Below are 144,179 nucleotides of genomic sequence, written 5' to 3'. Positions count from 1 at the left end.
CCTATAAAAAATGACATAGTAGAATATATATAACATGTATACCATTTCATCATGACATGGTATGTATCATGTGTACCGTACCAAGATTATATTTCTTTCAATATTGAAGGCACTCCCATGATATTTTTTTTTGATAGTTTATTTCCAAGATTTTTTTTTGTTTTTTTCAAGATTGATTGGTTGTCCAAAGATGTTATTTTCTTTTTTATTTTTGTCTTTTTGGCACTCCCAAGATACTCTTTACTAACATTCAGTTTCCAACCATTGTGTGTTTCCTCTTATCTCCATTTGACCAAATTGAAGCCATTATCATGGGACCCGCCCCTATGGATGCCAATGCATGATACATGACATATTTTATCCATGTACCTTATTTTTTGCATCAAGATAGATTATTTCAACAAAACACACCACTATTGAGTACAAGCAAATAATTGACATTGCCTTGACTTCTTATTTTTGTTCCTCTCATTTCTCCTCAAGATATCATCTCAAAATATCACACAAAGAGTTCATAATATGATGTACAGATTAGGTCTTTTAGGTATTTAATCATTCATAATGCAAAACTCACTTTCCTTGTTTTCTTCCCTTTTGCATTTTATTGATCACACAATTGAATAAAATATCCCTATCTATTATGCAGTTAATGGAGTTTTTTATCTTGATGCTAACCACATGGTTAAGTGAAAGACTTCTAGCTATTAATTTTTGTGCAACTAAGCCTCATTTCTTTTTGGCACCATCCAAATATTCCTTTCAGACAATATGTTTCCAACTGTTATTTTTTGTTGTGTCTTAGTTTGACATGTGCTATGCCAATTAATGATGAAATAATATACTCATATCTTGAAAGAAATATGACCTTGGAATAACATACATACTATACATACCATGTCATTATTATATGGTACACACAATATACATACTCTACTATGTCATTTTATATTGATGCATAGCTTTCTATCTTATAATTTTTATGCATTTTGGTAAACAACCAATATTGAATTGCAATGGATTGTATCCTCTGAGTTGACTTGTCTACCATTTAGTTTAATTCGGTCATCACTTTGTTTGTCTAGGCTTTCCTATCTTGTTTCTCCATGTTGTGGTGGTATGGATGCATTGGTTATTTATGGAAACATGTCCTTTTTTCATCTAAATATTTTTTTTCATTCTTTTCTACTTGTTGTAGCAGTATGTAATTTTTAATATATGTGCAATTGTATGTTAATATTTGAGCTAGCTCTCCCTTCAACCATTGGCGGTAAATATCTATAGATGTAGTACTTGTATGTTAATATTTTCATTTCATATTATAGGTTTTATTTTATAATTCATAATTATTTTTAATATTTGATGGTCTATTTTGTTTTAAAAAATTGACACATTTTGTAGTTATTTTGTTGCGTGTTTGTACACTGTTTATGTTGTTTCTAGTTATTTCTTGGACAATTTGTGTTTTGTTTCTGGTATATTCTATACCATGTTCTAATCTTCCTAAGAGAAAGTAAAAACATTAATTTGGATGTTCTAACATCCTAAATAATAACTTCTTATACTATGCTTGTGATGGTCTTGCAAGAATTGTGGGATTTACTATATTGGCTAATTCTATGGATCAATAGATTTTATGCCTAGAATCTACCAAATAAGAATCCCTATTGGAAAAGGAGAAAAACTATATACTTTTTTCTACCTCAAGATTCTTCCATAGATTGGTTTAAAACCAAATATTGTTTGACTATTTAAGATGTTATTTTTGAAGTCATTGGGGTAGACATTCTATATGCAAAGAGGAGATTGATATTATCCATCACAACATGTATTTATATTTGTACCATAATGCATGTACCTATTGTAATCCAGTAATGATCTAATATGAATTGAAAAGGCTTATGTTGATGAATGATTTTTTCCAAGGAATATTTGGATGAATTCATCAAGTGTTATGACCTATATAGTGGCAATGCACATGTGGTCACAAATGTCCCTCAACCTATGCTAAAATAAAACAAATAAATGAAAATCATATTAAAAGAAATTATAAAATATATAATAGATCACCACAAGGAGACAATGTAAATTTTATTTCATATGCATGGGTTGAGAGTGATGCCACACATGCATACTAATTATATAGGGTTTCATTTGCAATTGTATTTCGGTTGTGGCATTCTAGTCATCCCTACTCCTTACATGAGAAATGCAAAACTAGCAACTTTATAAAATGATGCTCCAAAGATGGAAAATAATTAGCATGGGAAATAATGAATATTGACATTAGGTTTTATTTAGAATTGTTGGTAGTTTTGGATCTATATGATTAGGCGAAGCTCATTTTTATAGAACTTATTAGCAATCATGATCTATGTATAGTCACAATATTATATGGAATTTTCTGTGGCTTCTGCACTCTAATGAGTGTTTTCATGAATTTCTCTGTGAATCTAATTTTTTACAAGCATTGTGTTATTAAAATTATAAATTTATTGAAATGAAAATGATGTAGGTATTTAGTTGAACATCAACACTTTTATCATCTTGAATATAATTCTTAACAAGAATTGAGCTATTGTCAATGAAAATGGTTTTAAAATTGTGATGTCCCATTTCTAGGAAATTTATAAACTTTTCTCTAAAACACTAGTTCTAACTTAGTTTCATAGGAACATTATATTATAAATCTAATTTATGTTTAAAGATGGATTTTTTTATAATATTAAACTTGACAACTCTAAGAAAGATTTCAAAATCAAGACAAATCTTCATCATCTACTATGTCATAATTTGTTTCAAGATTCTATGTAGTATTGATGCAAGGTCTTTTTATGGGGGAATTCACCTTTTTATACCTTCCAATGGATAGAAATTCCACTTCATTCTATACATTTTGACTGGTGATTCTAATGTGTATAGTTTATTAATCATATAACTAATTAGTTTATATTATTTATTTAATTTTAACTTGTACTGTGTTATATCTTTAAAAATTTAATCAGTAATAATTTTCTTGATTGGAGCTATAAACTAATGAGGCCAAAAACTAGGGGACCTCATCCCCTAAAAAAACACCCCAAACCTCTAAGCTCAGAAGTCTAATAGGGACATTGATCTTGAGGGACACAAGAGACACACATCCAATGTTGGTCTAACACAAGGTTTGTGAGAACTCCTAGTCTAGTGAGGGGATGATTTTTGGATCAATAGAAACATTATTATCTTCATCCCCATTAACCACTATTTGGCATAGTGCACTTTGTGGTCAGTGACTCCTAAATATCATGACCATTATTTTGAGTGTCAACTCCTTCTAACTTTGATCCCCAACTTACTTAAGTTAATTCTATGTGTTATTATTATGAGATTTGAACCATGTATTTATGTTGAACAAAGACTTTTTCTAACTCCTGTGTCTAACATACACCATCTAGTTTGATTGAAATTCCTATGATTTAAACTTTGAACATCACTATTAGTGGGAAATGTCATTGTGTTGATATCTTGCATCATTTAGTTTTAAATCAATTTTTCAACCAAGGCATGTACAAGGCTATCTTCTACAAGAATTTAGGAAAGACTAATAAAATTTGGGGGTTTTACACCATAGAACAATGACTAACTTCAATTCTTAACTCCTTTGGAATCCATCGGGATCTTCCTAACTCTACCCATTTCTAGCTTGTTTCAAGTAAATTTCATAGACTACAAAAACTAAAGACTTTTAAAATTAAAAAAAACTCGAGGTGAGTTTCTATCTAGCATAAAGTAACATGGATCAATGTGGAAGATTATAACCATTCAATTTAAAATATGGATGAAAATAAATACTTATTTAAACTTCAGAACAAAAATCCTATTTGTATGCTTTCTAAAAGAAATTCTAACTACAAAAGCCTAAAAATTCTAAATAATCCTACTTCCACATGTAATCCTAATGATCTATGCTTTGATATTCAGATGACTTGATTCTAAATTTAAAATTCCTTTAATTTCAATTGAACACAACAGAGACAAACTATTTCAATAATGGAATAATGATAATGCAAACTCATTCTACTATCAACATATCTTCCTTTAATGTCATGTTTTTGAAATTGAGAACTACAATTTGCTTGAGCTCGCTAGTAAGGAGAGTAATTTCTATAGATTGAGGAATATGGGAGGTAGAAGGACGAGATGTAGTTGCAAGGAATGGAAGAAGAAGCCAAAATTTTGGGACATTTTAGAATAGGGCAGGTTTATGAGTTTCATGGAGAAACTCAAAGGAAGCAACTTGACTATCACCAAGCAATTCATCAAAACTTGGAAGAACGATAGCATTTTGGTGGGTAATCAGAGGATGGAAGTCATGAAGGATATTATTGTTGAAGCCACTAGCCTAGAAATAGATGGTATTAATTTCTACAAAGAGAGGAAAATTTTTGACAAAGTTGTGGACGAGTTTATAGAGACAACCAAGGAGAGAAATAGATTGGTCAAAATTAGAAACTCTTACTTCATCCCGTGTTCTATATCTAGACCATAGAGGTTTGTTAGGTTTGTTGTTATTGATTATTTAACCCTAGATGGTCATTTTACTAAGATTTATGGGCATCACTTCATTTTTATTAACCACTTTAGGTATAGGGTTAGAATAAATTTCCCTTTCTACTTGAGGTAGTTCCTAGATAATATTGTCTTAGCCCTTCAGAATGACCCCGATGGAGATCATGCTTGTCATGAGGGTTTGATGTGTAGAAGTTGATGAAAGCCAACTTCATAGTGTGCTAAGATCACCTACATGAAAATAGCTTACTAAAGAGAAACCAAAGAAGAAGAAACAAGATCTTGGAGCAATTCAACAAAGTGAGAAAAAATATTTCACAATAAGAAAATAAAGGTACTATGTGAATGATATGAATTTACAATGAGAGAGACCAAATATAAATGCCTCAAGGAAGCTTGTAGAACAAGCTAGAAAGTGCTAGAAGATAAGGTTGACAACTAAGCATACATCCACAAAAGGTTGAATATCTTCGATCAAGGTGAGAGGATAAATATGACTAGATAGGAACAAACTCCTACATTGTCAACAACTTATCAACAACTATTAAATAAATGCACTTAACCTAAGTAAACTTAAGTAATAGAATAAATAACTAATTATTAATTATTTACTCTAATAACCCCCCTTAAGTGCAACTTAGGGGAATGTCTTAAGCTCATAATAGCTAAGATGAAATGCAAAATGGGTCACGACAACAAGGCCATGTTAGGTACCCATGTACAAATGCATAAGAAATGAAACCTCATAAAATAGGGAAAGAGAGAAAATCACATGGTAAAAACCCTCCCCCAAAAGAGGTAAGAACAAACATGCTAGAAAACATGAAGGAAGGAAGGAAGGCCTCAACAAGATGTCCCAAGAACAACTTCTACCGAAAAAAGGCTCAAGAGATTCGCTCAAAACCATAAGTACAACTAGCCCCCCATGAGAGATATAGAAGCCCCCCCCAGAATAATGGAGCCCCTAAAGTAAGGATTGAACCAATGCAACTCCAATGTGGAAGAAACAACAGAATATAACAAGGGAATCACTGAATGAGAGGGGAAACTAGAAGGCCTAGTTGATGCCCAAAGGAGAAAGTATGAGGATCCTGAAAGGGAATCCCCAAGGTAGGTGTGATGACACTATCATGAATGTCCTCTATAGTATCTACAACAAGTGCACCTGGAGGCTCAATGAATGAAGCTGGAGGATCAAGTAGAGTGGAAGAAGAATCCTATGGAAGAGAAAATATCTCAACTAGATGTGGTGTGGAAGTCAAAATAGGGATCTCAGGAACAATAAAAAAGTTTAAATATCCTGACTGCACCACATGATGTTCCTGTGAAAGAGAAGAGTTGTGCTCTGAAAATGGAGATGGTGGGAAAAAGTGCAAGAAGTTATAGAGATGGGTGGAAGAATAAACTATCCCCATAGCAATAAGACCTCCCATGGCACGATCCTAAATGAAGATTGAATCTGTAGTGAACTCAACTATCTTCCCTAATCCAGTGCGTGTAATCTAAGAAATTGAGAGAAGGTTGGCAAAAAAAAAAAAATGGAACATACATTACATCATTGAATATACCATCCTACATGAAAGTTGAACCTTTCCTACAAACTTGTAGGGTAGTGTTATTCCCCATGAGAATATGAGGAATAGGAGAAGCCTCAAGAGTAGAGAAGACACCTTGAGAAGATGTCATATGGTGAGAAGCACCTAAATCCAGTATCCAAGGGACTTGTGAAGGGGATGTTAAGGATTCCCATAATGCATGACCCTTTCCAAGATCTTGTGTAGATGTCAAAGACATGGAAGAAGACTGAAAGGTAGACCCTTGTAAGGTAGAAGAGGATGGAGAGGAAACAATACTCTTTAGAAGAAGAGCTTGCAAATCGGAAATTTGTTTCTCATAGCCATCAAATCTCTTCTGAAAACAATGTGCCTTATCATGAGATCCTTTCGGACAATAGGAATGGGTAGGAGTCTCAGTATTATTTTTCTCCTTCTTCTTAGAAGAAGATGATGAACTAGTAGAAGAGGAATCTAATATCTGCTTCGGCTTCTGCTCCCGTGTATCCTTGACAAGCAATGTCTGCAACTATGAACTTGAAAGTGAATCCATCTAAGTGATATTGGATTGTTCACAAGTTAACCATCACAAAATATCTCAAATGAAGGAATCCTATGTCTGTCACCCAAGGCATCCATAGTGGAGTAGAAGGTGGAAGAGAAGATCTGATACTATGCCCTTAACTTTAAGAGTATCAAAAAGATACACTCATCATATGTCTTATTTTTCCCACACCCCTACAAAAGTGTACACAGAGATTTGAATTTCATCAAGAAGTCCTCAATGGTGGGGAATTTGGTAGGTGTCAAAAATGTCAACTTTGTATCAAGCTGAAGTACTTGAAACTCATTCACTATGCCAAACAAAGACTAAAATTTCATCCAAATAGCCCGTGGAGTGGTCAAACCATCTAAGTGAAACAGAAGACTATCTGAGATATTCAGTGCAATCAATCCCATGGCCTCATCCATTTTATTCCTATGCTAAAGATACTCAAAAGGGTACATGAGAATAGGTTGATTCTCATCCAGACATGATCATAAGCCTTTTGACATGAGAAGCCTAGTCATTTGTGCCTTCCAGGTGTGATAGTTGTGTGGTGTGAGTTGGGTCACAGATGGATCCAACATTGAGAGAAGAAGATAAAAGTAGAAGGATATTATTCTAAAGTAAATTATAGAAAATAAAATGCCCCCCCCCCCCCCCCCCCACAATGTATAAAGATATCCCTCAAGTACCACAAAAAACAACTATAGAAAGCACGAAAACTGAAAAAGAACCTAGATTTTAGATGCAGAGAAGGAGGAAACATAAGGCTCTAATTTGATGCCAAAAATAGGAGCTAAAAAAAACTTAGAATGTGATGAAACTAGCACCACTTTCTTTGTCTCTAAGTCAACTTTCTGGCACTTCTTTCAGATCAGAAAAAGACCTCTGTATGCTCAAGTTATGGCCAAAAAACCAACTTCAGCTCCAAAAGACTAGCTCACTGGAAAAATACAGTCACTAGAAAAAATTTAATGACCATATGGACATCAACTAGACATCATCAAAAATAATCTAGCTACCATTTTTTTGATGTCAACACGTCAAAAAGTGATGCAAGCATGCTAGAAAATGATGTAAGCAGGCTAGGCAGGGCTGATGATATCAGCCTGATGTCATGCTGGAAAGTGATTACGTGTGCACCAAAAAAGCTAACATGGTGGACAAAAAGGTGATATCACTGGCCAAGAAGTTGACATGGCCAGACCACATATTGATTTCAGCATGGCAAAGAAAATAGGTAGTGGCACCATTGGCGATGGTGGCATCTGGGAGGAGAACATGACGATGCTACTGGTTGTCTACTGGCGATGGCGGTGGGTTGGTAGCCCACTGGAGGTGGTTGGGATAGGGTGTCACTGTGGTGGCACGACCATCTATGATGATGTCAGCGCTAAGCATAGGTGGCATGAGGGTGGCATCGCAATGGCACAAGGGTGTTGCTACGACGATGCCTTTTTTAATTTTTTTTGCTTAAAAATTTTGTACAGTCCATACAGCTAGCTTATAGGGGGCTAAAAAAACTCCAGAAGCCACGAAAGCCATAATTGAAAAGTTTTATATGAATTTTGACTATATCTAGCCTTCTAAACTTAATGGTAGCATCTTTTTAGGCCCAATGTGCTCTGAAAAATTGCTCTTCCCCTTGATTGAAAAAAAATGCACAAACAAACTAGAGTTTGTGTCTCTGAATCATGACTTCAAAAATCGTTCAACTAAGAAGCAACAGGAAGGCTTTGATACTATGTAGAAGTTGATGAAAGCCAACTTCATAGTGTGCCAAGATCACCTGCATGCAAATAGCTTGCTAAAGAAAAATTGAAGAAGAAGAAACAAGAGCTTGGAGCAATTCAACAAAGCAAGAAAAAATATTTCACAATAAGAAAATAAAATTGCTTCATGAATGATATGAATTTACAATGAGAGAGACCAAATATAAAGGCCTCAAGGAAGCTTGTAGAACAAGCTGGAAAGTGATAGAAGATAAGGTTGACAACTAAACATATGTCCACAAAAGGTGGAATATCCTTGATCAAGGTGAGAGGATAAATATGACTAGATAGGGAAAAACTCCCGCATTGTCAACAACTCATCAACTACAACTATTAAATAAATGCATTTAACCTAACTAAAATTAAGTAATAGAATAAATAATTAACAAATTATTATTTACTCTAACATGATGGTGTCATTTATGAATATAATTAAATCCAAAAAATTGGACAGACATTGTATCAGCAACAAGACTTTCAAATGTGATACTAAAGGGATTGATTCAGATGAAGCCTATGAGGATGAAACTGAGGATGAAACTGAGGATGAAGAGGATGAGTTGGTGGTTAAAGAGAGGAAGAATCTCTCCCCTAGGGGCTCGACATCTAAGAAAAGGAAAATAAATGAGGTGGATTATGAGATGGAGACCAAGTTAGATGAGGATTCTGAAGAGGAAAAAGAGAAGAAAACTAAGGGCAAAACTAGTAGATTTTATACCAAAAATGATTCAAAGAAGGATGAGAAATGCTTGAAGATCCCCTTAAATGATGATCTTCTGATTAAAAGAAGAAGGACCTGAATGGTAAGAAGAGTTTGATTTGTGGGAAGGCTGAGGATAAAAATAGTGAGGATGTTGACCTTGGAAAAGATAATCTGGACATTGGTGAGGAAAATAAGAACTATACTAGTGCTCTGGATGATCAAGGGAATATTAAGGTTTTCTTTGGAAACCCTAGTGAGATGAGAAGGGACATCAGCAAGATGAAGGAATAGATGCAGGATATAAGAAGGGAGTTTGATCATTTGAGCAAGAGTAATAGAGTTGAGTTGACTTTAGGCCAGCACTTGGATGGGTTCTTGGAGGTGATTGGGAATGTTGAAGAGGTTAAGAACTTGATGAAGAGAATCACACCTCTTGAAGCGAATAACAAAGCTATAGAACAAATGGTGAAGGACATGCACAAGAAGATGGATACAATGGAGAATAGAGTTGACAGTACTGAGAAAGGGTTAAAGAATTTTTCTGATCAAAGCTTCTCCATATTGAAAGTTGTCATAGAAAATATCAAGAATTTGTTGAATAAGATAGAACAGGGGAAAAGCTAGAGCACAAAGGACAAGAATGAGGACCAAGGACCCAGCAAGCGCACAAGAGAAAATTCAAAGAAGAAGGAGGGTATGGATGACAAAGATATTGATGAACTGAGGACATCTGCTAACAACATGAACATCCTAGTTGATCAAGTTGTTGAATTATTGAAGACCTTATAGCTAGCATGATAGTGTATTTATGTTGTCCTTCTTCCTATTTGATGTTTTATATTATTTTTCTCTAGCTTTTCTAGTTGTATAGTGTTGAGGCACATTTTCTCATGGGCTTTCTTTTCTTATCTGCTAGTTACTTTGTAAAAGGTTTCAAGTCCTTTCAAAACCTGTTTTTACTTAATCAAAGCATATCTTCCTTTATAAAAAAATTGATTAGTATTGAAAAAAACTAAATGATTTGAATAGAACACCACATATAAAAGAAACAAGTAATCAACATAGAAGTCACCTCCTTTGGTTGAGAAATCCTTCTTCCCTTAGGTGAGATCTCCTTCAATTGAAAAAAATGAATCAACTCCAAATTTGCATTAAAGATGATCTTCTAGAATCGACAATAATGTGACTCACAATTATAGAATAAAGAACTAACTTCTAAACTACACTATGGAAGCTTCTACTAGAAACTACCAACTTCAAAAAACCTAACCAACTATAACATATAGTTGATTCCTTATTCAAATTTAACAACTACCATTCCCTCCAAAAGGAAAATTTTAACAAGCATAGAATGGTGGAACGAAGAGTTCAACATGTTTACAACTTAAAGAACATAAAAAATGTTCAATAATGGATGATAGGTGTCTATGTACAATATTAATTGACACGTGACTTATCCAACAAAGAAAAGAGATCAAACTAAACTAGAGCATGAAGTGACATTCTATACCACAACATAGATAGTTCACTCATAAGTACCACCTGAATCATTTAAGAAGAGATTTATTCTCAAAAAATTAGTGGTCTTAAATCACATCCGATAGATGGTTTGAAAAAGAGACATTATTCTTCCAATTAAAAGCATTTTCCAAAATAAACCATAGTAATTAAACAACTATTACTTGAAAATATAGCATACATTACCATGTATTTATCAACGCTAGTTTATGTACATAATTATATGTCATGAGCATAAAATAAACAAAAATAATAATTTAAACTAGCAATTAATAAAATAAGTATAGCTTTAACAAGTGTTGCTAAGAGTAAATATAATCATTAAAAAAGGTATTATTTTATGCTCATCATCTTCCCCCCTTTCTATCATGCACCATTCCTCATGGTGGGTTTGGAATTTCTTCAATTTTTGTTTCAATGTAAATCACCAGATCTAATACTCTAAAGTTGTATCTTTCATATGCCCTTGATCATTTATGTCCCCTCCGCCTCTCCACAAAATCTCTCCATGAGGATATTTTCTACATCAAATCTATGAGCATCACATAACCTAGGTGGTAAAAAAATGATCAATGCATTTTTTAACCTCATTCATATCCACGCTTGCTAAAATTATTTGTTGAGGTTATAAATAGTCATGACTCTTATCAAAATTGAGTTCAAGTTAATTGGGGACATATGTTCTCTTATTTTTAACTATCTTGGTACAAAGGCATATCTTTCTCTGATTACCTCGAGTGCTATGTATGGAAGATAGTTCATTTCTGTTGTGAAGTCTCTAACACAGTCATTCAAATTTTGTAAATACATTAGGGCTACTAAAAAAATTTGGACTATGCTCTCGAACTGAGTATGGAAAGGGGTTTTTGTAGGATATTCATCTCTTATGGGTAACCCAAACCTATCTTGAGCCACCCTATAATTTGTCATCCTTCTCTATCACTCTACTTGATGCTGCAAACATGACTAGAATGTTCTCAACTATATTTTCCCAATATATAAATTTAAAAGAGATTGAACATGTAGACGTAAGAGAAATCCATGATGATATAATTAACACATTTGGTTCATTAATGATGGATGACTCTTGATGCAATCTTGCATAAATTCAAAATCATTCTCACAATCCAACTTTCTTTTCAACTGAATTTGATTAATATTCCACAACCAAAAATGTTCTCTTAAAACAAAGAATATAATCCTAAAAAATTTCTCAGCGAAATGACCATATATATAATGTGAACCAAATTTTTAATGGACTCAACACTTTCCTTTTTAGAATTTTCTCATTCTCTTTCTAATTGTTCACTCCTTTTCTCTTTAAAGCATAAGAGATAAGTACCTTGGAGTAACAAGGGTTGTAGAAGTGGAGCTGACAAAAATTATTAATTATGATATGACACATACTAATGAAGGAAATATCACACAAGATCAAGGAATTTATTAAGGGAAGTGATGGGTTTGTGGCAGATTTTTTGAGTATCCCTAGGTGGTACTTTTGTATAATTATGGATTGTACTTGGCACACATGCAAGGTTAAAAGTTTATTGGAAATCAATAACACCTTACTTTTCCTTTTGGTTACCGTTTACTAGTCTAGTTGCAAGTGCAAAGCCGAATACAAGATGGGAGAGGAACCAAGAAAGAAAGAGTCGAATAATTGCAAAGAGTTGAAGGTGAATTCAGATGTTTGGGATATACTAAAAAAAGGGAAAGTCACGGCCTATATCGAGAAACTTCAAGGGTATAAACCCCACAGTATAGAGTCCTTCAAAAATTGGATTGAAGATAGGGTAATGTTGCATGTGGTCACTATAAAGTTTTTGGAGGAGTTCATCGCTAAGATTACAAGTCTTCCAATGGAGGGTCTCAAATTTAGCAAGGAAAACAATATCTCAAATGTGGCCTTCAAAAAATTCTTTAAAACTGATGAAGAGGAGAAAAGGTTGGAAAAGAATGGTGATTTCTATGATTTGAGCCAGATTAAGGTAATGGTATGTTTTATCATGCATCTGTGAGTATTTTATCCTAGATGGTAGAGCTAAGAGAGTCCACAAGTTTCATTTTGTGTTCCTAAATCATTTTAGGTTTAAAGATAGAATCTCTTTCCCATTTTACTTGAAGTACTCTTTGATTCAAAGCCTCCAAGCACATGGGAAGAAGGATTCTCATCATATGCTCCATGAGGGCTTAATCCTTCTTATTGATACGTATTGTAAAAGCAAGGTTGTTAAACCCTCTCCTATTTTGGAGAAAAAATAGAAAGTGTCTAGTAATGAACCTCACCCAAAGAAAAAGGTTAAAAGTGAGGAAGGCACTAGTACCAAAAAGGGTCACAAACAGGAGATTAAAAAGAAAAATGTTGAGGAAGTGACCAATTCTAAGAATTGTGTCGAGGATGATAATAAAACCGAAATGGGAGACCTTAGCTCGAACCTAGAAGGTTATTCTGGGAGCAAGGGCATGTCAACTATGTAATGTCCCCATTTGGTATTTACTCTTAATTTTTTTAATTTCCAAATTCATTTAGAATATTTTACATAACGTATAAATATGTTTAGAACTTCTTCTTATAAAAGAACTATTTCAATCAATGGGCAAGTTCTCTATTTGATTATATTTTAATATTTCTTTATATCCACATCATCCCATTTAAATCTCTTATTTCATTATAGCTAATTATCTCCTTTAGTTTTAATACATTATTTATTACAAGTCCTTTCCTTTATTTTATTGTTGTTATTTTAACTTGGAATTCCTCTTCTTTATATTATCATCCACACTTCCTCCATCCCTTATTTGCTTCTCCTTTATTTTTAGATGCTATTTATTAAATCATATTCCTAATGGCTTACTTTTTCTGCATTTTAATATTTCCATATAGGTTGCTCTTTCTCATGTAAGTGGAAAATGGGACAGAGATATTCTTATATTTCTAACCATGTAAATTTTGCTGCTATATATATTTTCAACCATGTAAATATTGTTGTTATTTATATGTTGGTTATTTTTTTGATATTTTTTATTACTTTTTTAATGTCATTCAAAAATTCTCTTATCTTTTTTACTTCCTTATTTTCCAGCCACCTTCCCAATAATTCACTCCTTCTCCCTCTATAATTCCCGTAGTCAAGTCTTTTATATGCACTCATGTACCTTTTCCCACATGTTGTGTCCCATGTGCTCAGCTTATTATTTGATTGTAAATTTAATATTTTAATATTGTATTACAATTGTTTATTTGTAATTGTTAATATTTATATATTATGTTACTTGATTTATCATGTGAGAGTACTATTTATTAATAGTTTCTTGAATAATTATAAGTAATTGTTTATCACTTAATTATTATAGCTTAGTAATTATTTTAATATTGTCATGCCCAAAATACGGGGTAAAACACACATAATTTTTTTTTAAGTTAATTAATCCACTAAATTGATATAGGGTTGGCTACAACTTACATGACTTATAAAATTTTTATATAATTTGATATGTTTTTTCACAAGTTAAACTATAGGTATGTTGAGAGATAGGTATAAGTTACCCTAACAATACCTTAACATTTCATTTTAGTTTATAACCAATGCATAGGATTAACTCATTATATTTGAATATTTGTTATTAAATTGGTTTTAACATTTGTTGAATTATATTAGACCTCAAACATAACACTCCCTCTAACTATCTTTACTAACTAACTCATTCTTATCAAGTCAATCTTAAACTTCACTTAATTAATATTAATAAGATTAATGTTGTCAATCGCATCATAAATATCACTAATATTAATTAAATCTTTCATGACAAAATTAATATATATTTTAAATTAAATTTAAAGTAATCTAAGCAATATTAATTCTATTTACCTTTAAATATTATACTCGTTAATCAATAATATGCCATACCTACAAACTAACTAACTAACTAACATATATTAAAACTAAAACTAATTAAAATAACACTATTTATTTTAACTAAATGTTAAAACAATTAATAAAACTAACTAAATTCCTAATGTCTAACATTACTTACTAAACTAAAATCTAACATTATCTAATTAAATCACATCCTAACCTTTAAATTAATACAACCTAAAGTAACTTACTTTTACTAACCCCAAAATCTTTTTAATTAACACTAATTACTACATGCTATCATTGCTAACATAGCTCTACTAACTAACTAACTAACAATCCAATCCTAAACTAATTTAAAACTTACTAAATACTAAAATCTATTTTCACCAAAAAGAAAACCACTAACTACCCATCAACAATACTAATGAAAATATCTTAAGACAAAAATATAGAACTAACCTACACCTAACCCCCGCTCTCCAATCCAATCACTCATGTGAACCAAGGGAGGGAGAAATCCCTTAGCACGTTGCCCAAACACTGTCCACATGAGTACACGATAGCCAAGATAGGAGGGAACATTAATAGGGGGGGTAATTTTAATATTTCTTGGCTTTAATCATCCCCTTCCAAAACAAGATGGGATCAAACATGGAAAAGCAAGGGTGGGTGACATCATCCTAGGTGATGTGGTGGCACTTTTTCCTTATAATGCCTAGGTAAGAGGTAAGATGTTAGTGGGGTGGGTAGATGGGATTTTAAGGGGAATGGGTAGTTATTGCATAAAGTTTAGTTGGTAGCTTAGGATAGGATAGATATTTAGTTTAGATTTTTCTTTTGTGTATTTAATTTATAATTTTAACAAAATCAAACAAAGGATATATAAAAGTATCCTAGGAGAATATTCCATGTTATCATAAAGGGGATTAATTTTTTTCTTCATACAAATTCCAAAGAGCTTTTGCTCCCAAATGCTTTTTTTTTTTGCCTTTAATTTTATTTTGAGTTAGATTTTCAAATTTATTTAATTAACCAAAGGGGACTTTTTTTTCTAAGTTGGATTATAACATAGAGTTTAATGCTTTTCTTATTCATCTATGTAAGATTGTTTTTTGTTCCAACAATTACGAAAATACAAGATAATCTACCATTCAAATAATCGAGTTTCCTTAACATAGTTTGGTATCGAATTGCATAACTTAATATATATCATCATTTCATCCAATTAACATTAATCAAATGAATACAAATTTGAAGTTTAAAAATTCCACAATAAAGGTAAAACATCATTACATCCATTTTCCAATAAACATATGCATATACGTTGAATTACAAGAAATATCATATGAAAGGAAATTACTCCATTTTTATTCAATCATCTAATTCAAGGACTCCCTTGAGAAAGAACTAGGGAAGAAAACTCGAGATCATAATCGTTTCAAAAATAAGTTTAACAATCACATTTTTACAACAAGATCATTATCCTAGGGAGAAATCTCCCAACACATTTGGATTCAAATAAAAACTTTAATTTTTTTGCTTGGCTCCATAATAAGGTAGCCACTACAAAATCTACAATTTCATCAAGGTAACCAAGGAGATAATGAAACTGACTGGGAGACAAACTGATTTAACACTATAAAACATTTAACTCATTTACTCCCAACCCAGGTTTTCACAATAGGTTCATCATTTGAACCAGATTAGGGAGAAGGTGGATTTTCTAGAAATGAAAAGTTGGACACAACACCATAACAGATGCCCTTTCAAGGCTATAATCATAAAAACTTTCATTCTTTCATTTCTCAATTTCCAAAACCCAAAACATGGTTTGTACTAACGAGTAGGGGCCCATAACACCCTACCCTCGCCCTCTCCTCATCATGAAGAGAGACTCTACACTATCAGAGTCTAACTGAAGTCCTCCTCCCGTACATGGCCACTTTTTCCCTATCCGAGGGTGAGTAATGCCAACACATCCCTTACTAATTTCTCCCAAAATCAAAAGTAAAACATGAAGGAAAACATTTAAAGAAAAACTCATTACAGTTCCATCCCAAACATGTTCATCAAACACATGAACACACATATGCAAAAACCTACTTAAGAAATGAAACACAACATGAAGACACGAGCTTGAAGGATTTCTACCTTCACAATATGGTTATGGAAACTAAAATTTGAGAAGAGCTATCCTTCCTTCTCCTTCAATCCTGACTTGTTCTCTAAAACTAGAGGTTAGGTGAACAACCTTCTACTCTCAAATCTGTGACTAAAATAGGCTCCCAACTCAACCACCCACAAAATATAATAACTCCCCCACTTGACTAAGGTTTCTAGAGTCTTCTAACTTAACCTCACCACTAAAGAAAACTTCAAGGTGGAGTTTAACTTATCAAACTCATGGTGAAACTTCAATTTTCGCAATAAAGCAAAAATGAGATATTTGGGTGGTCACCAAAGTCAACGAAAGGGGCTAGAGGGGTGGAAAATACCCCCAACCCATACATATACCCCCTAGGTACTTAGTTTTCATAATTTTTTGCCTCCGAGACAATTTAATGACTTGTTAAAATGTTAGAAATATTTAGACCCTCTAAAAATTCTAAGAATGCAATTTTATCACTAAACCCTGATTAGGGTAATTAGTCCTAATTACTAACTGATTAGCATTAGGTCACTAACCTAATCCAACTCAGGTCTTTAGGTTACTCGATTAACCCTAACTATCATGTTGAAATACATATACAAATCACAAGTGTTAAGTGACACTAAAAAATTATTGTTACAAAAGATTAACACTTAATGATTACAAAATGATACACACATTCAATTTTATGATACAAAAGAAATATGAAACAATGGGGTTTTCATTTTTCATTAGACTCAACCCTGGTTTTCACAAATGGTACATAGGGTCCAGTTTTGATTTTCTATTAGATTTTTTGGCTAATAATCTTGCACACTCATTTCACACATCAATAGCTCAAGAAAAATCACATGCATATATATATAACTCATCAATATAATCATATAAATTAAAACATCAATCTTTCATATAAATAATTGTTTATCTCATTTAGGCTCATATATTTAACCATTAAAAATTGCATAATCAAAGTGTTAATCATATTCCTAATTTTGCATTCAATTATTGCACTATATCATTAGTATGCATGTTCATAAAACATTAAATAACATAATTAAATATCTCAAAGTAAAACATCACACGACATAAAATAACATAATAATGTCTAGTCTATTTGACAATGTCTCGACATATCGAGTCATAAAGTATCAAAATAATAATGTATCAGCTGTAATATGATGGGTCAGGACGAGGCCTCACAAATATTTTTATTATGATATCAATATAATTAACTATGCTTTATTTATGTAATTAATCATTTATATTGTTGATCTCATCTTAATTGATTACATTTTATATGCTAATGATGCATGTATTCATAAATGTATTTATTTTAATAATTATATTTATTTTCAAGCTCTAGGATTAGGATATTACAGTCCTACCCTCCCAAAATTGCTTGTCCTCAAGCAATTACAATTTTTCATTTCATTGACTAGATCAATAATCCATCCATGACTTGTTCAATTTTGAATTTAAAATAATCGATAATTTGAAATGTGCACTTATGTATGGATGTTATGAGTGATTGTGATATATAGTTTCAATGTATTATTGGTGTAGTTGATTCATTTATTGGTCTTTTTGAGGATCATTTTTTCTTCTTACATGACATCTTAGAGGATAGAAATTTCATTGTCGTAGGGTCCTAAATAATCATCTATGAGTAGGCTCCCACAAGGTACTTGGACTAAATGTTCATACCTTTCTTGGACTTTTTTCCTCAAGGATTTTGGCATCATGTTCTTAGCCATCTTGGACTCTTTTTTCAAGGCATTTGAAACCATGTCCACACCTACCTTGGAATCTTTCCTCAACAAATTGGAACCCATGGCCTTACCTATCTTGGAATCTACCTAACTAGTGTGGATTTACTCTGCCTCTCCCTTCTTGACAATAAAATACTTTATTATCACTTATATTCAATGCTTATGATCATGTTTACTTGACAGGATGGCAAGATCATGCTCTAATACCACTGTAATGTCCCCATTTGGTATCTACTCTTAATTTTTTTAATTTCCAAATTCATTTAGAATATTTTATATAATGTATAAATATGTTAGAACTTTTTATAAAATAACTATTTCAATCAATGTGCAAGTTCTCTATTTGATTATATTTTAATATTTCTTTATATTCAAATCATCCCATTTAAATCTTGTATTTAATTATATCTAATTATCTCCTTTAGTTTTAATACATTATTTATTACGAGTCCTTTCTTTTATTTTATTGTTACTACTTTAACTTGGAATTCCTCTTCTTTATATTCTCATCCACACTTCCTCCATCCCTTATTTGCTGCTCCTTTATTTTTAGATGTTATTTATTAAATCATATTTCTAATGGCTTACTTTTTATAAATTTTAACATTTCCATATAGGTTGTTCTTTCCCATGTAAGTGGAAAATGGGATGGAGATATTCTTATATTTTTTACCATGTAAATTTTTTTGTTGTATATATTTTCAGCCATGTAAATATTGTTGCTATTTATATGTTGATTATTTGTTTGATATTTTTTATTACTTGTTTAATGTTATTCAAAAATTCTCTTATCATTTTTACTTCCTTATTTTTCATCCACCTTCCCAATAATTCACTCCTTCTCCCTTCATACTTTCCGTATTCAAGTCTTTTATATGCACTCATGTACCTTTTTCCACATGTTGTGTCCCATGTGGTTAGCTTATTATTTGATTGTAAAACTAATATTTTAATATTGTATTAAAATTGTTTATTCGTAATTGTTAATATTTATATATTATGTTATTTGATTTATCATGTGAGAGTACTATTTACTAATAGTTTCTTGAATAATTATAAGTAATTGTTTATCACTTAATTATTATAGCTTAGTAATTATTTTAATATTTTAATTATGATATCAATATAATTAACTATGCTTTATCTATGTAATTAGTCATTTATATTGTTGATCTCATCTTAGTTGATTACATTTTATATGCTAGTGATGCACATATTCATAAATGTATTCATTTTAAAATTATATTTATTTTCAAGCTCTAGGATTAGGATATTACAAACTAGTAAGGAACATGTGGAGGAAATTAAAGACAAAAAAATTGTATCAAATGCAGGGTCTGAAGCTTTAAAGGATGATGAAGGGAAACAAAGTGTTCACTTTTGTCCTCCCAATACCAAATCCAATGAGGAGAAAATGGACATTAACACATAAAATAATAATGAGGGTAATGTCCTTGTCATGAAAGAACATAGTCCGAGTAAGGAGAAGGAAGAGGGCTTAATGAGAAGTAGGACGCTAACACTGACATCTAGGTCAATAACACTACCATTGACACTGTGATTAGGATTGAAGAAGGTAGCACGGATGAGTCTCACTAAGTGAAGCTTTCTTTCCTTCATACTACCAAGCTAAAAGCAGAAGTATCCCTACAAGCAAACGCATGGCTATACAATGAAATCATGGTGCTCAAGAAAAAAGTTAGGGTCATTCAAAAAGAGCTAGATCTTGAATGCACTATGAGAGCTCACTTGGAGAAACAAGTTGGTAACATCTCTGACAAACTAAAGGATTATGAGTTGGAACTACGTCAACTAATTAAGGATAGTGAGCAGAAAATAGAGCAAGTTACTTCAAGTTTGTGCATCACAACGGCTAGTCTAGACAAGAAAAGCAATAATGAGATCATGTCTCTGGACATAGTTGGGGTGAGGCGTCCAAGAGGGCCTAGCTAGAGAATGAGGCAGAGTATGAGGAAAAGTATTGTTTATGCTCTAGAGGTTCTCGTTTCTGCCACAATTGATATTATCTAGAGTATTGTAGAAGTAGGAAAGGAGGTGAAGAAGATCATTGAGTTGTTGTAGGTGTTCATCATGGTTGTTGGTGTGTTGGTTGTTGGTCTGGGTGGTTTTTTTGGTTCTATTTTTTTTTTCAAGCTTTTGTTTAAACTATAGGTTCCAGGTCCTTGTAAAACCTAGGTGTGTTTGGTTTAAACTTACAGTTTTAAGTCCTTGTAAAACCTGGTTTTTTGTGTTTTTTACTTTCCTGTAAGTTTCAGGTCCTTGTAAAACCTGGTGGTTCTTAATGCTGATCTTTTGCTTTTGTTAAAGGGTTTCGGGTCCCTTAAAAATTTGTTTTGACCTTAATCTAAAACAAGGGTTGTAGAAGTGTTGGGTTCATTATTTACCAATTTTGCTTGTCTCTTAATTTCATCCTACAATGTTTTTATCTCATGTTCATAACTTTTCTTTTGTAGGTATGTTTCTCTGAGAAGCTTCTCTTTTTGTGATAATTCTTCCTTCATGTTCTTAATTTCCTCTTCTTTCTACCTGCTAGTAGCTTCAATTTCCTCTATTTTCTATTTCAATTCTACTTCAATCTCTTGTAATTGTCATTGATTTTTTTTTATTCTATCACTTTATTCTTTTAATTAAGCCTATTTCCTTGATAGTAGGATAGCCTCCCTCATCTTTCTCTCTTCTTCTTCTTGAATTCTTCTAAGGGTTATTGAAGGGCTCTCATAACCTTCTTCTACTGGTTCATTTCCCCCCTTCTAGCAATTGTTTCTTCTTCCTTCTTTTATGAATGTGTAGGAGAGGGGTAACTCAAAGGAATGTAAAATTCCTTTGGTTCCTCTATAACACTTTCTTCCCTACTATAATCAGTCTTATAAAGGATGAATACAAGAGGGATAACAATGGAGTGAACTAGATCTTCACTATGATGAGTCCCTTAAGTTGTTTTAGGTAAAATTGTTTCACCGGGGACAAAAATCTTAGGAGGGGGTTTCTATGGATTCCCCTCTCTAAGTTGTCCTTCAAGTTCTTCTTCATAGTATCCATATTATTCGGTTTGACTATCTATTCCTTCTATATGAAGCACCTAGGGGATGAGTGTAAAGAGGGTTATTTGGAAGAACGTAATTCTACATTATCCTTTTGTACAAATATAGTAGATTGGCTATATTCATTACACCCACTTAATTTTTTGAGTCTATCTCCTTTTTTTAACAACTCCTCTATCAAAAACTAAATTTTCTTTTTAATTATGGGGAATTACTTAATGTGTTTTCCTGGGTTGACTAGTACTATATTCCCCACAAAAAATGAAACCATCCCTGCTCCCCTGATTTCTTTTTCATAAAATGATTCTTCATGATCAAATGAATTAGGGAGTGATATTTAATCAAACACTATTTATTTTTGAACTTATTTATCATCATTACCAATTGAGAAAACAAAAAGGCATGAAAATTCATCCTTACTCCTAGTCCTTTTTCTATATAGAAGATACATGTCAACATTTTTAAAACAGAGTCAAGCTCCATTTTGTACTACTCCTCACATGTGAAATACGTCATCATCTAGATAACTAATGTCTTCCATGGTATCTCCAAGGTTTTTTTACTCACTCCTTTTGCGTTTCCCTAATGTTTTTCCATCTCAGGGTGCTCTGCATCTTCGTGGAGATTATAGAAATGAGTTATCAAACACTCCAAATTTATTTATTTTTTGGAAATCAACTCTCCTTCAGATAAAGTTTCAGAGACTTCATTTTAAACTTGGACATTAATTAGAATAACTTCTCCTCTCACTCTCATGATATTCACATGGAATATTCCCACAAACTCTTGCACTAAAGCCTCATAAAATCCTTCATATTTCTTTAAGGATTCCAACCACCCAAATTTATATAATAGCCTGTTAGACTCTGGGTCTAACTCCAACCTTTCGAATTATGTTTTCCTCTTCTTTCCCCTATGCAAATGTGCAACTACATCTCACTATAGAGCTTCAAAGCAATGTGTAGAATAAGGAAATTTGTAAAGTAAAGAAATAGTGAAATAAAGTGGTTGAATTGAGTACTTTTTAAAAACATTTCTTGAAAGTGGTATAATTTTAATTTCTACAGATATATTAATTATCCCTTTTCATTATATCATTTTAATAATTTCCCCTTGTACTTGTTTCATTCATTTTATTCATTGAAACACATGACACCTATTTGCTAATGCTTTATCTAGAAATTAACATTTCTTTTATTCAAGCTGAAGAGCTCATTGACAAGCCATTTTTTTTGGATTACCTTTTTTTGTAACTAGCAATTAATAACCACCAATTTCAAAAACCTTACTCAAATATTTACCTTGTTTAACTATAATTACTTAATCAATGAAAATATTTACAGTTGTCCTATTTTATTAATGATGTGAAAAATAATTATGCAAAAGAACTGATAGGTTAAGAACATATAGTAATGTGTACCTTTTTCCAAGTCCCAATTGACAATTACCCCTTTGTACTTAAGTTTTCCAACTAATTCATCAATAACGAAGCAACAAGACAATTGCATGGGAGGATTTTTCTTTAGTACATGTCTAACTTATCATGAGCCACTCCAAAAACTCATTATTGTGTTCTTCTATATATGCTTTATTTCCAAAATTTTAGGAGCTACTAAGAGAGTTTTTATGAGTTGTTCAAATAGACAAACTACCATTTCTAGTTTTCAATCAGCCCCTCTCCCCCCCCCCCCCCCCCCTTCCTTGTTTGAAAGTAGACCACCATTTGTGATTTTCAATCTACTTTCTTTATTGATTCTTCATGTTGAACTTCTATGGAGACTTTTCCATCATAGTAGAGACATCTTATATGGTGAAATGCTCTACCCTAGAATTGGATTTGCAAAAAAATATTCTTTGGATTGTGGATTATGATACAATTTCAATCGGTGCCCATTTACTAACATTGTTTATTTTTCCCATAAATTGACACTAGATGAACTGCACTATGCTAATATACTTTTCAAATTTCATAATGGATTAACTAATGGTTATGAAACTTACCTTAATTCCTAAAATTTTAAAGCCTATAGAAAGGGACAATCTCTTAGTTGAATTTTTTGCTTCTAATGTTTTTATCATGCCACATTTTCCTTTAGTTCTAATCAATTATGTTTGTAACAATGCTTCTATCCTCATTTCATCCAATCTGTCAAACTTTTCAATTTTGGATTTCTCTATATTTGACAAAGAAATACTTCTAGGGATATCTTCAAGGTTTGATATTAAAATTCTATCGGCATCACTCGATATTTACCATCAACAAGTTCATAAGGAGTAAATCCAGTATTATTTTTCCTAATATTATAATCCCAAATTGTTTATCCCAATCTCTCTGACCAATCCAACTTGTTTGATGATACAATCTTTCTTAGAATATTTTCAATTTCTCTATATATCACTTCCACTTGACTACTTTCATGGGGATGATAAGGAGAGGATTTTTATTGTGTTACTTATAACGCCCTGTCAGGGAAACCAAAAGAAATTAACCTAAAGCTTCACTAAGTTTGCCAAACATTTTTTTTAAGATAATAACTTAACAACAACAGATATAATATAGCAAAAGCATTAACTCACATACATAACAACCAACATAGATAGATTACATCTCAAGGGTTCCTTGACATTGAATCACATTTAAGTTTATTAATACTAAAACCAATATATAACACATCCACATTAAAGAATAACTACAAGTATGGATCCATTTAAATAATAAACAATTACTGGATGTCACTTGGCAATAAACAGAATACACAATCATCCACTGTACAAGTCACAGGATATGAGAGGCTGAAAGAATATACATCAAAAAATAAATACAACATCTAATAGATCCATGAATTAAAATGTAATACAATAGGTATAACCATCCATCATAGAAAAATAGGATCAGATAAAAAGGAACATATGCACAAACATATCTAGCAATAGCATCCAACGGTCAGATCTCAATGGTATAAGAAAATGTACTACCACCCGACCTCATGGAACCCAAAAAGGTCCACTCCCACTACACTAATGAGATAAACTCAAGTCCCAAATAGGATAACAATCCCAAAAGTCAAAACCAACATCTAGGTTCAAAGAATCACCTGAAAAAAAACTATCTCGAAGGGTACCAAGACACAAGTATCAACTAATCCCAGAGGCAACACAGACATGTGGTAAATCTACTATGTAAGCAGGAAAGTGCCATCACATGAGCCAACTCTAAGGTTACCCGATCTAGTATTTTAATACTCTAGACCCCCTAGTGACTCTATGCAACATCAGTATCCTTTCATATAGACAAGGCATACTAACAAGTCAACTCTAAGGTTACCCTAGTAGTCTTTTAATACTCCAACCCCTTAGTGATGTTCTGTGGTACCAATATCTTATTAATTCATTTTAAACCTATTTAATGAAATTTTATCACTTATTAAAATAACCTACAATGGGTTACCCACTAGCCTCTTTAGGGCCTCAACCTCCATTGCAAGCCACTTCCCAACATAACATACAAATAACCTACCCTAAGCTCAGCAAGAGAAAAAGATCTCAAATGGCTATAAACCACACATCAGTTCTTAAACAAGCAACTGGAAAGATATAGAAAAAATCATTGATCCAAAGTCAAGTATACATATACCAAATCTGTGACATCGCATACAATACATACAAAAGTGAATTTCATAATTCATTAGGTTTTGGAAAACACACAAGTTTAATTTTTGCTATAGGTTTCCAAGTTTTCATTTTTCATTTTCAAAACAAAAAGATTTGATAACAACCAAGGTTTCAGTTTTTTTTTTTCATTTTCAAAACACAAAGATTCGATAACAACCAAGGTTTCAGTTTTTGTTTCCAAGTATAACAGTCGATAATGTTTCTGATTTCAATCAGGGTTTCAATTTCTATTTCTCTAGTTGTGAGATTCACTAAAGTTTTCAGGTTCACTAGAATCCCAGACTATTCAACAATTCATATAAAAGTTGTTTAAACATTGTTTCATAGTTCAATTCGTTATCAAAACACCAAATTTCATAAACAAAAATGTTACAACTTTCGTCTTTCAAAGTATCAAGATTATTAAAGTTTTTGAATTATCAAAAGATGTAATAGTTTCCCCTAATAATAGAAATCATTTTCATATCTAAATTGAACCATCAAGCACAACCCGAGTTGACTAAAGATAGCCATTTTCCCAATTACTAAATTTATTTTCTAATACATCTTAATAATAAAATTCTTCAATTTACATATTATTAAGACTTGCAATAACAATCAATAATATTTTATTGATGATAATAATTATTTATAAAGTAATTATTATTACTAAAATAATTTTCAATTAAATTATTAATAAAATAATTTCTTATCTATTAACAAAGTAATGATTATTATTAACAATTATTATAACATTAAAATAACTATATAATAAATTATTTAACATTTAATACTATTTAATATATATAAATAAAACATATTTTAAAATGTATACATATATATTAAAGTATTAAATAAAAATAAAAACTAAAAACTAAAAAAATAACCTAATGAACCTACGTTTAAAGCTTGTCAGCTAACAAAGAAGGCCTGCAAGCCGTTGTTGTGCGTAGCGCTACAGCAACTGCAGCAGGTCTGCATTAGCAATACCTGTTATATCAACAAGAGACCTGTCGCCGACAACCACGTTATCATTTGTAATGGAGGGAATGGAAGGAAAGGTGGGTGGGGGTGGTGGCCCTACCCACCGCAATTTTATTTTATTTTATTTTTAAAGAAATCACAGCATACAAAAAATGCAAACCCCCCACCCCCCCCCCCAAAAAAAAAAAAATTCATCTTTTAATATATATAGTAATGTAATTACAATTTACTTTATTTTTATTTTTTTACAAAATAAATCTGGTATACAAATTTGGGTCAAGCAGTCAAAATTGATAAAATAAACTTGGTATTCATTTCAAAACCCACATCCTAATTTAACAATTCCAAACAACCCTTCAAACCCTTTGCACAAGGTTTTCAAAACTAAATTCATTCACTGATATTTCCAAGAGACGAAGAACAATAATTTCAATACGAGGGTTTCCAAATTTCCAAAACATATACAAACATTTCTCAATCAAAGAAAAAATAACTTGCATACAAGGATTTCAATCCAAATTCATTTTGAAAATAGATTTACAGACACAAAGAAGACAGGAATTTAAGAACGGAAATCTACTTTGCAAATTAACCACAAGATTCTACTTGAATCTGATGCTAATTTGACAACGCATGGAGCACACAAGTATTTCCCTTTCTTTCCAAAAACCTCCTTCTTCGAAATTACTTCTCCAAAACCCCAGTCCCTGAAAATGAGCTCCAGATCTCTCATAAAGAGTTCTCCCCTAATTCAAGGCTCTGATTGTGCAATCATGCAAGGAATCTCATTGATCAATTACTTTTAATATTTAATTATCTTTTACATTTTCATGCACACTTTTTGCAATTTAAAATATCTTTATTAAATTAATTTGCTTTCTCTTTTTAATTAATTTTCGAGGCATTTTTTATAGAAATATTTATTAGGTAATAATAATATTTAACAATTGTTTAAAAATGATCTCTTAAATATATAATAATTAAATTAAATAAATATTATTATGCACAAAATTAGACTTTAACTCAATCTTTAAATTTAATTCCTTTATTAATTAATTTCTCAATTAATTAAATATTGAATTTTCTTTATAAAATTATCATTAAATTATCTTTTAATTTAATTTAATTATAATAGAAAAATCATCACAGATCCGTAAAACCAAATATGACAACTCAACCAAAAGACAGCATGAAGTCAAACTATAGGGTCAAAATAATGAATTCGCGTCACTTGACGAATTCGAAAAGGTGAAACCAACTCAAACACTTGTCCTACTTTCTAGGACAATTGACTTAGGGTTTAGGATTCAGACTCAAGAATTATCTCCCCACTTATACCATTGAGATACTGCAATAGGGTACACTCATCCTAGCAATTCAAGGAAGTCAATACTTGGTACCTGCAATCTGCATAAAATCCATGCATGTACAAACACATATATTCTAAACTAAATTGGCAATGGCAGGAAGTGGTACATCACGTAGATCCCGACTAGCAAGTGACTACGACTCCCTTCCTCAACCACATCAAAAACATCAAACATAAAGAAAACATACACTTACACCATACACATGCAAGTATGGGGTAAGCAACCATAGAACTACATATAAATCATTCCTCTAACTAACATCATGAAATAACTAAAATCACTAACTGAACATACATATATCATCATAGAAATAATCCTGAAATAACTGAAATAACTTAGTAACTCAGCACATATATAAACTAAGTATGAAATACATTTAATCCAATCCGGTAACCAAGTATCAATAATCATAAAACATACTTAGAAAAAGTGTTTCAGACGGCGTATGCTCGCATGTTGGTTGAGATCAACATTTCTAAGGGACTCCCAGAAATGATTTTGTTGGACTCTCCTCTTGGTTCTTGGAATATTCTTCTTGGCTACGAGGGCATCCCCTTCTGCTGCAAGAATTGCCATTTGACTAGTCACCTGGCTACCAAGTTCTCTTCTAGTAAATATAGAAAAAAAAATGTCCCCTTCTTGGTGGAAGGCGGTCTCAAAAGACCACTACACATTCCAAAAGGTCCCTTTTGTGGGGAATGGTGACTCTCTGCAAGAAACTTTAGTGGTGGATCTTCCTTTGGCCCCTTCTGTGGTGGCAGCTGAACCTTCTCTGGATTCTACTGTCCTGGCTTCTGGTGTGGATTTTGTTGCTATCTCTTTTAGTTCGTCCCTTCCTTTGGCTCCTTCAATGATGGCAGTTGTTTTGTCTCTAGATTTTGTTGTCCCAGTTTCTAGCATGGACTTAATTGGTGCCTCTGTTTTTCCATCCACTCCTATCTTGTTGGTGGATCCGAAGTTGGTTATAGTGGTTGCTGGTCCATTTAATTCTATTGTTCCAGTTTCTGGTGTTTCTGAGGCAGATCCTTTTCTGGGTGATGTTGTTGTTATCACTTACTCTTTTGTGGCCTTCTCCCTGACTTTGAGGGTTTCTGGAACTGGCTATGAAGGAGCTAATTTTAAGTCGCAGAAGGTTGTTGGTTTGGTGGAGGATGGATGGACTCTAACAAAGGAAAAAAAAGGTCAAGCCATCCATTCCCACTTTTGATATGGCACTACGGTCTAATAAGAAGGGTTCTAAAGGAAAATTCTAATAACTAGCTTTTGGCCAGTTGTTTATGTACTGTCTTTTGGCATTTACTTCTTTGTAGTGTGTCTCATCATGGGGTTTCAGGATCTCGGTCAAACCCTATTTTGTGGTTGTAGTGTTTTGTTTTATTTGTGTTGCCACATTGGTCACCTTTTGTTTGGTGACTTGTTTCACCTTCAGTGGTTGTTTCATATATGGTTTCAAGTTCCCTTCAAAACCTATTTGGGGTTTTAGGTGCTCGCTCAAAACCTGTATGTGTGGTTGAAGAGTACTGTGTTATCTATGATGCCACCCTGGTCACTTTGTCTTGTTCGATGACCTATTTCACCTTAGGTTTGATGTTTTTTTTTGTTTGGGATTTGTTAAAAAAAAATTGATTTGTAAAGGGTTTCAAGCTCCCTTCAAAACTTGTTTTTCTTATCAAAAATAGACCTAAAAGAATCTGGCAATATAATCTGAAAAGTCAACTAGGGGTAGGCATTACATTACTTGATATCTCTTGAGGAACTCATGCATCATTTTAGACATGAATTGAAGTCCTTGATCTAATACTTTTTCCCTAGGAGCTCCAAACCTCTAAAACATGTGTTTGTACAATAAATATGCAACCTTATCTTCTTGATAAATAAGTACAACTTTAACTTCTTCTCATTCGGTGACATAATTAATAATTGCCAAAATATGATTATTTCCTCTTGAAGGGGGATCAATTGGTGCAATGAAATATATTTCCCATTTTTCAACTGGTTCCAACCTAACTTAAGGCTACAATGGAATCTCCATTGTTGGTGTTGTCTTTCCCATTCATTGGCATGCATCACAATGTTTCACATATTGAGAAACCTCCCTAGTTACTAAAGGCCAAATATATGCTTCTCTGAGAGTTTTATAGATTGTTCTCACAACTAAGTAGTGACCAACTGCATCATGATATGATTGTATAATGTCATAAAATTTTATTTCTTGTACACCACGATGAAGGACATGATCAGGGAAATGTTTAAACAAAATTTCATCCGCCCATACATACCTAGAACTTTCCTTGAGTAGCTTCATTTTTTTGTTTTGTATTGAAATAAGGACATCTTCCTGTCAATGAGTAATTTTCCAAATCAACAAGTTATGGTGATTGTATGGAGATGGAAAACAAATTTTCATCTAGAAATGCATCATTCATTAGTTCATCTTATCCCTACAAAATCATTCTGGACAAAAAAATCTACAACCATATTATATTTACCTACTTTTGCCAATGATGATTGTATCAGATTCTTGTAATAATAAGAGCCACACAATTTTTTTCCTCCTAAAAAACCCTTATTCATCAAATATTAAACAATAACATGATCAGTATGGATAAACACTTTATATCCTATTTTATAATGTTTGAATTTGTTTATAGCATAGAGTACTCTAACAAATTATTTTTTGTTGTAGTATTATTATTATTCGAGAGGGATCAAATTTTTAATAATGTAATAGTACAACATAAATAATACTATCTTCTTCTTTTTCTTCCTAAAACAACTCTTATTACATAATTCAAAGCATTACTGTGAATTCAAAATGGTTCATTCTAATTAGGTCCTTTAATAATAGATGTTGAAGACAATTCATCTTTTGTCTATTCAAATAGTTCCTGGCATGCATCAGTCCACTCAATTTGAGAATCGCTTTTAAGAAGAGTAAATAAAGGTCGAGACTTCTTTCTAAAACCTTCTATAGACCTCCTATAGTGGAACAATGATTTGTTTAACAATATCCACTTTACCTAGATCTACCTTGTACCATCTATTAAGATGTGATGTCCCAAAACTATTCATTCCCGCATCATTAGAGAAAATTTTCATAGTTTAGAGAAAATTTGTGTTCCTTACATCTCTCAAATATTTTTTCCAAACTTCATAATTCCTCTTCAAAATTCTTACCATGGAATATAAAATCATAAATATGTACTTCAACATAGGATGTTGTCAAATCAACAAAGATGGCTAGAACATCTCTCTAGAATGTAGCTGGGGTATTACATAATCAAAAGGGTAGTATTGTACAGGCATACATGTCCCAAGTATATGTAAATGTAGCCTTGTCTTGATCTTCTCAATCTACCTAGATCTGGGGTATTACATAATCAAAAGGGTAGTATCGTACAAGCATACATGTCCCAAGTATATGTTAATGTAGCCTTGTCTTGATCTTCTCAATCTACCTAGATCTGGTTATATCCACCAAATCTATCAAGAAATGAGAAGTAATAGCTACCTACAATGTTGTCTAGTACTTGGTCAATGAATAGAAAGGGAAAGTAGTCTTTCTTGACCTAGATTTGTTAAGATTCCTATAATCAATACAAACCTCCATTTTCAATTCTCTTTAGGGACAATAAGCAATAGGAAAACCCGTTAATTATATGAGATTGGATAGATAAACCCTACAACCTTCAATAATTTCTCAAAGCTTGACAAAGTCTCTTAGTGTCGAGTTAATTATTTTTTGACCTTGTCTTACTGGTTTCAAATTCTCTATGCAAATTTTATGAGTGCAAATATATGGATGTATACCTCTCATGTCCTCATACTCTTAAGCAAATGATTGAGTATGTCTTTCCACAACTTTCTTCAATTTCTTGTCTTGTGTCCATGAAATCTTAGAATTGACAACTAATGGTCTATTCCCTTGAACTCAAATTTGTTTGGTATCCTTAGTATCTTATTTTGGTTCTTTCACCAAAGCATCAAAGGACATAAACTATCAGTTGAGTGGTGCAAAGACAATTATTCTCTATTTTGTTGTTTTGATCTTTATCTTTATCAACCCAATAAATCTCAATACCTTCAAGTTACTTTTTAAGATATGAGTGGAAAAAATCTTACAATTCCTCTAAATAATTTTTCCATGTAATCAAAGCTAAGTCAACCACTCCACACCCTTTGAATTACATTCCCTCATTTACCCAAAGGGGTAAATTTTCATTTATTAAGGGATTTTTTGGTGGATAAAAGGATAATTTTTTTTGCCTAATACCATTGGATATTTCATTCTCTCAGATCTACAATCAATAAATGTTTTTGATGTTTCTAACTGGAGTCTCCCTAGGATAATAATATAACTAACTTTCATGTTTCTATCCTTTAAAACCAAAAATTCAATGGGATAATTCCATGTTTCTATAGGAATAGTGACATCCTTCTTTTTGCCTAAGACCATTGGATATTTTCACACTCCCAGATCTACAATCAATTATTGTTGTTGATGTTGCTAACTAGGATCTCCGTAGGATAATAATATAACTAGATTTCATCTTTCTAAGCCAAAATTAAACAAGATAATGCCATGTTTCAATAGTAATAATGACATCCTCCAAAATTCTCTCTAGATTAGTTGTGGAATTATCTACTAATTGAAGGATAGTTGTGGTAGGGAGAATTTGAGAAAGTCCCAATTTATTTGAAGCATCAATAGTGATTATGTTGATTGTTTCCCCTAGATTTATTAAGACATCAGGGATCTCTATCTTCCTAATTTTTAAAGTGATTACTAGAGTTCCGAGCTCACTATACTTCTAAGGTAAAATTTTTCTAGCCAAAACATTAGACATTTTAGCTCATGTCTGGATTATAGGGAGCATTTTCTTTTTCTTACCAAGAGTCTTAATGCAAAGGGTCTTGATCAAGTTGTTAGTCTTCATAATATCCTAAATCTCTTCAAGTGGTGGAATCTCAATATTGATTTTCTTCAATTCCTTAAGGAGTTGAGAATCCATATACTTTCATGGTCATTTTAGGAGCTATCTAGAGCTTATTAATATTTTTTTAATCTTTCTAGATAAGATAATTTTTCTTCTTCGTTATGATTAGTTTGAGTTTCAAGTACAACAAGCATAGTACGATATTTTGGCATCTATCCTTCCTGAGGTTTAGTGATAGGTCTTGATATAAAATTTATATTCCTCAAGTTAATAGCATTTACCTCTAAGAGGTTAAGACCAATAGAGTTACTATCAACACTATGGAATTGCTTATTCTTTGGGTTTGGCAATGGTTAAGCTAGTAACTGGGGTTGATTAACTTGTTTAGTTTGTTAATTTATCAAGAGAGGTGCATTAGGACCCCATTGCTTGTTAAAGTTTTGATTTTTTTGTCAAGATGAGTTTTGGTTTTGATTGGGTTGACAATGGTTATACTAGCTTTGATTAGACTAGCAAGGAGGAAGATGTTTCCACCATTGGTTTTATTTTCACATGGGAGGTTTCCATTGAGGAGATCTCCAAGATGGTCCCCAAGATATATTAGGGGGCTACATATTTTGATTTTTCCACACATTTCAATTCCAATTATTCCTTCCCCCAAATTGGTCTTGGTATCCTTGATTTTCCACTATGTCCTATATAATTAAGATCATCCTCTTCTTTGGACAATTTATTCAAATGACTTTTAATCTCAGTGAGGAGACTACATGATTTAGTAGGATGAGATTTGTCATATGTATGACACCCATCAATTTGGTTTAAAGGGTGTTCTCTCGAAAGGTGTTTCCCTCAACATTTGGAAAAATATGTGTCTTAGGGTTCATTGGTCTTTTTATTAGATTGGCTAGTCAGATGTAACAAGATGTCGATTTTAAAATTTTCTAGTTCTTCCATTACTTGAGTGACATTAGGTTGATTGCCCCTTTTTTCTTGATCCTCTCACTCCTTGCCTTGTTTTGGAGTAATTCTCGTAATTCCCACAAATATCAATGATATCGTCTAAATTTAACTTATTGATACATAATTTTCCAATAAGATCGAGGGCATCCCTAGATTCTCCATTAATACCTTTTAGAAATATAGTTTTTCTTATATTCCAAACTTTTATCCTCCATTTTCTTCATTTAGAACAACTCTTCCTTCATATCCCTAACCATACAATAGTCCTAGTACTTTTCCAAAAATGTCATTTCCAAATTTCTCCCCATGTGGTAATTAATGTTGGTCAAACACCTATAGACCATCTTAAAGTTGAATCTTTCAATGTTAAAGGGAATAAGTTCAACTTCTAATTATGAAATGTATAATCACAAGTATGGCATAGAACCTTAAACTCGAAGAGAAAATAGTCAAAATCCTTTGAAGTTTTCCCTTAAACATTAGGCAACGTAGTGGGTGAGATATTTTTCATGGGTGGTTCATCTTTCCTTTTATTTAAGGCTCTAGGATATTAAAAATTTCTATCCAAATGATAAGCTCTATCTTCATTTTCTTGATTATCATTCTGATTACCCATTTCTTCTTCTTGATTGTTATCGTTTTCTTCCTAAATATGATCAAATTCCTCATGACATTCTTGGTCATTATCTTCTTGATTATGGTCTACTTGGATTTCAACTTGAACATGGAGGTATCTCCCATATCAATCTTTAACCTTTCTATTTTATCTCGTCAAAGTTAGGAATTGAACTCCTTACAAACATTAAAGCTTATCATGAATATGTGACACTTATAATTGTATCCTCGATAATGATACAAAAAATGATGTGCAAGGTCATTATATTGATATATTGCATCATTTAGTTTTTAATCAATTTGGTGACTAGGACGTACAAGGTTGTCTTCTATAAGGATTAATGAAAGACTCATAAATTTGGGGGTTTTGCACCATAGAAAAAGTGACTAAATTCAATTCGCAACTCCTTCAGAAGCCATCGAGAGTTGTCCTGACTCTACCCATTTTTAACTTGTTTCAAGTAAATTTCCTACTCTACGAAAATTGAAGACTTCTAAAATAACAAAAGAGTGAATACATATCTAGCATTAGGTCTCATGAATCAATGTGAAAGATTCTAACCATTAAATTTAAATGATAGCTAAAAATAAATACTAATTTAAACTTAAGAATAAAAATCCTATTTGCACTCTTGCTTAAAAACAACATAACTATGTAAACTTTAAAAAATTTAAGCAACCCTCCTTCCACATGTAACCCTAGTGATAAATGCTTTGATATTCAAACACACTAATTCTGAATTTAAAAATCCTTCAATTTTAATTGAACATAGTAGAGATGATGATCCAAAATTTATTATTTTCCCCAAACTTTAACCTCATCTAACTAGTAGCTTTTTTTATATCTCTTCTCAATGTTGCATTCTTTGCCTCATGTTTTTCACATTCTATTTCTTTGATCAATAGTCTATTTATCAAAACTTCTTTAATCTTCTTTGCTTCCTCTACTTGAATGATGAATATTTAGATTAATGACCATTTTTCTACCTTTTCAAGATTCTGAATCACTTTGTCTTATTCTCCACTTCCTCAACAATCATTTTCTTTAATATCTTTTATTTACAGTTGAGCACAATGCTTCCACAAGATCATCTTCATCAACATCATTTTCAAACTTCATTCATGATATCACCAAGAGTCTGCATTGTCATGAAAAAAGCATTTTCATCTTTATTTTTGGAAGTGTGTAGATCTTCATCATCAAATGAATAATTATCCTATTTTATAAATTAGCTCTTTTGATTCCTCTCAAAGTTATTCTTCTTATTAAAGGTCATTTTCCCATCCTTTTGAACTTTGTAATAGAATGAGTATGGTTTTTTATCCATGAAATGTCCTACCTTACCGCAAGTAGAACATTTTTTAGGCAACTTACATTTATACTTCTTAAAACTTTATTGTAGTCTCCTAACAAATCTTTAGCTTTCTTAATTACAACTACCTTGGGATCAAATCTTGAGGGTAAAGATTTGAATATCTTTTACACAATTACCACTTCCTTTTAGAACTTCACCAAGTCCTTTAATTAAGTTGACCATTTCATCAATTAGAAGAATAAAGGCAATAAATTCTCAACCTCTTAGATTGCAAACTTTCAAATTGGGCTTTGTGGATGTGATACTTTTCAAACTTTCAAATTTATGTCTACAATTATTTTATTTCATAATAATATGCAAGTTTACTTGTATCCTAAGTTGTTTTGCAATGCACAACTTTCATTAACTCAAAATTAGCTAAGCAACATATAATAGTTCTTGCAAGCCTTCTTTCCAATCTAATCCCTTGAGGGGCTATCTAGAAATTCATATCCATCCACAATTGATTGCCAAACTTCCTAAAGCATCAAATAGAATTTCAACATTCCACTACAATAATATAGATTCATCAAAGAGTGGACAACAATTTGAAGACAAACCTCAATTGAGTGCCCCATCTCATATCTACCTCAAGTTATTATATCCAAGGAACCTTTCTCTAATACTAATTGAAGGGCACACAATATACTAAGGGTTGTTCCTCTAAATTGAACATCAATTACCATTACCTTCTCTGAAAACAACCCTTAAAACATCAAATCAACTCTAACCAAATTCTTCAAGATGTAGCAATTAAATAACATATGAGAACCTTAATTCACAAATGAACAACAAATATGTATCGAAACCTAAAATAGGGAAAACCACAATGAAAATAACTTCTTGAATCTAATGCCTAAATCTAACCTCAAGAAAACAATGAATTACTTAAAATGTATGAAATAGGCACCAACCTACTAGAGACAACCACCCTTATTGAAGGCTTCAACCTATTAGAGACACCAACCCCCTACACTTAGATCTTTAAATGTTTTACTAGAGTTTACCTTGAATTTTAGATTAAAGTTAAATGGTTAAAAATAATATATCAATTTTTATTTTATCTTTACATATTCAAAAATAGCATTTGCTAAACATTTGAACAACAATATACACTATATTAAAGGGTACGAATGTATTAACCAAACCTTATCACTTTGAACCTTGTAGCTCTCTTTATTCTAAACCAGTCCTATTTCATTTTTTTGTGGTTGATTTTCTTCATCTCTTATTATGATGCTTCCCTTAATACATTATTTTAACTTTGTATACTTATTTTCTTTTCCATTGCTGTATTTTGTTGGTTTTGATTGAGTTAAAAAATTTAAGTTGTGAAACCAATAAAAATGATGCAATGACATGAGATAAGTTAAAGATATTAATCTTCAACCATTTTACTCTATATTAAAGGGTAGGAATGTATTAACCAAACCTTAGCACTTTCAACCTTATAACCATCTTTATTCTAAATCTCAAAGTCCTATTACATTTTTCTTTGGTCGATTTTCTTCATCTCTTATTATGATGCTTCCCTTAATACATTCATTTTACTTTGTATACTTTATTTTCTTCTCCATTGTTGTATTTTGTTGATTTTGATTGAGTTAAAAAAAATTAAAGTTGTGAAACCAATAAAAATGATGCAATGACATGAAATAAGCTAAAGATATTAATCTTCAACCGAAAAAAATGAAAATGAACAATTTTCTTTGACGCTTACCATTTTTTGCCATATCTAAATGCTTGTAATATCGAATACGTGGATGAATTACTGCTACAACTTAATACGTTCAAGCAAAATTCTTTCTTATGTTTGGATAAAAAAATAGGAATAAAATAAATATTGGAAATGAGAAAACTATCAAAAACATTATGAATCCCCTCTTTGTGAGTTCCTTCACAATGACCATCCAAATGTAAAGCCTGTTGTCAATGGATATCTTCTGTTGAACATATCCGTAGAACAAGGCACCGCCTATATGTATTGAATACTTATTAATCTCATTGATATTCCAAAATAATAAATACATTGAATAGAATCTTAATTCAAATAATAATAACAATGTGTTCATACAGAATGTTAACTTATGAATATACTTTTGGATCTACGCAATCTCCATCTGCTATCTGCTACATGCTAGGACTTGAAGATAAGGAAGAGACACAAATGCAATAGACAGAGGAGCTATTGATATAGGCGTTTGGGGATTCACCTCTACTGGTTCTAAAGATGGTATCTCTCCATTGGGTGTTACATCCAAAGCGTTTCCATTGAGAAGCATAGTTTGACTGTGTAAATTCCCATCTTTTGCTGTTAAGTGATACTCTAGCCTAGATTTCCCATTTACCAAATCAGTCCTTGCAGTAAGATTCTTCTGCCCTCCATTTTGAGAATATGTAGACACTGCAACAGTGGCGCCATCTGATTTGCTAAGATTGATCAAGAGTAAGGTGATTCCTCTCTGGAAAATTGATCATTCTCAAAAGTCATTCACCCAAGAAAACTGGATATTTTTATTTTACAATTCTATTTTAAAATGTCCATCAAATAAGATAGAGAAGACAAAGTATGCAAGTAATACAAAGAGGCATTTCCAATATTTTTAGTTTTAGTTTTTAATATTTCCCTAGTCTCATCACCTACCTCCCTCGATTTGAACCTGTGCCTTCCCTATACAGTAAACAAGTTTTCACTACTACTCGAGCTTCACAAAGCCAACTATGATTAATTTACTATCATAGAGGCAAATACTATATACTAACGAAGTTCCTAAGCAACTTCATGTACACGTACAGATATGGGGTTGCAGCATCTACTTACAAATTCTTTTGGGATTTCATGTTCAATACTATTTGGGTAACCCAGTACAAAAATAGTATTAAGATACTAAAATGAAAACAATATATCAAGATTAAAAACAATTAACAATAATTTCCATATACTAAAGAAAAGTAACCATTAAATTAAAATTATTGAGGTTTTTTGGTTTTTTCCAAGTTCTTAACTGTCTTTTAAGTGAAAAAAACATTAAGTGCAGAAAATGAATAACGGGAGTGTGTGTGGCTGGAACTATTGCCTAGACCATGAAGATGCATTCTTCAAAGTTCGAACCATACAATGATGCATCACAAAATGTGCCCTGCAAGTGCCCAAGCATGGCTGGAAGCATCCCTAGCATTGAGGGGGTTTGCGAAGGGAGGTACTTGGGCAAGGGTTCCTTCCTCAAGGAAATTGGAGCTTCTCCAGGTTGTACCTGCCCAGAATCAATACTCGGCTCATAAAAGGTATGTTTATTGGAGAGAGAGAAAACCTGAAAACTAGGTAAATAGTATTACTGATGCGAGCTCCTTGCAGACAAGGGTGGATCACCAACAATACTCTTCCTACAAGCTGCAATGAATCATGTTTACTTTCTAAAATAATTGGTATAGATGGGTGTAAGGTATATCTACAAATAATGAGATTACAAGAATTTATTCGAATGGCTATTGCTTATTCCTCAATTTCATTTATCAACCTCAGCTATATCTTCTTTCTAATATCCTATAACTCCTATCCTCAAAGATTGGTACAGAAATAGGCAGAGAAGACATAAAAGATGAATGAAATAAGACTCCATAAAATTATTGCATTTTTCAAACTAGAACTATCAGATTTGAATCTTTTCATTTTACAAAAGCAACAGAAAACTGAAGAGCAAAGGGTAGAGACCATATATATAGTATGCTTGTACCCTGCAAAACTCATACTGCAAGTCAGAGTAATAAAACTTATGTCCATATGCTATGTGTCTGCTGTACTAAACTCATCAATAAAATAAGCTTAAATACTCACAGCATTCTTAGTACAATGTGCATAAGACCGCAGGTATGTTGTTCCAGTTAAACTTATAGACAGAACACGTGTCCCCATTAGTCGGTGCCAAAGAAGTGCACTGATTCATAATTCAAAAAGTGTTAGGAGTATTTTTGTGTTAAAAACTTAGTTCTCTCTAGGAATCCAAGTAGGAATAATTTTGTTAAACTGTTATATAGATAAAAAGGCCACAAACTAAATAGATAACAGATCATAAAGCAGTACCTGTAATAATCAGGATTTGGCACGTAAGTAGTTGTGTTCAAAAGGCCATAATTACCACCAATCAAGCTTTGCCTGCAATAAGATTTTGTATTGTACGTGGATGCCATGCCAAGCTGATCTAAATACCTGAGGCAGTCAAAAAAATTGTTCCTCAATGATTAATGATTCGTTGTGCATGATATGACTGCTAGGGAAAAGTAGAAAACTGGACTTGCCGAAAGGAAATTAACAGAAGGTAAAGCAACAGTCATTTTGTGATCATGGAGACATGTTGAAGCTTGAAAGAAAATGAATTTTCTCTCTTTCTCATGTTCCCATAAGGATAGAGTGACCTCATCCTTGTAGAATTTGTGTAGCAACGTGTAAACATTTGGTTTAGGGAAATATTTAGGAAACCCATGCAAATTTTGTCTAGCGCTCCAGGAACATTGGAGTTTGACAGTTAATTTATCCAGGGTGTGCTGTATATTTACACTCACATAAATACAGATTCATCAGGATTGTGACCAAGCAAAGTTTAAGTATGGGCATAGAAAATGAACGAGGAAAAAGATAAATACTGTGAATAACCTAAGGGACGGGGTTGGTGCAAGGCTGGCAAAAAGAAAGAACAGATGGAAAAACTAGTGATTTTACACATTGGTCAGACTATTTTATTCTTTTGTTTTTTTTGGCTGTTAACTTCTAAGATTTTACTTGTTCTAAAGGATTGAAACCTGATAGGCTTCATTCCTCTGTTGAAAAGAAAACAGAAAATCTTAAAATTTGAGTAGTGCTGAAATTTCTGGACTACACAAAATTGAAGTATCCCAAAAGATAAGCTTACCAAAAACTGAAGACAAACGCATTAGTGACCAGATTGTGTCCACTGTTATAAGCTCCACCAGATTCACCAACCCAAGCACTTGACCAAGGTCCATAGTTCTTCAAGATTGTTTTGAGGTCTTTGAATGTAGCCTCTTCTCGGCTAAGATAAGATGGATCCAATATCTTATCCACAAGATGCTGATCGACTCCTGGTAAACCAGAAAACAAATTGTTAAACGATATTATCTCAAAATTTAATACAATGAATAGACTGATGAAATCTAACTCCTCATATACCTGGCCCCAGATTGTAGATATGATGTGTAACAACATTTACAATGTTTTGTCCAGATTTTTGAAGAAATTCCGTAAACCAATTTGCATCAAAAAATCCATCAGGTGCAACAAGCTGGGGTTCCACTTGAAATTTCTGGTAAATCTTTGTCAGTATTCCCTTAAGTTTAATTACATCAGCCGCATACTGCTTAGCACTAATTCTTGTTCCAACACCACTTCCACTCAACTCATTTCCTATTCCCAGAAATGTCAATTTTCTTGTCATGTATTTTAGAAGAAAAACCAGAAGATTGGGTACAATTCATAGATCAAATACAGTGAGATAATAACAGATCTCACGAAACCACTTACAAAAATATTACTGAACATAGGAAAATATTAAAAAATCTAAAATTAGCAGCCCACCTAGTTCCCATGCATTTATTTGATAACCATGATCGACAGTATACTGAATAAAATTATAAGCATTGGTTGAGTCCCAAGGTCCTCCCAAAACGCCCTTTGACACTTCTCTCCTTCCATTCAAAGCATTCAATCCAAATGCCACCACAGCCCTATAGTCTTACTTCAATATCAGCTAACGTCTCACAAACTGAGCAATAAAAGATTAAGCCAGCAATGGTACATGATCTGGAAATCAGTAGAGAACTTACCCAGTTTTCTTGAAAAACATATTCAGGGCATCCCATCTTGACATGGGAAGGCATCCATCTGTAAATCCAAACATTAGAGAAACATCTTTGGCAAAAGGGTGACAAGGTTGCTTCAAATCTCCAACATCATATATGACTTTGTCTTGCAACGATCCACCCAATCTTATTTTCAACGGATCAAAAGCTGTACATTTGCACACTAAAAATGTTAGGGAGCTATTGCTACATTTTGTAACCTATGGCAAATGTCAAATAACTTAACAATTGTCAAATAACTTATGGCAACTGTTTACATATGTTACTGGATTGTGTATACTCTAGGGAGTTCATACAGATTCTAAAGCAGCTTGATCTCCTAAAGTCAATGGCCTATTTCGATCCCCAAAGGATACACGAACCAAGGCATTTAGATGTCGATTAGGTGCATCAGAAAAATTGACTTGAAATTGTGAATGCTACAAAATTACCAGTTACCAAACTCATTTTCTTGACAGTTATTAAGTTAAAGATGAAAAGCAGAAATGGTCATTAACCGTCACATCAGGCAAAAGGGAATGTATGATGCTTACCCTTCACAGCATTTTCCAGCAGTGAACTTCCAAGATCCTACAAGAAGCCAGCAGGACAAATTAGAAGTACATACTAAGTTTCAATTTTTTCTTCGTCCAGAAAATTTTCATTTTTGCTACTCATTGTTGGTTTCGCATAACAATCCATCATTAGGAAACTTTATTTTTTCACAAAGTTATTGTTAAAGATGTCTGTTAGGAAAATCAAACTATTTCCTCTATAACCCTGTGAAAAGAAAAGCATGCATGCAAACTTATAAAATAACCATATGCAAAGATCAAAGAAATATCACAAAATAATACAAGATAGAACCTGGCAAACCCCTCAAGAGAGAAAAATCCAGCCTCCAAAAGTATTGACGCTCAATGTATCATTTAGCAATGAAACATTACAATGAACTCATAGTCTCCATGAGCTGTTTTGAAACAACTATCTCCAGCAGTGTGATCAAAGGTATATATGTTCCATATTATTGCCTTTTTCACATTAATACCCAGTTTCAAATCATATAATATCATTTTGCCACCTTTGTGCTAGATATGATTAAATATAAATAAGGGTATTTAGTTTAGTTTTGAGGTAAAAAATGAAAATTAATCATAGGAATGAAGATGCTAATAACTATTGTCATTTAAGCTTTCAAAAAAATGCATCTTGCAGCATGCAATTGTAGGGAAAAAACCTCCTGAAGCCTGTGGGTACACTCACCAACAAACTAATGTCAGCTAATATGCTTCAGTTGTACTCCTAATATCTCGTAATGGCCACAAGCCAAAAATTAAGCTCAATATTATTATGTTTTAAGTGATCTATATATCAGTTATGATATTTGGGGGAAAGGTAAAACGACTCATCTATTTGACGTTGTCCGTATACCCACATGCCCCCATATCACAAACTGTAAGGTTTAAACCACACACAAAAGGTAAGGCGTGAAATAGCAAATGGCATCATCAATTTGTTAAGACACCTCATTTCTTATATAAGGAATAGCGTGAGAGATGAAGGAAATAGAAGGATAGCACGGAGTTTGAAATATAGCACAGCAATTCAATAAGGCTAGAAAATAGTGCAACAATAATGTATCACTACCAACAAAGGATACCAAAGACGTAACAGCATAGAAAACTACAGTATTTTAAAGTCCATGTACAAGGTTGTGGAGTTTCAAAGTGTTTACCGCATAGATTAATTGATTAATGCACACAGATAATGAACAAGAACAGCAACAGCAGTACTTCCTTTATCATTCGCATATGCCACAAGATTACATACAGAGCATAAGATAAGATAGAATGATTTACAATGATCCCAAACGGGGTATAAATACTTCCCGCCGAACCTTCCCGAAGGGGTCCGTCGGCTACATAACAATCCTAATCTACCCGTCGGCTACAAAATCTTTACCGACAACAACACCCTGTCGGCTACAGAATATTTACAAACAACATCATCCCCCCCAAAAGAAAAAGTCGTCTCCGGACGACAAATACAAAATATCTGAGACAAATTAACAAAACCAAATACATTAACTGACTAACAAGATAGATTTGTTTCTGTCTTCCACATTCATCCCATGCTTGCACCGAACTGGTCTCCAACCCACATTGCATTTGTAGCCTTTACTAACACAAAACAATCTCCTCAAGCTGACCTTGATAGCCACCTGTGCTGCTTTCTCTGTTTCCAACTCCTGGGTACCTTGAGCCAAGTGTCATTGTACTACCTTCAACTAGATGATCGGCTCCTCCCAAGCTCTCTATGCATCCACCAAGACAGCCTCACGTCCAACACCTACTCCAAGTGCCTCTGGTACATAGACACTCCATGCCTGCAGCAGCCTCAAGTCTTCATCAAGCGTTATTCATTCCGAACAACTTCAATCTGTCATCATTGTGTTTTTTTTTTTTTTAGAAAACCTGCTGTCACCATTCTTCTACGTCTACCAGTGTACTGCAATCTTCTTCTCCCTCTCCAGTTCTTGACCGTATGGAATGACTCCCTTCTTGTTGCTCTAAGATCTATTCGTGGGAGATCAAAAGCTCACTCAACACACCTCCGTGGAACACTAACCCGCAATCACAATGCAACCCGCAGAAACTAGGAAGTAGCCCGCAGAAAGAAGAGCCAATGCGCGGAAAGGCAGACACTCTGTGGGAAGGCAGACAATCCGCAAGAAGACAACTCATTCGCAGGAAAAAACATCCGCGAGAGAACACAAAAGGACTCCGTGGAAGATGAAAAAGCTCTATAGAAACACGAGCATACGAGGAAAAACAAAAGAAGTCCACGGAAAAGAAGTACTGCTCCAGAGTGTGTCCACCACAAGCTACTTCCTGAGTCTAGGCTGATGCTACAATCTCAAAACAGCTTATATGCCAAAATGCTTTTGTTTGTTCGGCGACTTCATTGCTTGTTACCCCACGGGAAGGTAAATACACCTGCGGCAACCACCTGCAGAAGGACCACGGAGACACCTACGGAGAGACTGAGTGATGGGAACAATCTGCAAGGACAAATGATGCCCGCAAAAGGAAAGATGCCCGCAGAAGGTGAACACACGCGAGAAAAAACAAAAGCTGCCTGCAAAAAACATTAGGTGCCGCGAGAACTAAGATACCCACGAGAGGATGTAGAAAAACGCCCGTGGGAGGGGGGTCCGCAAAAAGTTGCCCGCGGAGCAGCAGTCCACAGGTGTTCTCGCGGGCACACTTCCGCCCTTACCATTTATTTCTTTTAATTTTTTTTTACAAAAGATACAACTACTCAATTTTCCCTCCCAACCTCGCCAACCTGCGACGACGAGGGAGACTGTCAGGCTTGGTCATTCTACAACGACGACAAGCTTCTCTTTGCATGGTACATCTTCAGTTGCGACCCATTGACTACCTGAGGCATTTCTTGCCTGTTCAAGGTCCACAATTTTATTGCTCCATTGTCACCTACCTCCCAGATCTAATATGGTCTGACCCATCTGACCTTAAACTTTCCTAGTTTAATTTCATTCCAACCGTTGTATTTGAGTACCAACTGCCCCGGCTGAAACCTGTTGAGTTCGTGTCATGTCCCCAATTTCTGCCCTTCCTTAGTGACAACATTTCTAGCAGGGTTGGTCTATTATCTAGTTCCCATAGGCCAGCAGAGCGTAGAGGGAACCAACCCAGGGACTTTGAGAGTCATGCATGAGCTTCCCATGTAGTTTGGAGCAGTAGACAACAGTTTCCTACAATTTAGGAGGGATTCCTAATTTGTAGGGATTGACTAGGAGTGGTCTAGGAGACATTTGGAGACCTCGACGAACGTTTTGGAGACTTAGAGTGCATCTCCTATTTTTTAGGAGGCATTCCTATTTTTTAGGAGGAACTCCCAGTTCAGTGACAATTCTCTCAGAGTTGCACACAGCAAGGGAGTCATTGGGACTCAATTTTGATTGATTGGGGTTGTCTCCTACTTTTTAGGAGCATCCCTAGATTGAAAGGATGGACTACCAGTTGACACATCTTGTCCAACATCAGTCACAGACAAGTGACAAGGTCAGATTCATGTTTGATTGGTCATTTTGGGCCTTTTGGGACCATTTGGGAAATATTTTAATATATTTAAATATTTCCTAAGTTGGTGATTAAATAAATTAAAATAAGGTTAATAATATAACCATTTTGGAGTAATAAGGGGATTTTGGCTTCAGTTGATCAAGTACACCTGTGTTATAGCTCGTTGGAAAGGTCTTGAATTATTATCTATAGACTTTTTGGTGCCTTCAGCTATGGAATTTTAATAAAGTAATGTTTTTCCTATAGCATGGACGACTTTAATTGGGAAAATGTTATTTTATTATATTTTATTTAAAGGGCAAAGTGTAATTTCCCTTTAGGGTTCGATTTACAGTTGGAAGGGGATATAAGGAGATGGAGACCTAATTTCTTATTATCTTTTGCATATTGAAAAACTTATTTTTGTGAATTGGCTCTGAGAGAGCAATTCTTCATCTGAGACACAAACCCCAAGTTCTGGATTGGCTGGAACGTAGCCCTCAGTAGTTATTGGCATTGGATTCTTCAGACAGTGTGCGTTGCTATCAGGGATAGAGTACACCATTCTTTATTGTGGATTCAGATTGCAGATTTATGGTTTCAGCGTTACAGATTGATTCTTTTAGCTAGGACGTAATTCATTGCAGTCTTACGACTGCCATTTGCAGCAGTTTGGCATCATTGTTGGATGTAAGCTCCTTGGAACTACATTGGATTTATTGTTTGGCTTTATAAATCAGAAATATGCCTGGTACAATTTATAGCAATTCTAATTTGGCTCTATGTTCTTATTTATTTTCAGTCTCCTCTCATGTTTATTGTTCATTATTCATTACTATTGTGAAAACTATCAAAAAACACAAAACAAAAACAAAACCATCTGCAACTTCTGTCTATTCTCAAAGACCATCAAAGAAATCACAGGAAAATATAGTTTATTAATTTAAAAACTACGGCAGATCAGCAAGGGTATCTATCAAGGATCTTTCAGTGGTATCAAAGCCTACATCCTACCAGCCTGTAGGGTTTGTGAGAAATTGTCACAACAGATTTTGGCATCTGGGTATTGGATAAAAAAATTTGATAATTCATTTCAGCATCTGGGTACTAGCTAAAAAGTTTTGATAATTCATTTTGGCATCTGGGTATTGGATAAAAGGTTTTGATAATTCATTTCAGCATTTGGGTACTGGCTAAAAAATTTTGATAATTCATTTTGGCATCTGGATACTGGATCAAAAGTTTTGATAATTCATATTAGCAGTACAGGGTCGATTTTTGCTCTGGCATGTTAGTTTCAGTTGGTCAGCGTGGTAGTTCATTATGGCAAAATTGTTAAGAGATATAACCCTGTGGAAAGAATGGGAACAGTCACAACAAAAATTCAAGCTTCAATTGCAGCAGTTCAATGATTCTATGTCAAGGAAATTTGGACATGCTAGTGGATCATCATCTTCTTCTAGAAAGGATCCATTGCCACTAGACAGGAAAACGGAAGTAATTAGCATACTTGAAGAGTATAATACTCTTCTTCAATATGTTAGGGAGAACTTTCATTTCAAAGATTACATTGACATGCATCCAAAAATTTGTCATAAGGTTAAGCTTGCAAAAAAGGAATACCATGCCATAGTTGATGATATGGTTTCATGTGAGAAAGAAGATTTGTGTCAACCTATCCATGTTAATGATAAAAACACCATAATGGATAAGTCACTTGCAGGGTATGCAGAAGAAAGGCATGAAGATGTGTTATCATTTGAGTTGCAGCCTATGAAAAACAGAAATCAGTCATCATGTGGGATTCCTAAAGAAGAAATAACTCTAGATCAGGAGGAGACACATAGCACACCATTGATTCATCAAGTTGATCACAAAATGGAAGAGATTACAATCATGGATCAGTCCATTAGGGATGCTAAAAGCATGTCTCCAAGGTCTGATACCTATTCTAATTTTTGCAACAGTAACTCTAGTCATGTGGTATCATCCATTTCACATGAAGGTAATGAGGTTGTTGAGTCTTCCTATGATGGTACTCAGGTTAAGTGTGTTGCACATGAGATTTATATTGTGGATTCAAACCACAAAGGTTCTGATTGTGTTTACCCCACCTTGGTAGATGTGAAAAAGGCTCAAGAGACGTGCAATGGATGGTCACATAGAGCTAAGAAGGCCAAGATGCTTGCTGCCCAAGCAAGACAACACTTAAAAGAGGTCAAAGAAAGATGCCATCAGCTTGATAATGCAAGAAGACAAAGAGAGTCATGCATTAGATCCTTATTTCTTCCAAGGGAAGAAAGTAAGGATGTTGAGCATACAAGGGAAGAGCTTCTTGAGGTAAGTCCACAAGAAAAGCATGTTGAGATGTGTGAAGAGGAAAAGAGATGTGATTTAGAAAACTCAGTTTGGTCTAGTTTGCATCATGAAGTTTATGACGTTCCTCTTTTAAAGAGCCCCTTAAAGGCTCCAAACAATGATGATATTAGTTTCACACTTGATGGACCAGCCACAAGTGTTATTTTCATTTGTGTGGAATGGAACGTTATTGATTCTGATTTGGTTAGTCATGCATCATCTACAATGGAAGGACAATTGTTAAGATCGTACAAAGCATCTTGTCTTAAAGAGATGACTAGGGAGACTAAGAGGCTGCTTACTAAGAAGATATTGCATTTTGATAATGTTTGGTTTGTTTGGCATACTACACCTTGGAGTTCGTTAGTAATAGAAAACATATCAGTTATGGAGATAGAGGTATGGAGCAGATTTTGGGCAGCTAAGGCAGTTAATGGGACATGTTATATTCATTTGAACACACCCCATGGACCAGCACCTTTAGAGGAGTCACCTACCTTGGAAGGAGAGGCAAGAGAAGACTGCAAAAACATTGTGGAAAGGTATGAACATACTTCTGATTTTCTGACTTTGAACAGCAATTCTCTTTCATCTCATGAGTCAAACTTTGAACCTTGGGTTGGTTACATTCAAGTTGGGGTGTTCAAGTGTGAAGTTGATCCTTCCCTACCAAGAGTTGATGATATATTAAGTTGCATACCTAGTGGACCAGCCACAAAGAGCCTGTCTTTGTTGAGAATTAGAAACATCTCTCATTCATCAATGGGTTTATCACCTCTTCCATATGATAGGGCAGCGATGTACCTTTTGATTGAAGATTCAGACTTTTTAAATATTACATTGGGCTTTCAAGATCAAAATATAAGGGACTTCGTTGGTTACATGGTTAAACAAAACATTTATTTAACAACCTTTAATGAAGGCACACTAATTTGTGGAAATATAGGTAAAGTTGCAGCAGCTGTTTGGAAGACTTGGAAAAGTATTCAACAAACTTTCCTTGCCGATGATTGGCTCATTTGTGAATTCCTAACATCATTGGTTGTTGGTAGTAATTGTGGCTTCATTTGGAGTGAAGTTCTTAGTTGATTAGATGAGGTACAATTTCACAATAGCAACATAATGAGTATCAACATGCTGGAGGGATGTGTCAGTGCAAAGATTTGGGATCTTGGTATCAACATGTGTTGGGCATTTCTTCAGTGGATTCATGTTGAGTTGCTTCTCTTAGAGGTGCACACAGCAAGGGAGTCATTGGGACTCAATTTTGATTGATTGGGGTTGTCTCCTACTTTTTAGGAGCATTCCTAGATTTTAGGGATGGACTACCAGTTGACACATCTTGTCCGGCATCAGTCACAGACAGGTGACAAGGTCAGATTCATGTTTGATTGGTCATTTTGGGCCTTTTGGGACCATTTGGGAAATATTTTAATATATTTAAATATTTCCTAAGTTGGTGATTAAATAAATTAAAATAAGGTTAATAATATAACCATTTTGGAGTAATAAGGAGATTTTGGCTTCAGTTGATCAAGTACACTTATGTGTTATAGCTCGTTGGAAAGGTCTCGAATTATTATACATGATTTTTACTATCTGTAGACTTTTTGGTGCCTTCAGCTATGGAATTTTAATAAAGTAATGTTTTTCCTATAGCATGGACGACTTTAATTGGGAAAATGTTATTTTATTATATTTTATTTAAAGGGCAAAGTGTAATTTCCCTTTAGGGTTCGATTTACAGTTGGAAGGGGATATAAGGAGATGGAGACCTAATTTCTTATTATCTTTTGCATATTGAAAAACTTGTTTTTGTGAATTGGCTCTGAGAGAGCAATTCTTCATTTGGGACGCAAACCCCAGGTTCTAGATTGGCTGAGACGTAGCCCTCAGCAGTTATTGGCATTGGATTCTTCAAACAGTGTGCGTTGCTATCAGGGATAGAGTACACCATTCTTTATTGTGGATTCAAGTTGCAGATTTATGGTTTCAGCGTTACAGATTGATTCTTTCAGCTAAGACATGATTCATTGCAGTCTTACGGCTGCCATTTGCAGCAATTTGGCATCATTGTTGGATGTAAGCTCCTTGGAACTGCATTGAATTTATTGTTTGGCTTTATAAACCAGAAATCTGCTTAGTACGATTTATAGCAATTCTGATTTGGCTCTATGTTCTTATTTATTTGCAGTCTCCTCTCATGTTTATTGTTCATTATTCATTACTATTGTGAAAACTATCAAAAAACCCAAAACAAAAACAAAACCTTCTGCAACTTCTGTCTATTCTCAAAGACCATCAAAGAAATCACAGGAAAATATAGTTTATTAATTTAAAAACTACAGCAGATCAGCAAGGGTATCTATCAAAGATCTTTCAGTTTGAGATGTTTATCATGCCACGCCTTATGTCTATTGTGTCACCTCCGTGGCCCACTGTGCCTGCAGTCGTTGCTTATCTAGATTATTTCCTTGTTGTCAGCTCCCTTCAATTAATTTTATGGTGCGGTGTATTCTTTTCTTTCTATGCGGTCCGTTCACCATGTACCGGACAGTGGGATCTTTCTTTTTTATGGGTTCGGACTGTATGTTCTTCCTCTCAGCTTCAGCCGTAACCACCTTTCCTTCTTTCGCTTCTCTATATTCCTTTGGACATTCATTTTCTCCTGTTTTCTCACCTTCATCAACTCTTAACATATTACAACTCGAAAACAGTTCGTAATCTTCTATCTGCCAGTGGAAAAGGCCATTCAGCGAGTCTAGGTTGTCATCATTCGATCCTCCTTCTAGTCTGAACACTCGTCCTTCGTCCAGTTTCATTCTCCTCTTTCCTTCGTCGTCACTTTCGCCTTCACCTTCTGAATCTGACGATGCTGCCTCCTCACCTACCATTTGTGTGTGCAGGTCAATTATGAATCTTTTGCCTCAGCGCTCCATTGATAGGGTATTTCGTTTCCAATCATGTTTTACTTTTGCTTGCACCAACCAATTTCGTTCCAGAATAGCATCATATCCTTTTCTTTTCAATGGAATGACCACGAAGTCCAATAAAAATGGTTGTGTTCCAATAACTACCGGTTGCGCCCTCAAAGTTCCCAACAGTTTGATCCCGTGCTGGTCTACCGTGAGCAACTAGAATATAGGTGGCCACAGCGTCGATTGTCCCAACTTCCTCCAGGTATCCTTGGGTAAGACGTTCACGCCGAACCCTCCATCGACAATTGTCTGTCAAAACATTTCCCAAAATCCCCATCTTGACGACCGCCGGATGCCTTCCCGTTGTGAGTGCCAAAAGCATAGGGTCTGTTGTCGTCATTCCACTACTATCCCTTTCGATTTCCTCCGTTGCTTTCAGAAGTGATGTAGAATTCAAAATGGTCATCCGTAACTGGGGCATTGTGAGAAGGAGATCACTTAATTTGATCGAGACTTCCATTTGCATCACCTGCTTTATTATGTTTTGCTCGGCGCAGTTCTTTGTTGAGGTGCCGATGGTGTCCTTCAACTGAGATGTCTTCGCCTGTGATGCCTTTTCAATTTTCGCCCGTGCTTCCCCCAATTTCCTCTTTTCTTCCGCCGAGTCCAGGTACACCTTTGCTTGCCTCCGTGTAATTGTCAGAACCTCCTCTTCATCTGTTCCGACAGTGATCAAATTTACTCCGGATTTTGGGCACTTGGCATCTTCATGGTCGCCGGGTCCGCATCATCTGCATAATAATTTTGGTGTGTTTGCCGTTGTACAATCCTGCGCAAAATGACCCCACAAATTACATGCTCGGCATTGAACGATCGGCTGTCCGTTTGCATCATACTGGATTCGACTTCGGTTGCCATTGTTATTGTTATTGTTCACATTGTTATTGTTGTTTTGCCCTCTACTATTATTCCTGTACCCACCCGAAGTGGCACCTTCAATGTTTGCATTTTCGTTCCCTTCTAACGTGGAAGCTGCCTGTGCCAGAAACAACTGTTGAGGTCCTCTAGTTTTCATGTTGAAGGGACATTCTTTTGTGGAATGTCCCATGATCTGGAAAATCTCACAAAATTGGTTCTTTGGACAGGACCCTTTAGTATGACCTTCCGTCTTACATTTTGTGCACCACAGCTCGCTTCCCTTTGTCTCCTTCTGCATTTTTTTAAAAAATTTCATCATACGGATCATGTCCTTTTGTAGGGCACAGACCTTCTTGCTACTGTTTTCATCATCACTGCTATCCTCTCCCGAGGACGCGTTGTCATCTGAGTCGAAGGAACTATTCTTCTTCTTTTTTGTCCTTTGCTCGCTTTCCAAGTTCATCGCTCTGTTGTATGATTTTGTGTATGACGACGGCGGCACAATTTTCATCTTCTTGCGCAACTTCGGGTGTAGGCCTTCCACAAACCATCTTTTCCGCAGTCCGTCTGCCGACTTATTTTCCATTTTACTTATCAAATCTTTTAATTTCCTGGTGTAGAGGTGGACAGTTTCATTCTTCCCTTGCTTCGTATTGTATATCTCTACATCAATTTCGTTGTCGTCGGCAACAGTTGAAATTCGGCAGTAAACTCCTTAAGGTTGTCCCAAGTGGTTAAGTTCTGGGGATCTGCATCAGCGAACCAATCAATTGCAACACCCCATAGGGTTGCCGAAAACTGCCGCACCCATTCGTTTGTATCTATTATGCCATTTGCCCTCCAAATCATTTCGCATGTTTTACAGTGTCGAATCGGATCGGCCGTACCATCACCATCAAACTTTGGTAACTTTTCCTTTGATCATGCCATCACTACTGGGTTTTGTGCACAAGTGTTGTTTGGTACTACAACACTGGCGCTGTTCACTCCCACACCATGGCTTTGCACTCCCACACTGGCGATCTGTAATCTCACACCGGCAGCCTGCACTCCCACACCGGCGGTCTGCTCTCCCACACCGGTGGTCTGCACTCCGGCGGTCTGCTCTCCCACACTAGCGATTTGCACTCCCACACCGACGGTCAATTCTCCCACACCAACGATCTACTCTCCCACATCGGCAGTCTCAACAGTTGCGAACCTTGGTGAAGAAGGACCTTCTGAAGTTATCCATTCCAGAAGTGTATCGCGGACAAAGAGTTCACTCCACGCTCGTGCTCCCCCGGCACTCCGAGCCGTGCGAGTCGATTCTCTTCCGTCTGGATTCTCTTTCCTCGATGAATACAAATTAAAAAACTCCTCCCTTGCTTCTTCCACCAACTCCACCCGCTGTCAAGTCTCCCCTAACAATTCCTCCGTGCTTTTGTGTCCGTCGGCAATCTTCTGAAACCTTCTTCTATGTTCGGCTTGCTGTGCCAGAATTAAATTTTCTTGTGCAATACAGATTCCATCTTTCCCCTAGACCTTATTTCGATCCTTGTTAAGTTGATTTGGCATTAATCTTCATTCCTCCCACCTTCCAAGTTCATGGGGCAACGGCGCTAAATGTTTACCACATAGATTAAATGATTAATGCACAAAGACAATGAACAAGAACAGCAACAGCAGTACTTCCTTTATCATTTGCATATGCCAAAAGATTACATACAGAGCATAAGATAAGATAGGATGATTTTGTAATGTCCCCTCTTTAGTTCGACATGACATTGATCATGGATTTTGCCTATTCCAGACTCTCGTAGGCAAATGGTGTGGAGAGAGAGTCAATTCTGCAGATCAGATGGTCATATCTTGCTCTTGAAGAAGTGTTAAGAGGTTATATTTTATTATTATGTGTTATTGGGGTCTACATGTTATAATTTTAAGTTGAGTTGCACTTTTTATTTTATAAAATTACTTTATTATAAAAAGTGCATTATAATGAGATTTTATAAAGAATGTTTCTAGAAGTTCTAGAAAAAGTGCATTATAATGAGATTTTATAAAAGATGTTTCTAGAAGTTCTGGCAACTTCTTAGAAAAGTGAATAAATAGAGGGCTGGGCCTCTCATTTTGGACATGCTTGGATTTGAGATTTCTTCTACTTCTTCCATTGTGGAGCAAATTTGTAGTCTTTTGGGTCTGCAAATTATTATTTGATCTTTGGAAACGAATCACTCCCTTGGATTGGCGACTTTGAGGGTGTGAAATATCACCTGAATTGTTGCATTTGAGGAGTTGGTAATTCAGCCATCTCATTTGGACTTCATTGAGATTCAGTTATAAGGGTTTACTTGGGTTGGAATAAGGGTTTCAGTTGTGCCCTAGCATTTGTGGATTGATTAACAAGGTTTGAAGACACAGTTGTGCATTATTTTCAGACTGCCAGTCCAGGGTTTGGACCCACGTTTTTGCTCATAACTCCTAATTGGCTTGACGGATGAATTTCATATTTTAGGGGGTTATTCAGCAATCCTAGGCGCCCAGATTTATTGCTTTTGGAGTGTCAAAAAACGCTGCAATATTTTTATCTAGCAGCCGTACCAGGCCGTACCTGTACAGCCCTGTCAGTTGGGCAGCAGCAGCAGATTTGTGAGTCGGTTTGGGGCAGATTGTGAGGTCTTCGTGTGGCATCAATTCAGCATTTATATCCGGCAAAATTGGAGCTATTCCAAGTGCACAAACTGAAGTTTTGATTGCCAAAATATTGCATGTTATGGATTAGAACAGTCAGCACTGTCATTGCATAAATAGTTATTTCCAGTCATTAATAACTGTTGTAAAAGTTTCGTCATTTGCATTCCAAATCTGAACTGGGTTATTGTTCATGTCATAACATTGCATTGTCAAGAGCTTGATGTATTAGAAGTGCATAGTTGTGACAGTCTCTCATTGTAATCAGTTCTATTTGCTGTCATAAAATCAGAATTGCATTGGACTTCATATTTGAGTTTCATATTGTCATCTATCTCTTAGATTGGTAGTGTTATAATCTGGAAATTGTTGTTCATACATTATTGGCATCATATATTGAGGTTTCGTTGTACAACAATTAGTAATATTGCAGCCTTATTCGGTTACATGCCAACTGTTTGACAAAATTCCTAAGTCCAGTTTGAGGGTTTCAGTGGCCTTTATAGTAAGGGTCATTACAGATTTACAATGATCCCAAATGGGGTATAAATACTTCTCGCCGAACCTTCCTGAAGGGGTCCGTCGGCTACATAACGATCCTAATCTACCCGTTGGCTACAAAATCTTTACCGACAACAACACCCTGTCGGCTACACAATATTTACAGACAACACAAAGTTTGCAACATTTTTTTCCATTTTCAAGCCATCATGTGGAAGAGGAGGAGGCTCCCCTTTGATGAAAGGCAATGATGTTCTTTTATTTTTAATATGTGTGATATTGTATTAAAATATTGTGGTCTGATTTTCCTATTAAAACATGTGCATAAGTTACCTAGTTCTCCCCTTGGCCCTTCGAACCAGGCAAATTTCAAACCGGTTCTTGGTCCTAGTCCTGGTCCTAGTTCCCTTTTGGGTTCCACTTGAGTTCAAACCCAAGCAAGTTGGTTCCTCGAGATCGAACCTAGGTCAAACCAAGGCAGACCCAGGTAGACCGAGTGCAAACCAATTACAATTCCATTGGGGGCAGTCTATAGTTTAGTGCAAAAAACAATTATTACAGAATTTGAATAAAGATTTTTAACATTACAAAACAAAATTTGCCAAGGTTCAAATATTTATTACATCAAATTAAAGTAGCCCTCAAGATTTCTTCTAGTGACATTTTTATATCCGATTGCTGATAATGACCCTTGTCCGAATAAATGGAAGCTCCATATAGTGATAAGTCATATTTGAAACATTAAATAACATCTTCAATAGGTGAAAGGAGTTGCAAGCTAATAATATAACATTTTTCAAGTAGGATGTTAATTACAAACAGACAAGCTCTTTGTACAATGAAAAAGTAATAAGCGTTGGACAACTTGGAAAGCAGTAATGTTATTAGTGCAGTTGATCCCAATAACATCGACAATGTATGCAAACCAACTAATGCCTTTGATGAAGAAGAAGAAGATGAAGATTTAGATAATCCATTAGATGATTGAAACTAGCATAAAGTTCTAATTGTTGAAAGTCTAAACAATGATACTTGAACTCGATATTATTTTAATAGTTTGGTGTTGATAATAGATATGATGCTGAGGTTACAAGTTTATTGTGTTTTTGTTGTTTTTATGATACTATGTAGCATTATAATCTTAATTCATTTTTCTAAGCTGCATACATATATATGTGTATACATACATACATACATATATCTTTTACCTGTTTTTGTACTAATGAACCTAGACGAACCCACACCCCATTTCAAGATTTTACCTTACCAGCAAACCGGTTCTTCGAACCCAAACTTGAACCCGAACTCAAACCGGTAACTTAGAAAAGGAATAAAAAGAATTTTATTTGGCAAAATACTGTTGGTGGTCATGTAGCTCTTTCATTTACATGTTCTCATATAGGTTTTCAGAATTTAATGTTGTATTATTACAGTTTTAGAAATCTGCACAATTTTGGCAGCCTACACAATTCCTATTGCATATTGTTGTAGCACGTTTTAGTGAAGTTCCTCTAGCAGTTCTGAAAATGGGTGTTTTTCTTTTCTAGCTACATTTCAGCCACACTCACTATCATGCCCCCACCAAAATGCTACAGTTGACACTCATGCATAGCTGCCAATAAGGAAAAAACACAGTGACTAGACACTTAAAAGTTTTGAGTAAAAAGTAACCCTCATGTCATACAGACTGATGCAATTAATAATGTAGTGAAGTGGCACTAGCAATATTAATAAAGTCGTGCTAGCAAAAACAGTTCAGTTATAATTAAATTATCATTATGAAAGAGCAATGATAATTAAATTTTCATTATGAAAGAACAATTCCTATAGCATATTGTTGTAGAATTTTTTAGCAAAGTTCCTCTAGCAGTTCTGAAAATGGTTGTTTTCTTTTCTAGATACATTTTATCCACACTCACTATCATGCCCCCACCAAAATGCTACAGTTGACTCCAACATATTGGGTATAAAGGGAAAATCATTTCATTGAGAAAAGGATATCATTAGATGGTAAGTATTATGTGACTTTGCTAGTAAATATTTCAGCCAAAGAGGACAAAAGAAGGATGAAATCCTTACCTCCTTTATCAAGTTATTTGACAAACACCCATAACTTGTGTAGATATCAAGGACAAACAATCAAAGAATAATAGTTGCAAATAGGGAGAACTACACCAGAAGATCAGGATAAGTCTTTTTCCAAAATTATGTCGAAGCAATAAAACAACACATTATAATATAATGTATAATGTTTTATCAAGTTATTTGTGTTTAAAGACAGAGACAATAAAGGTACTAGAATGAAGCATTACAATTGGTACCAGAGTACAACAAGCTTGCTCGTGTGTGGGTTTAAATCTATTTAAAGTAGTAAACCCAAAGGGATCAAAGGGATTCAGAGAGAAAAAAATAGAGGCATAACACCATGAGGAAAACAAGCAAACTAGTGGTCAAACCAAGATGGCTGATGAAGATTAGTGGAAGATTCTTATGGAACAGATGGCTGAAAAACATAAACAAATGATGAAACAGCATGAGGAAACCAATTAATCAACCTTGTCGTCTTCATATGATTTCTGAAGTTTCTCTCAAATCTCATTATTTGTAATACAATGCGTAGTTTTCACAAATTGTCTCTGACAAACCAAATAAGATTGCATTCATGGATTTTGCATTATTTTCAAAAGCCTTCTTCCCATCAGCATCCGTTGGAAGAGGTGGAGGAACTGTGTAACCAGTTCTCACACAATTCCAAATAACAAAGCCAAGAGACCTTACATAAGTATGCATTCAAACACCATAGAAGGCATAGTCAGAGCTATCAAATAAGGTTTCTCTACTTGTAGCAAGACCCTCACAAGAAGTGTGCTATCAGGATCAGCCTCCAAGTATTTTTTCTGGAGGAACCTTGCTCTCGTACCAATTGAAGAACACATAGAAAGTACTAGGGGGGGAGGGGGGTTAATTCATATTTTAAACTTTTAAATACATGAAATGACATTAAGCATAGAGAGAGCAAACACCAAATTTGACATGGGCGCCACATAAGTGAGAAATAACTCAGAGAGAGCATCAACCCTCCTGCAAACATCAACTTCGATAAGTTGAGGCACCAACCTCAATTTCGCACTGACTCAGAAATACAGGAAAACCTGAAAGCTAAAACAACCTCTCTCTCTCTCTCTCTCTCTCTCTCTCTCTCTCTCACAAATAATAAAGAGCCCTGATAAAATTCTCTTTTAAGGATTATCAATATTAGCGACACAAATTAAAATATAAACTGTAGCCTCCGACTTTAGGAAAGTCGGTGAAAAACCAGCAATGTTAGAAATAAAGATAATATGTGCCACCTTTGAAAGAATCAATACAAATAAGGATGACCTAGCAATCTGACTCGATACAAACAAGCAGGTGAATTATACAAGCAGCCAGCTTAAGACAGCAACCAACCAGCTCAAGAAGACAACCAAGCAACTCGAGCATGGATTCAAGTAGCTCAACCAGAAAACCAAGTAGATCCTCAACCAAACAACTGGGTAGTTGATGAAGATCTGATGAATTATCAGCAAATTGATAAGCCTTCGTTCCAATTCTCTATTATATTTGACTGGTCCTTCAAAAATTTTGTGACCTGATCATCAACCTTTGACATCAATGACAAAATATTCAACATTGACCAACTTAGGAAATTGTAATGAACCCAACTGGCTCATATTGACAAACTAAGAGAATATGCATTTGGGATGCTTATAAATTGCAGCTTCTTCGTTTTCTTGAAATACCAAACTCAAATATATAGATGTATGTTGGAAAATATCTTATTCCATGAGAGAGCTAATTACCAAAATATAATGAAATCATAGATTGTAATTACATATATACAATACATTACAGAGTCCCAACCACAACAAACTACTAATTACAACTATGATTCAGCTACTAAATGCTCAGCAATTATGATTCTTAATAAAGGGAACCTGGTAATTAAGTTGCTTGCAGCAAACCACTTATGTGTGGTCCTTTCTCAGTCCAAATTTAGATTTGATTCATTGATAGCAGCCACCATTTGTATCTGAAGATGTCCACTTGCACCAAAACTGCGCACTCCACGCCTAACACCATACGCAGCTTGATCAGGATGTATAAGCTGCTCAAAATTGATACCCAAACACCTCTAATGGGCTGCACAGTCAGAACCAGGCAGAAATAAAGCTCACGCCAAAATGTGAGTTTAACATGTACCAACAGTGCCCAACTTCAAGGACAAACCAAGTGCATTGACAGTAATTTTGCGTGCTCAAGACAGCTGTCTTAATCATCAATTTACAGGCCAGGATAACACTAGGATAAGGCAGCAGTATGACACCTATTTTCTTAATACCCTAGTTGTTACATCCCAAATTTTGCCTAATTTTAAAATGTTCATATAGCTGTTGGGTTTCATACAAAATCAGTTGATCTGGTAAAATCTGTTAAACATTATGATCATATGAAGTGGAAATATGGTTATTTGTAATAATTTCATTTGAAGATGACATGTTAGTTAAACATTATAATTTCATGTCATGAAGGCATGTTAGTTAATCATTATGATATTATTGAAGATAGAAATATGTTATTACTCGGGTACATATCTTTTCGTAGGAGCACGACAAAGGGGGGAAGCATATAATTGTATGCATGAGATAGGCTTACTAGATGGTAGTTAAAACTATCTTTCATGTGACTCGGAAAAGAAATGTTATTTTCCTTCAAGTGATTATGTAAAGTAGTTGTTATAACTGCCCTTATTTCACGTGAATATGAATATGAATGTATCTTTAATTTGTTTTTAATTGTTTAATTTAGCGATGGAAAAATAGCATGTTACACTAGTGCCCACACCCTAGACTCACAGTCACGTGTATTTGCAGATGGTATAACATTAGATTGCAATAGAATTTTTTCTGACCTCAAACATTTACAGGCTGCCCGATCCAGTTTCAAATGCCTCCACAAATCCCTTGAAAAACCCACGCCAATTTGCAAGAAGGTTTGGCATTCACCAACATATGAATGTACACTAGCGAATTCTTTTAAATTAACACCAACACAGGGATTTGACACTCACCTTTGTGGACAGATGCACAGGATGCAATCACGCCCAGCACAAGGAATTTGGGCAACCAAAATGTAGTATCTCCCAACGTCCAAATACCCCTATACAAATCACACCCAGCAGCAAGATTTTGAATTATGAATAATAGAATTATAAGTTGCTAGTTACCTCAACATAAACCCCTCTTCTCAACTACAGTGGAAAACAGTAAGAGAAGATTCCAAATCCTCCAATGGACAGGATCCTCCTCAGCCACAGTTCATACAGAAAGAGGAAGCTCAAACCCTCAAATCAAAACCATTATACCTTGGCAACGGAATTGAAATCACCTAACTTAGAAACTCTCACAAGAAACAACAAAAGAAAATAGACAACTGGATTCTCTAATCTCCAAATGGACTCTTATTTATAATGCAATGTGGCACTCAGCTTCTTCTTTACACTTTTCACTTAAGAAGCTTCATCTTCACAACACCATTTTATAACATTAAATAACTTAGTGTCGTTATAATAATAAAGCGTCATTAATTAATGAATAAATATGAACCCATCATTAAATAAATCCATCCAATGCAGATGATGACCAACTGCTAGTGCCGCCAACTACACTGACAAATATGGCAATTGTCCAAAATAGAATTACTAAAAATAGAAAGTCCACAACTAAGACCCTCAAATCTCACTACCAACTCAAAAGGGCCACAATGATGAGATGACCCAGCCAACTGCAAAGACTTGCTAAAAATGGGGACATTACAGAAACCACTTTCACAACCTAAGCTATTACCTCCAAAGGTAAGCCAAGAAGAAATCACTGAGAATGAGCATCTAAGGAAGAAGTTGTGTGTACTAATTGTAGGGAACTGTGAGAGATGGGTCATAGATGCTCAATGAAGTGACAAGAGCATCACATAGAAGCAATGAAAGATGAAGAGTCTATGGAAGAAGAGTCTGAACTGGAATATTTAATAGAAGAAGATGAAATAGAGAAACAAGAAGCGATGTTTACAAGGGAAACATAACCAAAACTTCAAGGGCACCCAAGTATCACCCTTATTGAATTTGTCATGTTTTATAAGGCTATAAGGCAACTATCAATTTATACTAGTGCTACTCATAACTTCATTAATGAGGGTATAGTGACGAGGATGAAATTAAAGGCTGAAAACTTTGAGGGCTTCAAGGTAGTTGTGGTTGACAAATTCATTATCCCTTGTACACGAAGGATTCAGCAGCTGGACATCACTTTGGGAAGACACCAAATAAGTGAAGATTTCTATGTGATAAGCATGGAGATACGAATATCATTTTGGGTATTCAATGGTTACATTCACTAAGTAGACACTATCAAGTTCACTAAGTAGACACTATCAAGATTTTTGGAAGATGGAGCTATGTTTCCAACATAATGGCAAGGAGATGATTCTAGAAGGTTTATCAGATTGATCTTTGAGGATTGTGACAACCAAAAGGATGAAGAAAGAACTTAGAAGTTCTTTAACAGATTAAAGAATGAGTATATAGTGAATTGTATATCTCTTACAAATGTCAGAGTATTATGTGGGCTTCTTTTGCACTAAGTCCAGCTAATTAAATTGAAGCTTTAAATATATGATGTTAGCTTCAAAAACCATTATCATATAAAATTGAAGGAATTAAATTACTATGCATGTAATTTGGACTCACATTTTTCTTCCACAATGCAATATGACGAAAAAGAATTGAGAAATATGGTTATCATTGAGATGACAACTAAATATAGAATCAAATGTGGAGTTAAAAAGCTATACTGCAGAAAGAATATAAATTCCACTCTTTTTAATAATGGCATCTTTTTCTAGCTTAGTACTCAATTCAAGAACTTTCCAGTTTCAAAAAAAAAATTACAGTATTCAAAAGCAATGATTCCAGCTGCTTTGAAAGTTGGTATGTTAATTCAAGAGTAACACTTTCTATTGAAAACTAATCTTATAATTCAGAGGTTTTGGAATGTGCAGAAAGAACATGACAAATATAGATGCAACCTTTCTAGATAATAATAGAATATAAATAGAACAACTGAAGCAGATAATATAGATTGAAGTTGTTCAGAAGTAGGGAAACAAGAAAAATCTGGAAATGCATTTCTACCCCAAGAACATTCTCATGTTATACCAACACAGAATTTATCCATAAATCTGGCATGTTATGGTTAGAGTGGCTTCATCCTAGTTCAGCATTAAATTTGAAAAAGAGGCATAAATTGTGTCAACTAAGCAGCATGATCCTGCACATAAAAAACTGTAACATGCAACAATTTCATGATAAATAATCAACTGATGATAAACATTCATTTCAATGTAACATGAAAGGCAGTTATAACTAACTATGCAGTTATCAATTTTCCTTTTAATGACATAGCAAGTAAATGATTAACTAATCTAACTGCTTTAGTCTATACACACGGAAATAACTATTTCATCTAACTAAAATTCTTAACTGGAATTTTCAAGATATTAAAATGAAATAAAGTACCCAATTTATAGATGATTGCAAAAGATGTTGACTTTGAGTTGTACAAGCCTTGGCTATCGAAAGAGAGGAGAAGCATTGTCATTGGGCTTAACCTCTCAACCACGGACCTTTAAGTATCCCCACACAATCTCTACCGAGAAAGACCCTTCCTACCCTGGGGGTTAGGCTTGGGGCACCACTATCCAGCCACTGAGGATCTTGGTGCTAGAGTGTCAGCTAGTCAACTGACGAGGCTACAGACATCTTCTATCAACCTATCTTCTAACTACTAGCACTCTGACCTCTAGTGATCACAATAGCAAGCATGCCACTAAAATACTTTGGCCAAGGATTTGTGAGGGCACTATGTACCCAATCACCCACCACTTGACTTGACAACAAGACTACATTAAGGACTATCATGAGCTGACACGTGTTCTTTTATTAGTATTACTTTCTTGTTTGAGTTACTGGTGATTCCTTCTTTTATCATGCAAGGGTATCTTTTGTTCACACCCTTCATCTCGACCATATTGGTCTTCCTAGATGATTCATCAGGTGGATGTAAGAGTAATGATAATTGCAGCCAATAATCTGCCTATTTGGGCTTGGCTTATTAAAGAGAAATATGAAATCATATATTAATATGTATGGCCAACTCTTCTATCTTTCTAGCATTGGCACAGAAGAAAAGAAACCTAGAAAAGTTTAAACATATATACATACAACAGCCAACATATCTTCCCAATCTGACGTTGATAACACAATGATAGTTCCATTAAATTTATTTAGTAATCAGCCATTCGGCTTGCTAAAAACACAGTGGTGTAGAAGTATGCTCTTTACAAATCTAATTATCTAAGATACAGAGTCCTCATTGCAGGAAGCATATAGCAAAATGCTCCTGTATAAGTCTGCCCCGTTCTGGCTTATATTTTAGTGATACTTTTAAAAATATATACATATTGCATTTTGAGTCAATCATGTTGTTCATAAAAGATTGTTGTTTCATTTACAATCAGTAAATAGCATAGGAAAATATTTAATGCTTCAGTCATGCATTACAATCTAATTACAAAATAAAATTGATACTTATGCAGAGATAACAACATGACATGACATCGGTCGGATTTGCACAAATGAATAGCTCTGGTTGATGCACGGAATGTCTTTCCCAAGAGGCTTCGAATAGCAATAATTAATTATGTATTGATATAGAGTTCCAATGCAACATGAAGGTGGTGGATCAATTTTAGGAAGTAAATATCGAGAGCAGAACAAAGATTGGAAATGAGCAAATAATTATGTCTCGATTTGCAAAGAAGAGAAGATATATACAATCAAGAGCCATCATGTGAAACATAGTCTTCCCAGCTCAATTACAGGCAAGATACAAAGGTGGCATGAGTTCCAAGATTCTTTGGCCATCAGCTCATGTAATAATATTAATATTGACTATATGGCCATCCAAAAATAAATAATAAAAGGCCGTTGAGGGCAATATAGAAATGTGGTCGCTCAAAGAGAAAAAAATAAACTATTGCCAAGAATTATTACTTAGTACACTAGTGTCATCAGCCACCTATCTATACTTGTGTACATACGTACACACCTATGTATGTATACGTGGTATTTTACAAACATATTTAACATATACGTCATATATAATGTGGACGCATACATACTTCTAATTCACACCTATATACATGTGTGTGTCTGTGTCTATGTATATACAAGTATAGGTAAATAAAAATGATGCTAATGTATTAAGGCATGACAACATACATGAAGTTTTGATATCATCACATATCAAAAGGTATTAAATTTTAATTAAATGCTTGGTGTTTTCTTATTAGTGTACAATTATTGACTGAGTGGCTCATGGTAGTCCTTAATATACTTTTGATTGCCTAGCCGTTTTTCCCCTTAGCCTTGGTGGTTTGGTTTCATACCTATCGACTCCTAGACAAAGTGGTGTCCCTTGCCCAACTCCTTTCTTGGCAATGCTTCCTCCCTTACTCATGCAAGAAGAAAACTATCCAATAATATCATATTCTTCAAAATATTCAAAATTATTTTAACAAGCTTTTAATCATAAATCATAACGGGTAATTGCCATTTCACTTTTCACGAAAGAATAACCAACTTTCCAATATTTCAAAATAGCAATATAACATCTTAACTGATAACTAACATGTCATCTTCACATGAAATTCTAACGATTAACCATCTTACTATTTCACATGATCATAAAAAATTTAACTATCAACCGACTTCACATGAAAAAGTACATCGGTTATATGAGTAGTTTAAAAATCAAGCAACAATTAGGCTGTAAAAAAAAAAATTCCAGCTCCGTTGGCTTTTTGCGCCTAGTGAATGCTTCATTGTGTACTTAACGAGAGCTTGACCATGTTAGAAATCACTGCTTGCAATATAAACATTTCAATGGTTTACTTCTATTAGGACACATTGTCAACGGAGAATAAGAGAAAAGTAATATTATGAGACGAACTACATTAAGGAATAGTTCATCAGTATCTGTCTGTACACTGATTTTTCAAAATTCTTTTAATTGCAATGGCACAAATTTAAGAGAAATTTTGATAAGGTGGATGAACATAGACAACCTTTCCAAAATAAAGAAAATTTGTAACTAGTTAAACTTCTCAACATACTTTATGCCTCACCATCCTATTGGTTGTCACCGCACATCAAAAACATAACAAATTAACAGTAATTTGTACATCAGTATATACTATATAGCATGGCCAAAACCGTTGCACAAAATGACCGCTTTTCAGCAAAACAAAGGTTGTTTGTGTAATATCCCTTCCCTAATTAGCCACTGAAATTACCCCGTTATCTCAACTGCAAAAGTCTAGGGTTAGGATTTTCCATATATAGGGTTTCTTTAATTAAATTAAATCTGATGTAGAGAATCCTATAAATAAACCAATCAGTAGGATACATGTTGACCCCATCAAAATCCATGAGATAAATTCCATTCTTAGAGACATCTCGTGAGGCAAAACAGAACACTTTCCAACACAAAACATCCACCTTTCTCAATTTGCATATTCTGATTTCTATATCTGCTTCCATTGTTCCGAACTTTTGATATTGAAAGTTTCTTTCTAAACCCTTTGGAGAAATTGTTCCAATTTAGGAATGCTAAAACATATCAAAAGATTAGCCAAAATAAATAAACCCATTACAAGTTATAGTCTGTTCACTTAGATCCATTTTCTACATTCTTTTAACCCTTATGCATTTTTGACAACATTTTATGCACTTCATGCATTTTTGCAATACAACTTATAGTTTTGCACTTTCTTGACAACTTTACATTTATTCCCTATAGGTATTACCATTGATTTCATTACATGGAATATCATATAAAAACATATGGAATCACATTAAATAATTAAAATATTTCTTGGAATCATCTCCAATATCTTTATGACTAGGTGCTTCTGCACCAAAATCCTAAAAAAAAATAGAGTTCATAATCATTATGTCATAGTTAAATTAGAAATAATAGATATATGAGGGATATTAATCAATTTCATAGATTGTTGGAGTTAAGGATGACCCGACCATAGACGTGATAAGGTAGGGTGACTAGATGAGGTGCCCTAGAAACCTCCTATCCCAAGCCCATGAGCAGAATTTTTATCCCTCTTGGCCTCATGTGGCCCATACCATACATATGAAACAGCATATATAGGGTGGAGTCCTATTGCAATTTTCTTGCATCTCATTACTCCTAACTTGCTTCTAATGATTGAACATCTATTTATCACAGTAAGGATTGTGAAGAGGATTCCCAAGAGGGTGCCTCAAAAGCCTATCCTTCCTAAGCCCACAGGCAGTCCACTTTGTCCCCTTTTGGCCCCGTGGGGACTCCCCGGTTACAATCACATGGTGGTGTGCCAAAATAGTGGCCTCATTGTTGTTTCCCATCTTCAACTACTTCACTTTCGTTACCATTGTTGATTACAGAAGTCAAGAATTGTACATACATCTTATACATACCTTCTATAATAAGTCATCGTACCAACAATATACCTATCATTGGTAAATCAAATAATTATGAAATGCATGTTAGACCGTTGATATACAGATGCATATAAGTTTGTAGGAATCTATACGTATAAACCATAGTTGGAAAACTTGCCAAGGCCTAAAAAAACTCAGGAGAAACTCAGCCATCTTTTGACAAAAACTCAGGAACTTAAAAAATTACTTAATTAGATATGTTATTTTGTTTTGCAAAACTCGATGAGAAGATGCATTCAATGAGTTAATTAATGAGAACACAAGAGAAACAAGCTAAGTATAGATATATTTGAACACAAAGTGGTTATAAATCACATTCTCATGATCATTCACTCCATATACATTGTTTAGCATATGAGCATCCTTATTCAAGAGAAAGTTGGAGATTTCATGTTTTATCTTGGAATAAGAAGTATTCGATTTTATATCTTGTAGTAGAACAAAAGTCACATTGACAAGTCCAAATAAGAATAATCATAAAAATACCAAATGATAATCATACCAAGAAAAAGATTGCTTGAATTGTTCTTATTTTTCACATTTTATATTTCTCCTTGTCAGTGATTGAATGATTAAATTAGACTGATTGAATTGATTGAAGAATTAATTGTAGGTTTGTTTACTTGATTTTAAATTGATGTTTAATGAATGATATAATGATTTCCTTTGGTTTGAAGATTTGATATGTTGATGACTAAAGATTGATTAATTGTAGAGTTCATAGATTGAGAAGTAATAGTTGAGTGATTGTTGAATTGATATATTGGTGAGTGATCATTGATGATAGATAAATGATCCTTGAATACTTGGAATACTTTCTCCTTTATACATTATTTCCATATTGGTGATAGGAAGAGTCACATCTATATATCCTCCTCAAATGAAACCTTCTCCTCTTTATACCTTTCAATGTGAGGAAGAGTAACATCGCTTTACCATATCTCCCACTAGCAATGGACACACCTTTTCACAATTACCACTCTTTGAAATGGTCACAACCCTTCATCATTGCTGCCCCTTTGTAAAATAATTCCTTATTCTCTTCCCCTTCTTCTTCCATTAATCCTTCCTTAATTCCTATGCTCCCCTTTACATAGACCATAATTGTCTTATATCTCAAAACATAACTTATTGTGTTACCTTCCTTATGATGATCCCTTCTTCCATGCCTTTAATGAAGAACTTTTCCTCCTATTTATATTTTCACGATGGGAAAGTCACAACCTTTCTAGAGAGTCACAAGTGTTCATCCTTTATGCACTTTGAAAGAGTCACAACCTTTTACAACTGCCACCTTTTGAATGAATCAATTTTCTTCATCATTACAGCACTCTACGTTTAAAGTATTCACATCCTTATTCTTCCTTCTCCAATAATTCTTTCTCAATTCACACCTTCAAACTGTCTTATCTATATCCTTCTCATTTAAGTCCACATAGACTTTTCTTCTGAATTCGCATCGTAATTCTTTTATATCTGCATATATTCCTCCTTTATATCTATAAATTTTGTTATAAACTCCTTTTACAATTATGCTCTCCACCTTTCTTTGATGATCTTCCCTTTTATCTTCTCCTTTGAATATTTGCAAATGTAAGTCTGATATAAACACTCTCCCCCTCAAATGCAATTTACAACTTTCTAATATATCTTCCCTAGAGTGGCGTCTCTTCCATTTTTTAGTTGCTCCTTAACTAATTTTATTTGTTGTTCTTTATTTCTAAGTCAAGTTTATTTCTGAATTTTCCTCCAATTGCACCCTTCATTATTCGATATTTCATATTCCAATTTTCCTTTCTCCATCGATGTCGCTTTATAAATTAAATTGTCTCCCTTTTATATCTTATGTTGAGGGAGTCAGAACTCTTCACTACTTGCTCCTTGACCTTTCATTAAACTTAACTAACTTGTAAATTTTTATTTTTTTAATTTACATTTTAATTGTCTTAATTATTAATTATTATATCTTATTTCAAAAAGGGGTCACAATCCACCCCACGTAAGATTCTTTGTCCTCGATCAATCATAAACTAGGATGCTTTCCTCAAGAAACGCATCAATAATGACCCATACATGGAGCATACATATAAAAGCATGAAGCATACACATGGATATATGCGAACACAGAGCATACACAATACACACAATAGACAAGTGAATATATCCAAACACAAGGCACACATTTCAAAACATAGAGCATACACAGATATATGTAGACATAGTTCACCTGACCCACAAGAGGCAGGAATATCCAATCAAGACCATATTCATCTCTTGGGGTAATCAATTCATCATTTTTCCCACAAGAGGGCAGAACATCCCCAAATCTCTCTGGGTAATCTAACCAACTAGGTTAGAAACATTCACTCGATCATATGATATTTATAATTTTCCTAATAACGTTAAACCCTAGGGGTTTAGAATAATTTGTTTCTAGTTCTTGAGGATGCAAAGGAGTCATAACCCCTCTTTTTCCCCTTTCTTGAATCCCAATTGCTCATTAACTAAGTTGCATCAGCTATTTTCCCTCGGGCTGGTAAGAATGCACTTTGCTGCCACTTGTAGTATACCTTCCCTAATTAGCTCCCAAATTTGCCCTAAAATATCAATTGCACAAGACTAGGTTTAGGATTTTCCATGTATATGATTTCTTCAATTAAGTCGTCTCGTAACTTGGAATCCTACAACACAATAAGGGTTCATAATGATAATGTCATATTTAGTATTCTTTGAATTAGAAATATGTGAGGGATATTAATCAGTTTCATAGATTGTTGGAGTTAACTTGAGTATGACCCACCCATAGAGGTGACAAGGAAGGGCAACTTGATGAGGTGCCCCAAAAACCTCCTTCAATTGTGACATTTTCACACAATCGCTCCATTACAAATGGGGACCCCCTTTTTATGCTTTAGCTACTAGTAGGTGTTAGAGTAGAATGGTAATGTTTTGGGAGTTCAAGCCTTTGGCCAGTTGTGGGGTACAACTTGGAATGAGAAAAGGCGAAATGGAAGTTGATCATGAGCAAATAAAGAAACATGGAATCAGACTCCATATAGAACTAAGAGTTTTCTAAGAAATTCTAATCACATTGGGGTAAGTAATCAAGGGGAGAAGTATGAAATTTTTATAGATCAACAATGGGGAGATGTGAAATTTATACTTAAATATTTTTGTGGCAATGCTCAGTTTGGGCATGGAGACAATGCAATGGCAACATGTTGTGTAAGTTTGCCTTATTTGCTCTTGATTTCCACTTCATGTTGTGTAAGTTTGCCTTATTTGATATTGATTTCCACTTCATGCTGTTTAAGTTTTCCTTATTTGATCTTGAATTCCACTTCATGTCCTTCCCATTTGCCTTATTTACCTTGAATTTCCATTGTATGTTGTTTTAAACTAACTTATTTGGGTCTCATTTCCACTTTATTTGAGGCAATTAATCTTATTTGCCCCTGATTTTCACCTTGCATTAATGTAAATATGCCTTATTTTCCTTCAATCTTTACTTAAATTTATGAAAGTTCGCCTCAAATGATTGTAATTTCCACCTACCACTTGTAGTTTTGCCTTTTTTTCCTTGGACTTCAACTCATGTTGTTTGAATCTGCCTTATTCAGGTTGCATTTCCACCTTTTTGACAAGGCAAGTGCCTTATTGGTATGTGATTTCCACCATGTTTTTGTGCAAGCACCTGATTTGGTCTCAATTTCCACCTTGCAATTTGAAAAGTCTGTCTCATTTAGGTTGGATTTCCACTTTATGTTGTTTGCATCTTGCAATGCCCTGCCTGAGAATCCTTGGAAACGAGGATAAAACATATGCTAACATATTTACATACATCAATCATGATGGTCAAAAGCGAAAGACTTAACCAGCCAATAGTGGTGCAATACTGTATAACAACATATAATTACGTGATATTTCATTTAAATTAAAACATTTAAACAATCATTTCTAGTCCTTTGAGCATATATATAAACTGAAATTAAAGGACAAATATTCACAAAATACAAGCACAATAATCATGAATCCAAATGAACAGCTTCCATATGCAAATATAATCCATATAATCCCAAACCCAAATATAGATAAACCACTTCCTAATTATTCTAATCATATAATAATGGAAATAACAACTGAATTACTCAATAGCATATATGGCCTAATACTTTACCGATCCCAATCAATTTTCCCAAGGCAACATCAATAGTCTCAAATGCAAGGTACACCAAACAATGCTAGGCACCATCATATATAAATAGTCAATATATTGCTTACAACTTAATCACACATATAAGTCAACACTATTGTAGGAACCAAAATTAGGTGCAGTAGTCCAATGCATCACACAATGCAACTATTGTTCATATCTCAAATGTACTCATGGAATAACATCGTCATACCATACAATTCCAAGTTACCACTAGCACACACCTTTGTGAAACCATCAAATACATCATAAGCCTCATAAGTCAAACATCAACATAATCAGTTTGTTGATACAACATAGATCAAATCACCCCAAGGGTGTAGACTACTCATTGGTCCCAACATGATCACTCAAAAGTAAGAACATCAAGGTCACATCCATCAATGGCATACAGAAAGAAAATGGAAGAGACACTACATCATCCCCCCCAAAGACTAGGCTTTCTCTTGGAAGCCTTCGAGTCAACAAAGAAACAAAGCACACCAAGTGCGGAATTAAAACCAATCAAACACAAGAATAGCTTACCGACTTCTCCACAAGTCAAACCAAATCACTCCAGTACTCTCAAATTATTTCATCAACCATTGAAAAGAGTCAATTACAAAAGAAAAGTATCATACTGTCACAAAGTCCTTCAACAAGGAGCTTAAAGTGTGCTAGGAAAACTCATCTAGCCATGGTCTCTACACTAAGATACATAGAACAAGTCACTCTACCTCATCATAACGTGTCCAACTGCAACTAGCACCTACCAAGTCACCACTATCCAAGGTCAAAACACCACATGCTTCTAAATCAAATTAGAAACATGGGGAAAAATCATCCAAATTACTGCTAGAATACTACCATGACCATCAGGAGCATTCTTAAATCCAACCAAAAACTCACTAACTCACCCTGAAATCTCAAAGGATAAAGATTCTCTGCTAAAGTTGCACTCTTCTAAGGGATGCTACATCTAGCTCAAGGTATAAAGAGATACAAGCATATCAAGTTGCATAATCAGAACCAAGAGCACTCTCATCAAGGAGGTTCAATAGTGTACTCCTTCCTCACAAAGGGATACTCGTGACATTACTTACCACCAAGCATAAGAGCAACATGGTCTCTATGATACTGAGAGCTCAACTATCAGTAGGCACTAGAGTCACTTAACCCAACTAGACATGACATCACCTTTAACAAGGTTGTAATGAATTCAATTGGTGAACGTTATCTTCATACCAACTCACATGATGGTAATATACACCCAAAGATACCATGTTCTTCTAGCTAAACGCTAGGGATACTACTCTCAACCTTCCACTAAAACCCAATCTCCAACCTCAAGTCTAACCACGATGCGTCAACTTAGCCAAGATAGTATTATGAAGATATAAGCATAAGGAGATATAGCTACAGAGTGTTAAGCATGGTAAGGGAGTCTACCTCCATGCAACATCATTCCAAGATGAGTTGATGAAACTCACAATATCACCAAATATCAGAACACTCGCCAACTCACTTATCCAGAAAGAGGCAAGCACTAGAGCAACACATAGTCATCAAGACCCATAATACGGATCAACAATCATGCGTGGGCTAAGTCCAAAGATAACATTTTCACTAAGAAAGGAAACACTCACGGTTTGCAATTTACATCACGGAAGCAGACAAGAATCACAACAAACATGTATGCAAAACATGGATCCCAACTAAATAAGCAAGTAGGTTATGGAGAAATAAGGATTCATCCTTGAAGCCTTCACATATAAAGGTTAAACTTCCCTAGCTGCCATGAATCTGATCTTTGATGATTGAATAGGCCTCTACTCAATTAAGGGTATCTAGAACACCAATTTGTACCTTCCGAACATGTATGAAAGTTTTTTTTATCAACCGGAAACGACAACATCAATGTATTGGCATAACATACCAAATAAATAATTATTTTCTTCAGACAATAAATTGAATGCATAAGATCTTTATGTTGAAGGCCTCATACACTATCAGACATCCAAACGATCTATATTGTTCTCAGAGAAGATTAAGCCAAATTATGAGTGAGTGTAAAAGCCAAACTGATCTTGTGCCTAGATTCTTCTTCGATGCACCCAGGAAGCTCATTTTGGGCCTATGGATGCTTGTGGAAGTACTTGCAGCACCTCCCCAAGCATCCACAAGCCTAGAATACACTTTTTGTGTGCATCCGAGAAGAACCCAAAAGCCTCCATGCACCCAAATGCATCCGCTTCAGCATCTGGCTGTTGAGCAGAGAATTAGTATCTAAGGCTGAGAATAATCCCTAGAGACCGCTGCAAATAACAAGTACAAAGACACAACACTAATATTAATAGAGGTCATTTTTTGCAATACAAGCCATTACAAGTATATGAGTGCTTTCCTTTCTTTCTTCATACCAAATCCCATGTCCTAGGAGTAGAGAAATCCACTCAGCAATATAGAAGAAACTGATCCTTCATTAGCAAAGAAATACATCAAAAACGTTTGTTAGCGGCAATGGCAAGCTAGCCCAATCCAAATACTTCAGTCCATTATTTTGGGCATTTACAGTGACACTTACTCCTATTTATATCTTCATGATGGGAGAGTCACAACCTTTCAAGAAAGTCACTACTCTTCATCCTTTATGGACTTTGAAAGAGACACAACCTTTCATAACTATTACCTTATGAAAGAGTCACAACCCTTCATTATTACAAACCTTTGCCTCTTGAAGGAGTCACCTCCTTACTCTTCCTTCTTTGTTTATTCTTTCTTGATTCACACCTTCAAATTGTGTCTTCTCTTTATAGGGTAATTTTAGATTATCCAACACCAATAGCCTATGCCCATTATTGAATGAATTATGAGCTAGGCCCCTTATTTTATCTAAGCATGGGATCTTGTCGGACATCTTTAATGGGGGGACCAATTTCCAAATTTATTTGCTGCTCTTGCACTAACATGGACATCAAAAGAAAATGTTGGAGTAGGCATTAAATTTAGACAAATGGATTTTTGCACTATTAATGATGACTTACTCTTCTAGTCAATCATCTAACACTAAATTGTCAATTCCTAACATCAACAAGCCCAATGATCTCACTTTACCCGCACTTTCCTATTGAGCAAGTGAATCCTCTACCATTCACTAGTAAAGTATATAAAGAGTTTGTTCATTTCTCTTTGTCCATACCCATAACTCTTAATGACTATGTCAATTAACTAGTTTTAAACTCATTTTCAAGAAGGCTTAAAATTGTTTGCGATTTTCTAATAACCCCTAGCTGGTTATAACTCCAAAATACATCAATTATTCAAATGTTTGACAATTCGTTAAACACTTAGCAAGTGAACTCGAAACTCAAGCAAATGAACTGGCAAAGGATGGATGCACATAACTACAAATAATACCACTATGGAAATTGATTCTCCACTCTTTCAATAATTTGATACATTCACAAATTAACTGGAAATTGATATCAGAATATTGACAAACAATTAATGAGCAACTCCCCACTTTATTAAATGCCTTAGCACAATTTTCATTTATTAGACATGTCACAATAGTGTTGCAAGTAGAAACAATAAATTTGGAAATGAAATATACAGTAACTAACCAGCTTCCTCATCAAGCGCAACTTGGAATGTAATGCCAAGATGGATGCCAATCTACATATTTTGTTTGCAATATGAATGATGCCAATTTGTAAATTCAGATCGCAGCCATGATCTGACTACAAACCCCAAACTACAAACCGTACCTCTTCAAATTCCAATCTCAGCGCAGCAAAATAAATCGCAGCCTCCCAATTGTGCAAATCTAAAACCCATTTAACCAAATGCTGCTTGTAGATAATGCTACCCTTCAATAATCAGCCAATCCCTTCAAACAGAAAATGCAGGTACAAATTTAATAATTTTTCCCAATGCCAGTGAAATTCTTCAACAAAAAACACTCCTTAGCCACAGTAAAACAATAGGAGAAATGGCCAATTGTATACCTCAGCACAATTTCTAATTCAAAATCAGAACAAAATCTCAAATTTGAATCTACAATACTTCAGCTGTAGATCCAATGGAACAACTCAAAATTCAAACCCTTATACTTCAGCAAGGGCACAAAAATTCAGAATCAGAAAAGTCACAAAGGCAACAAAAGCAAATAAATATTCAAGTGTGTTTTTCTCAACAAATGGGTTTGTATTTATAACCTCCAAATGCTCTTTTTGTTGCCAAAATGTAACTTCACTCAAGAAGCTTCACCACACAACATTAATTAGAAGCTTCCATTAGATTCTTTCACTTGACTTGGCTTAACTAATTAATAAATGGCTCTTTCCAATGATAACTCAACTCTCAACTTAAGTGAAATTATAAAGTTAAAATATAACTTTATAATAAATCATTTAATAAATTAATAATAATTTGACCACTAAAAATATAAACTCACAAAATATTCATCATTTCAATATGTCGTTTGAAATAGGAGTTATTACCTATTATTTCTCTATGTGACCAAATGCACTTTCCAAAAATAGAAAGGGTCCATCTTAATCAACACCCAACTTACCACAAATAGTAAGTACCCAAAACTAAGCCCAAACGAAGTCCAATTTGAGCCAAACAAAGACCAACCTGTAGCTTACTAAACTGTGGAGAACACAAGACCCTCCCAAGTCAAGCCACTACCTCAGAAGACCCTCTATCCACTATAATTAGCCTATGAGGATTACAATAATAGGGTAATCCCTGAAACTCCGATGCTGGCAAAAATGGGGACATTACAGATTTGGGAAGGTGTACAATTTACAACACCACAAAATCAAATTATGCAAAAAAGAGAGCATGTGAATGGTGGACAAAGAGTAGACTTGGATGTTGTTGAAGTAAAGACAAGGAGATAGACATGTCGCCTTCCTTTTGGATTCTGAATAGTATTTTATAAGCTTAGTGAATGTTTAAATATATTTAATGCCCAAATGATTATAAAAAGCTTATAAATCTATTATCTGATTTAATAGAGTAAAATAGTTGTATCTAAATGTGAGCTTTTATCACTGCTTTATTTAAGTTGTTTTATTTTAAATTTGACAATTTCTTTATCTGTTTTATGTTACTTTGTCTAATGTTTTTGATATTTAATTTTAGTAAATAAATTGGTTTGGTGTGATGATGAATTCAATTTAAACTTCTTTGTTTTGTTATGTTAAAAAAGATTAGTTTGGAAAAGTATGATCTATTTTGTGTAAAAAAATTGCCTTTTCTGGCTAGACCATTCATACTTGCATTTGGATCAAAGTAACAAGACTCGCCGTGAATCGGGCCAATCATCCGAGTCGAGTTACCTCAGTCGGGTCAAAATGACCCATGACCCCGACCCGATGGGTCAATTGGGCTGACTCGCCTGACTTGCCTAGCTGACTCAACTGATTTGCCTAGTTGACTTGGCTGACTCATTTGACTCCGCTGATTTTTAATTTTTGTTTTCAAAATTTTCTTAATATGTTTAAAATTTACCTTTGTACTTATGTAATCGATGTATGTTATGTATGTGATCAAATTACTTTCTATTTCATGATGTTATTGTGTCTTTAAGCTTTATTTAATAATGAATGCATGGAATTTCTTTAAATCCTAAAAAATCTCTAAATTTCAAGGGTTTTGTCATTTTGCCAAGTCATAGACGAGTCCGAGTCGAGTTACCCTTGCCAGGTTCGGGTTGGGTCCAAGTCTCGTTACTTTGGTTTGGATTATATCACATGCAATTGTGTTTGGACTATATCACATGTGATTGTGTTTGGACAATTCACATGTAGGCATCTAAACTATATGACACGTGATTTTTTTTAACTCTATTACGTGCAATCGCATTCAAACTTTATGATGTACAATGAAATCTTCCATTTCCAAAATTAAAATTTAGTTAATATAATCCTTTGTGCCCTTAATGACATCATGTCCCACCAAAAACATTTCAATGTATTCTTACATTTTATTTTATCTAATTGTTTCATCCTTGATGACATCATAACCACAAGGATAGTGGATCATTTATTGCATTGTGTATATAACATTGCATCCTTCATGAAATTTTTCATTGTCTATCTTCTTTTAGATGCATTTAGCTCATTTATATCTTCATGATACTACAACGTTTCATTGTTACAACCTTCTAAGAGAGTCACAACTCCTCATCCTTTATGCACTTTGAAAGAGTCACAACCTTTCATAACTACCACCTTTTGAAAGAGTCACAACCCTTCATTATTACAACCCTTTTTGCCTTTTGAAGGAGTCACTTCTTTATTCTTCCTTCTCCATTAATTCTTTCTTGATTCACACCTTCAAACTGTGTCTTCTCTTTATACTTCTCCTTTAAGTCTTCATAGACTTTTCTTCTCAATTTACATCAGCATATTCTTTTATATTTGCATATATTCCTCATTTATATCTATAAATTCTGCTATAAACTCCTCTTACAATTATGCCTTCTCTTGTATCTTCTCTTTTCCAAACCTGCAAATGTAAGTCTAATATAAACTCTTGCTCCCACTCAAATGCATTCTACAATTTCTTAATATATCTTCTCAAGAGTGGCATCTCTTCCACTATTTAGTTTTTGATTAAGTAAAACCAGGTTTTGAAGGAGCCCTGAAATCCTTTACAACCAAATTTTGAAAGGGATATGAAACCCAACATAGGCAAAACGTTGCAGAAAGATATTCAAAACCAGAACAGGAGAACAAAGTCAGCCGAAAGCCAGCGAATAGACAGCAACAAAAAGATAGAAAATCAAAGCACCGGCTGCCTACATACACCCAAAAGGTCAGGACGAAGCCCTACAAGATCCAACAAATCAAGGGGAGAAGAGGGGAGCTACCCCCAACTCAAAACCATGGAAAGTATCATGGTACCCATTGCCCACATCATGATCAGCCACATGAGAATACATATCATTAAACCAGCTGAATGCCACTTTTAGTTGCTCCTTAAACTAACCTTAATTGTTACCTTTTATTTCTGAATTCTTCTCCGATTCAAACCTAATTGTTCCAGTTTTCCTCACTGATCACTCTATCTATGTCCCCTTTCGAATGAAATTTTCTCCCTTTTATATCTTATGTTGAGGGAGTCACAAATCTTCACTACATGTCCCTTGACCTTTCATTTTACTTAGCTAACTTGTAATTATATTTTATTATCATTATTTTATATTTTAATTTTCTTAAGTATTATTAAATCCTATTTCAGAAGGGGGACATTACAGTTTAGTAATTGAAAAGGTTTGTTTTTTATGTACTTGGTTTGAAAACTTCTTATCATTGCTCTCACTCCGAGAATTTAAAACAAGCAATTGTAAGTTATGTTTGATCATTTAAAATCAACAACAAAAAATGCAAAACTTACCCTCATTTCTTTCTTTCTTTTTTAAAGATTCACGTGTACATCAAAGTGGAAAACTGCAAATGATGAAATTTAGATACCCTTGTAAATTCCAATTGTCTTTTGTACCCAGTTTGGAGAGTGTGTCAATGCAATATGATGTTGCCCAATGGGGAATTTCGGAGCAAAGTTGGACTCATTCCACTTGCCTTCAAACATAAAAAGTAATGAAAAAAAGATTCTATTGAAGTTAATCTAGAAATGAGTACTTGATATCAAAAGAATTTATCAAATCACATATTGGTGTAAATGTTGCAACCCCACATGGTGCAATTGTTACTTTATAAATAGTAAATACAATTGGCCTAGCACTTGTGGAGCAGATTTTTTAAAGAATTTTTAGATTATCCAATGCCAGTAAGCTATGCCCATTATTGACCGATTTCTGAGCTTGGTCCCAAATCTTATTTCATCTAAGAATGGGATCTAGCTGGAATAAAATAGTTAGTTCATCTTTGATGTATACACCCTTGGATGCACAGTGCAGATGCTCAACTCTATTATGTCATTATCCTTCGAAAAAGCATAAAAATGGACAGAGGTCTGAATCAAACTTCTCACTTGCATCCATATACTAAGGGGACATTTAAGGCTGGAGTGGAACTCAAAAGAAAGCTTTCTTTGATCATTCTTGAGTTAATCATCGTTTGGCGCTATGGGTATCTAACATGCCTTACCAGTCCCTTCATTTCATGTCTCAATCCACCCAAGGCCAGGGCATCTTGACACTATTAGTGGTCTTCTCAACAAATTCCATGAAACTGCTTTTGATGCATTTTGAAATTTCACAAACTTATTTGTTTGAAGAGATGAACAATGACAAACACAATGTGATATATTAAGTTATAAAATATTTAAAAATCAAATCCTACATTCCATTAAAGTAATAGTTCTAGGATCCTTTTGCTTTGTGGATTACTAGATGGCAATTATTTTTTTGAATTAGAGAAAAACAAGTTCTGATGGGACCCCGAAACCCTTTACAAAAACCCGACCAAAGATATTACATAAGTAACCAAAAAGAGAGATATCAACCAAGACAAAACAACAAAACACATGGCTGTTACATCCCAAATTTTGCCGATTTAAAAAATATTCATATATCCGTTATATATATTTCATGTGAATCTCAATTGGATAGTTAAATCAGTTGAATATTTTGATCATGTGAAATGGAAATTATGGTTGTTTTTTAAATTCATGTAAAAATGACTTGTTAGTTGTTTGCTAAAAATTTTAACTGAATATTTATTATTATCTTTTACAAGAAGTCATAAAATTTAATTGTTTGGTGGATATGGTGGTTAGCCATTATGATAATTATGGAATAACTTTTGGTTATAGTTGTCTTGATTTAAATTGAGGAGTATGTTATTATCGTGGAAAATTCTTCTTGGACATAGGAGAAGACGAAGGGGGGAAATATTGCTAAACGGGAACTAAGGAATGGGGCACCAAGAGTTCATCGATAGGCCATCAAGTATGGATTCTAACCATCTTGGTTAAGGATTTAATAACTAGGCAAGCAAGAGTTTACCTTGGACAACCATGAGCTACCCAGTCAATTCATAACATTTATCAAGGAAACATTAAGCATTTAATAATATAAATTTGTTACCTTCCTATCTGAGATCATCATAAAGTCTCATGATTATATATCCATGTATTAACACCATGCTATCCTAACATCTGTACTTGCACCTACATGTATATATATAAGAGCGTAAATCAATATAAAAATACAAAAGAATTGCGTGATTAAACTTATGCACATTTATATATGTGTGTGTGTGTGCATGTATATATGTACGTACAAATAGAGGTGGCATGATATCATGATGTCAATATATTATAAAAACATGAGGAAGGATCATTTTTATATCTCTAAATATTGGCTCCTTATAACTTGAGTGATTGTCATCTTTTTATTGGCTCATAATTCTTTTAAATTCAAATTGATGGAGTAACTCCTTATTTTGGCTAGAAATTATTTTTTCTTAGAACCAATAGCTGGCTTGCACCACCACCTCGGTCTCCTTCTTGTATTCGAGAGAGAGTTTTTGGACTGCTTATTTACACTCACTAAGACCATGCAAGTATCTTTTTTATATTTGTCCAAGCTTCGTTTTACTCTGTAAAAACTCATTTTGATGACAATCAGCCAAATCTGCTATTACAACTGAGATCATTTGGTAAAGCTATGCATTGTAGTGATCCTGGGAAGATACATTGGCTCTGTCAAATTCATTCCAACATTCCAATTGGCATTCGCTCGTGTCTCGGCCCGTGGTTGCAAGACCACTCTAGGCAACACAAGACTCAGTCACAGGTTATGAAAACATTGTTTCATTTATACATTGTCATTTATCTATATTGCTCGATTTCTTATGTTGTTAGGCAAGCAATGGTCTTACTATGCTGCCATTTGTTCGACTCTAATACTTTTATGCAAACAATGGCCTTACTACTTTGCCATGGGCTGTTTGCCAATGGGATTATTAATCAATCACCAAGCATCATTTTCGATGAAGTTCATATAGATTGCTGGTTTTACCCTCATGAAAATCATAAGTTGTCATTGTGATCACAATGAATAATTCGTAATTACTTTCCAAGGGCATACCTTGTGCATGAACTGCTCCACAAGCAAGCACCGAAATTATTTTGTGCAAATAAATCAGATTGACTCATGCAAAAGTCTTAGCAATATGCCTCTGAGATGAGATCAGCTCGTGATGCCATAGTTATAACATTAAAATCAGAATACTCATACTGAATCTGACTTGTATATGATCTCGGAATCTCCTAGTATGCACCCCTAAGACAGGAAAGGTCAAGTCAAATGGGTGGGAGGAGAAAAACATCCCTATAAGAACAAAGGAAAGTTGGAAAAGGAAGTGACTAAAGCATAAAACTATATATGTAAATCTGAGTCAGTTCATGCTTCTCTTGTAAGTAACTCTTATTGTCAAGTCAAGTGGTGGGTGATCGGGCAAATTTGTGGCCCACTAAAATCCTTGGCCAAGGTAGATTAGTGACATGCTTGTCACAGTGATCACTAGAGGTCAAAGTGTTAGCTAACAGAAGGGAGGTTGTTGGAGGATATCCACAGCCTTGTCTGCTGCTTAGCTGACACTCTAACACCGGAATGCTCAGGTGGCAGGACCATGGTGCCCCAAGCCTAACCCCAAGGTAGGGAGGGCCTTTTTCGATTGAGATTGTGTGGGGATAAGTTAAGGTCTGTGATTGGGAGGTTAAGCCCATGTCAATGCTTCTCCTCTTCACCAAATGTCGAGGCTAGCTCAACACAGTGTTCATCTTTCGATTTACGTATGGTACTTGATTCTTTTATCCTCATTTATCCTTGCCATTATGTTACATGATAGTGATACTTAGTTATATTATTTACTTATGTCGTCTTTTGTAAAGATTGTATTATAAATAGAACAAATAGCATGAAAGTAGTAATTGTTTATCATCTGTAAGTAGATTAGTTTGTTATTGTTCTCTTGAATGTCAAATGCAATAACTAAATAAGTTCGTTAACTTCTCTTTCATATGTTCTAGTTGTTATAACTGTCACTTGTCATTCTGTTATGAATGATGACTTTTTTTGAAATATAGTTTTAAACTAGCTATGGAAAAATAGTATGTTACGTATGGTATCAGAGCACTGGGTTCAACACTGAACCTTGGGCTCATCACTTAACCACACTAGGAAAACTGAAAATGTAGATTTAAATGTTAACATGATGTACACCCAAATGACTCCCCGCAAGAAATCCTGGCACCCCATATGCTTTTATCAAATAAAGAACATGTTGAAGCATGACTATTCCTACTGCTCCACACCTAAGGATGATGAAACCTTAGCAAAGGCATTACAACGAATCAAGAGAGGATCAGATGGACTTTTTCCACGAAGGCAATGTTGAGAAACAAACTTATTGAGGATTGGAATGCCAGGCAAACCGATCCTCTTATTTTCTTTCATAAAACATGTACAGGGTAGGATAAGCCCAAAGATGAAATTGGACAAAATACCCGGGATTAAGATAACTGATTTGTATTAAAATATTCTTTTGTTGTGTCCTTGTAAGATGATTTTTTTGTAAATAAAGATGTTGCAGTTGCAACCAGCAAATTTTGACAAACATTATAAATTGAGCAATTAGCAATACTTCTTTTGTTGCCTTTAATCTTTCTAAGCAATTATAGACCTTTGAATGCGAGTATGATATTGATTAAGAAACATTTGTATATTACAAGAAACTTTAAAACTTAGAAAAATGGTCAATAATGGAAACATTGTAGACAATGAGGTGACCAGTGGTACCAACCCCCAAAACTCTTTAGATCTATAGCTCCAGGTTTTGTGAGACACGCAAACAAAGTTGGAAAACATGGAAAAGAAAATGAATGAAATGGCAGCCCCGATTGGGCAAGGTCAAGAGGAGCCTCAGTCCTCACTTCCACCTAAAATTTAACCTAAGTATACTGGCCATAGTGAAAGGGGTACTCAAGCCTCACCTACCCAAACTAAGAAACAGAAGAAACAAGAGATAGTTAGTGACTTGTCCACTGATATTAAAAAGATCAAACCACCTAGGTTTTCACACTCTGAATCTGAAGAGGATGCAGAGGCCTAGTTAACCGAGATGGAACACTATTTCGAAAATAGCAATTTCTCTAAGACTGCCAAGGCAGTATGGGGAATATATCATCTCTCTGGTGAAGCGGTTACTTGGTGGGGAAACACCAAGATAGAACTCAACATTAAGACAATTAAAATCACTTGGGACAAGATCGTCTCCATTTTTACAAACCAATGGCTGCCCCAGACCTTTTATGATCAAAAACTGTTAGAATTCCATAACCTTAAGCAAGGGGATTTGACGGTGCACAAATACAAGGAAAAGTTCACCCAATTGCTGAAGTATGTTCCCCTGTATCAACAAGACAAGAACTTGAAGGTTAGAAAGTTTGTTATGGGCTTGAATAATAGAATCAAGGGAGCGGTGGATGTCCTAGCTCCGAGAACTATGGAGGAAGCTTTTCAGAGAGCCATCAGACAGTAGCATAAATTTAAAAGGGATGATTCTATCTAGGATAGTAAGAGGAAAACTAGCTGGAACACAAATAGCTTAGGTACAAGGCCACATAAAAAGCATTTTAAACCTGAAGATTAGAAAGTTTGTTATGGGCTTGAATAATAGAATTAGGGCAGCGGTGGATGTCCTAGCTCCAGGAACTATGGAGGAAGCTTTTGAGAGAGCCATCAAATAGGAGCATAAAATAAAAACGGATGATTCTATCTAGGATAATAAGAGGAAAACTAACTGGAACATAGATAGCTCAGATATAGGGCCACATAAAAAGCATTTTAAGAACTTCAAGACCAATAAACCAAAATCCAAAGGAAATAGTGGCAAGGAGTTCAAGGGTAACTCTAATTTTAGCGAGGGCAATACAAGGAATGAAAAGAAAGGACCACCGTCGAGATGTTTTACATGTGGTGGGGATTACTATGCCAACAAGTGCCCTAACAAATCAATTACCAACCAGCCATCACAACCTCCACTACCTCCACAGCAAGTCATCTATCAACAAAGGATACATGCAGCGCTAGATAACTGGCAAGCCGATCAATAGCAAGGTCCAATAGAGACTCTGGGTAAGATCTATGGAAACCCTATTTCTATATTAATTGATACTTGTTAAGTAGATTTCCTAAGAGAACTGGATTTATGGCAAAACCGTGGACCGTTGAGTATGCAAACCAAACAAGGGCTAAGGTAGAGCAGTGTCTATTGGAGGCCCAAATTAATTTTCCGAACTTCTCTACAAAGGTAAATCTGTATGTAGAACCTCTAGGGTCCTATGACATCATAATGGGTATAAACTGGCTCAGCGAGCATAAGGCAAAAGTAGATCGTCTTGCCAATACAGTGGAGTGCCTAGATGATGGAGGAAATCTCGTGAACATTCAAGGAATTATGCACGAGGTTACATCTCGACAGATCTTAGTCATGTAGCTTAAGAGATGAGGAAGAAAAGAGTGAGATCTTCGCTGTAAAGATAGAAGATTTGAGAGAACCTATAGAATCTACTTATCATGGTGATTACATCTTCAAAGAAGAGAAAGTTAGAGAAAATTTGAAAGAATCTTTCAAGGACAAGTATCCATATCTTAAGAATTTTCAGGATGTGTTCCCAAAAGAGCTCCCTGATCTAACTCCATCTAGAGTATTTGATTTTACTATAAATTTGGTACCCAGGGCAAAGCCTATATCAAGAGTGCCCTACCGAATGACTACTGTTGAATTAATAGAACTACAAGTGCAGCTGCAAGACTTACTAGATAAGAAACTTATTCGACCTAGTGTTTCACCTTGGGGAGCTCCAATGTTGTTTGTTAGGAAGAAGGATGGAACTATGAGTGTGTGCACAGATTATAGGATGCTTAAAAAAGTGTAATAACCCCAGCTGGCTATATCCTTACCAATCATCAATTTACCTTTGCTAATCAACAGTCCAACATTTCGTCAAACATTTGGCAATCTTTACTGTTATTGTTACAAATTTGATAATCTAATTTTTGAAATCACACTAGAGAATGCAATTGGGCACTTACAATTTTAGATCAATTTAATACTAAGAAGTTTGTATGAATGCCAACATTAATTCATAATTCTGCCCTACGAATTGTGAAATTATATAATTCTGAAAGACAAAGGATTTGCTCCAACTTTAATTCATTACCAACAATGTTTCAAACATACAGTAGCAGCAATAATATATTAAAATGCCAAGAACCTAGAAATATAAATTGGCTTTGACTTTTAACTCGCAATCCAATGTGAATCTACAGCAGCCCCAAATTCCAATAATATATATCGCAGGCCTTCCAAGGATGAATGTAGTCCTCAAAGTGTCAAACCACTACCTTGAGGAATATCAACAGCCCTTTAGCATGCACAATGACTCGCCAAAATCAATCATACGTCTTCCAGCGTTTCCAGCAATCAATGAATTCTAAAACAAATCCCTTAGCATAAAACAACTTCTCAGATACAATGTAAGACAATAGAGAAGCTTTAACCAATACAGCATATAACAATCACTATGCTTCAGCAGGTGATTCGAAATAACTCTTAAGAACTAATTCACAATACCTCAGCTGTGAATTACCAAGCAACTCAAAACAAAATCTCATATTTGAATCTACAGTACTTCAATTGTAGATCCAATGGAACAACTCATAATTCGAAAAAAAACCACAAAGGCAACAAAAGCAAATAAATATCCAAGCGTGTTTTTCTCAACAAATGAACTTGTATTTATAACCTCCAAATTCCCTTTTTGTTGGCAAAATGTAGCTTCACTTAAGAAGCTTCACCACACAACATTAATTAGAAGCTTCCATTAGATTCTTTCACTTGACTTCACTTAACTAATTAATAAATGGCTCTTTCCAATGATAACTCAACCCTCAACTTAAGTTAAATTATAACTTTATAATAAGCCATTTAATAATTTAATAATAATTTTGCCACTAAAATAATAATAACTCCCAAAATACTCATCATTTAAATATACCGTTTGAAATAGGAGCCATTCCTATTATTTCTCCATATGACCAAATGCACTTTCCAAAAATAGAAAGGGTCCATCTCAATCAACACCCCACTTACGACAAATAGTAAGTACAAAAAACTAAGTCCAAACAAAGTTCAATCTGAGTCAAACGAAGACCAACTTGTAGCTTACTGACTTGTGGAGAAGATAAGACCCTCCCAAGCCAAGCCACTACCTCAAAAGACCTTCTATCCACAATAATTAGTCTATGAGGATCACAATAATAGGCTAATCCCTGAAACTCCAATGCTAGCAAAAATGAGGACATTACACAAAGTCACTATTAAGAACAGGTATCCACTTCCCAGAATTGATAATCTATTCAATCAGATGAGAGGAGCAACCGTATTTTCTAAGATCTATTTAAGGTCTAGATATCATCAACTTCGGATCAAAGATGAGGACATTCATAAAATTGCTTTCATAACCTGATATGGCCACTATGAATTTACAGTACTACCATTCGGACTAACCAACACACCGACAGCCTTCATGAACCTTATGAACAATATTTTCCAAGACTGTTTGGATAAATTTGTATTAGTTTTTATTGATGATATTCTCATCTACTCACAAAATGAGGAGGAACATCAAAAGAATTTAGAGATAGTCTTACAGAGGCTATGAGAGCATAAATTGTACAGGAAACTTTCCAAGTGTTTGATTTATCAAGAGGAAATTCAGTACTTAGGGTACATTATATCAGCTCAAGGAATAGTCGTAGATCCTGCCAAGATCAAGGCGATTGGAGATTGGTCGGTGCCTAGGAATGTGTTAGAGGTCAGAGCTTCATGGGCTTAGCTGGATTCTACAAAAAATTTGTCAAAGATTTCTCCATAATAGCATATCTCATGACCTCACTCCAAATGAAGGGAAAGAAGTTTATTTGGACTGAAAAATGTCAAGTAGCCTTTGAATATCTGAAGGAAAAATTAACTATCGCACCAACACTTGTACCTGATCCACAAGGCCAATTAGTAGTTATAATAGATGCATCTAGGGAGGGATTAGGAGGCGTACTAATGCAAGAAAATCAAATTATTGCCTATGAATCTAGAAAATTGAAGAATTATGAACAAAATTATGCCTCGGATGACCTCGAATTAGCAATCATTGTTCATGCTCTTCAAATGTGGAGGCACTACATGATAGGGAAACCATTTGAACTCCAACCAAACCATCGTGGACTGAAATATATATTTACTCAGCCTAACCTCCATGCTTGTCAAAGATGGTTGGAGTTTCTAGCAGACTATTGACTTTGAGATCAATTATATTAATAGCAAATAAAACAAGGTAGCCGAGGCTTTAAGCCGACGAAGGCATATATTATAGCTATAGTGACAAAAACTACTGGACTCAAGGAGCAAGTACTACAGTGTCTACCTTGTGACGTCTATAACAAGATTAGTCAAGCACTTCAAAGGGACCCCCAAGACCCCAGATATGGAGGTTACCAACTAGAGGAGGATGGACTCTTGAGATAAAAGGGTAGAATGTATATTCCTAAGAATTCAGAAATTTGAGGGATGATTTTAGGAGAAATCCATACAGCTCCATACTTTGGACATCTTGGGGTGACCAAGATGTTGGCAAATGTGAAACCTTCGTACTTTTGGAATGGAACGAAATGATAAATAGCAGAGTACATGGAAGGATGCCTCGAGTTTCGGAGGGTCAAGGCAGAGCACCGTTATCCAACTAGGCTATCGCATCTAAATGAGGTTCCAGAGTGGAAGTGACAGATAATTACCATGGATTTTATTCAAGGATTACCCATGACTTGGAACAGACACAACATCATCTTAGTGGTCGTGGATAGATTAACCAAGGTGGCCCATTTCATGCAAGGTAATTTAATTGATGGAGCACCAAAGATCCCTCATAAATTTGTCGAGGGAATTTTCAAACTCCACAAAGTACCGAAGAAGATTATATCTGACAGAGATGCTAGAATAACATCCAAGTTTTGGCAAACCTTGTTTTCAGCTTTGGGAGCCAAGCTAAATATCAATTTCGCCTATCATCCTGAGACTGATGGCTAGACAAAAAGAGTAAATCAGGTATTAGAAGATCTCCTAAGAGTATATTGCATAGATCGACAATACCAATAGAAATTGTATCTCCCCTTAGTAGAATTTGCTTATAACAATTCTTAGCACTCTATTATCAAGATGGCACCTTTTGAGGCTCTATACGGTCGTAAGTGTGGTAACCCTGTAAGTTGGAACCGAATCAAAGATAGAATCCCCATTGGACATGAGATGCTATTAGAGATGGATGAACACATAGTTTAAGTCCATCAGAGGCTAAAAGAGGCAAATGAAAAACAGAAAAGTTATGCAAATGCAAAAAGAATACCTTGATAATTCTTAGTGGGAGAGAAGGTTCTTTTGAAGGTAAAACCACAGAAGAGCGCTCTCAAGTTTGGGAAGAATGCCAAACTAGCCCCAAGAGACATGGAACCATTTGAGGTGTTAGAAGTCATAAACCCAATGGCCTATAGGATTCAACTACCTCCAGCCCTTGCTAGAATGCACGATGTATTCCACGTATCATATCTTAAGAAATATATCACCCATCATGAGCATGTAATTGATTAGAACCTCTTGCAGGTACAAGACCCAGGGGCGGTGGAAATAGAGCTGCTCAGAATACTCGAGGTGCATAAGCTTCGCTTACAAAACCGGGACATAACCCAATGCAAGGTCCAATGGGACCAGTACACCAAGGAAAATGCTACTTGGGAAGACTATGACGAGATCTTCCAGAAATTTCCCCACCTTTTCTCAAGGACTTGAACCAAAAAAAAAAAATTGTGGAAATGCCAATTAGAACTTTGTGTTGTTTATTTAGGTAGAAATTTGTTCCTTTTATATTCTAAAGTTCATTCGGGATGATGAAACACAAGGGGGAGGGTATGTTACATCCCAAATTTTGCCGATTTAAAATAATCATATAGTCGTTATATATATTTCATGTGAATGTCAGTTGGATAGTTAAATCAATTGAAAATTATGATCATGTGAAATGGAAATTATGGTTGTTCATTTTGATTCATGTGAAAATGACTTGTTAGTTGTTTGTTACAATTTTAACTGAATATTTATTATTATTTTTTACAAGAAGTCATAAAAGTTAGTTTTTTAGTGGAATTGGTGGTTAGCCATTGTGATGATTATGGAATAACTTTTAGTTATAGTTATCTTGATTTAAATTGAGGACTATGCTATTATCGTAGAAAGTTCTTTGGTGCAGGAGAAGACGGAGGGGGGAAGTATTGCTAAACGGGAACTAAGGAATGGGGCACCAAGAGTCCATCGACAGACCATCAAGTATGGATTTTAACCATCTTGGTTAAGGATTTAATGACTAGGCAAGCAGGATTATACCTTGGACAACGATGAGCTACCCAGTCAATTCATAACATTTATCAAGAAAACATTAAGCATTTAATAATATAAAATTGTTATCTTTCTATCTTAAATCGTCATAAAGTCTAACGATAATATATCCATATATTGACACCATGTTATCCTAACATATGTACTTGCACCTATATATATATATATATATATATATATATAAAACTGCATAAATCAATATAATGATAAAATTACGTGATTAAACTTATGCACGAGTGTGTGTACATACAATTTGAGGTGGCAAGATAGCATGATGCTAATATATATTATAAAAACATGAGGAAGCATCATTTTTATATCTTTAAATATTGGCTCCTTATAATTTGAGTGATTGTCATCATTTTATCGGCCCATAATTCTTTTAAATTCAAATCAATGGAATTACTCCTTATTTTGGTTGGAAATTATTTTTTCATGGAACCGATAGCTAGCTTGTATCGCCACCTCGATGTCCTTGTAACCGAGAGAGTGTTTTTGGACTGCTTATTTACGTTCTCACTAAGACAATGCAAGTATCTTTTTCATATTTGTCCAAGATCTATTATACTTTGCAAAAACTCCTTTTCACGGCAATCAGCCAAGTCTAATATCACAATTGAAATCATTTGGAAAAGCTTTGCATTGTAGTGAGCCTTGGAAGATACATTGGCTCCATCGATTTTATTCCAACATTCCAATTAGCATTCGCCTGTATCTTGGCCCGTGGTTGCAAGACCACTCTAGCCAACACAAGACTCAATCACAAGTTATGAAAACATTGTTTCATGAATACATTGCCATTTATCTATATTGTTTGATTTATGATGATGTTAGGCAAGCAATGGTTTTACTAAGCTGCCATTTGTTTGATTCTTATACATACAAACAATGGTCTTACTACTTTGCCATGGGTTGTTTGCCTATGGGATTATTAATCAATCATCGAGCATCATTTTCAATGCAGTGCATATAGAATGTTATTGGTTTTACTGCCATGAAAATCATAAGTTACCATTGTAATCACAATGAATAATTCATAATTACTTTCCATTGGCATACCTTGTGCATGAACTGCTCCACAAGCAGGCACCGAAATTCTTTTGTGTAAATAAATCAGACTAATTCATACAGAGGTGTTGGCAGTACGCCTCTGAGATGAGATCAGCTCATGATGCCATAGTTATGACATTAAAAGTAGAATACGCATACTGAATCTGACTTGTATATGATCTTGGGATCTCCTAGGATGCACCCCTAAGACAGGAAAGGTCAAGTCAAATGGGTGGGAGGAGAAAGACATCCCTGTAAGAACAATGGAAAGTCAGAAAAGGAAGTGATTAAAGCATAAAACTATAAATGTAAATCTGAATCAGCTCATGGTTGTCCTGTAAGTAACTCTTGTTGTCAAGTCGAGGGGTGAGTGATTAGGCAAACTTGTAGCGCACTAAAATCCTTGGCCAAGGTAGGTTAGTGGCATGCTTGTCATAGCAATCACTAGAGGTCAGAGAGTTAGCTAACAAAGGAGAGGTTGATAGAGTATATCCACAGCCTTGTCTGCTGCTTAGACGACACTCTAACACCAAGATGCTCAAGTGGCAGAACCATGGTGCCCCAAGCCTAACTCCGGGGTAGGGAGGGCCTTTCTCGATTGAGATTGTGTGGAGATAAGTTAAGGTCCGTGGTTGGGAGGTTAAGCCCAAGTCAATGCTTCTCCTCTTCACCAGATGCCGAGGCTTACTCAACACAATGTTTGTCTTCCAATTTATGTGTGGTACTTGATTTTTTTATCCTCATTTATTCTTGCCATTATGTTACGTGATAATGATACTTAGATATGTTATTTACTTATGTTGTCTTTTGTAAAGATTGTATTAAAAATAGAAGAAATAGCATGAAAGTAGTAATTATTTTTTATATGTAAGTGGATTAGTTCGTTATTGTTCTCTTGAATGTGAAATGCAATAACTGAATAAGTTCGTTAACTTCTCTTTCGTATGTTTTAGTTGTTATAACTATCACTTGTCATTGTATTATGAATGATTATATATTCTAAAATATAGTATTAAACTAGCTATGGAAAACTAGTATGTTACACTGGCACTGAACAGTAAAATGCTAGCACAGAATAAACAGCATAGAGCGGACAGCAAATGAACAGCACAAAAAGACGGCATAGGGACCAACTACATGGTAGTTATTACGAAAAAAATTCGGAGATCTTAAATTATCTATGTTATATTTGTTACTCTACACAAGAAAAATTCATACTAAGGCTCTCATGTAAAAAGCATGAGGTGGCTTTAGTATTTGAACAGACTACTTTTTGCACTCGATTAAAAAATATGAAAAGGAGACGATAGATTTATATTGCAAGGCTAGATTCATACTGTAAGGAAAAAAATTTTAAATGCAACAAATATCAAATAGTGTTTGATAAGTTTTGATATAGATCCTTATGTTATGGGTCAGTTAACAAGGCTTAATTACCCTTGAGCTTGAACATTTAACTTTAACAGTACAAGGTAATGTTGAGCTGACTGATTCATACAAAGTTGACATTCCCTGTCGATTTATCTTCAGCAGAAAGCATCGTACATGTCACAAGATGTTTATGGAATTCAATAATGTGTCATACAGGTTTTTATATTGCAAGGAGGTTTAAAAATATTGATTTACCCAATGACCTCTTGGGGATACAAAATTTGAAAAATATAAGGTAAATAGAAAGGAAATCACTAGGAAAGTATTAGCCATCTGTGTTAAGTAACATGGATCGTTTCTGCAAATGTAATTATATTGCCATTGTTATAGATATTTTTCAAATGCAGATTTGAGGACTCATAAATATGAGAGAAGGAGATCGGACATGGCTCTATAGTTAATCATCATTAGTTACTATATTAATAATATAAATAACCATATGTGTAATATATAAATTATTATATATTTATATACAATATAATATTTGTAATATATATATATATATACACACAATATAATATATGTAATATATATATTATATATATAATAATATATATATAAAAGAATATTTATCTAATGATGATTTACCATCAATAATGGAACTCGTGATCATATTAAATTGACTATAACTACAAACTTAACACTCCCTCTTAGTTAGGAAGAATAGATATAGAAAATATTATGTTCTTGAGTATATGAGATATCATTTCAGTATGATATTCCTAGAATGGCATATTTAAGGATATCAACATAAATCCATCAACACACACATGTGTATTAACATATTACATATGGAATTGGCTTCAATTCACAATGAGGCTGAATTTCTCAACACTTCTTTAGCAAAGAGGGAATTGACGCAAATTCTATAACTTTAATATAAGTCTAAACACCACTTTAAGTGTGGTCTATAATAAATTTATGTTATGGCGTCCAGCAAGATTTGCCCCGTAGAACCGTAACAATTTAATTTCATGGTGTTCAACAAAATCCGGCCCGCAGAACCATGATAACACTTGCTCCAACACATTTTGGTGTTAGGAGATAGGTCTCCTATTGATAAGATCGTCACCTTTCAATAGTTACTTTATGTTCGTTATCATAACTTTCAGCACTCCGGGACAACAACTTAATGTAGTTTGTTATGAGAACAAGTCCAGCTATTGATAAGATCATCACCTTTCAATAGTTCCCCTCTAAATATATACATCAATGAAAGATTGTCACCCTTCATGACATAATCACAACAGCATCATGTAGTAACTCACATGATATCCACCATGAACCAAGTTAGAGGGTGGACCCACCATTGTTGCTATTAGAGGGTGGAACAAGGGTTTTCACCTCAGACCTCTCTCGTAGAGGAGAGCACATTACAAAGAATTTCTCGTAAAGGAGAGCACATTACAAAGAATTTCTCGTAGAGAAGATATCATCCACAAAGGATTGCATCTCAAAATTTCTCTCTCTGAACATTGATCCTGGGAAGTCAAGTCCTCTAGTTACTTCCTCAAAAACTCTCTTCACCCAAGGATGTTTGTCGAACTCACTCTGAATCTAATATCAATCTTCTTATTTTCTAGTGATAAGTCAATACTTCCTCACGATGCACTCAATAGTAGGCCCATCAAAATCATACAATCACACACACACATGTATTTCTAAACTCCCCATGAGTATCAATCTTCTAAGCTCTTGTGTTGTCTTTGAAGAAGTGTCATAGTCCCTCTTAATGCAGAAGGATACTCATAATCTCAATCATCAAGGATATTTGCTTCAAGAATCTCACTTTATCCAGCCTGATCACAAGTTCTTTTAAGCTACTGTCATAAGCTGCCTAATGTGTCATTCTTATTTTCCTACAAGATCAACTTTAGATACAAAGAAAAAGATCAAGGCAAATAACTCTTATAGTATGTGTAGAAATACAAATAAGAGAGAGAGACTACAATAAGCAAGTAAATATAATACTCAAATAAATACTTATCTGCATATTAATGTTCTTGATACAAGTTGCTCCAATGAAAGTCCATATGCATAAAAAAAAACGATGTCTTTGTATAAACATTTGTTGACCAATGGGAATGAAACATTGATTATTATCCCCCCCCCCCCCCCCCTTCACAATGTAAAATTCTCATTCATTCCATCAACATTGTTAGTGACACTTAGTTTTCATGAGAGATAATTCCGTTCTATGCACTTTGTATCTTGAGGACTGTATTGAAGTTCTACTTCTATGGATGATCCATCATTGTTATTATTCCTCATATCATCATCTCCTTGGTGTGAGTATGTAAAGTTCCCTCTATACAATTGCTTTGATTCTATCTGATTTTCCAATTTCAAGAGGGTCTTTGTAATTTCCTTGTAGAATATTTCTCACCTTTTACTTTGATATGTAGTAGGGTTTACCTTGGTTTTAAGAAGATCGTATATGTTTTACTCTTCAGAATACATGTTTCCTCTATTTGCTTCCTCTCTTTCAAGGTTGCCTCTAATGAAATGTTAGTTTCCCTCTAAATCTCAATCTCCCTCTTTTCCTACAATAACATTCTTAGAGGAAAAAATGAAGGAAAATAATTCTTATAGTATGTATAGAATTACAAATAAGAGGCTGACTGCAATAAATAGATAAACGTAATACTTGAGAAATCTTTAATACTTCTTCATTCGTCATCCTCTTTACACTAATATTGGTACTTCCTCTAATTTACATCTTTTACATTATTCTAATATTTGGGGAAGCCTCAGTCATGCTGGTCAAGATCAAATGGAGATCATTATGTTACATACCAACATTATAAAGATTATAAAAAACACAGTCGTGTCAATCAGATCTCCTATTATGATACTATAACATTTGAATCAATCTTTCCATGCATAAAATTTTATATTAATTATAAAATATCACTTCAAATATTCTTAAGAGTCATAATATCAAATAAGAATTATTCCACTTATGTCTACCTATAAGGAAATAAATAAGTAATTATATAAAACAAAATCATAATATAAAAAATCATTGTACTTACTTCCAATCCTTGTGCAACCCACAAAATGATTTTTTTTTAATTCGACTTACCTTCTTTGTTGCATATTCGAGTGCAATTATATTTCTTTATGTGTTCGGGTGGTGATCTTGAAGTATAAGGTAATCTACATCTCATTTTACACATTAAAATCCTTTGACTTATCGTCATCACATGAAGCACGTTGAATGTTTAAATGCATTAGGTTGGACATATTTTTCCCTACACCTTTCCTGGAATATCTTTCGTTCCTTGTATTTACTAAGGTGTCACTTTATGTTTTGAATATTCTTCCTTCCAATAAAGTGGGTCCTTCCATAACGCACAAACCAGCTGAGGTGGCTCTATTATTTCAAACTATGTTTTGGTGAATATAGTTTGAATAAAGATAGAAATTAACGGACTCAATGTCTATTCACATAACTTGCAAGTAGGTGACTTGTCTTTTATCGTCACTTTGGTTTTCGCCTCCTCGTTTTGATGTGGATGAATGGTGCTAACTGTATATCTTAATCCTGATGTGTTCAACCTCTTTTACTGCTGATTTGAGGGTGTCCTTTTCCTCCTACCTTCCTATGTTTTGTTGTATATATATTTATTGTTAAATTTTGATTGTCTTTTTGATGATGATAGGATTGTGTATTCAACTCCCAACTCCTTATACATTGATTCATATATTTGGTATTGACGGTATTATATCCACTTGTATATTGTTTCTCTATTGCTATACTCCAATGGACTATAAAAGAATGCAATTGGATTCTACTTTTACTTGCAATCACCCTAGTTGAGAGTAGATTATATTCAGATGGATTCACAATAAGAAAGAGACCCATGATTTGATCAATGCCGGAAGCTATTCTCAGCATTCCATATCTTCTAAATCTGTATCCACGAATCATTCCTTCTCATCTGCCTCTAATGAATATTCATGTGTCTTGTCTTAATATCCTCCTTTAGTGTCTGGACATCTTGATCATGTGTGTATCTCAGCCGAGTATAATTTAACTGCTGGTTAGGTGTATGTAGTGCCCATGGCTCTCTATCGTTGAGGTTGCATTAGTGGGTGCGTGGGACCAAATGTTAGTTATCCTTACCTTTAAACCACAAGCCTCATTCTCAGGTGTTGTCTTTGGCTTTGATTAGTTCTTATATTTCAAAGGTGACAATGACTCACATATTACATATGGTTGCCACGTTCCTTAATATAAAATAACAGAGTGAGCAGAAGCATATCACTTCCCTAATAATGTGGCAAGAGAAAGAAGGTGGTTCTATTGTAAGGTATGATTATAAATTGCACTCTTGATAATTCTATTTTCGATATGTGGAAGACTGGACCACTTTCTTTCCTAGAAGATAGACAGGGTTGTCTCTATGAGAGGAATAACCATATAGAAGCACACAACATCATACATAGTGCACCGACTTATACCCCTACACACCCACCATGGACCACAATGATGAAACTCCCTCATTTGATCAAAAAGAAAACAATTATGGGAACGACAAGTGGAGTGACAACATGGGAGATCTCGAGGTCGATTTATACCATTCCTCTTCTGGCTACCAGACAGATAATAAGCCCCAAAGTACGCCATCACGAGAAGAACTAGAAGCAGCAGTACAATCATATAGAAGGAAGACAATTCGGGGATGGCAAAATAACTTCTCTCTTGTCAAATCTCCTACGAATGCTCATCACAACCAACTCGTCACACATTTATTGTTCAATCCCGATTTATCAATTATCATTTCCAATTGGCTCTGATACCATGTAAAGTAACATGGATCATTTCTGCAAACGTAATTATATTGCCATTGTCATAGATATTTTTCAAATGCAGATTTGAGGACTCATAAATATGAGAGGAGGCATGTCTCTATAATTAATCATCATTAGTTAGTATATTAATAATATAAATAACCATGTGTATAATATATAAATTATTATATATAATATAATAAATGTAATATAATAATATATATATAAAAGAATATTTATCTAATGATGATTTACTATCAACAATGAAACTTGTGATCATATGAATCTAACTGTAACTACAAACTTAACAATCTGGACGTCCACAAGAATGACCTAGTTCTTAAGCCTAGGCATCAGGTATAATATTTTATTAAAAGCAAAATAACAAGATGACTTGAAAAGAAATGCCCTTTTGGGAATATCTGATATTATTACGAAGTAATTGGTAAAATGCTTGTTCTTTATTAACAGAGACCGAGAGGTCAATATATACAAAAGAATTGAACAATGTTTCCTTAGGAAACGATCGTAAAGAATAGGAATATACTATTCTAGCCAAAAGACAGCTAAAGAAAGCTAACAGATAACTACATACTAACTAATATTAGAAACATTCCAATATTTACAATAGATTACAACTAGATAACCATTAACTAATAATAGAAGCTTATCTATTATCGTAATACCCTCCCTTAATGATTAATCTATCCACAACACCAAGTTGTCCTCTGAATTCAACAAACTTATTAGGACCAATTGTAACATACGAATTTTCATAAACAAATTTTATTCTCAAATTAAACTAATTTCACAAATAATTGAATTCATTTCACATGACATTGATTTATACCATCTGATTATAATTAAAAGAAACTCTTTTCAATCTATCTTACATATTTACGAGAAACGAAAGAGATATTTAAGTATTGCTAACTTTTAACTACTAAATATTCAACTGAAAATAAAGTAACGGCTATTCATAAAGTAAATGATTTCTCTATCTTGAAATGAAAATAACCATCTATTCATTCAGGGGTTAAAAGAAACATACAGTATAAATGAAGAAATTTCTTTAACTCGTTGTCCAAGCCTCACCATTGGTAAGAGAAGAAGCATTGACATAGGCTTAACCTCCCAGCGGCGGACCATTACTTATCCCCACATATTCTAATTTAATAGAACGGCCCTCCCTACCTTAGGATCGAGCTTGCGATGTTCATAAGCCCAACCATCAGAGTAATCGGGTGGGTTGAAGTCCCAACAGTTATTCTCCAAAATAATTGAAGTGCCTGGACAATCAAAAAAGATCACATGTTCGGCATATCTGCCTAATTCTACCCTGGCCAAGGATTTCAAATTGGGTCTACAAATCTGATCTCCATCAACTCGACTTAACAACATCTTACATAAATGGAACATGTATGAGCTATTATAGTATTTCTTTAGCATATTATTTATTTGATTTGTTTTCTTTCTTATTTGTGCAGACTCCCTACACCTCCTCACCATTCAGGTCATCAAGCCGGTGATTCCCAGGTGCTCATGAGTTCATTTCCTTGGATTTTGCTTTACACCTCTTCGCCCTAACATGCATCATTGTTAGTGAATTCCTCGGTATTTGGTTACATGATTTCATTTCCATCTCTGTATGATATGAACAGATATATGTATTTATATTTTAAATTTTGAATCTGATTGATATGCTAAAGTAACATCAATGTTTATCAAATTCCATATGTTATAATCTAAATGTTAATACTTGGGATTCGGTCTGAAGTAAATATATTTAATCATCATGAATTCTATGCTTCAATACACAACTGATACGAATGATGTAATTTATGGAATGAAAATGCAAACATGTTTCTATGGTATACGCATTTGACTCTTGCACTCCACATGAATCCGACAGACTTAGCATTATACACAATGGACATGTGCGGTTCAATAGACTCAACATTAAAGAAGAATATACACTATGGAGTTATGCGATTCAAAAGACTCAACAATAACGAAATATTTATAAACAATGGAAACATGCGAATTCAAACAGACTCAGCATTAATGAAAACGTAAATGGCATTACTTGGTTCGGCAGTACTCTTACTCGGCTCCATGGATATATCCTTGAATGCTTTGAGGTCAGTTATGCAGACTTAATGATTCTGGCTCCGCAGCAAGGGACATGGAAGAGAAAAGAAAATGGAGGTGCAGTAACTTCAATCGAAAAAAAATCTCAGATACTTAGAGAGAGTCACCGACAACAGTGAGAAAGAAAGAAGGGTGACTTGTGATACGATTAAGAGACTCGATAATATAAAGAGGAGCTTGACTCTACGGCTTCCTTCAATTACAAGAATCCATTCGATAGCCATTCAAATCGATTAAAGAGAAAGAAAAGAAGGAAGGAAGAAAAGAAAAAAATCAGAAGTTAAAGAGTATATTTATTATTTTATTATTATTAAATATTCTTATCTACGTTCATGTGTACATATTGATAAGGTGGCATCTTTAGATTATAATTTATAATGTATTGGTGTCACCTTGTTTTTATATACATATGTTCGTATTTGAGAGTGTTTAATAATAATTAAATAATAAATTCTTTTATAATTCTTTTAAAGGTAAGAGTTATGTTTAATTTATATTATTTATTATAATATTCCTTTTATAGCTCATGTGGTTTCACTATGTAACATGTTGTCAAATCCTAGTAACCTTGCCAAGGTAGTCTTAGGTCAAACCTGTCGATTCTGATGACTGGACCATTCGACCATCCCCTTCCGATGACCCCGTTTAGCAATGCTTCCCCTCTCTTCAGTAGTCTTCTTGTAATCATTCAAAACAACATTCTCGCCAAGACATCAATTCAAGATTTATAAATTGCTAATTCAAAATCATCTAGTGACCATTAGAGATTTCATCAATGTTAGAATAACTAACTCTTTTCAAATGTTCATGAAAATATATATATATTTCAACTAACTCATTTCACATGATCAGAAAGAGATAAATTGATACAACGGTTATAATTAACTAACTCACTTTCACATGATCAAGAAGAAATAAATTGATACAATGGCTATAATTAACTAACTCACTTTCACATGATCAGGAAGGAATAAATTGATACAACGGCTATAATTAACTAACTCGCTTCACATGATCAAGAAGAAATAAATTGATACAATGGCTATAATTAACTAACTCACTTCACATGATCAAGAAGAAATAAATTGATACAACGGCTATAATTAGTTTAAAAATTAGGGCAAAAATTTGGGATGTAACACCAATAGGCTTGGTGAGAATGTCTGCAATCTGATCTGTGGTAGGAACATATGCAACTGTATTGTCTTGTCTTCAACCAGTTGTCGTATGTAGTAACAATGAACATCCACATGCTTGGTTCACTCACAGGAGACTGGATTCCATGCTAATTTGATAACACCTTTGTTATCAACAAACAAAGTGGTCAGTCCTACTGGTGACATCTACACATCCCCAGGCATCCGACAAAGCCAAACAACTTCACAACCTGCCTTGACTATTCCTCTATATTCGGCCTCTGTAGAGGAGAGAGAAACTACGTGTTGCTTCTTACTAGTCCATGTGACGGCACTGGATCTCAAACTGAACACGTATCTAGAAGTTGACTTTTGTCATCAACAAAGCCTACCCAATCTAAATCTGTAAAACCACTAAGTGGAGGATTAGAACTCCGAGAGTAAAGAAGTTCATAATTTGAACTGCCCTTCACATAATGAAGCACACACTTTGCTACCATCTAATGATCAGCCTTGGGGGCTGCCATAAAACGTGAGATGTAGCTGACTACAAAGCTGATATCAGGCCTAGTAGCTGAGAGGTAGACGAGGTTGCCTACTAGTATTTAGCAACAAAAGCTTGCTCTATAAAGGTGGAGGTGGAACTGCTACTAAACTATTGTTTCCACCCATCTTGCTGAAGCAAAAGTGTGAAGAGATCTGTGAACTTCAGATCAACACCAGAAGACGTGTTGAGATTCTCGATAAAATGTTCATAGGACTTGGGTAAGCTCCAAAGAGCGATAACCACAACGTCCTCTTTCTCCATCTTGCGACCAATGGTAAGCAACTGATCACGGATTTCTTGAAATCCTATTTAGGTGAGCCTAGAGCAATGTTCGCTCATCCATGATAATAGAAAACAAAGTTTTCTTCAAAAAGAAAGCTCTGCTTTTGTTAAAAGCCTAATGAAGATTCTTGAGATGTGTCCATATCTCAACAATATCTTGCCGGATGGAATCTAAGAGAGTTGATCATCAACTACGAATAATTTGAGAAACATCACCTCCTCCCAATTATTTATATCTCATGTATCTTGATCAATACTAAGGGCAGTTGGACGCTATGTAATACACAAAATAATCTGATCAGTATTCTAATATTCAAAAATTGTTATTATGCACTACTTCCAAGTGTCATAATTCTGACCATTGAATTTCGAATTGCTCTCAAGCAAAATATTAGTAAGAGATGTCATAGCACACTTTTCAATGAAAAGGCATGAAAATTTGTGAAGGCGCGTATTACGAGGAAAAAATGGAAGACCTAGAAAATTTGAAGGGGTACCCAGAAGAGAGCTCGAAAAATCCAGAGAGAATATGCTGTTAGTTTTTGGATTCGTTGGCTCGGAAATTGAGGCGCCCAAAAAAATTTGACAACTCAATTGAGCTCTCGAAATAACCACCAAGAATATGTGATTTTTAAGAAAATCGAGCCCAAAAATTAGGGTTTCGAGCATAAACATCTTGGGCTGAAGAAAGGTTGAAATCTATGGCGAATGTGCAACAAAAAACACAGTTGCTGGGAGCGAATCTGTTATTGAGGGTTTTTAAGAAACCCTTGGCGTCACTCCCAACCCTAGATGTGCAGAAAAATGGACGAAAATGCCCAAAAAACAGTCTCGTTCTTTCAAAAATGGCCCAAAAAAAAAACGTGAATATTGATGGTCAATATTATCAGACAAACCCTACTTCGAAGCAAATATTTTAGAAAAATAATTTTGAAATTAGGGTCTGATAATTTCAGAAAAGGAAATTATGATTTCCAAATAAATTTAACGAATTAGCTTTGATACCATATTATGAAGTAATTGGTAAAATATTTGTTTGTTATTAACTGAGACCGAGAGGTCAATATATACAACATAGTTGAACGATGTTCCTTAGGCAACGATCATAAAGAATAGAAACATTATATTCTAGCTAAAAGAAAGGTAAAGAAAGCTAACATATGATTACAGACTAACTAGTATTAGAAACATTCTAATATTTACAATAGATAACCATTAACTAAAAATAGAAGCTTATCTATTATCGTAATACTATCCTCATCATAAAAGCAAATCTTGGGATACAAAATTTTATGTTCATAAGACAACCCTTGGAAATAAATCCCCTTGTAGGCTTGAATTAGCCCCTGGCTTGACCTAAAAGAGTCTTTGCATTGACCTTCTCAGTTCTATAACTATAATTTTTTAATTCTGTCAACACTCTTAAATTGCACATCATAAAAACTAGCCTGCTAGATAATGTTACTAACCATTAATAGCAGTGGACAAAAATTTCAAAAAGCATTTCTTAAACAGAAAATCCCTTGTTTGTGGAGTTTTCTAGATAGATTGTGTTACAGTTTGTGCATCAACATTTTGGATCACACTTTGTGATCCGTCATCAGAAAATCCCTTACTTATTAAAGCGGTATACATTGTAATAATGAATGTCACCCTTGAGGCAGCTTGATACATTTTTCTGAACAACTGGAGACGGAGTTATATAAAAAGCAACAACAGAACAAATAATTCAGAAATGTTTCATTGAAACATTCACTCTTCTTAAACAGAAACAAAAATATACATGAAAGTGTTCCGATGCCAACCAACCAAATGGTAGTTTCAATCTCAATCTACAATATGAAGAAAAACTCTAGAAAGCTGATCAGTACAAGCAATGAAAGGGGGAAGGTGTAAGAGGAACCTACCAAATTAAGCAAAGATGCATTTCCCCAGCTGCAAGTCCCATAATCGCATTTCTCCGGGGGCCACCAGTCTATGGTGGCGCATATAAAATCATCATCCGTCTCAGCTATGATTTTGTCTCCATTGATTGAAACGGTGGCAGGCACAGAAGCAGTTGCATTTAAACCATGTGTATTTTGGCAGTGGAAGAATGCATTCCAACAGGCAGCGAAAACCCAAATCCATAAACAACAGAAAGCCATGGACATAATTGGGAAGCGAAGTAAGTACTGGTAGTAAGTCCGACATGTACTGGTAAAGCAGGGGAAGCTTAAAACGGGTACATAAAAAGAAATATAGGATAATGGAGGGAATCGGTTTTCAAATTTATCTGCTGGCCTTACACTGACATGGGCATCACATGGAAATGCAAGTATAGGCATTGAATCCGGACAAATTGATTCCTGCATTATCAATGATGACTTACTCTTCTGGTCGGCCATCTGACACTGTTTCGTCGGTTCCTAACATTAGCATGCCCTTTGAACTCGCTTTACCCGCGCTTGCCTTTTGAGCAGGTGAATTCGCTGCCATGGACTGGTAAAGTATATAAAGTGTTTGTTCGTACGTCCCTCTCCATACCCAACACTATTAATGATTGTGTGTCAATTCACTATTTTTAAACTCTTTATTCGGGTAGATTTTAAAACATATGCGATTTGGGAAAGTGTACAGTTTGCAGCGCCGCAGAGTCAATTTATGCAAATAAATTTAACCAGTGCATTTGAATGGTAGACAGAGTAGAGTAGATTGTTGTTGGACTAAAGTAAACGCACGGAGATTCTTATTGAACAAGAATTCAATCGCGTAAGACATGTTAACAGACGTGCCGCCTTCTTTTGGATTCTACGAGTGTTTTTTAAGCTTCGTGAATGTCGACGATATAAAATTCAATATAATTTAATGCAGAAAAAGTGAACAAAAAAGGTAATACAACATTTGTTTACCGTTGCTTCATAATTTAGGTTATTTAAATTTAACTAGAGATTTTTTCCATATATTTTGTGTTATTTTTTTATGTTTCTGATATATCATTTGTGTTATTTTTTTATGTTTCTGATATATCATTTTAATAAATAAATTAGTTTTTGGGTATGATGATTAATTTAAATTTTAAATTTTTTTTGTTCTTTATGTTTGTTAGATTAGTTTGGATGAATGTAGTCTATGTAAAAGAATTGTCTTTATATGTACATATTGTAATTAAATAAAATTAATATTTAAAATAAGTTTTTTAAATCTAGTTAGAATAAGTAAATAAATTACTCGATTTATCATTTTATGAAAATCTTCAATATTATATATTCAAAAGCTTATTATAAAAAAAATTTAAAATATAAAATTTTGATAAACAATAGATTGTTATAACCTTATACAATTCATCTATATTAAATATATGAAACTTTATATCTTAATTCTATTTCATTAAGTTTTTATATATATGGACCTTAATATCTTCATTATATTTTATTATTTTATTATTTTTAATATTACATTATATTCAAGAAAATAATGTACCTATCTATGAACCTTAAAATTTTGAAAAACAACTCATTTATAATTTTGTGAATGTAAAAGAATAAAATACATATGTATTCTATTAACTATAATTACATATACTACATATGTATTATATTCACTATAACTACATATACTACATATGTATTATATTCACTATAACTACATATATTATCTATTTATTCTATTAACTATAACGGTGAGTACACACAATTGTGGTTGGACTATATCGCATGTTATTGTGCTTGGACTATTCACATGTAGCTCTTCATCTAAAGTGTATAACACATGCTTGGTTCTAACTATGACTATGTATATTGTCTATTTATTCTATTAACTATAACGACGAGTACACGCAATTATGGTTGGACTATATCACGTGTGATTGTGCTTGGACTATTCACATGTGGCTCTCCATCTAAAGTGTATAACACATGCTTGGTTCTAACTATGACTACATATATTGTCTAATTATTCTATTAACTATAATGGCAAGTACACACAATTGTGGTTGAACTATATCGCATGTGATTATGCTTGGACTATTCACATGTAGCTCTCCATCTAAAGTGTATAACTCATGCTTCATTCTAACTATGACTACATATATTGTCTATATATTCTACTAACTATAATGTCAAGTACACACAATTGTGGTTGGACTATATCGCATGTGATTGTGCTTGGACTATTCACATGTAGCTCTCCATCTAAAGTGTATAACACATGCTTGGTTCTAAATTCTTTATGTGCAATTGCATTCAAACTATATGATGTACAATCAAATTTTCCATTTCCAAAATTAAAATTTAGTATACCCTATCCTTTTTGTATTTGGTGACAGCATATCCTACTACAAATATTTCAATATACCCTTACACTTTATTGCATCTAGTTATTCATCATTAATGACATCATGTTCTACTACAAGGATGGTATCACATAATCCATAGATGAGTTATCTCGTTTTCTTTTTAACCTTTCATTTGTCATGGAGTTTGCCATTATTTGTCCTTCTCTTTTAGATGCATTTAGTCCATTTGTCAAGGAGCTACATACCAATGTACTTCTCATATAATAGTAATAATGATTTGTATTAATAGTATTGATTGTACACTTTTCAAGTTAGAAATGTTTTTATGTCAATTCAAAATATTTTCTTACCCTTTTTGTTTGCAAGCCTTGGACCTTGCCCATGCACCTATTTGCCTTGACGACCCTTATTATAGCTTGCAAATGAATTAAATACTTGTCTTGAATCACTTAAATGACATGAAGGTTAGAAAAAAGACCTACAAATTGCCTAAGGTATTCACCACTTGCAAAATGGGTAATTTTATCATCCTTTTTGCCATGTGAAAACTCCAAATTCCATTTATCTTGCACCTAATTTTGATGAACTTAATGTTGTTCTAGTCTAAACTATAATGAACCTTTGGTTCCTACTCACCCCAAATTGTGAATTTATACCTATTTATACTCCCTCAAACAATTTTTTCCTCGAGTTTCACAATCAATTATAAGATTTTCAAGAAAAGATATAAGTCATCCCACATCACATACACTTTACACAGCCCTTGGGTTCTTTAAATAAATTTTTTTAATAAATTTCAACATCTCAAAATGGTAGCTACAACATTTTCAACCATTTTCCTATGTAGCTTCTTATCCATTTTATTTCATTAATAAAGGTGGTAAAGAGGAGAGAAGATCAAAGAAGATTGACAATTGAAGATATGCATGATATGAAACTTTTCATTAGCACCTTAGATTACCAGTAATGTAGGCATGATATCCATGTATGTTTACAATTTTCTAAAATAAATAGCTTATATTCAAAAAGTTAGAGCAGAATAGTTAATTTATTTGGCATCTTGATTAGATGTTTAACCTTGTATAATCACTTTAGATCATTATTATTTAAAGATAGATGTGATCTCATTATTTTATTAGATTGGTAAAGCTTGAATTGTAAATTTTAGAACAATTTTGGTAGCATACTATGTTCAAAGCTAAACATTATTCATAGAATCTAAGAAAACAAGAACAACAAAGGTTGAAATTTTTATGTTGTGTTTGCATTCATTTACTCTTTGAGAATTTCTTAATATGTTAGTTAATTAGTTTGTGATGTTTATTACTTTATTGGTGTAATTTGTTGTGCTATTATTTACTTTGTATTGCATTCAATATGATAAGATGTGGATGGTTCAATATATTAGTTGAGATAGAATCGATTCACAAACCCCACCTAGTTGTAGTTGTGTATGGTGCACTAATATTCCTAACAATTGATATCGAATCTCCTTTATCCTCTTTTTGAAGCTTAACCACTTGAGGAGATCTGCAATGGCCTTTAAGAAGGAAAGTTTGAAGTTAGATGGAACTACCTATGCACTATGGAAAGGAAGGATTATTACACACTTTATTTGCATGGGTATAGAGCATTAAAACATTACAAAAGATGCTTATTAGATTCCAAATCCTGAGAATGTAGATGAAGCTCAGATGAAGAAATTATATTGCAACATTATTGTCAAGAAATCCTTACTCGGTACCTTAGCTGATATCGAATATATAGATGTGACAAAACATGAGATTGCTCATGAGATTTGGATAAAATTGCAATCAAAGTGACAAGTTTGTGCAAAAAGAAATGTTGCAAAGTCTAAAAGGAAAGTTGGAAACTATGTGGATGAGTGAAGATGAGAATATTAGAAAATATGTGCAAAAGATAGCAAAAGCTTCTTGTGGAATTAGGGATTCTAGAAGAACCATTACCAAAGATGAAATTGCTTCAAAAGTTCTCATATCCTTGTCATATTTCTATGACACCAAGGTTGTTGCTATTGAGGAGATTATAACTATTCAAAATGTGATAAGAGAATAATTGGTTGGTAAGTTATCTTCTTTTGAAATGAATAAACTTGAAAATGCTTTACCTAAGGTAGAATCAACATTTAAATTTATTGTTTCTAAGAGAGAGAATAAGATTGATTATGGTTGTTCTACAAGTTCTACTATATCTGCAAGATTTGTAGATATGCTAAGGAATAGGAAGGCATTGAAGAAGAGGAAAGAAAACGAGAGGAGTATAACAAAGAGGTTACCATGAGGTGAAGGTAAGTATGAAGGAAAGTTGCCCTTGAATTTTTTTGCATGTAATAAGATTGGTCATTTTGCATCGATATGTCAAAAGAGAGTTCATAAGCACAAACTAGGGAAGTTGAGCCTAGATATCAAAAGAAATTTTATTATGCTACTAGTGAAGGTGCCACTAATGTTGAATATGAAAACAATGAGAAAAAATATATTTTTATTTCTATTGAAGATGAAAAATGTTACCCCCACGATTGAAGAGAAAGCCATTCTTACCTAGATAGAGAAGGAGGATGGATGGATAATAGACAGTGATGTGCACACCATATAATAGGTGATGTGAATAAATTTGTAAATCTTGATAAGTATGATGATGGTGTCAAGTTAGGTTTAGTGACAACACTCCTTGTTTGATCAAAGGAAGAGGCTCAATTACTCTTGATGATAAGAACAATATTGAAGATGTATTATTTGTTGATGGACTAAAGAATATTTTTTTAAGTGTTGGACAGTTGGTTGATAAAGGTTACAATCTACAATTCAAGGATGGAATGTGCACTATTCTAAATGAGTCAAGAATTAAGATTACTTCTGGAACAAAAAATAGAGGTAATTGTTTCATTTGAATGCAAAAAATATGTTTGGTTACAAAGATTGATGACAGTTGGCTATGGCATAAGAGATTTTTGTCATGTGAATTTTTATGAAACTATAAAGATCAATGATACTAATGTTGTAAGAGATTTACCAAATTTGATAAAGCCTACTAACACCTTATGCAAGGAATGCATATTGTGGCTCCACAATACATGCCGCATTTCCACTTGGAAATGGGGACCCCCTCTTTTTGCTTTTGAGTCATAGGGCCCACTCTCCAAAATAGGGTATCTTTTGAGGTGTCTTAGGGGTGGGTTCAGTAGAGTCTAGGTCTAAGAATAGAGAAATCAAGCATCGTATGGGTTCCGATAGTCTGAAGAGCACATTTTTAGCATAATAGTAAAGTGTGTACCTTGCACACATGTGTACATGAGCAAGTTGTGTGACCCCACCTTTGCCTAATTGTTCAAATGAGTAGTTGTACCCATGCACCTATTGTATAGCACACAATTGTGCCCCTGCACACATTGTGCACCTTTGCAAGTTACACAACCCTCTACGACCCTTCTACCACTTCATTCATTATCTCTAAGCTCTTGATTGTGCACCTTCGCACCTTAAAGGTTTGCAGTTTCCAAAGCATCCATTGCTCGCCAGTGTGCCAACTCTGAGGTAATGTCTCGATAAATACTTGCACACCTTGCACAAATGCACAAGTATGATACATCTACATATTTTCCCTCCATGCATGCATGTCTACTCGCCTAGTGGGAAAACTCTACGATGCATAGTTGTGCACATTGTGCACCTGTACAGGTGTGCAACTGTACAAAGTGCACAAGGTCACCTTTTGACCCCACCAAGCTCACCCTGCACACTTGTGCACCCTACACACTTGCATAATTGTACATGTGCACACCTCCTATTTTTTGTAGCTATTTGACTTCCGAAACAATTTTGGGTCATTTTTTTGGAGTCTTTTAGTCTCTTTTCGGTTCCTAATTGGTGTGATACTGACTCTTATCCTTTGTGTAGGCAATCATGGATTTTTTATTGTGTGCATCATCGAGGATCTCCCCAAAACTAGTAACCTTCAAATTCCAAAGAGCGCTAAAGAAATTATGCTTCATTGACCTTCAGCAAGAGATCAAGGACACCTAACTGGGACATATAGACTAGAACTCCTCCCTAGTACTATGAAACAAACCACATGAGAGATCATAGATGATCACAACCATGATTAGGAATTGTTTGGTCAATACAAAATCACACCTAGTGTCTATGTAGTCTAATGAGTTGATCATGACCCTTACAAAGTACTATGTCCCAGATGAGAAGATTTTTAGGAGTGTCACCAGAGAGTTCATCCTTGACATCCACCCTAACAACATAAAGAAGGTCTTTCATTTGTTTATCTCTGATCAATATTATAGCATTTCAAATGAGAGTGCAAGTAGGTGGTACCAAGAGAATAAGAAATAGGCGGATGAGATTATACATAAGAAGTATCTAATCACCCAGACTCCCCATAATAAGAAGGCAGGAAAAGTTGACATGACTAGAAGCCTACATGATTTCATACATTGGCTATTGAATTCTACTCTTGAGCAGAGTAATGGTACTTCCTATGGCTAGCCACTTGAAGACATGGATGGTTCACTTCATTGAAAAGATTTAGATGGGGGCATACACGATAGGTTGGGGAATACTTATCAATGACTCTTTGCATAATCAATTGGTCTAGGTCTAGACTAACCCACGTTTCTACATGACATCCTATGTGGTTTACATATTAGCAGCTAGGCCCCCTACATACCCAAGACTTGCAAGGAGATGAAATGTGAAGGATGTCAATGCATGGCCCCATATTGTTTACCATAGCTAGTAAAGAAAGACCTCTAGAATGATAGCCCCAAGTATAGGATATTCAATGATGCATGCATCTTCTCTGTGATTCGATCTGTCAAAGAGACTACGCAAAAAGAATATCAGTGGAAGCAACAACTTGATTAACCCAAATTGGAGGTTACTTCATCAAGTTTAATACATTTACGAACATGCAAGTGGTTAGATCCCTCTTCTTCCCAAAGTTATCTACCCTGTTATCCATCAGATAGGTTTGTTCTCCTCAAAATTTTGTGACAGTTGAACTTCGCATATGATAGGGTATGAAAGAAGCATCAAAAGACATGGGAGTGACCCATCACCATCAGACCTTATGACATCAAGCAGAAGCTAGACATCTGTACATATGATATTGAATGGGAAATGTATCCTTTGGAGGATTATCTAGTTGTATGCCCTTCCTTTGACAACAAATGAATGTTCCAGCATGTTGCACAAATGGAATTTGTACTAGATACAGTGGTCGAGAACCATTGGTTGAATTATGTGGATGACTAAGAGGTCAAGATCACAAATTACTACAAAATAGGATTAGTATTAGTGGAAAAGTCTTTGAAATTGCAGATACCTCTTAAGGTTTATGAAAAGGACATGTCAAATATTCTGAACCCAATTTCTAATAGAGATAAGATTTGTTATGACCAATAATGAATGTCGAGGTGGACCAGGAGGATAATGATGATATCATGCACCTAGTTTGTCATATGATCGACATGATTAGAGCATGGATACATAAGCCTCTTCATCTGGATCCCCTTCTTAATGTACCAACATTGTGTTGAAAATAATTATTCAATTGTATATTGTGATGTTACACAAATGTCAAACTCTAACCAAACACAACTAGTTTTGGTCGAGCTTAGTTAGGCACTATAGAAGATTCTAATATCAGCCGAGTAGAAGTCAAAAGGAACTGAGTTTCAATTGGTCATTGAAGGAAGTTAGTATAAATCAAGTTTGGTTGATCAATGAAGAGAGTTAGTATTAACCAAGTTTGGTTAGTTATCAAAGGAATTCAGTTTTAATCAAGTGACTCATCCTAGTGTTAGTCGACTGTCAGCAGATTACTTTTTTCAATTAATTAGTTAATACAAGATGACTAAATGGATGTTAAATATTTGTATGAAAGGGTATTCAAGCTTACTTGGCATTAAGTATCATATATATATATATATGAAAGTCAAGTTATGGATTGAAGTAAGCAATTGGGAACAATGTGAAAGAAGTGAAATGAGAAGGATATCTGATTAAGGACAGAGCTTATGAGTTAGAAGACCTAGATGCAAAGAATATTTTGATCATGAAGGATCAAGAGGATAAACAGAACATCAATTTGAATGTTCAAAGTTAGTTGCTTCATCAATTAGGTCAATCATTGTTACTTTTTAACAATTGTAGCAGTGAAGAAATCTCTTAACAAAGTTGTCTTAATAGTCATTTTGTAAATCCTCTAACAAGGTGGTATTTCTAGATTGAAGTGTCTAAAGACCTCTAACAAGGCCACTCCTAACAACGTGATTCAAATCCTCTAATAGGGTCTCACTTAACTGTGTTTTTTGTAACCTTTAACAAGGTTGGCTTCTAATGGTGCTCACTTCAGAAGAGTGAAAAGTTGTAACTAGCTGCATTGGTGGTTTTCTCAAATTGACTTTCTATGTTAAATCTTGGTGTTTCATGTGTTCATGTTGTTTGCTTAATATTTAATATTTTTGTAACTAAGTTACTAAAGGTTAATACACATTAATATCTTAAGGCTACTATGTTAACTGAGTTGCAGTGAATATCTAGTTCTAATCGAGCAGAGAAAGGATTTGGTCTATTAAGTGAGAAGTTTGTATTGACATCTTAGGGACTTGGAATTGTTTTTGTGGTAACTAATTCACCCCTCCCCTATCAGTTACTCCTTGCATTTCCAACAATTGGTATCAAAGTTTTTGGTGCTTGCAAGAAAGGTTTCAAAGATCTAAGCTAAAAGATCAAGATGCCTTATAGAAGAGAGATTCCTAAGCTTAACCAAGAGAACTTTTCAGCACGATAGGAACTAATGAAGCTACATATGGGAATCATTGGAGATACAAGTCTGCACTTCTTATTGAACTAGCATGTGGCACCACCAAAGCCTTTAATTGTGGATTAGATGGTGGATATGAAGAATCACAATATAATGATGATTGATAGTGCTTCCTCTCTCAACTATTTTGAATTTGATGAAGTGAAAGATTGCCCTACTGCCTATGACATGTGGAACAAACTGGAGAAGATCTATACAGGGAATGATAATGTGAAAAGAGCCAAAGCAAAAAGTCTAAGAGGCCAGTTTGATCGTATGAAGATGAAAGAAGATGAAAACATTGCAAAATGCAATGAAAGAATCAAAGCAAGTGTAAGTGCAATCAAAGTTGTAGGAGAAAAAATAGATGAGACAATAGTAGTCAGCAAGGTATTAATAACTCTTCTTCGTATTTTTGCAATTAGAGTTTCAGTTATTCAAGAGATGAGATGTGATCCTAAAAATTATATAACTCTGGATACACCTATGGGAAGATTGATTGCTTTTGAGTTGGATGACTTTGACAACTATCTTCATAATACTAACAACATAGAATTTGCATTCAAAGCCAAACTAAATCTTCGTAGAAAGGGAGGAAACTCAAAAGGTAGAAAAATTGACAGTGAAGAAGATGATGATCCTAAGGATGACCTTGAAGCCATTGAAGCCCTACTTGCAAGAAGGTTACCAAAAGGCAAAGGTAAATACAAAGGTAAAATACCATTGATTTGTTTCTCTTGTGAAGAGGTTGGTCACATTGCTACAAGGTGTCCAAATAGAGAAAAAAAAAATGACATAAAATTCAATAAGTTCAAAGGCAAGAAAGACTTCAAGAGCTACAAGGACTAAAAAGATAAGTTTAAGAAATCTTGTTACATTGCTAAAGATTATGACAGTGATGATGAAGATGAAATGATATATATTGTTGTTAAGGATGAATCAGATGATCAGGAAAATGAAAATATGCTACTTATTTCTCATGTTAGCAAAAATGACACATGGATAATAGATAGTGATTTTTCTCATCACATGATTGGTGATAAAACTAAGTTTGAACACTTGGAACATTATGATGGTGGAAGTGTTAGATTTGGGAATAATGAACCATGTTATGTGAAAGGAAAAGGATACATTACATGAACTAATGGAATCAAATGTGACAATGCCTACTGGGTTGAAGGACTAAGGCACAATATTCTAAGTGTGGCATAGTTGAACAACATTAGATACAAGGTAGAAATCATGAATGGGGAAGCCAAGTTGTTGAATAGCAAAGGAAATCTAGCTGGGACTGGTAATCAGACTAAAGGTAATCTATTCTATCTATATCTCATTGAAAGCTCATTCTTTTTTGCACAAGTAGAGGAAAATTGGCTATGGCATAAAAGAATGTGTCATGTAAACTTTGATAACCTAATTACCATAAGCAAGAACAAAAGAGTAAGAGGTATTCCAAATATGAAGAAACCTGATATGGCCATGTGCAAACAATGTTAGATTGGAAAAATGGGCAAAAGTAGTTTCAAAAGTAAGAACTACTATATAGAAGAAGTCTTGGAACTAGTTCATACAGATCTTTGTTGGCCAAAAGGTATAGAGAGCTACAATGGAGACAAATATTTCATTTTGTTTGTTGATGATTATTCTAGGATGACAAGAGTAATGTTCCCAAAAGACAAATCTAAATCTTTTCAAAAGTTCAAGTGGTATCTGGCTAGAATTTAAAAATAAATAAGGAAGATCCTAAAATGCCTAAGGTCAAATAGAGGAGGTGAATTCATCTCTAATGAATTCAATGAGTTATGCAATGAAAGAGGGATCAAAAGACAAGTATCTACACCTAATATACCTCAGCAAAATGGCATAGCAAAAAGAAGGAATAGATCCATCAAGGATTGTGCAAGAACATTGATGATTGAGAAAAATGTTGCAACCAAATACTAGAAAGAATCAATCAACACAACAGTTCATACCTTGAACTGTGTTCAACTAAAGAAAAGGTACAAACAAAATACCTTATGAACTATGGTATGGCTATAAGCCTAATGTTTGTTTTTTCAAAGTATTTGGAAATAAATGTTATGTCTTGAAAGAGGCAAGGAAAGGAAAGTTTGATGTAAAAAGTGATGAAGGCACATTCCTAGGTTACTCCAACAAGAGCAAGGCATATAAATGTTTGAATCTTACTACTCACAATGTTATAGAAAGAGTACATGTGGAGATTGATGAGTTTGAAGAACAGAGTGAAGAACAAAACAAAAAGGAACTCAAGGACTACATAAACTTTGTTTATTATGAGCTTGAGTCTTTACCAAAGCTACAAGCAAGTGTGGTCGGACAACAACAGACTACACCACCCAAGTCAACTAAGTCTATAGTGCAAATCAAGTTACAACCAATGGAACTCGAGCAATAGATAGATCAAAGTGAGTCGTAGACAAAGGAACCTGAGTCAGAAACAGAGGGAACCTAGTCTCAGATAGTGGAACTTGAGAAAAGATCAAAAGATCATAGTTTCATTGAACATGATGAACCAAGTGAAACAAGTCCAGAATCTAGAAGGAAGGAACCTGTACTTGCCAAATATGTCAAAAGGCATCATGCACCTAAACAAATAATTGGAGATTAGGTAGGAGGTATACTAACAAGGAAAAAACCAAAAGGTACATGTTTGCTTAGTGAATTTGAACCTAGATCTGTAAAAGATGTTGTGAATCATAAAAGTTGGATAAAGGCAATGAATGAAGAAATTGAGCAAATTGAAAGGAACAATATCTGGACTCTTGTTCTGAGACCCAAGGATGAAAATGTAATTGGTACAAAATGGGTTTTTAGAAACAAACTGAATGAAAAAGGTGAAGTATCAAGGAACAAAGCAAGGCTAGTGTGTAAAGGATATGCTTAAGAAGAAGGTATTGACTATGGAGAAACATTTTCTTCTGTTGCAAGACTTGAAGGAGTCATAACACTACTTGCATATATTGCACATAAAGGATTCAAAGTGTATAAAATGGATGTAAAATCATCTTTCTTGAATGGAGTTCTGGGAGAAGAAGTCTAAATTGAACAACTCAAAGGTTTCATTGATCCAAATAAAAGAAACATGGTCTGCAAACTACACAAAGCTTTATATGGTCTAAAGCAAGCTCCTAGAGCATGGTATGAAAAACTACATGGATATCTAGTAAGGATTGGTTTTGAAAGAACAAATGATAATAGTAGTTTGTATGTCAAAGAAGGACCACTAAACAAGATATTGCTAGCAAGAATTTTTGTAGATGATATTTTATTCATAGGACATGATGACTTGTGTAAATTATTCTCCAAAGAAATGAGGAAAGAATCTAAAATGTCAATGTTTGGAGAGAGAAATTTCTTTGTTGGTTTGCCAGTTCATCAAATGAAAGATGGCACATACATTACTCAGTCAAAGTACATCAAGGAGATATTGAAGACCTTTGGAATGGAAGATTCCAAACCAGTTGCAACACCTATGTCTATTGGACATAAAATCTCTAAGACTGATGATTCAAATGAGATAAATCAAACTACCTACATATACATGATTGAGAAACTTCTGTATGTGGTACAGACAAGGCGAGATATTGCATTAGCAATCGATATAGTTGGAGGATTTTCTACAAATCCTAAAGAAAAATCACATGATGGCAGTCAAAAAAATTCTGAGACATCTAAAAGGTACTAAAGACTATGGTTCATGGTACAAGAAAGGAGGAAACTTTGAGTTGAAATGCTTTACTAATGCAGATTGGGCTGGAAGCATTGATGACAGAAAAAGCACCAGTGGAGGAGCATTTTTTCTTGAAAAGAGGTTAGTGTCATGGACAACAAAGAAGAAAAATTCCATCTCTCAATCTACAATAGAGGCATAATAAGTAGTTGCAATAATTAATTGTTCCAACGTAATTTGGATCAAGCAATTGTTGTTAGGAATGAAGGAACAAATCAAGGAACTAGTGGTTATCTATTGTGATAATACAAGTGCAATCAATATATCCAAGAACCTAGTGATGCACTCCAAGACAAACACATTACAATCAAGTATCATTTTCTAAGGGAACTAGTTCAAGACAAAGAGGTAAGATTGGAATATGTGAATACCAAGGAGTAGGTTGTAGACATATTCCCAAAGCCATTACCTAAGTATGCATTTTTGTATCTAAGAGGTAAGTTAGGGGTCGTTCTCCTATCTAATGCTCACTGGAGTACATATTAGTGACGCATCAATAGAGCCTCATTGAATAACTATCAAGTTGATGCAAGTTTCTTAGATCACATTTTATATGAATCAATATATCAGGTACATTGCAATTTTATTATATAAAGTCTTTGGCATTGGATGTTAAAGAGGGAGAGATTGATGAAATGTCAAAGAATCAAAGGGAGAGCAAAGAATCAGAGATTTAAAAGCAAGAGGGAGAGATTGATAACACAGAGTTTGAAGATAAGATAATAGAGGGAGAATATCAAAGGGGGTTCTCATGGATGAAGAATCATAATGAAACTAAGGATATGGTAAATCTTATAAATCATTCTATTCTTCTAGATTTTCTATGCATAATGACATGTTGTGTTGCCATTAATGCCAAAGAGGGAGATTGTTGAAAATAATTATTCAATTATTTATTGTTGTTGATGTTACACAAGTGTCAAACTCTAACCGAGCACAGCTAGTGTTAGTTGAGCTCAATTGGGAACTATGGAAGACTCTAGTATCATTGAGCAAAATTTAGAAGGAATAGAGTTCTAGTTGGTCATTGAAGGAAATTAGTATAAACTAAGTTTGGTTGGTCAATAAAGAGAGTTAATATTAACCAAGTTTGGTTGGTTATCAATGAAATTCAGTATTAATTGAGTGGCTCATTCTAGTGTTAGTCGACTATCAACATATTACTTTTGTCAATTAATTGGTTAATACAAGACGACTAAATGGATGTTAAATATTTGTATGAAAGGGTATTCAAGCTAACTATACATTGAGTATCATATATATGAAAGCTCAAGTTATGGATTGAAGTAAGAAATTAGGAACAATGTGAAAGAAGTGAAATGAGAAGGATATCTAATTAAGGACAGAGCATCCAAGTTAGAAGACTAAGCTGCAAAGAATATTTTGATCAGGAAGGATCAAGATGATAAACTAGAACAATGATCTGAATCTACAAAGTCAGTTACTTCATCAATTAGATCAATCATTGTTACTGTCTAACAATTGTAGCAGTGAAGAAATCTCTTAACAGAGTTGGCTTAATAGTCATTTTGCAAATCCTCTAACAAGATGTCATTTCTAGATTGAAGTGTCTAAAGACCTCTAGCAAGGCCACTCCTAACAGGGTGACTCAAATCCTCTAACAGGGTCACACTTAACCATGTGTTTTCTAACCTCTAATAAGGTTGGTTCCTAACAAGGCTCACTTTAGAAGAGTGAAAAGTTGTAACTAGTTGCATTAGTGGTTTTTCAAAATTAGTTTTCCATGTTAAATCTTGGTGTTCAATGTGTTCATGTTGTTTGCTTAATGCTTTATATTTCTGTAACTAAGTTACTAAAAGTTGATGCACATTAATATCTTAAGACTGCAATGTTGACCGAGTTACAGTGAATATCTAGTTCTAACTTAACAGAGCAAGGATTTGGTTTATTAAGTGAGTATTTTGTATTGACATCTTAGGGACTTGGAATTTTTTTTGTGGTAATTGATTCACCCCTCCCCTCTCAGTTACTCCTTGCATTTCCAACACATTGCAGGTGCCTGGCAGGCCAAAGAAAGGAAATGATACCAAGATTACCATTCTTGGTTATCCTAAAAAGTTTCCAGTTAGGCCAGAGATAGTCTATGGACATGCGAGGGATGCAACTTATTTTGAGAGAGAAGAGAAGACTAAGGGGAAGAAGAAGAAGAAGAAGAAGAAGGTTGTCACAATGGAAGAAGAGGAGTCATCTCAAGAACCCCAAAGCCAAGTGAAAATTGCTTCCTCAATCCCAAAGAAAACAAGAACCAAGACAATAGTTGTTGGGGAAAAGAGAAGAAGGTTGAAGGAGTAAACGTCATCACCCTTTATTCCAAAGACTGTATTAAAGGGAGTGGAAGATGAAGGGGAAGTAAAGATAGAACACCTCCCCTTGAACAAAAGAACATGCTCTATGTGGGAAATGGAGGAAGAGAGGAGAAGAAGGAGTGCCACACAAATGCCTTTGGACACACAAAATTAACCCATTTAGGGTGACAATAGCACAAACCTAGAACTGGAAGGATGGATAGAAATGACACTCAAGAGTGGGTCAGATTTGTTTGAATGGTTTAATTTTGATTTCATGCCCATGAATACACATTTAGAGGAAGGATAAATAAGGGACACTCCATGCTAGGAGCATTTAAGTGATGACTAGAACTACACACCTCTTCTTTCATAGGGCCTAGTAGGCATACCTCCTATACCCCCTAGGGAACTAAAAATACCTCCTCCACCACCACCACTACAAGAGGTGGTCCAAGTGACCCCTCCATTGATGGAAAATTCGAACCAAGAAAGTGTATATAGAGATGTGTGGATGGATCACACAAAGGAGGCTCTAGGAGACGAGTTAACTGGTGTAACAAAAGGACAAGCTCTCTCCATAATGCAACTATCTTCCTTCATTCTTACAATAATAGTGGTCACACCCAGTGTAGAAGAGACATGAACATGAGAGAGTTCAAGGAGCATGGATAGAAGCGAGGGCCTAACAGTTACCACTATTGTATTTTCTAGCTAGGATACATATTCTATGGGCACAATTTTAGCATGGTTAACATGATAGTTCCATCAAAGGAGGTATATACAAATGTAGGTGAAGGGGATGTCAATTTTGAAACAAGCAGTGAAGAAAACAATGTCTACTATGGAAGAGTTGCACCAAATGGCTTTGATCACAAGAAATAAGTAGGATGACATAATTGCATAAATAGCTATCCCTCCACCCCATGCTGACCCTAAAGATGTCACACCTCCAGATTTTGAGTTACACAAGGTCATTTTGGGAAGGCATACCAAAGACATTGCCAAAGCTTTGATGACTTTGGGGTTCAAACGTGTATTTTGGCTATTGGATCAGGTGAAGAAGGAGATCTAAGTTTTGAGAAAGAAAAGCAAGGTTTTGAATTTTTTTTAGAGAAGTGGTGAGTCCCATTGACCACAAACATCCAAAAATTGCATTAGCGATTGTTCTCAAAAAATGAGCTCTAACCCTGACACCTACTAGCTCATTTTTGAATGCATATCAGAGATGGTGCAATAGTTTTGAAGAGAAAGGGGTGGAGATAATAGTGGCTAATATGCACATTTTTCATAGTATACATAAGAATATGAATAGCCTCGTGACAGTGGTCAACCAGGATTTTGGGCTACTAGAAGAAGTATCCACCTAGACGAATGACTTGGAAGCCCTAAAGACTATAAAAGGTTAGAAATACCAGATGTTACTGAATGCATATTCAAGAGAAGAGATAGATAAGAATGACGATTGGATTAATAATATTCAATTGGGAAATAAGGTCATGTTGGGTCTCTACAAAGACTTTCAAGACACACATGTCAGGGCTTGTGCTCAAATTTTGGAAGTAGATAAGTTGTATAGTGTGACAAGCTTAGAGATGTTTCAAGATGACTTTAGGACTCAGTTATGTTCAATAGAGATAGTTGGACAATAGTTTTGAACATCATTTGAATCAGTATCCCCCAAGGACAATGTACAAAGAATATTCAAAATTGAGGAGCTATTGAAAAAATAGGATTCTAATATGGATGATTTTGTAGAACTAAGGCAAGGGGTCGAGGATTATTATAGAGAAGTAAGGAGAAAATATAAGGATCTTGATCTACTAGAACCTCGTGAGATTTCCTCCATCATCCAAAAGTTCAAAGATGCACACCTAGACATCATTTTGACAGAGGGTCCAGAAGACCCAAATGCTGGAAATTAAAATTTTGGGAGTTAGAAAAATCTTGCCACTTTTGACTTTGTTACACCCCAAGGTGCATAGGTGCACTAATAGTTTTTGTAATGACCCGTACCAATAGGCCACAAAACAAAACCCTAAATTTAATATACTGCTAAAATATATTGCTGAAATAAAAGAAATAATAGTGCCAATGTATTCATTCAATGAAAACCAAATGTTTTTACAAATGATATGGCAAATTTCAGCACCAAAATATTATGACGTAGCACATTATAGAGAAACCCTAATTGGTTGTATACAATTGAAAACTTGTTGCAACTACAAATTGAAATGAAGAACTTGGATTGATCAAATGGTGGAGACTGAATGCGGAAGATGATATGGTGAAAGTGCAACTCCACTGGAAACTCCAAACCAGCAATTAAGCACAAGTGAAAGGACTGAAACATCCTTCCCATAGTTGCAATAATTTAGGTGATCTTTCACACCCTCAAAATTGCGTACCAATTGAGAGTTTTCATTCTCAATGGCCAATTGTGACTACTTGTAGAAACCCTAGGCTCCACCACGCACATCAAAAAAAATTCAATAATAAAACTTGATGATAGGCAATGAGCCCTCAATGCCTATTTTTCTTTTTTTCGTTGATAGGTCGGCCTCCTTTTTAATTTTTCTCCACTTCTCCAGCAACCTCTAGAAGATTTTTTTTAATTTAATTTATAAAGTTACCTTGTAACATATATTTTTTTAATTTATAACTTTATAATTGACTCCTCCAAAAAAATGGGACATTACAGGTCTGCCCCTCCTAAAATTGCTTGGCCTCAAGCAATCTTAATGCTGGATGCTGCAAAATCACTTGTCCCTCCCAAGTAGCATCTTCAATAGGTAAATCTTTCCACTTAACTAGATACTCTCTGATTACTCTCCTGCGAAGCTGCTTCTCTCTACTATCCAGAATGGATTCTGGCACTAAGATCAATTTCCCCTCATCATCCAAGGGAGGTAATACTGCAGAAGGCATCACATTCTGACCCAACGCCTTTTTGAGGCATGATACATGAAACACATTGTGCACTCTACTATTTGTGGGAAGCTCCAACTCATAAGCCACCTCACCAACTCGTTTGATGATCTTGAATGGTCCATAATAGCATGGCTTGAGTTTCTCTGTACCACTCTTCTTGAGAGTGGACTACTTATATGGCTGCAACATGAGGTAAACCATATCATTTACCTCAAAACTATGCTCAGTCCTCTTCTTGACTGCATACTATTTTTGTTGTTTCTGAGCTCTAGCAATGTTGTCTCTAAGAGTAGCAACTATATCCTTACTTTCCTGTAATAGTTCACCTGCACGGGGTACTCGACTATCTCCCAACAACAAATCTAAGAAACTAGGTGCCTCATAACTGTAAAGTTCCATGAAGGGTGTCATTTGTATAGTCATATGATATGTAGTATTGTAACAATACTCACAAAGATATATCCATCTGACCCAAGCTCGCTATTGATCTGCCACATAATTCCTCAAATACCCTTCCACCCATTTGTTTACAATCTCTGTTCGACCATCAGTTTGTGGGTGATAACTAGTACTAGGTGTAAGCTCAGTGCCACACAACTGAAATATCTCCTACCAAAAGTGACTCATGAAGCGGCTGTCCCTGTCACTCACAATGCTCTGAGGCAAACTGTGTAATCGAAAAATCTCCCTGAAGAAGACCTCTACCACCTAAGTTGCTGAGTATGTAGTAGCGATAGGGAAGAAGTGAGCATATTTTGTCAGCATATCCACCACCACATAGATACAATTATGCCCCTAGGCCCTGGACAAGCCCATAATAAAATCCATAGAGATGCACTCCCACTTCCTGTCAGGAATAGCAAGTGGTTGTAGGAGCCTTGTTGGATAAGTGTGCTCTTGTTTGTTATGCTGGAAAACACGACACTCACACACATACTACAAAACATCAGCCTTAAGACCCTTCCAAGTGAATCGTTCCCGTACTAACCTATAAGTCTTGAAATACCCAAGATGGCCTATTGTAGGTGAATTATGGAATGCTCTCAAAATCAACTGCTTCACTTTTGATCCTGGGACTAAGTAAATCTTGTTCTTGTAAATGATTAAATCATCTATGAGAGTGTATCTGGTGTCGATTGTTGTCCCCGCCACTATAGTAGAGGCCCACGTGTCTTTGACATATTTTTCTATAATCAAGTGTCGCCAATTCTCTGATATCTAAATCATAGAAGTGAGGCGTGGCCTACGGGGTAAAGCATCTGCAACAATATTCTGTGTCCCCTTAACATATGTGATATCAAAATCATATGCCTGTAACTTACTCACCCACTTCTGTTGATGATCATTCAGGTGCCGCTGTCCCAAAAAGTGCTTCAAACTATTATGATAAGTTTTAATACAAAATTTGTTGCCCACAAGATATTGTCTGAATTTGGCCAACATCTCCTTATCATATATGCTGAATGATCTCTCAGCCCCTCTGAGTTTCCTACTCTCATAAGCTATAGGATGCTTGTCCTGCATGAGTATAGCACCAACTCCCTCTCCAGAAGCATCACATTGAAGCTCAAATGGCTTTGTGAAATTAGGTAATGCTAATACTGGGCATGTAGTCATTATTTCCTTGAACCGCATAAAACACTCTTGTGCCTCCCAAGTCCACACGAATGCCCCTTTCTTCAGCAAATATGTCATGGGCGTTGTATGTCGTAGTAGCCAGTAACAAACCTGTGATAGCATCCACATAGACCAAGGAACCCTCTTAACTGTGTAAGGTTCTCTGGTGGTGGCCAATCAAAAATAGCACAGATCTTTTCAAAATCCATTCGCACTAATGATGTGTCCAAGATACAACAATTCTATCATCCCCAAATCACATTTGGACTCCTTGGCATATAAGGACTCGCTCTGTAAAATTCTTAATACTATCTCCAAGTGCTCTAAATGTTCCTACCATGTCCTGCTATAGATCAAAATATCATCAAAGAACACTAGCACAAATTTCCTCAATTGATGGTGGAAGACCTTGTTCATAGTGGACTGAAAAGTGGTAGGTGCATTAGTCAAACCAAAAGGCATGACTACAAACTCAAAATGCCCGTAATGACATCTCAAAGCAGTTTTTTCAATATCCTACTCTCGAACTTTGATTTGGTGATAGCCTGATCTCAAATCAATTTTTTTGAAATAACAAGCCCCATGCAATTCGTCTATCATCTCATTGATGCATGGGATGGGATACTTGTTCTTTATAGTTCTCGTATTAACACCCTGTAATCAATACACATTCGTAGAGTACCATCCTTCTTTTTTACCAAAACAACAGAAGATGCAAAGGGTGGCTTACATGGTCTGACGTGTCCCATTGCTAGCAACTCGTTGATGGTCCTCTCGATCTCATCTTTGAGTTTTTTTTGGTGTCGATATGGTGTGATCATGACAGGCTTAGCACCTTCTTCCAACTCGATAATGTGCTCAATACCTCTGTCTGGTGGCCTGCCTGGTGGAATCTCACTAAATACCTTCCCATACTTGATTCTCAATTTTTGAATATTTGGATGATATTCAGTCTTATATTGCCCCTCCTGGGTAGGCATCAAAGCACATATTTCTGCCCACTCTATATTATTATGTTTGGCTAATCTCTCCAACCGCCTAAATGAGATAGTCCTGACATCACCATTATGGATAGCCTTCAACACATGAGTCTTGCCATCCACCACGAATCATATCTCCATATCCTCCAATCTTAGGGTAACTCCTTCAAAGAATGTAGCCATTGCATCCCAAGTACTATGTCCATGTCACCCATGTTGACCACATGATAGTTCCCCTTAAGCTCATAGTTGTTCAGGTGCAAAGGTAGATCTTGCACCATCCTATCACAACGAAGAGTATATCCATCAGCTACCTTAACTCTCAATCCCTCAAACTCCTCAGTAATGATTCCATGGCTCTCCACAAATTGTGCATCAATGAGATTATGTGTGGCACTTGTATCCAATCGAGTAATAATCTTTTGTCCTGCCAAGACTCCTCAAAATCTGAAAGATCCCTCTTTTTGAATACTAGACAGACGTGCCTCTTGCAAATGTATCTCTGGAGCCTCTTTTTTCTCAGCACTATCTACCTCTTGTTCACCCTCTGTCTCATCATGATCGTCATCATGGTGCTCTGAGATGTCTAAATTTGAACCTTCATAATAAGCCCACATCACTCAGTTAGCCTTCCCCTTAGACTTCATAGGAGTATCATGACCAAACTCATAGGGACCTTTGCAAAAGAAGCATAGCTTCTTCCTACGTAGGTCATTAAGTGTTTCCTTATCCCAAGGTCTAGCTAGCTTGTCTTTTGAGTCACTAACCTTCTCTTTACCCTTGCTGAATTCCCCTTTGTTATCTCTAAATGATGAAGAACTCATTGAACTAAACCGGTTTGTTGGAGCTGCAAGTTCCATACTGTGGACTTTCTTCATGGCTTCCTATAATGTAGGAGGATCAAAGGCCTTTATCCACCCCTTGAGTGGTTCAATTCATCCCTCTATGAATAAAATGACTAGCCTCCTTTCTGAAATGTCAGGCACCATCACTGCAAGCTTCTGGAAGTCATTGATAAATTGTTCTGAGCCTCTTGATTGTCTCAACTAGACTAACTCCCAGAAATAAACTTTAGGATTTTTTTTTTCAAACCTTTCTATCAATCTATCCACAAACTCTTGATAAGTGGTTACCTAATTATGTTGCAATGTGATCGTACCATGTGTCCACCAATCATGTGTTGCCCCATCTAAGTGTAAAGTGGCATACTTGAGTGCTTCAAATTCTATCATCGTCTTCAAAGATAGGAAAGTATCCACCTTATGAATCCAAGCACGAGCAGTCATTTTTCCACTACCATCAAATGTGGGTAATACCAACTTGTTGGTGACCTATTGCAACTCACTGTGTTTATCTACTTGCTTCTGCATGGCAGCTCTATAGTTCAGGTACCTGTCAAATGTCCATCCATCCTATACATATTCTGGTAATGAATCCCACTCATTCCTTGCTTGTCAGAGTTCATCTACAATATATGTTACCATAGCATCAGGTGTGTGTGCTGGAGTTTCTTCTCTGAATGTAGGACGTGTGGGTCTGTCAGCTGTTCTAGATCGTTTCCTATGTTGTGATTCTGCTATGCTCCTGTCATCCTGATCATTATTATGATTATTCCTCCTATTTTCCCCAATTAAATGTTGCATCATAACCATCATTGCCTGTGTACTTGCCTCTATTGACTGTAGAAGCCTCTCCTGTTGCTGTAAAGTCTCATCATCTCGCACACTTTTGGATGGGCTTTGAGAATGTCTCTCAGCCATATTCTCAGTTATGTTGGTTCTTTTGTAAACTAAATTAAATGGTGGCTGGGTAACCCTATCAAGCTGACACGAAACTGCTCTGATACCACTGTAATGACCCGTACCAATAGGCCACTAAACAAAACCCTAAATTTAATATACTGCTAAAATATATTGCTAAAATAAAAGAAATAATAGTGCCAATGTATTCATTCAATGAAAACCAAATATTTTTACAAATGATATGGCAAATTCTAGCACCAAAACATTATGACATAGCACATTACAAATAAACCCTAACTGGCTATATACAATTGAGAACTTGTTGAAACTACAGATTGTAATGAAGAACCTAGATTGACAAAATGGTGGAGACTGAATGCTGAAGATGATATGGTGAAAGTGCAACTCCACTAGAAACTCTAAACCAACAATTAAGCACAAGTGAAAGACTAAAATATCCTTCCCACAGTTGCAATAATTCAGGTGATCTTTCACACCCTCAAAATTGCGTAGCAATTGAGAGTTTTCGTTCTCAATGGCCAATTGTGACTACTTGCAGAAACCCTAGGCTCCACAACGCACATCAGAAAAAATTCAATAATAAAACTTGATGATAGGCAATGAGCCCTCAATGCCTATTTATTCTTTTTTCCTTGATAGGTCGACCTCCTTTTTAATTTTTCTCCGCTTCTTCCAGCAACCTCTAGAAGATTTTTTTAATTTAATTTATAAAGTTACCTTGTAACATATATTTTTAATTGATAACTTTATAATTAACTCCTCCAAAAAAATGGGACATTACAGTTTTGGATCAATTATAGTAGCACCGATAGTTAATTGTCAGTTCTATTTTTTTAGTGTTTCATGCACCAAAAACACGTTTGGCAACAATTTAATAGGTAGAGACACACAATGGAGCCCAAGATTGCATCTAAAGAAGTGTTGGAGACTCCCAAATCATCCAAATTATTTTCACTTCTTATATTCTCCTTGTTTTCAAGTTTATGAGTCATGTAAAGGTCCATGCACCATGTAATTAATAAAATAAAGAGTGCAAGCCTACTTAGCACCTAGTTAGGAGTTTGTTTGTACATATTTTGCTTAAAATTAGTGATTTTAGTATGCTTCTTTGCAAGGAAAAAGCCCTAGATCTGAAAATTGCATTAAGGATGGGGTTTCCTATTTATACAAAGATATTATATATACTCAAGGCCGATATTTTGATGCAATAAAATGCTATTGGTACTCTCATTCTATGTGTAGTATTTCTTGGTAGAATGTGCATTTACTTTGTGAATTTACACTCATAAACAGTGATGGAGTCAATGGTTTTATTGTATGTTAATGATTATGTAATTAATTAGTTTTGGTGTTTTTTATTTTCTAATAAATTCCTTTTTTGTGATGAATTGGAGAAAGGATCACCTTCAAGTTCTTTCATAGAAATTTTTCTCATGGACATGCACATTTTGTGGCTATACGATTTGAAGAGCTGTGAAACATCCTATGGTTTTCATTGTTCCCCTTAATGATTACATCAATGGAGTTGAGGACACCCTGCTCCTAGTTTCATAAGTTTCTACTTGATCTCTTTCAAAAACTTAATTTGTAGATCCATTGTGGCTATGACTTATGTCCATAAGGAATTTTGTTTTAAAAAATTTCCTTTACTTTCTTGTTACCCTAACTCTTTTATTTGCTTTTGAATACATGATAAGAATAAGAATTCATATAGTTGCATTTTTAGAATTTGCATTCATCTTAAAATTTGAAAAAATACAAAAATATATAACATTGTAGCCACGTTTTGGTTAAGTTTTATAGAATTTATAGATACTAGCAAAGGCCTCCTTGCATGATAATTCACATCTATCTTCAATTGAGCCACCCAGTGGGCTGAAAAATAATCATCTAGAACCTTGGAGTTGGTTAAATTGATCATCTTTTCAAGAGAGATATTTTCAAGAATTTATGTCATTGACATCATGCAAAATGATGCTCAATCAAAGTGGCACTAGGAGAGCCTCATCCAATTTTTCCCAAAAAATGGCTATGCAATCTAACAACTCTACAAATTTTTACAATTCTATTTTTGCATAGTTTGATAGGTTCACAAGTTTGTAGGTTCGTGAACTGGAAATTTTTTATCCCTCGCCTCCCTTTCAATGAGCATTGAGGTCTTCATCCAACAAGCATAAATTCTTATAACTTGACCATTTTTGTAAACCTCACAGTGACAAGGGGATACCATAGCTCAGTCTATTTATGCCACACATGTTATCATCATCATCCACCTCACATTCCAACACCTTCACCCCAACCATTTCACAAAACATCTCACAACAACAGAGTCAACCACTACCAGTTCCACCAATGGCTTTCTTTGCAAATTCTTAGTATCCACCAATCAACTTGCAATCACTACTTCATGACCTTCCTAAGAATCTTGAGAACTTCTACCCAAAGTTTATGTATGGTGAGAAACAAATAGCGAAAGATCATATCAAACTCTTCAAGGAGATATGTGATAGAAAGAAAATTCAACATGAAGATGTGGTCCTCCATCTATTCCCATACATGTTGGGAGAAGTTGCATTCAATAGGTACGTGAATTTGTCACTAGTTTTCATCCAAAACTGGGCAACTTTTGAGAAGTTGTTCCTAAACCAATTCAAGACATTTATCAACCTGACTATCTTGCACCACCAATTCTTATCAATCAAAAGGGACTAACATAAACTATCTCTCAATTTAACCATGATATTCATATGACATGCCGAAGATTGAAAAATTACTACACCATACAGATGGAAGATACAATTCAAATCTACTTGAATTCTATGGATCAACTCACCGCCATCTTCTTAAGAAGGCTTCCTACTATAAATATTGATACTTTAGAAAAGGTTTTCAAAGAAGCAATCACCTTCACCAGACATGCCAATCCTTGTGGTGGAGGTATGGTGGTTCTAACTAATACCACCATGATGGCCCCACTTTATCTAGCAAGAGCGCAAATAATGCCCAATCAGTTCCCTCTAAATCTAGTACTAGTACAACAGCTTCCTATAGTATCAGCTCCTACTATTACCTATCTAGGTTACAAGCCTTTGAAAACAACATTTTTTGAACAAAAGGTTGCACCAACTACGGGGGAAGAAAACAATACAATAGATGAATTAGAATAAACGAGGAAAACCATGTCCCGAATAACAAATGAACTCTATCATCTTTGATTTTCATAAGGGAAAAATAATAAATTTTAGTAATCTAATGGAAACCCAAACAACAACAGTTATGGGAAAAACTAGTGAAAGAACTTCAATTCCTATGGGAATATTACCACTAGAAATAAATTTAACTCATCATACCATAGCAACAAACTTCCTAGACAAAATAGGTAGTGGAACACTTGTCTCAACAATATAAGCATCCTAATTGATAATAATAATAATATTCAATTTTCCAAAATCAATCAGGTGGACGTAAACTAGAGTACATCCAATGACAATATGTTCTTTGCAGAAAGTCAAGACATGGGCTGAAACTCACATGATTCCAATGACATGCCCACTCTTCAGTTCAATACCATGTTATTGGAATCCTATGATACTCCATTGTATATAGAGACGAAATATTTTACCAACAAAGAATTTGTTTTCCATTCAATTAGGAGGTTGAACCTGAACCTATTGAAATGTTTGCATCTGACAATGATAAATGGAATACTTACAATTTTCCCAACCGAAAGGAGCCACTAACCAATGGAATCCCTCTAGGATTGCAACCAACTCCTCTCAATCCATGAGCAAGCAAAAACCCTACATCTATATGTGTATCTGTCTAGATGTAGCAGCCCTGGGCACAAGGAATTGTGCCTACCTTATTAAAGAATCCTACTTGGTCTACAAAAAAAGTACAATGCAATTGAAGAATTGAAAAGGACAAAGGAAAACATTTCACTGTATGATATTTTACAAATTTTTCCCACACAAAGAAAAACACTTTTGAAGACCCTTGATCACACTAAGGCATCTATCAGTAGCAACACTCAAAAGTTAAACTCTCCTCAGGTCAACATTGTCGAAGCTAGGTTGACTATGGTCAAAGACAAGAGAGAAGTGTCTCCTTTTCTACTAAGTATATGAATCTTTAGGAATAATCTTAATAATTGCCTCATAGATTGAAGTGCTTCATGCAACATCGTGCCACTTTCAATATCTCAAAGGTTGGGAGTCACTCCGCAACCTACTAACCAAGTGGTAACCCACCTTGACAAGACAAAGGTAAAGATCATCAAAGCATTGAAAGATATATGCATTCAGATGACCACAAATCCTAGGATTCAAGATTAATTTATATTCATGTAGTAAACACACCCGAGATATGTGACATGCTCCAGAGCAATGAATGGACTCTTAGTTTGTGGTGACTAATCAAGGAAGTATTGTACATAATTCATAATTCTTTGGGCCCTATTTTATCAAGATTTTGGGCTGACATGTAATAATTAAGTATAACCCTAAAGTGGTAAAAATACTTGTATAAAAGAGATTAGGGTTAGGGATTTTTATTGTGTGTGTGATACGATAATTGTTTCTTGCGACAGTATTGAGTTGTAAGGGATTACGGATTGTAATCAAGTTGTAATCACTAGATCGTAATAGTATTGGACTTGTTTCATGGATGTAGCCTAGGCTTTGGGTGAACCACGTTAAATTTTAGTGTCTTAAGTTCTCTTTTGTGTGATTCAATAATTTTTTTATATTGTTTATATTTGCATGCAATTGTTATTTCTGTCTGTGGTTTAATCCTAATATGGACTAGATGCCTTAGAGGATGGTTTTCCACACACTTCACCCAATTATAGTTGCCATGTAAAGGAATAAATAACCAAATCATGATCAATGATGAGCCTAAGATGAGGAAGATGATCAAAGAGTACAATGACCCTAATGAAACATTGTTTCTCTAATAAGACTTAGGATCTTATAGAGTGATGGTGTTTGATGTATCTCAGACAAAGAGATCCAATGAAAACCGCACTACAGGTTGGAAAGAGTCTTCTCTCTAAGATCAACTAGTCACTCAATTCATTAACAACATGGTTACCAATTTGTAATACCTCAGAGAAGAAGTAGATCCAAATATCTTACATCTCCACGAGTTTTGTAAGTTGCATTATATGAGTCATTCTAATTTTGAATGTTTGATTGTTCAAGTGTTAGAATAATAGAATAATTGAGAAGGGGGGGGGGGGAGTGAATCAATTATCCTCAGGTCTAGATGTACCAATTCAACTTTTAATAACTTCAACCAACTTATTCAAACTCATAAAACCATTCGATCCATATATCAAATCAACTTATTCATTCATCACTTAGTTGCATGTTTAGTATATGCTGACTAATAGAAAATAATCAATAATAAATAGCATGCATTAGACATATAACATTCACGCATATATAACACCATGATTTAATGTGGAAACCCAATTTGGGAAAAAACACCAAGTGACATGTTACCTCTTTTAACTCTTCTAAAGTGAGCTTGATTAAGAGCCAACCCAATTAAAGGTTACAAAACTCATTGTTAGGTGTGACCCTATTAAAGGATTTAATCACGCTATTAGGAGTGGCCTGGTTAGAGGACCTTGGATCATTCCATTAGAATGTCACCTTGATTAAGGATTTGCAAATGACTGTTAGGTCAACCTTGATTAAAGGATTTTGACTACAAAAATGGTTAGAAAGTAACAATTAGGTTTAATCTATTTAGATACAACTCAATTTGCAAATTTATATCTCCATTTGATTCATTTGTTGGTTCATTGATTGGAATTCATTATACTCTACATCTCTGATCTTCTTGGCAACCCTTCAAGCAATCACACTTTACCAATCTCCTCAGGTTTCCTCTGCTACTCTGTTCTTCATAGGTTCTCCACAAAATCACTAATCAACAACGAACCAACTTTAGAAAACATCCCCTATGCTTCCTTAAATAGTTATCTTTGATATTTTTCTGCTTAAACATCACCATGGATCTTAGGGTTTGATTAGATTCATTGAATATATCCATCATTTTTTCATTCTACTCCTTTCTTTGATACTTCTAGAAACTTCTCTTTAAATCCTTGTTGTTGATTGCATAAAAAAACTCAAAATTTTCATTAAATATGTCAACTGATCAATTCTTATCATCCACACATTTTGACTAATCCAAAAATTCAACTATGTCAGCCCCAAAATTGATTCTTTCACAAACTATTATTTTGTTGACACTTGGTCATCATTGTGTTCTTCTAGTTGGTCAACATTGTGTAGCTCAGTCTCTACTATTTTGTCTCACTTGACTTTGAATGACTTGCTTGGTCTTCACTACACTCATTTGCTACTACATTTTCTTCTTCATCTTGCTCTGCCATAACAATCACTTGGTTGATACTATTTTTCTCAGCTAACTCTTAAGTTCCTTAATCTTTTGCTTCATTGACCTAGTGAAACTATCACTTGACCAAGCTTAGTGTTTTACTCAACTTCTCTAATTCTCTTCTTAACATTGACCCAATTATCTTCTTCACTTAATATAATGATTAAACAACACATTATCTTGTCAAAAACTAATTGATCAAGTGTCCATTGTAATTCCAACATACTTGCTCCTGTTATCTCAACAACTCATTAGCTCATCTATTTATCTCTTTTTTGAAATCCTCTTCATCAATCAATAGATATGACACTCTACACTATTAATAAATATCTCTCTAGTAAGGTTTGACATCAATGACAAAATAAAAATTGTTCCAATTGTAGTTTCCAACAATCTCCCTCTTTGACATTGATGGAAACACCTCTAGTTACCATGCAAATACAAAAGACTTTCTCATGATTTATCATTAATAGATCCCTCTATAATTTGTATCAGATCTTTGTTAATATCATTTGTTTCATTCTGATTCCCATCACACAACATCTTAGACTTCCCCCTTTATGATGCCAATTACAAATTCTTCAATTCTGACACCAACTATATTGCCAACTATATCAGGCTCCATCTTTGACATCTCTTCTTGTAATTTAGCTTCTTCCTCTTTCACTAGATGGTAAATTCATAACATTCTCCCTCACTTATTCTAATATTGGATGGTAATTGTACATATTCTCCCTCTTCAAAAATAGTGCCACTTCTTTTGTCATTTATGCCTTGACTCCTTGGAGTCTTATCATGTCATGCTCTTGTCCATCTTTTCATAGTCTTTGGGCATCTCCTAAAGTGTGACCTCCTACATCAATGTGTAAGATATTCTGATCATATCATTTGATGCAATGTTGTATCACTTCTTAGTTTGCTTCAAGTAGGAGAATGACCCCAAACTTACTTCTTAGATACTTAAATACATCCTTAAGTAATGTCTTAGTGAATATATTAGCTATCTACTCCTTTGTGCTCACATACTCTAGTCTCACTTCTTTGCCTTGCACCAACTCTCTCAAGTAATGATACTTGATAATAATGTGTTTGGTCTTTGTGTGCATCACGAGATTCTTTGATTTATTTATAGCACTAGTGTTATCACAATATATCACAATTGGCTCAGTAATATCTTCCTTCATACCTTTCAACAATTGGTTGATCCATACAATATTTGAAAAAATAATTGTTGCAGCAACATACTCAAACTCTGATTTGGATTGAGAAATATATTTTTGCTTCTTGTTTGTCCATGAAATCAATCTCCTACCTAGAAAGAAATTGCCTCCACTTGTACTATTTATGTCATCAATGTTTCATGTCCAATCAACATCTGTGTATACTTTTAGCTCAAACTTGTCACACTTTTTGTACCATAATCCATAGTCTTATGTTCCTTTCAGATATCTTGGTATCCTTTTCACAACCATCATGTGATTTTATCCAGGATTAGTAGAGACTCTTACAAAAATGCCAACTGATAATGCAATGTTAGGTCTATTATGGACAACATATTACAATTTTTCAATCATTGATATGTATAGTGTTTGATTCACTTCAGTAGAATCATCATTATTCAAAAGTTTGTAACCGGTAACCATATGTGTTTCAACTAGTCTTGAACCTTCCATTCCAAAAGCCTTGAATATCTCCTTCATATACTTTGATTGTGTAATGTAAATGACATTCTTCATATGATAAACTTGTAAACCAACAAAGAAGTTAATCTCTCCAAACATTGACATTCAAATTATTTCTTCATCTCATTAAAAAATGATTTGCACAACACATCATATCCTCCAAATATGATATCATCAACAAAAACTTCAACTAGCAATATCTTGTTCTCATATTCACTTCTCAAGTACAAATTCTATTATCATTAGTTCTTGCAAAACCAAATTTCACTAAATAAGCATGTAGCCTTTCGTACCATGCTCTAAGGGATTGTTTCAAACCATGTAATTCTTTGTGCAAATTAAATACCATATTCCTCTTGCTAGGGTCAACAAATCCTTTAGATTTCTCAGTGTAGACTTCTTCTTCTAAGACTCCATTCAAAAATGTAGATTTAACATCCATTTGGTATACCTTGAAACCTTTATAAGAAGCATATGCAAACAAAATTCTCACTCCTTCCAACCTTGCAACTAGGGAAAATGTCTCTCTCTAATCAATTCCTTCCTCTTATGCATATCCCTTACAGACTAGTCTTTCTTTATTCCTTGTGACTTCACATTTCTCATTCAACTTGTTTTTAAATACCCACTTAGTTCCGGTCACATTCTTCTCATTTGTCTTGGGTACTAATTACCATGTCTTGTTCTTCTATTTGATCAATCTTCTCATTCATTTCCTTTATACAATCTTCATTTTCCAAAGAATTTTTAATAGATTTAGGTACAAATTCATCAACTCTAACCTTCTCACTTTTCACAATTTTGGTAGTGTTAGAATTCAAACACTTATAAGCCTTGCTTTTGGTAGAATATCCTATGAATATACCTTCATCAATCTTTGCATCAAGTTTTCTTTTTTCTTGCATCTTTAAATATATAACACTTGCATCCTAAAACTTTGAAATAATTGACATTAGGTGCATCACCATGCCAAAGTTTAAAAGGGTTTTTTTTTGTACATTTCTTGACTTGAACTCAATTAAGAGTATATACTATAGTAATTACAACTTCTCTCCAATACTTTTGTAAAACATTCCTCTCCATCACCAATGTTCTTGCACAATCCATGATTGGTCTATTCCTTCTTTTAGCTATTCTATTGTGGTGAAGTCCTTGGTGCACTCATTTGTCTCTTGATTCCTTTGTCATTGCAGAATATGTTGAATTCATCTGATATAAATTCACCTCCTCTATCTGATCTCAAGAACTTTAGACTCTTTGTTATTTATTTTTCAACTCTAGCTAAATACCACTTAAACATTTGAAAAGAATCAAATTTTTCTTTAAGAAACATCAAAATCATCATTCTAGAGAAATTATTAAAAAATAGGATGAAGTATTTGTCACCATAATATATTGTCACTCCAATAGGAGCACATAAATCAGTATGAACCAATTCCAAAATATTATCAGAACAATAAGTCTTGCTCTTGAAACTAGACTTTGTCATTTTTCCCATTTGAATTTTTTTGCACATCACTTTATCAAGTTTTCTCAATCTTGGTAATCCTATTACTTTTTTCATCTTACTAATGCTTGTTAAGTTATCAAAGTTCACATGACATAGCCTCTTATGCCATAACCAAATATCTTCAAATTGTGAAAATATATAAGTATCTTCATATAGGTCTAGATAGAACAACTTACCTCTTGTTTGATCACCACTTCCAATTAGTTCACTAATAGCATCATAAATCTTTTCCTTCCTATCTTGGAATTCAACTTGGTATACTGAACTGTACTACAATCAACAAGTTATATTTCAAACGATCAACCGAATATGTATTATCATTATGTAAAATTGATCCTTTACCTTTCACATAACATGGTGAATCATTTCCAAAATTAACACTACTTCCACTATAATGTTCTAGCTTTTCAAACTTACTTGTATCACCAGTCATATTATGTGAACAACCACTATCAATTATCCATATGTCATTCTTATTCAAAAGTGAAATTAAAGCAGTTTTTGCATCTTCATCATATTCATCTTTCATTACAACAAAAATAAATTCTACATCATTTTCATCATAATCACTATCAGAATCTTATTCTTCAACAATGTAGCAAGTTTTCTTACCTTTTCCCTTGTAGTCTTTGTTACCTTAGTTGTCTCAGTTGTCTCTCCTTTCTTGGTATTTTTTGTCCTTTCTTTCTTCCTTCTCATCTATGTCAAGACATCTTGAAAAATATGACCAACTTTGTTACATGTAAAATAGATAATAGGGAGTTTAACTTTGTATTTTCCTTTTCCTCTTTGTAGCATTCTTGCCAAAAATGCTTCTAACTCATCAAGATCATCATCTAATTCACTATCACTGTCCAAATGCTTACTCTTCTACTTTCTTTTAGATCCATCAAGGGTTAATTGAGACTTGAAAGCACATTCAACACTAATGGTGTATAGTTATCAAAATTTGATAATTCAAGTGTGGCAAGTCTACCAATTAGACTATCCAAGGTCAGATCATTACTAGGTGTACATCCCAGTTCTTGAATTGTAGATACTTTAATTGCATAGATAGGAAGTAAAGTCCTCAATACCTTACTTATCATAGTATCATCATAAATGATTCCTCCAACATGTCTAATAGCATCCACAACCTCCTTGATTTAGCCACAATACTATGCAACAATCTCTCCTTGTTTCATTTTGATCTTATCAAAATTGCCTCTCAGACTTTTTGCTTTAGCTCTTAACACATTTTTGTCTCCTCCATGGATTTGTGCTAGCTTATCCCACATTTTCTTTGTAATAGTTCATTCCTTCACATCATCAAATTTGACATAATTCAGGGAAGATACCAAATCTATCATCATTTGATTATGCTCTTTCTTCTACTTTATTTGTTCCATAGTCATGGCTAGGAACTTCAATGTATTCATTTTCCAAATAATACCATACAAAATCTCCAAATCCAAATAGATACAATTTAATTAGTCATTTCCACGCTAGGAAGCTCTCATTGTTAAACTTGAGCAAATCTCTCTTGTACATCGTGATCTTTAACTAAAGTTCCTTCAAACCTTCCTTACAAGCACCAAAGCTCGGATACCAATTGTTAGAATGATAGAATAATTGAGAGGGGGGAGGGGGCGGGCGTGAATCAATTATCCTCAAGTATAGATGTACCAATAAAACTTTTAATAAATTCAACCAACTTATTCAAACTCATATAACCTTTTGGTCCATATAGCAACTCAACTTATTCATTCATTACTTAGCTCTTTGTTCAATAAATGTCTACTAATAGAAAATAGCCAACAGTGAATAACATGAATCACACATATAGCATTTAAATAAATATAACACTAAGATTTAACATGGGAACCCAATTTGGAAAAAACCACTAAGTAACATGCTACCACTTTCACTCTTATGAAGTGAGCTTGATTAAGAGCAAACCCTATTAAAGGTTACAAAACACACTACTAAGTGTGATCCTATTAAAGGATTTAATCACCCTATTAGGAGTGACCTAGTTAGAGGACTTTGAATCATTCCATTAGAATGTCACCTTGATTAAAGGATTTGCAAATGAGTGTTAGTTCAATCTTGATTAAAGGATTTTGACTTCCATAATGGTTAGAAAGTAATAGTTAGGTTTGGTTTGTCTAGATACAACTCACATTACAAATTCAAATCTCCATTTAGCTCATTTTTTGGTTTATTAACTGGACTTCATTATATTTTCCATCTCTAATCTTCTTGGAACACTTTAAGCAATCACACTTCACCAATCTCCTCACATTTCATCTACTACTCTATTCTTCAGAGGTTCTCCAAAAAATCCCCAATAAACAACAAAGAAACCTTAGAAAACATCTTGTGTGCCTCCTTAAATAGGTAGCTTTGATCTTTTACCGCTTAAACATCATCATAGATCTTAGGATGTGATCAGATTCATTAAATCTATCCATCATTGTGTCCTTCTATTCCTTTCTTTAATACTTCTATAAATTTCTCTTTAAATCTTTGCATTTGATTGCATAATAAACTCAATTCATGCATTAAATATGCTAGCTCATCAATCCTTATCATCCACACATTTTGACTAATTCAAAAATTTAACTATGGTGGCCTCAAACTAGATTCTTTCACAAACTATTTTTTGCTAACATTCAAGTCTTTATTGTGTTCTTATGCTAAATCAAAACTTTGTAGCTCAGTCTCTACTGTTATGTCTCGCTCGCCTTTCACTTACTTTCTCAGTCTTCACTATGCTTTTTTGCTACTACATTTTCTTCTTCATCTTACTTGGCCATAACTATCACTTGATTGATATTGTTTTGCTCAGCTAACTCTTAAGTTCCTTAATCTTCTGTTTCGTTGACCTAGTGAAATTGTCACTTGGTCAAGCTTAGTATTTTAATCAAATTCTTCACTTCTCTTCTAGACATCAACTCAACTATCTTCTTCACTTCATATAATGATTAAACAACACATTACCTTGTTAAAGACTAACTGATCAAGTGCCCATTGTAATTCCAACATACTTGCTCCTCTTATCTCAATAAATTACTAGTTCATCTAGCTATCTCTATTTTCGAATCCTCTTCATCAATCAATAGATATGATGCACTACATTTTTAGTAAATGTCTCTCTAGTAAGGTTTGACATCAGTGAAAATATTGAAATTGTTCCAATTGTAGTTTCCAAGAGTCAAGATGTTGTTTCCCAGGTGTTGACTTGGTTATCTCAGCCCACAAATACAAAGATGGACAACCTCTTGGTAATAGATAATTAGAAAACAAAAAAAATTCAAGAGAATACCTTAAATGATCAAGATATCAAAGTCCACACGAAAAAGTCTGACACTGTGGATGACACCTTTGTGAAGAAAATTTAAGAGGATCTCAATGCATCATACAACGGAGCATCTTCAAATGATAAGGCTTTATATTCTTCTTCTAAGGGGATGGTCACTGCACATAGAAGGTGATTCTTTGTAAAAGTTCAAGGTTAGGTCTCCATGGTTGTGCACCCCAAACCCTAGGCTTCCAAGGTTGCTGAATTGATTGAAGAAATTCAAGAGAAATAAAGGGAACATGTTGTTCATGTGTTAGAGGTGACCACTAGAAATGACCTCACACAAGGGAAGATGTAGTGGGTCCCTAAGAAGAGGTCTTTCAAGGATCAAGTGAAAGAAAAGGTCAGAAAAAATAAACATAAGTCCAAGACACTTAAGCAAGAGGTAATTTGGAATCTTTGGTTTGATGGCTCTAAGTGTAAGCAAGGAGCCAGAGTTGGGATTGACATGATTAATCTCAAAGGTAAATCCTTCTATGCTACCTACTATTTGTAGTTCATATGCACCAATAATGTGGTGGAATATATGAAGCTCTAGTGCAAGGACTTATGTTCACCCTTGAAAAGGATGTCAAAGCCCTTGTAGTGGAAAGAGATTCTCAACTAGCAATTTGACAATTCAAAGCTATCCATTCCTACAATGAAAAAAGGTTAATGGCCTATGATAAATGAGTCCCATATTTGATGGCAAATTTTGAGGCATTGAATGTCAAATCAATCTCTAAAAGAAGAAATGAAGTGGTCGATGTTCTTGCTATCTCCTCTTATGTGTTATAACTCATTGAGAGGACAAAACTCAAAAAGTTTTCTGTCAAGTTTTTGATCACTCCATCTATCATTGATAATATCACAAACATCCAAGTCCACCAAGATGATCAACATATCCTCAAGTCCATCATGTGTAGTGGTTTATTCAAAGGACAAATAATTGATGACAAGTGTGAATGAGATTTAGAAGATTGAGAAGAAGAAGATTAGGATGACACCATAAACCTTAAAAAAATACTATCCCTAAGGGGATGATAGAGTTAGAACACATCTTTGATCATGATGAGTTTGTAAACCATGAAGAGACCCTAGAGAAAAGGGGAATGATGAATGTGATTCCTACAACTTGGGCACCAAAGATGATCCCAAGATGATTAACATTGGGAAGGCATTTATCGCTCAAGAGAGAGATGAAATGCTACACTTTTTCACCAAGTACAGAGATGTCATTTCTTGGAGTTATGATGAGCTCAAATCTTATGACCCCAACATCATCACACACGATATCCTATTGAAGCCAGATGCTAAATACTTTTGCCAAAGATAAAGACCAGTGAACCCAAGGATTGAGCCACTGATAATGAAAGAGGTATAGAAGTTGTTGGATGCCAAGATTATCTTCCCTATTTAACACTCTACCTAGGTGGCCAACCTGGTACCCATAATAAAGAAGAGTGGAGAAATAATGCTTTGTGTTGAATTCAAAAACCTAAACTGGGCATCTTAGAAAGACTATTACCCATTGCCTTCACTAGATGAAGTATTATAGATAGTAAATGGATCCAAGATGATGTCATTCTTGGATGGGCACTTTGGATATAAGCAAGTTATGGTCGATGAGGAAGATAAATTGAATAAAATATTCACCACCAAGTAGGGAGCATTCATGTATAGGTGGATTCCCTTTGGCCTTATTAGCATGAGAACCACATTTTAATGGGCCATGGATGAAGTGTTCAAAGGTTTGGTAAACACATGTATAATCATCTACATGAACAATCTCATCATTTTCTCAAAAGATAGAAACAATCACATTGTTGACTTAAAGCAAATACTCAAATGATGTAGAAAAATATGACATATCTCTTAGTCCCAAGAAATTTTCATTTGAGGTTACCAAGGGGAAGTTCCTTGGACACACCATTTCTAAAACTTGCATTTCCATCGACCTTGAGTGAATTGAGGCAATGCTCAAATTATTACCACTCAACAATCATAAGGAATTGTAGTCTTTCTTTGGAAATATCAACTTTGTATAGAAATTCATCAGTGGTTTTACCAAAATAATACACTCTCTAAATGATCTGATGAAGAAAGGGCTAAAGATTGAATGGGCATCTGAAGTCAAGAAATATTTTGAGGACATCAAGGTGGTTATTTCTACTACCCTAGTGCTTTTTAGCTCAAACTATCAATTTCTATTCAAAGTCTACTCTTTTGCTTCAGAACACTTGTGCAGATGCATTCTTACACAAAAAAGGGATGGTGAAGATGAGAGACCTATTGTGTTCATGATTTCCCCTCTAAAGAGAATGAAACCAAATTATCCTAATCTAGACAAATGCTCATTTTCCTTAGTAAAAGAAATCAAGAAGTTCCACCATTATATACTACAAAGCAAGGTGCATGACCTAGTGGTTAAGTCATTGCTAATGCAAAATGAGCTAGGAGAAAGGAGAGGGAAATTGATGATTATCTTGTAAGAATTTATCCAACCAATAAAATTAGTGAGAGGACAAGGGTTAACCAAGATGATGATCATCAAAAAAGTATAAGGCATAGTATCTCATGTGTACATAAATGAGGGAGTCATAATAGATGTTTGGTATCAAGACATTGTGTATTACCTTCTACATAATCGATGTCACCAAGGAATAAACAACTCCCAATGTGGAGGGTTTAAGATGAAATGTGAGTCATATATGCTTTAGGATGGAAAACTCTAGAAGAGGAACTTCAAAGGAATATACTTGAGGTGTTTGAACCATGAGGAAGCAAAGGAAGTGTTAGAGAAATATCAAGATAAGTATGGCACGGGGCATGGATCAAAAGAGGCCATGACTCTTCAAATTATAAGGTCTAGATATTATTGGCCTACTCTTTTCAAGGATACACATGAGCATGTATGCTCCTATTATGTTTGTAAAACAAGTGCTAGTAGAGAAAAATATCCAAACATGCCTTTGGAACCAATCTTCAAGGTTTTTCCTTTCATCAAGTGGGGGTTGGACTTCATCAGGCCTATGAATCCACCATCCTTGAAAAGGAATACTTTCATATTAACAACCATAGACTATTGCACAAGGTGGACTAAAACTGAAACATATTAGAATTGTACTACCTAAGTGGTCATCAACTTCCTTGAAGAATATTTTGTGACTAGGTTTGGGATGGTCTTCTTTCTAGTATGTGACAATGGGTCCTTGTTTGCATCAATATTCCTTACCTAGTGGGCCTTGGAAAACTAGGGATAATGTAGTTTTCATCCTTCTACTACCCATAAGGCAATGCAGTCATAAAATTAACCAATAAGAACTTGATAATAGTCATAAAGTGCTTTCTTGTAGAGAATCCAAGGGATTGGCATACACAGTTGAAATATGCCTTGTCAACTGATAGGGTTAGAGTGGAGATTTCTTTAGGCACATCCCCATATTTTTTGGTTTATGGCCAAGAGCATGTTTTTTCCCCTCATTCTCAAAATCCAAGGGCTAAAATTCATGAAGGGTTACATTAAAAATGTAGATAGAGTTCAAGTTAGATTGATAAACTTTTTACAGTTGGATGAGAGATGGACAATTCTATTAGAGTGTATGTCAAACACCAAGCTATCATCAAATTTTTGTTTGACAAAAGAGCCACAAAAAAGGCTTTCAAAATATCTAACCTTGTTCTCCCATAGGAAAAAGCAAAGGAGAAACTAGGAAATCATACCAAATTTCAATGCCTATGATTCAAACCCTACCAAATTAAAGAAATTATAGGCAAAAACACTTTCAAGTTGTGCGAACTTTAAGGGGAATAGATTTCGTTGCTAATCAATGGCCAATTACTCAAACACTATTTCAAGGCCTAAGTAATTTTCAAAACCAAAATACTAGAATTAGGTTGTTTTGAGTCCAATCTTGAGTCACTAAGTAGTTAGGGGGCCCTTGTGTGAGTGAACCATCCCAATTTGCATTGAGATTGGGAGATGTACATCTTTGTAAAAATAATTGGATAATCTTGTTGCTTTTAAGGGCTAAATACTAGTGTCATGTGTAGGGAACAAGAGATTCTTGGTTTCTAACTTAGATCCTAGATTGATCACTCTCAACAAATTACTCATTTAAAAGGATGACCAACCAAGCTACTTTCCACTCAGTCAGGCAGTAGTTGAGGCACAATATGTAACTCTCCAGTCAAGGCAAAGGGTTTCCCCATGATCAGGCCGAGGCTACTTGTTGGTGCGTGATTTTTCCAAAGTTCACTAAAAGAGGAATGCAAGAGATGTCAAAATGTTAAAGTCTAGAAAAGGAAAAAATACCACACCTCAGCCACCTAGTTTAAGTGCAATCAAGGGATACAAAAAGAAGAAGAAGAAATGATGCCTCAAAATGGGACTTGAACAAACAAAATGATCAAAAAGAAGTTAGCATCACACAACTACTACCTTCTCAATTCCAAAATACTCTTTAAAGAAAAATCAAGTGGAAACATGTGAGCTCTGCAAAGTCAACTCTTGGTTGTTAAAGTAAAAAGTACAAAAGACAATGTCTCTCCAAGAGCCCTCTAAATGGATCCTCATATCTAGTCATATAGGTAGTTGAAATTTTTTCATGAGGAGATTCTAGAACTCTTGCCGATTGGAAAAATATTGTTTTGAAATTGCTAAGCCACCATGGAGGTTGGCACTTGGAAAAGCCAACAGAATTAAAACACTAAGTACACACAAAGTGTGAAAGTCAAAGATATAGGTTGTGAGTTGAGATCTCCAACTAACCTCTTGTTACATTAAGAATCAAACCCAAGATTGACACATCGTTTTAAAATTGCTTGTTGATAAAGAAATGCCTTTATCATTTCTTCTTTTTTTAGGGCTATTTGTTGTGGCTCCACAACACATGCCCCATTTCCACTTGGAAATGAGGTCCCTATCTTTTTCATTTTGAGTCATAGGTCCCACTCTCTAGATTAAGTCATCTTCTGAGGTACCTTGGGGGTGGGGTCAGTAGAATCTAGGTCCAACATTTGGGAAATCAAACATCGTCTAGGTTTAGGTAGTTTGAAGAGCACATTTTTAGCATAAGGGTAAAGTGTGCATGCACTTATGCAAGGTACATAATCCCACTTTTTCTTAATTGCGTAGGTGCCCAATTGTGCACCTATGTACATTGTACACATTCACCACTTTGCAAGGTACATAGGGTGCACAACCCTATGTGCCTATAAATAGGGCACCCTCCCTTTTGCCACTTTATTCACTGTCTTTAGGCTCTTATTTGTGCACCTTTGTACCTTGAAGGTCCACAATTTCCAAAGCATCTATGGTTTTCTAGTGCACCGACTCTGAGGTAATGCATTTGATGCACAGTTGCATATGTTATGCATCTATGAAGGAGCGCAAGTGCAATGCATCTATATATTTCCCCCTCCAGGAATGCATGCCTTCTTGCCTTGTGGAAAAACTCTATAATGCATAGTTGCACATCTGTGCAGGGTCATCTTTCAACCTAACCCCCACCAAGCTCACCCAACACACTTGCGCAAGTGCACACCTCTCATTTTCTATAACTATTTGGCTTCCTAGTCAAATTTATGTTAGTTCTTTGGAGTTCTTTAAAGTCTTTCAAGTTCTCATGATACTGACTCTTGTCCTTTATGTAGGTAATCATGGCTTTGTCCTCATCTGCACCATCAAAGATCTCCCCAAAACTAGTAACCTTCAGATTCTAAGGAGTACCGAAGAAATCATGCTTCATTGACACCAAACACATAGAATGAAACTTATTCATGCTACTATACAAAAAAACCATATGAGATATTAGAGCTGATCACAACCATGATTAAGAATAATTTGGTCAACACAATATCACACCCAGTGTTTGTGCACTTTTGAGTTGATCATGACCCTTGCAAAGCACTACGTCCCAGTTGAGAAGATTGTCAAGAGTGTCACCAGAGAGCTTGTCCTTGAGATCCAACCTAACAACATAGAGAAGTTCTTTCATTTACTTGTCTCTAATCAATACTATGGCATTTCATATGAGAGTGCGAACAAGTGGTAGCAGGAGAACAATGAACAATTAGATGAGATATTACAGAAGAAGTATATACCTAATCACCCAAAATCCCCATAAGAAGCTGAGAAAAGTTGACATGATTAGAGGTTACATGATTTCAAACATTGGATATTGCATTGTACTCTTGAGTAGAGTAATGGGACTTCCCACAGTTAGTCACTTGGAGATGTAAATGGTCCATGTCATTGAAAAGATTTAGACAAGAGAAAACATGATAGATTGGGGAACACTTATCAGTGACTCTTTTCAAAATCATCTAGTCTTGGTCCAAAGTAGCCCACATTTATAGATGTCATCCTATGTGGTTTACCTATTAGTCGCTAGGAAACT

The 144,179-nt window shown here is 34.7% G+C and overlaps 1 protein-coding gene across 1 annotated transcript; it reads right to left on the bottom strand.

Moving 5' to 3' along the window:
* Nucleotides 1–37,333: 37,333 nt before the first annotated feature.
* On the bottom strand, nt 37,334–103,210 carry LOC149534625 (heparanase-like protein 3). Its single transcript, XM_089802966.1, has 9 exons — nt 102,300–103,210; nt 41,761–41,797; nt 41,192–41,375; nt 40,944–41,092; nt 40,539–40,772; nt 40,261–40,450; nt 39,435–39,560; nt 39,189–39,288; nt 37,334–37,815 (listed from the first exon to the last, which is right to left on the bottom strand). The coding sequence occupies exons 1-9, from the start codon at nt 102,777–102,779 to the stop codon at nt 37,477–37,479; spliced, it is 1,839 nt and encodes a 612-aa protein (XP_089659092.1). The 5' UTR covers nt 102,780–103,210; the 3' UTR covers nt 37,334–37,476.
* Nucleotides 103,211–144,179: the final 40,969 nt, after the last annotated feature.

Source organism: Cupressus sempervirens, chromosome 10 (genome assembly GCF_028749045.1).
Source record: "Cupressus sempervirens isolate cs-2001-9-10 chromosome 10, ASM2874904v1, whole genome shotgun sequence".
Lineage (NCBI taxonomy): Eukaryota > Viridiplantae > Streptophyta > Pinopsida > Cupressales > Cupressaceae > Cupressus > Cupressus sempervirens.
The sequence above is the reverse complement of the archived record's forward strand: the minus strand, read 5'-3'. Positions and strand labels throughout refer to the sequence as shown.

What these genes read in the sequence shown, in the direction of transcription:
- LOC149534625 (XM_089802966.1), bottom strand. Translation starts at nt 102,779, where the DNA reads ATGGCCGACCAGAAGAGTAAGTCATCATTGATAATGCAGGAATCAATT. An exon ending in ATGTTTTTCAAGAAAACTGG is followed by an intron (nt 41,093 to 41,191) that starts GTAAGTTCTCTA and finishes GTAAGACTATAG; the next exon opens with GGCTGTGGTGGCATTTGGAT. An exon ending in TATCTACAATCTGGGGCCAG is followed by an intron (nt 40,451 to 40,538) that starts GTATATGAGGAG and finishes CTGGTTTACCAG; the next exon opens with GAGTCGATCAGCATCTTGTG.